Here is a 144,179-nt window from a genome sequence, read left to right on the forward strand (position 1 = left end):
AAACTACATCCACTGCCGACCCTTCAAGGTGAACTTGGAAATGGATCCGCCAGGGCATACGCGAATCCTGCATACGACTACTTAATCGTTGACAAAGAGCAAAGAACCTATCTCTTGCTCAAAAATGAAGATTGGGAAAATTGTAGAACAACGACATCGTTTCATGCATGTCTGAAAGGATCACCCATTTATGACCTTCAGAATAGACCAATCTGTGAGGTATCGCTGATGACCAATCCCACGGACGAAGTACTAAGATCCTGTGATATCAGAATTACCTCAAGTTTGGTATCTTTTTGGAAACCTTTGCGGACCTTAGCAGCCTGGCTTTATTCCTTGGCCAAGTCGGAAGTATTACTAATAATCTGCCACTCCGCTTATCCGATTAAGATAAATATCTCTGGTACTGGGATAATAAGGTTGGCCCCAGGATGTTCAGCAAAAACAAAAGATATAACTATCCCAGCAACAGCAACTCAGGTAGGCCAAACGGAAATCTTATACGAACCCGAGTTACACCTGGATTTAAAACGGATTTCAAGTGTATTTTCTACCTATTCCCATTTAACGACTACGATGGAAGTTGAAGAGAGCAGCCGAACAAAATCAAGGATTCACAGTTTCGAGACCAACTCCAAAACTCTAGAAGAATTGGAACAAAAATTAGAGGATTTTGCAATGCAACGTAAATGGAAGTGCCATCAGTCCATACTTGTATATGGATCATACGTCAGTGAATTTGGAACAAGGAGCAGAATTCCTGGAGATGACCTCAACAGCCAACGAACCTGTGACACGCCGGCAAACATCAACTCCAGAGACACCTGAGAATCCTATATCAACAACCCGATCCTGACAATTAAATTTCGAAGACTTCAGGATCCAAAAAAAAACATCATCAACATCGGCCAACAGCGTCAATTTATCAGCAAAGAACTACTTGAAAAGGGTAATTGTATTGCCCATACAAAAACTTCAACCAGTCTAGTTGACAAACAAAAGAGCGCGCTATGTACGCATTATACCCATATATATATAACTAAAGTTTTTTTTTTGCTCTTTAATTTTTTTTTATTTGTTTAGTATTGCCTTCTTTTTATTATTATTTTTGCATGAAAACCTACGATCGATTTCTCCAGTCAATTTCAGCACCGTCGGGACAGGTCCTAGCACATTCTCATGTAAAAGAACAGAGAACTCTTGTAGAGGGAGGCTTACGTGGTCTGACCGCCGAACTGCCACTTGGGCCGCCCTCAATAATTTGCCAGACATCCTTTCCTACCACGTTGTCAAAGGACTGGGTGCAGATGTGCTCTAATGAGACATCATCACCTGTCCAATGAGTTATGGGAGTTTTGGGTCAGTGCCTGGTTGACGGAGAGGCCGATCGTGGAAAGCTTTGTAAAGGTAAATAATAGTGTTGGCGGGTGAACTCCACCCGATATTATTATAATTATTGTCGCCATTAATTTTAAAGGAATAGAGAGAATAGAATAATTTTACCTACCTCGTATCGAAGCTTCAAAACGTTGAAAGTTCCCTCCCCTCTAAGTTCCTAACAAAAACTATGCTTCAAAAAAGAAGAAATTTAAAGTTATAGCATGAACAGTTAAAATTGATTTTAATCAATCCTAAACTAAATTGTTTTTATTATACAGAAGGGAACCAGTGTCGCTGGTGGCTCTGAAATTGATATAAAAAAAGAAAAAAAGAGAAAAGGGAGATAAAATCAAAAGGGTAAGCATTTATAATTAATTTTATTTTATTTAAAAAAAACAAAAGGGGAACATATATGATTACAAGAAATAAGATTAAAAGGGGTAGTTATTTAATTAATTTAAAAAAAAATGAGAGAAAATATATATATATAAAAAAAGGGGGGGAGTAGTAACACGCGCGAACGGGGAGAAAGGGACGTGTTTCCTGGCCTAGGGGAGACAGCCTATGTGACCAGCCCCAATAAGTGACCCTCCGGGCCAATCGCCTGCCACACGCCGTCCATCGGGACTCGGATTTTCTAAAAAAAAAAAAAAAAAAAAAGAAGAGAATGAAATTTCTTCTGCGTCGCCCCCCCTCTAAATTCATACATCTATTCTTATACCTACCAATTGCCATCCGGAACCAACCCTTTCTTGGCCCTCTCTGGTCCAGTAAAAACGCTGGACAAAAGAGAGGACAAACGTGCGGTTGATTGGCTGGAACCCGACCTTCGGTGGCACCAGCGGCAAAGAACGGAATCCCCTTAAAAAAAAAACCAAAACAAACAAACTCACCACATAATGTGACTCCTGTCAGCAACCCACCAGCCCTGAAGAACGGGGAAATCCCCCGCAGCCTCTTTTACCACTGATGGATCAGCAAATTTAGGCTAAAAAAAAATATATATATATATAAATAAATAAGATTCAAATAAATAAAAAGGGAAAAGAAGTGAAAATCTACTCACAGTCGACCAGAAACCACGACAGACGTATCCCCGGGTACTCTCGCACCAACGGTACTCCTGGTGCCATTGGCTGCGAGAGTATTGCTTTCTGGGGCCACTGCTCCGCATGGCCGGGTCCAGTCGCCATAGCGTCTGGTCATCATGACGAATAGGCGCCCGCCCCCAGTCGCTAAACTCCACCAGAAACCTTTTATTAAAGAATGTACATTTTGGGAGATAATTTTTACATCCATTAGAAGATAATTTTTGAGATCTATTGTAAAATTATTATTTTCAAAGTACTATTGCGAAAATTTAATTTTGACAGATTTTATTGCAAAATTATAATTATTCAAAATTCCATTATAAAATGTAATTTCTTTTAAAATTGTATTATAAATTTATAATTTCTCTAAAATTATAAATTTGAAATCTATTATAAAATTATTATTTTCAAGGTACTATTGTGAAAATTTACTTTTGACAGATTTTATTGCAAAATTATAATAATTCAAAATTCCATTATAAAATGTAATTTCTTTTAAAATTCTATTATAAATTTATAATTTCTCTAAATTATAATTTTGAAATCTATTGTAAAATTATTATTTTCAAGGTACTATTGTGAAAATTTAATTTTGACAGATTTTATTGCAAAATTATAATAATTCAAAATTCCATTATAAAATGTAATTTCTGTTAAAATTCTATTATAAATTTATAATTTCTCTAAATTATAATTTTGAAATCTATTGTAAAATTATTATTTTCAAAGTACTATTGTGAAAGTTTAATTTTGACAGATTTTATTGCAAAATTATAATAATTCAAAATTCCATTATAAAATGTAATTTCTTTTAAAATTGTATTATAAATTTATAATTTCTCTAAAATTATAAATTTGAAATCTATTATAAAATTATTATTTTCAAGGTACTATTGTGAAAATTTACTTTTGACAGATTTTATTGCAAAATTATAATAATTCAAAATTCCATTATAAAATGTAATTTCTTTTAAAATTCTATTATAAATTTATAATTTCTCTAAATTATAATTTTGAAATCTATTGTAAAATTATTATTTTCAAGGTACTATTGTGAAAATTTAATTTTGACAGATTTTATTGCAAAATTATAATAATTCAAAATTCCATTATAAAATGTAATTTCTGTTAAAATTCTATTATAAATTTATAATTTCTCTAAATTATAATTTTGAAATCTATTGTAAAATTATTATTTTCAAAGTACTATTGTGAAAGTTTAATTTTGACAGATTTTATTGCAAAATTATAATAATTCAAAATTCCATTATAAAATGTAATTTCTTTTAAAATTGTATTATAAATTTATAATTTCTCTAAAATTATAAATTTGAAATCTATTATAAAATTATTATTTTCAAGGTACTATTGTGAAAATTTACTTTTGACAGATTTTATTGCAAAATTATAATAATTCAAAATTCCATTATAAAATGTAATTTCTTTTAAAATTCTATTATAAATTTATAATTTCTCTAAATTATAATTTTGAAATCTATTGTAAAATTATTATTTTCAAGGTACTATTGTGAAAATTTAATTTTGACAGATTTTATTGCAAAATTATAATAATTCAAAATTCCATTATAAAATGTAATTTCTGTTAAAATTCTATTATAAATTTATAATTTCTCTAAATTATAATTTTGAAATCTATTGTAAAATTATTATTTTCAAAGTACTATTGTGAAAGTTTAATTTTGACAGATTTTATTGCAAAATTATAATAATTCAAAATTCCATTATAAAATGTAATTTCTTTTAAAATTGTATTATAAATTTATAATTTCTCTAAAATTATAAATTTGAAATCTATTATAAAATTATTATTTTCAAGGTACTATTGTGAAAATTTACTTTTGACAGATTTTATTGCAAAATTATAATAATTCAAAATTCCATTATAAAATATAATTTCTTTTAAAATTCTATTATAAATTTATAATTTCTCTAAATTATAATTTTGAAATCTATTGTAAAATTATTATTTTCAAGGTACTATTGTGAAAATTTAATTTTGACAGATTTTATTGCAAAATTATAATAATTCAAAATTCCATTATAAAATGTAATTTCTGTTAAAATTCTATTATAAATTTATAATTTCTCTAAATTATAATTTTAAAATCTATTGTAAAATTATTATTTTCAAAATACTATTGTGAAAGTTTAATTTTGACAGATTTTATTGCAAAATTATAATAATTCAAAATTCCATTATAAAATGTAATTTCTTTTAAAATTGTATTATAAATTTATAATTTCTCTAAAATTATAAATTTGAAATCTATTATAAAATTATTATTTTCAAGGTACTATTGTGAAAATTTACTTTTGACAGATTTTATTGCAAAATTATAATAATTCAAAATTCCATTATAAAATGTAATTTCTTTTAAAATTCTATTATAAATTTATAATTTCTCTAAATTATAATTTTGAAATCTATTGTAAAATTATTATTTTCAAGGTACTATTGTGAAAATTTAATTTTGACAGATTTTATTGCAAAATTATAATAATTCAAAATTCCATTATAAAATGTAATTTCTGTTAAAATTCTATTATAAATTTATAATTTCTCTAAATTATAATTTTGAAATCTATTGTAAAATTATTATTTTCAAAGTACTATTGTGAAAGTTTAATTTTGACAGATTTTATTGCAAAATTATAATAATTCAAAATTCCATTATAAAATGTAATTTCTTTTAAAATTGTATTATAAATTTATAATTTCTCTAAAATTATAAATTTGAAATCTATTATAAAATTATTATTTTCAAGGTACTATTGTGAAAATTTACTTTTGACAGATTTTATTGCAAAATTATAATAATTCAAAATTCCATTATAAAATGTAATTTCTTTTAAAATTCTATTATAAATTTATAATTTCTCTAAATTATAATTTTGAAATCTATTGTAAAATTATTATTTTCAAGGTACTATTGTGAAAATTTAATTTTGACAGATTTTATTGCAAAATTATAATAATTCAAAATTCCATTATAAAATGTAATTTCTGTTAAAATTCTATTATAAATTTATAATTTCTCTAAATTATAATTTTGAAATCTATTGTAAAATTATTATTTTCAAAGTACTATTGTGAAAGTTTAATTTTGACAGATTTTATTGCAAAATTATAATAATTCAAAATTCCATTATAAAATGTAATTTCTTTTAAAATTGTATTATAAATTTATAATTTCTCTAAAATTATAAATTTGAAATCTATTATAAAATTATTATTTTCAAGGTACTATTGTGAAAATTTACTTTTGACAGATTTTATTGCAAAATTATAATAATTCAAAATTCCATTATAAAATGTAATTTCTTTTAAAATTCTATTATAAATTTATAATTTCTCTAAATTATAATTTTGAAATCTATTGTAAAATTATTATTTTCAAGGTACTATTGTGAAAATTTAATTTTGACAGATTTTATTGCAAAATTATAATAATTCAAAATTCCATTATAAAATGTAATTTCTGTTAAAATTCTATTATAAATTTATAATTTCTCTAAATTATAATTTTGAAATCTATTGTAAAATTATTATTTTCAAAGTACTATTGTGAAAGTTTAATTTTGACAGATTTTATTGCAAAATTATAATAATTCAAAATTCCATTATAAAATGTAATTTCTTTTAAAATTGTATTATAAATTTATAATTTCTCTAAATTATAATTTTGAAATCTATTGTAAAAAAATTATTATTTTCAAAGTACTATTGTGAAGATTTAATTTTGACTGATTTTATTGCAAAATTATAATTATTCAAAATTCCATTATAAAATGTAATTTCTTTTAAAATTGTATTATAAATTTATAATTTCCCTAAATTATAATTTTGAAATCTATTGTAAAAAAAAATTATTATTTTCAAAGTACTATTGTGAAGATTTAATTTTGACTGATTTTATTGCAAAATTATAATTATTCAAAATTCCATTATAAAATGTAATTTCTTTTAAAATTGTATTATAAATTTATAATTTCTCTAAATTATAATTTTGAAATCTTTTGTAAAATTATTATTTTCAAAGTACTACTGTGAAAATTTAATTTCTAGACAGATTTTATTGCAAAATTGTAATTATTCAAAATTCCATTATAAAATATAATTGTTTTTAAAATTCTATTATAAATTTATAATTTTTCTAAATTATAATTTTCGAATTTTATTATAACATATAGTTTCTTTTAAAATTCTATAATTTTTCTAATGTCATTAAGATTATAATTTTCAAATTTTGATATGGAATTATTATACTTTATTATTTAATGTATATATGTAATCGACTTACCCCCTTTTTCCTCCAATTTTCCCTAAAAAGTTGTAAAGCTTGATACACGCCGCAATTTTTTTATGTGTCCCTCTTCTTCCTCATCCGGAGCACGTTCCTCTTCCTCTGGGTCAGTTGCCGGTTTCATATTTTTCATCCTTTCAAGTTGGTTCTACAATGGATTTGTTCGCACGTAGACGTTTGACGCGACGTGTCGTGCCGCGCTTGTGCTGCCATCCGAAACTTGCTTGCAAGTAATTGTTGCCAACTGCTTCACCTTTCAGCAGAATTTATGTCAGTGAAAGAAGAATGTTAAAATCAATTAATTGTAAATAAAAACGTTAAGTGACAATTGCAATATAATTTATTTTTAATTTTACTATTGACAGTGTAATTTAATTTATTGGCAGCGAAATGTGTTTTGAATTTTGATTGGAGAAATGTAAGATCTTATATTGTATGTGTTAATATTATTATGTATTTTTTAATATAAATAAATAAATAAATTCAATTCTTAAAGCATTGATAATGAATTTTATTAGTAAATAATTTATTCATTAAAATTGTTTATTTGTTTTCTTATTGCCACTTTCATTATCAGTAATATGTTTTCAAAGAGCATAACATTTCATAATATTTGTGTCATATTACATAATAACAGCATAATTAGCTAAAAAATTCTAAAATATTTTTTTCAACCAAATCATGATAATGCATAATCTATCTATCCATATTTATGCACTATTATGCCCAAGTATTTTCGATTAAAATAAATAAATTTTTTTTGTTGCTTTGTAAGACTTCGATTAATTGTAACTCTAAAGTAAGTAAAATATAAAATAAAATTTGTGTCCTTTTTATAATGTATACTGTGTAGGCTTTAATATGTATTATGTTATTTTATTGCTTTTGTATTATGTTTCAGTTTTAACGTTTGAATATATCAGAGCGAACATTAAATCATAGTAAAACTAATTGGAGACAATGACTGAATATTTAAACTCAATGAAAAATTAGTTTTTTAACGCAATTATGAAGCACTTAATTTGTTAATGATTTTATATAGTTTATTTAGCCAATTTTTCTTTAATTCAATTTTTTAAAGTTTCATTGTCTTGAATTTTCATTGACATTTAAATTTTTGAAAACTTTCATGAAATGTATCATTTGTAAGAAAGTTATGAAAAATTTTCAAAATTTATTCCTTACTTTATTACATTTTATATATTCTAGGTAAAATTTTCATTAATTTTGTTAGAGTAGACCATTTTTTTTCAAATTGTACAAATAAATAATAATATGTATTCTTTTATTCACTTTCAGAATCACAATTATAAAAAAATTGAAGTCAAAATTTAAATTTTTTAAATTTAACGTTTATAGACAAGAATTTTTAAAACTGGTTTTTCTCTATTATATAAAAAAATAATATACTATATAAAAATTCTTCATTTTTTTCTTAAATATTAAGTAGTATAATTGTAGAAAAGTTTCTTATTTATTAGTAACTACAATAGAAGAGTCAAATTGATTACATACTTGAGAAAAGCAACTGATTAGACTTAATTTTTTACTAAAATATTTGTAAGTTTTATATTGATATTATCAACTGTAAAATTATCCATATATGGAATATAATTTTATGTGAAAAGAAAATTCTTAGAAGCCTGCTATTGAAAGTTTCACATCTAATTCAAGTCAAAGGTGCTGGCACCTAGAAATTTCGTATTTTACAGTAAAAACCATTGATTTTACAACAAAAATTAAAACTAGTGCCGCATAATTTAAAAAGAATTATCATTTTAATATTGTATTTTAATAAAAACTAAATTTTTCGTAAACTAAAAAACCACCTCACTCCGGTTCTATGTTTTTTAATTATAAAAAATTTTTTAGTTTTAAACTTTTGGCCGCTTGCGATGCACACTATCGATTCACGTGGATTGACATTGGTGATTACGGTAATATAATTTTCTTAATCAATGTTTTTACTTAATTAGTTTTTGTTGTTAATTTTTAAATTACTGAAATGAAATTTTAGGATCCGTAAGCGATGTGCCAGCATTCAATCATACCGATTTTTTCGTCGCCCTCGAAAATAATGAATTGGATTTGCCACCTGCTGACCCAATACCAGGAACAAATATTGCAGTTCCATATGCCTTTATTGGTGATGCAATATTTCCCTTCAAAAGGTACCTAATGAAACCTTTTGATAGAAACCGCAGATTGACTCAGAGGTAAAGAAACTTTAATTACAGGTAAACGAGAAAAAAAATATTATTTTTATAATTCTATTGCATATAAAGTAGCAGAGAGCATTTCTCGTTTTGTCAATTACTTAAAAAAGCGAGGAAAATAGCTGAGCATTTAGTTTTACCATAATAAATTAAGAATTAATTAAAAAATAGTGATGAAATCGTGAATTCAATTGAAAAAATTGCCTTACTACAATTGATGTTATTAATAATTATGCAGAATAGCAAATTGACTCATTAAATTTAAATTACTCAAAATTTGTCCCCTAATTCAAATGAGATTATACTTATATTATATTTAATGTACAATGCTTTTGTAAATTTTTTCTAAATTTTTATTTATTTACCTTTGAAATTGAAAGTTTTAGGTGAGATACACTGAATATTAAAATGTCCAAATTTTAAGAATTTTTTATTTTTATCAAGAGGAAGATAATATGTAAAATCTGATTTCTTAATATATCTGTTAAAACTTATTTTTTAAATTGAATATTATTTAATATAAAGTACTGTTCGATGTACTTTTATATGATATATAATGACTATTTTATCATATACTGAAGAAATATGAAATATTTTTCCTTCTATGAAGAAATCGGAAAATGACCAGTATTTTTAAAAATAACAAAATAAAACAGGAAAATCACAAAACTTTTTTATCTGTTTTAAAAAATAAATTTCTAACAATTTTTTCAATATTTAAAATATTCTTTTTGATATTAACGAGCTTTAGTATTGGAAATTAGCAATTTTTATTATTGCTCAACTTGAAAAGCTCTGTTTTAAAGATAAATTTAAATTGTATTTCATAAATATATATTCACTAAAATATGTTTTTACTGTCTAATGAAGTGCAAGGATTTTTTTAAAATAGTAGTACTTAATGACTAAATAAACTAAATATTGAAGGACCTACTAGAATAATATGTAATGCTTATTTCCATTTGATTTAGAATAGCCAGGGCAAGGAACACAATTGAGGATTCATTCGGTTTACTCACTAATAAGTGGGCTATTTTACAAACCAGAATGGATTTTAAATTGGAACATTCGGTCACAATTGTTCAGGCTTTGGTGTGCTTGCATAATTTTCTATTAACAAATGAACTATTGTTAAATGAAGCAGATTGAAGATATGCGGTATTTCAAGGTCCACAAAATGAACAATTGGAGAACAATTGGAACGAGGAAAATAATGTTGATTTTCATGGTGATGCTTTTCAACAAAGGGACATTCTAGCAGATTATTTTAATTCAGAGGAAGGTGCTATAAGATAAAAACAGGAGAAACACTCACTGTTTTTGATATTTTTTTTATTTTTCAGTATTTTTATTATAAATATTTTATTCTAATTTTCTACTTTTTAAATTCGTAATTTTACTATCAAGATGCTCCAAGTTTGAGTGCAGTTGACACATATACATTTATTTAAAAATTTTAATCTTCTATATAAAATTTTTATTCTTAATTTTATCATTTTAAAATCTTATTCAGACACTTACAAAAATCCGCTATAACAAGTTAAAGTCCAATTCATTACAATTATCTCAATATTTTGACACTTACTTATTTCAATCATTCAGTCTTTTTCAATTTCTAATTTTATTATTATTATTATATAAATATCTTAAACATATGTGTTAAAATATTTTTAAATTATTTATTTTTAATTTTTTGACTGAGATTTTTTAATTCCAGTCAATTCATTCTTTGAACAAAAAATGTAAAGTATTAATAAATTTGGATAAAATGAAATACTACGACAATGAAAAATAGCTTAAAGTTGTAAAAAGTCACACTATTAAAATCGTCGACTGTCCATTCTTTAAAAATTATTAACTGACGAGAAAACAATTACTTCTTTTTATCTAAAAATGAATTGAGAATTTATTATTTACGTTTTTCTTCTTCAAATGATTCCATTACATCAAGAATTTCAGGAAGTATTTCCCTTTGACCTGCCAGGGGAAGGAGTATAAATTCTCTTTTTATTAAACTGAAAAATCCATCAGTTTCTTTAATATTCAAGTCGTTTCTTTTCTTGCCAGTATTATTTTTATCATCATTTTTACTTAAAGATCTTTTCCAATCTATGTAGTTCGATACTTTATTTGTTTCTTGATTCAGATTTGAATTTATAGTTTTCATTGAATCTGAAATTTCTTCATATAATAAATCGTCCTTTTTCTTTTTTCGTAAAGCAAAACCGTCCCAAGGTGGGACAGTTTTCGTTGTTTCTTTCCTTGGAGTAACTGACGGAGAAGGTAATTGTTTTTTACCCAGTATTTTTCTTTTTGTTCTCTCATTGGTATTAGAAAGCATTGATGTTGAAAATTGTGGAGATGTTATACGTTCCTTAATAGATGCAGATGATGCCGAATTACATTTGGTCATGGAAAGCAAAGATGATGGTATTTGTATAGAATCAAATTGAAAATTAGGAACCAAAGGTGAACACGAAGACAATGGTTCTAAAATCGGAGAAGTTGGTGAAGAAATATTCACAAAAGTTTTTGATGAAGGTGATACGGTTGAGAGAATTGAATCTTTAGTAGCGAATGTTGATGAATGTGTTGATGGTATATTTAAATTGTCAGCGAATAAAGTGGAATCAGAAGCAGCAGATGTAGTAGTAACCTTTTGTGAAAAGCAGGACTGTTGTAGTAATGTATTTAATGTTGAAGGCATTATCAAAGCAGTTTTTTCTAAAACACTAGTGCCAGATGTGTTAAAAACCCTTGGTGAAAAACTGGACTCGGGATTTGATGAAAGTGCTTGAAACTCATCACCTTGAACAAGAATTTCTGTTCCGCTTATACTGTCCTCCATGCCAAATAATTCAATTGAATTCTGATCTGTAATCGCTGATGTAGACGGAATAATTTCTATTAGTGAGGAATGAACCACCGATTTAAAGTTCTTACCACTCGTTGTTCTGAAATAAGAAAATTTATATGAATATACTTATTTATTTTACAAAATTTGTATAAAATTGAGAAATATAAATATTTTATGTAAATTACTGTTTGTCATGAACATATGGATTTAGAAAATCCATATGGTTATAGTACGACCATTTTCGACATTTCTTCTTATGTAATCTAACATACTTCTCCCGCAGTTGAGACCATTTCTCTTTAGGGCCTATTGAGAAAAATGCATTATTTAAACAAAAAATCAATATAACATTCTTGTATTCATGAAATGAAACATAAAATTTACTTTAATTTCCAATTGTGTACAAAATTAATATTAAAAATGACAAATAAAAGCAACATTGCATACCTATGCCTAAGTGAATTCCTTTTTCTAATAAAAACGTGTGTAATTTATCCCACTTTTCTTCCCTCTTCTTCGGATTAGTCAACTTTTTTTCTGGAATATATACCCATTCTAATTGTTTTATAATACTGATAAGTTTACAATTACTTTATCTTCTAGTTCATCTTCCTCAAAATTCATTTTCACATTTAGTTAGTCCACATAAAAAACTGAAATTTCTTTTCAACGGTTGGATGGTTTTCGCTTCACTCATCCTTTTAACAAACACGCTGAATTTGAAAATTTAATAAAGGCGCAAAGATGTATACACATAACCTAAAAATTTCAAAGCAACAAAATCATAAAGGTCCATTCATAATTCTGATATTCTGACAAAGTTAAGTGTGAAATCTTATGTGTCCAAAAAGCAGAAAACAAAGTGAGTAAAAGAAACATAGATACAACCTACTCGACTGTCTCTCTCTCTCTCTCTCTCTGCTTTCAAGTAATGCATATCAACTGGCCATAATGAATATTGGGATCTCTTGTGGGGCGTGGCTTAATCATTTAACCTCCACTCAGTGGTACCATTTTTCGACACCACGTTAAAAACCTACGCTGATTGGTGGAAGTTGGACAAAATTAGACAAAACGACCTACTCTCGAGGGTTACAAAAATTTTCACCAGAGAGCGTCTTACAGTACAAGAGATCCCAATACAATATATTCTCTTCCTTTCTGCAGTGATCAAGTATTTTATGCTTATTGTGAGTTCTCGAAAAGTTTGTTATTAAATCTTTCTTTTGTTTAAAACTTTGGTTAATATCATTAAAAAAACAATGGATGCAGTTGACGAAAATGAAATACTGATTCACATAGTATCAGACTATAAATGCATTTATGACAAATCGTCAGAAACTTATAAAGATAATGTTCTAAAGAAAAATGCTTGGATGGCAATCGCAGACAGAGTAAGCGCAATAACGGAAATTGAAATGGATGGTATGTTTGTTAACTAAGAAGACATATTTAAATATTAAAAAACATTTATCATGTACAAGTTATATGTATATGCTTATACAGATAACTTATAAAATACGAAGGAAACAAGTTATTGTAACAAAAATTCATGAATTACGCATAAACGAATAGTTCTTCATAAGAATATTTCTTCTTCAAGTGATAATTTCTTGTTTTTAAATAAGATAGGAACATTTTTTTCTTCAATTCTGCTGGTCATTAAAAATGAAAATGAAATTATTACAAAGAAAATTTAATAAATTAATTAATTAATTTTACTGTTGAATTAATGAATTGAATGATAACAATTTGAATTTTAAAAAGTTGTTTTAAAAAAATGACAAATTAAGTGTTTTAAATGAGTTTACTTGATTTTTTTTAAAAAAAAATTTCAATTTCTGTAAATTAGACCTTGACCCGTTATTTTATGATATCCTTCAAATAAAGTATAACAAAAATAATAACTGTATTTTCTACACATTTCTTTAATTACAACTGGTTTTGAAATACAATTTTTTAATAATATAATGTATTTATATTTACACAGATACTAAAGCGAAAAATTTATGGAAACGTTTAAAAGAAAAATATACAGATGAACGAAGAAAGATTGTGACATATGTTCCGTCAGGCTCAGGTGCTACTGAAAAAACAAGTGACTGGACTTATTACAATTCCATGCATTTCATTAAAATTTACGTGGATCACATCAAGTAAATGTTGAATTGTTTTATGTCAAAAATATTTTATCAATACGTTATTCCTCTTTTTCAACTGTTAAAAATTTATATATTTTTTAAATCAGAAAAATATTGTAAATTACTTTACTGCAAAACTTGTTTTCCTATTTCGTTTAAACCTAAATACAAAAACTGTGTTTTTAATAATTGATTTAATAATAACGACATGTAACATTTCATTTACAACAGAACAAGGAGTAATATTAAGCGATCATCAAACGTTCAAACTGAAAATACATATGAATTATGGGATAAGGATGAAAACTTTCACCAATCCAGTCAAGAAATTAATTCTGATGAGGAATCAGAACATGAAAATGATAACAATAATTCAATGCAAAGTATTTAAATTTTTTATTCTCAAAAACGCTGATTACGAATCCGGTGTTAGTTTTACAAAATTCAAAATGGCGGATCCAATATGGCGGATTTTTTAAAAAAATTCATCGGATTCGCTTGAAAATCGGTACTCGGGGGTTTTCAGGGTCGCTGATCACGAATTTAAAAAGTTTTTAAAAAGTTAAAATGGTGGATACAGTATGATGATCATAAAATTTTTTTTTATTGAGTTTCTAAAAACTGACTGCAGATTTCAAATCAGCGACACCAAAAACCCTTAAGTAACGATTTTCAAGCCAACCCAATAATTTTTTTTTTAAAAACCGCCATATTTAATCAGCCATTTTAAATTCTTAAAAACTAATTTCAGATTCGTAATCAGCGACCCCTAAAACCCCCGAATAAAAATTTTCAAGCCAATCCGATAATTTTTTAATTTTGATATCCGACATATTGGATCCGCCATTTTGAATTTTGTAAAACTAACACCGGATTCGTAATCAGCGACCCCGAAAACATAAGGTAGCATACTTGATAGTAGTAAATATCTTCTAGTTTGAAAATTATGATTTTTGGCCAGAAATCGGCGATCCGGGCCCACTGTGATATTGTAGATTTCTTACGATTAGATCATTTAAAAGAAAAAGAGAAGCAACATGTTTTTAAATTAATCGAGAATTATAAAGACAGTTTCTATTTACCAGGAGATGATCTACCTGGTACTGATGCTATTATGCATCGGATCCCCACTATAGATGATATTCCACTTAATACTAAACAATATAAATTTCCTCACGCGCTAAAAGAAGAAATTATTAAACAAATGAAAGAACTATTGAAACTTAAAATTATTAAACCTTCGAATTCTTCGTACAACATCCCTTTGTGGATAGTGCCTAAGAAACCTGATTCCCAAGGTAAAATTAAGTGGAGAGTAGTATTAGATTTCAGATGGCTTAATGAAAAAACTATTAGTGATAGCTATCCCCTTCCTAATATTACGGAAATTTTTGATCAGGTAGGAGGAGCTAAATACTATACAGTAATCGATTTAGCGAAAGGTTTTCTGCAAATAAAATTAGATCCCAAAGATGCACATAAAACAGCATTTAGTACCCCTTTTGGACATTATGAGTTCATTAGAATGCCCTTTGGACTAAAAACTGCCCCAGCCACATTTCAGAGACTTATGGATACTATCCTTCAAGGTCTCCAAGGCGAAATATTGTTTGTATATTTAGATGATATTGTAATATATGCAAATGATATTGAAGAACATGACCGTAAATTTCATTTATTAATAGAAAGACTTGTTAATGCGGGATTAAAAATCCAAACCGACAAATGTGAATTTTTAAGAAGAGAAGTAAGTTATTTAGGACACAAATTGAGTAGAGAAGGTCTTTCACCAGATCCTAAAAAAATCGAAGCCGTAAAAAATTTTCCAATCCCTAAAAATATCAAAAAAGTTCATGAATTTTTGGGATTAGCCGGATATTATAGGCGTTTTATAAAAAATTTTGCACAAATTGATAAACCACTCACTAAACTATTACAAAAAGAAACAGAATTTCAATGGAATGAAAAAACTGACATTTCATTTGAAACATTAAAAGATCTTTTATGTAATGCCCCTTTGTTGCAATTTCCCGAATTAGATAAACCCTATAACATAACTACAGATGCATCCGGTTATGCAATAGGAGGAGTTTTATCTCAAGCTGAAATAGGTAAAGACAGACCCATTGCCTATTTTTCTCGTGTTTTGCGCGGACCTGAATTAAATTATGAAGTATATGAAAAAGAAGCATTAGCTGTAGTAGATTCTACTACAAATTTTCGTTCTTACGTATACGGTCGAAAAATTAACATTTACACTGATCATCAACCTTTAATATGGTTTAAATCAGCTGACTTAAATACTCGGGTTCAAAAATGGTGTTTTAAATTATCAGAGTATGATTATACAATTTTCCATAAGCCAGGTAAAATGAACAGTAATGCAGATGCTTTATCAAGAAATCCCTTAGAACCTACAAATATAAATATTGTAACTAGAGCACAACAAAAGCTCTTGGAAAATTCTACCCCAAAAAACGATAATGACATTTCAACCCAAAAAATGTACCTCAAAAACAAATACCTAATAATAAAAAGATTAAACCAAAAACACCATGTCAAGAAAAAGAAAAAGCGCAAGAAATAAATGAATCATTAATAAATAATCCTTCGGCAAAACGTTATCCTAAGCGAAATTTAAATAAAGAAAAACCTGCTTATGAAAAAAGCGAATCCGAATCGGAAAAAGAAGAAGTAGCTAGAACAAACCCTTTAAGACCTCTCCCAATCAAAGATAGAAAAAGAAGATGGTTAAGGCATGAGAGTGATAGTGAATCTACAGATTCATCAAGTAATGAGGAGTTGTTAACAAATGGAAAATTCCCAAATCGTTTAATAACTAATATTACAGAAATTCACAAAACTATTCAACATCGATCAGGTAATATTATGTATTCTGTAAATAATGAGGGTACACCATGTGATGAAGGTGCCTTAAAATTAAGTAAAAACAATAAAATTTCTGCACGTCAAACATTAGTTGTATGTTGTGTAAACGAGATTAAAAGAAAAAATAATCGATTTCTATTTTCCTTATGTTTAAAAGAAAAAGACCCCATTTCAATTAGCGAAACTCAGAAAAGAATTCATGAATTATTTAAAAATGTGAAAAATCGACTTATTGAATTAAACCAATCGGAAATTTCTATTGCTAAAAGTAGAAATGTTGAAAATTTAGAATGGAGAGAAATTTTAAAATTAATAAATTTAGTATTTAAAAATTCTAAAATATCAGTTTTAATCTGTACGGGAAAATTAAAATACGCACCTATTCCAAAAAGAGACGAAATTTTCTATGAAAACCATAATTGTCCTATCGGAGGACATAAAGGAGTATCGAAAACTTATAATCGTATTAAACAAAACTATTATTGGGAAAAATTAAAAGATGATGTTACTAGAAGAATCCAACAATGTTTAGGTTGCCAATTAAAAAAATTGATCCGATTAAAAACTAAGCAACCTATGGTGATAACGGACACACCAGGCATCACTTTGGATAAAATCGCTATGGATATTGTGGGTCCTCTTAAAATTACTTCTAAAGGTAACGAATACATCCTTACAATTCAAGATTTGATTTCCAAATTTTGTTTAGCTGTACCACTCTCTAATACATTATCCAGCACTATTGCTGATGCTTTCATTAAGAAATTTATCTGTGTCTTTGGTGCACCAAAAACTGTTTTAACAGACCAAGGCAGAAACTTCTTAAGTGAATAAATGACTAGAGTAGCAAAAAGATTTAGAATAAAAAAATTAAGAACAACAGCATTTCATCTTCAATCTAACGGTTCTTTAGAACGATCCCATCATTCCCTTGCTGAATTCTTAAAACAATATACAGACATTGATAATGAGTGGGACGACTGGTTAGATATAGCCATGTTGAGTTACAATACTAGTACACATGAAAGTACTAAACATACTCCCTATGAGGTAATTTTCGGTCGTTTAGCACGAGTCCCTTCAAGTGAACCTCTTCATGATGGTGATGTAAACCCAACCTTTAAAGGTTATATCACAGAGTTGGTTTCAAGGTTAAATGGAATTCAAAAATTAGTTTATAATAATCAATTAGACTCTAAAGAAAAATCGAAAACATATTACGATAAATCAATCATACCAGTGAATTTTAAATTAGGTGATAATGTATTTCTACAATCGGGATCCACACCAGGCAAATTCGGAAACCATTACTCAGGCCCATATAAAATACTAAAAATTTTAAATAATATTAATATAAAAATTCAAATGGGTAAAGAAAATAAAATTGTGCACGCCAGTAGGCTTAAAATTTCTCACATAAATCCAAAAAACTAAAATAAAATATATTAGAAAAATAATATAGGAACGAAGTTATGTTTCAGATGACAAAACTTAATTTTTTCTTTCTTATATTGATCAACTTCCAAGTTTCAATAACTTTCGCATTAATTGGGTACGATTGTGGAGCCAGGACTTTAAATATCACAACTCTGTCGCTGCTGGAAGTAGGAGATTGTGAGTTACCCGATGTTAACATAAATACCACGCAAAAATATATCCAATTATTGCAAATCAGTGATTATTCAGAATTAATGGTAAGACAATGTAGGGTAGAAATAAGAAGAACTATTTTTCATTGTGGTATGTCATCCCACATTTCAATAGTTCACAACGGTATTAATGAATATATATTAGAAACAAATAGAGAAGCATGTATTTTAGCACATGAAAACGGAATATTAAAAGTGACAGAAAAACATTCAATATATGGATTGAAAGTAAATAATACAGTAACACATCCAGTAACTTTAGCTGGTGTAGTAGAAACAGATGGAAGTTGCGACGGTGCAGGCTATTCAGATCCGTTCGGATCATGGAAAAATGTAGTAGTTGTAGCAACAGTTAAAATTACTTTGTATGAACATTTAGCGAACGTAAAATTAAGAAGCAATGTTATCGTTTTAAGATCAGGCACTGTATGTGCTCTCGCAAATGGTTACTGTATAGATAGGGAAGGAGGTTATACCTATTGGAATAGAGTTCCGCGAGATAATTGTAATTTCGATAAATTTAGCATTTTGTACGAAGCTATGGCTGACAAAATTGTAGACGACTTATTAGATAATGATAATATTTTTACGGTTTCAACAGAAGATATAACTTTTGCATTAACTTCAAAAGGTAGAGATTATGTATGTGGATATGAAGTAATTCGAACGGAACATCCGAAATGAGTCATTTTTGAAACAACTCCGGGAGTAGCTTTTACTAAAAACACAATTTCTGTAAGCAATTTAGATATTTTTACATATGTAAATTCAAAATTAGTATACATTGAGAAATTTATCAGAAAACAAATTAAATCATTATATGCCAATGTAATTACTCAAAAATGTAGGTTAGAACAACAAACTATTAAAAACGCCCTATAAATAGCTATGCAAGCACCAGACCAATTCGCTTATGATGTGATGAAAGGTCCAGGGTATATGGCCGTACTTGCGGGTGAAGTGGTTCACATAGTTAAATGCATACCAGTTGAAGTCAAGATTCAACACGGAGAAAATTGTTTTGTAGAACTACAAGTAACTAGAAACAATGAAACATTTTATCTAACACCCAGAACACATTTATTAAAAGGAAAAGGAACACAAATTACATGTAACCGTGTGTTACCATCTCTCTATCAAGTAAACGACAAATGGTATAAAATTTTACCTTTACCAACGGAGGCAATAGCACCCACAATCCTGTATCCAGCCAAAGCTAATACTTGGGAATACATTAATCCTAATAACTTAGCTACAAGTGGAATCTACTCTAAAAGGATATTGAACAACTTAAGGAACGAATCATGTTTCCTGTAGAAAGATCATCAGAACTCAATGATTTGGCAAGAGGTATGATGAAACAACCAATTTTAACATCAGCAAATGGAGTAGTCAACTTATTCAATGAAGATGTAGAAAAATTTGTAAATAACTCTTGGGATAAAATCTGGAACAGATTTCTAAAATTTGGAACCGTCAGTGCAGGAATAATCGCTGTCCTCACAATACTTCAAATTATTAAATTAATTGTGGATACAGTAATTCACGGTTATTCCCTTCACGCAGTATATGGATGGTCTATTCACATGTTTGGAACAATATGCCGATCAATCGCACATTTGTTAATAAATTTAGGACAAAAAGTAGAAAATAAAGAAGAAACAAAATTAGAAAAAGTAACAGTACCATCCGAAAATACAAAACCACAAGCCCCTCCAGAAGAAGAAAAACAAGAACAATCAACACCAGAATCTCAAAATCTTTATCCAATTGGGACACTTCAACAACAAAATAAAGGTTTTTTCAACTTGGCTTAACTTAGTATCATTTAACATTGTGTTTCAACTTTTCAAGCAAGGAAATCCAAAACCAGGGACTAATCAAAGAAATGATTATATATTGTAAATCTGTGCATGCAAAGTATGGTTATTTTCGTCTTGCATCCACTACTAACCATTTTACGATGGGGGTGTTATATCCTACAATATTTTAATTTTTTTAATTTTTTTTTATTTCTTTTACTTATTTACTTTTTTATGTGAAATATGAGAAAGGCATTTTATTTTTCTTCTTGTATCTAGTCTTTATCATTTTCTCGATGAAGACTTGTAATCCATAGTCATGAGAAAATTAAATAAAGTTAATAAGATGTTTTTCTCAAATTTTACATATGTATACATATCTTAAGCCTAAAAATCAACAGTAGTTGCCTACTTTTGATTAGTCATATTCTCAAAAGTTTCAAACTCCCGACCCTTGTACTATTAGATAAAATATCTAAGAGGGTCCGTAGCGTGTGCAAGAGGGTAATGTACGAATGTTGAATGATACCTTTGTATTTTTTTTAATTATTTTTCTTTATTATATGTAAAATTAGTTAATTGTTAATTGATAAATATTAATTTATTAGTTATCAATTAATAAATAGGTATTCAATAATATTAAATTGGAAATGCGAAATATAAAATTTTATTTTTACCTTTATTTATAATAATTAGTTTTATTAAATAAAAAAATTGTTTTGAATAAATTATAATTAAAATATTGTTATAAAAATTGTTAAAATTAAAATCTTCTCCTTTTCTAGAATATATTCTTTCTATAAATTCAAGTCCCCAAAAATGGGTCTGATAACATTATCTTTATCTAAAAAGTGGAGTGGGAATCATTCCCTTTAAAAACCAAGGGAAGTCCCATTAGCAGTCAGTAAAAAAATTTCTTCAATTCAGTTCAAACCTTTTTAGTTCAAGTACATAAAATTCAAGTGTAAAAAAAATATTCTTCAAGTATCCAATATTAGCATTGCTACAAACCCTTAATTTTAAGGAATTTCATTAATAAAAATTATTATTAATATAAAAAAAGGAATATATTCAAGGAAAGGAAAAACTAATATTCAACATCACACTATAAAAAAAACAACAACCATCAATAAAAAGTAAGTGAAATAATAATAAAATTTAATTCTTTTCTATTTCTATATTCTTTTTCCCTGATAGTATTGGTACAATTTAAGTTGAACCCATACTATCAACATCACATTTTTGATAGGAACTTTTCCAAATTTTGCCGATTCAATTTTAGTTGTATCGACAAAATTTAATCCATATGTGTCCTGACGCGGTGAAAGGGACCTTACGGTTCCAAAACAAATTTAACAGGAGAGGCGTTCGAAGTATAGCACAAAAGTAGGCATTTGAGTAGTGGGGACGCAGCACTGTAAACCTGCCCCACCACTCACCACTACTTCGCTACACTCTTATATCGATGAGCTTGCTTGATTCGTGTCAAGCTCACCGATAGACTAGTGTAGCATTGTAGTGGTAAGTAGTGGAGCTGGTCTTCGTAGTAGCCACTGGCGGCCGGTGATACGAGAAAAAGTGCTAATGATTGAAGCTTTATAGCACAAAAAGTATTTGAAGGAGACAATTTAAAACTTTTGGAAATGAAAGAGCAACTCAAAATCTATGGATTGGCATAAAAAAACGAAAATTATTTTTTTGGACCGTAAGGTCCCTTTCACCGCGTCAGGACACATATAATTCCAATTTCCCTTATTTTTCCAAAAGAAAATTCAAATTCAAAACTATTCCCAAGTTAGAGGACAATGCGTTCCTGACTTAAAAACAATTAATTTAATTTCTTTGCTTTGTGCATCTTAGGATGTAACAATGTCTATCCTTCTCTTACTCATTCTTCCGGTTACGATTACGATTCCAGTTACGTTTTTATTTTTCTCAGGCGTTTAATGTAGCGGTCTCAGCTCGATTGCATGCCTGCGTTCAGAACGGGCAAGGGGCGACATGAGTGTAAGCAAGAAGAAAAACTTGCTCTTTCGCGCTTACACTCATGTCGCCCCCTCGCTCCGTCTGTCCGCAGGCAGACCCCTGTTGAAAATTCCGACCACGTTTACGACGTCGTATTCTAAGTAGTTTGCGACGTAGTAAACGACATAGTAAACGACGTCGTAAATGAAAGCGGAATTTGGGATAGCAAATGACTTCGTTTTCTACGTCGTTTACGATGTTGCAAAAATTATTTTAATATTATTTATTTAGTAATTTAGTAAGTACCCAATGGGAAAAATGACATAGGCGTATTAATGGCCCAATAATAAGAGCCAGGGATGCCAATATAATTTCAATAATGGCACCCAATAATGGACCATCATTGGTAAAGTCATGGGCTGTCCACGCCGATGCCAATGTTTGGCAACCACCCTCACAACACAAGGATATTCAGGATATCCCTGGGACGTCCTGGGGATATCCATTTGCTTTTGGCGATTCGGATATCCCTAAGATATCCTCTGGATATCCATGGACATCTCTAAGATATCCCAGGGATATCCAAACCGCCGAAAACAAATCGATATCCCCAGGACGTCCCAAGGATATCCTGAATATCCTTTTGTTGTGAGGGCATCATTGGCAAATTATTGGCAACCAATAATTATCCAATATTAAAAATTTTAATAATAATTTAAAAACTCAATAATTAAAAAAAAATTTTATTATTTTTTAATATTTATTATTATTATTATTTTATTTTTAATAATTAAATTAAAATAAAAAAATGGTCATCAAAGTATTAGTGAATCCATTTCTTCCAAAAAAGAATTTGTCTCAAATCCAATAAATAGGAGAGACATCGGGCAGAAAAAAATTTCGACAAGAAAAAAATTTTCGATCACTGCTTATATACCAATCTAATGGCACCTCAACTGCGAGAAACAGTTATGATGTTCACCCTCCCTGTGGCGTTGAGCGAACTAAAGTCCAGAGCTGAGCCATCAGCGCAGCGCGGGAACATTTGAAATATTTGATTTTATTAGATATTTTATTTTAATTTAAATATGACAAATAATTAACTTAATAAATAATTAATGTCATAAATAATTATTAATAACATAATGTAATACTTAATAATTCGTTAATTACTTATTTTTATGGAAAATTTGACCAAAAATAAGTTTGTGCCGAAAAAAATATTACAATAAAGAAGATAATTTTTTTGTTAAATTTTTGTAGTAAAAAAATTTTTTCAAGACAATTATTTGTGACCTAAAAAAATATCACGATGAGAATATAATTAAAAAAAATTACTCTTAGCACAAAAAAAATTTCACCATGAGAAAATAATTTTTTTTAAATTTTCTTTGTAAAAAAATATTGGTAGCTCAAAAAAAATATCACGATGAGAAAATAATTTTTTGTCAAATTTTCTCTGTAAATAAATTCATTAACTAAATAACGTAATTATTAGTTACTTAATTTTTTACTACGAAAATGTAACAAAATAATATTTGTAGCACAAAAATAATATCAAGATGAGAAATTTACTTATTTTTAAATTTTCTCAGTAAAAAAATTATTTGTGGCCCAAATAAAATATCACGATTAGAAAATCATTTTTTTTGTCAAAATTTCTCTGTAAAAAAATATAATTAAATAATTGGGGCGGTTCAAGTTCTACACATTTAGATTCTACAGCGTATAAATTCTACACGTTAAATTGTACAATGTTGTATTCTACACAAGTTCAATTTTGCACAATTTATTTGTTTAATTCTACACAGTTAAATTGCACACCGACAAACTCTACACACATTCATATTTAAAAATAAAAATTAATTCGTTAAATTCCACACAGTAAAATTGTACACCGTTAAAGTCGACACACGTTTATATTTAAAAATAAAAATAATTTTGTTAAATTCTACACAGTTAAATTGAACACCGTTAAACTCTGCACAAATTTGTTTAAAAAAATGATAATTATTACTATAAAATTCTACACAGTTAAATTCTATAAAATAAATTTCTTCGCAGTTTATTAGTTGTGTTAAATTCTGCACTGTTAAATTCTACACACGTTTATATAATAAAAAATATTAATTTTGTTAAATTCTACACAGTTAAATTGAACACCGTTAAATTCTGCACAAATTTATTTAAAAAAATGAATGTTAGTACTGTAAAATTCCACAAAATAAATTTATAAATTTTGTTAAATTCTGCACTATTAAACTCTACACACGTTTATATAATAAAAAAATTAATTTTGTTAAATTCTACACTAATTAGTTGTTGGATAATTAAAACTTTTTTTTTAAATTCTACACAATTAAATTGCACACCGTTAGACTCTACACACGTTTATTATTTAAATATAAAAATAATTTTAATAAATTCCACAGAATTAAATTGCACACTGTTAACTTCTACGCAAATTTATTTAAAAAAATGGGAATTATTATTGTAAAATTCTACACATTCAAATTTAAACCGCTAACCTCTAGACATTTTTTTATTAGAAAAATTTGATTATTTTCAAGTCTATACAGTTAAATTATTGATAAAATTATTTTTTAATTAAGCTAACTAAGTTAAGTTTAATATAACATTACCCGAATATTATTTTTTGATATATATTTGTGTTTATTTATTAACGTAAAGCTAACTTTTTTACCAAATTTATAGAACTATTTTTTAATTTCTTTCAAATTTTTTTGCTAAATGTTGAGACAAACAATTTTCTTGTTAATTAATTTTTACAGGAAAACTGTGTTCACCTGACGCGGTCGGGTTCATGTACCGTCAGGGGTCCAAATAATCTAATTTATTAACAAAACCGCGGGCGCCAGTTGACTGAAGGTCGACAGTAAAATCCCGTTAATTTAAAATAATGATTAATTATAACGAGACTCTATATTTAATAAAAATTTCAGGGGGGGTGATGTTGGGCGAACCCAATTAAAATACAATAAAATTATATATATATTTGTGGCGGCTATTTATTGTAATCTACTTACAGATTTTCCATTGAGATTAAAATATCTTTCAGTCGCCAAACACTCTTCCTGTACAGGACGCACACAATAAGATCCAATAATTATAATACTATTATATTTGTCGACACACGACTTTACACTTGAGAGCACGGAACGTGATTGACCATGCCGGATTCCACCGGCGTCTCGTAAACATTGTCACGTGACGTCGTACTACGTCATTTCAACCCAGGGCCGTGCACCCAAATCAATCAACTAGAGATGACAAAAATTTAAAATAAGATATGAAAAATACTTCCTGTCACAATGTAACGCATTGCCGTTACTTTCCCACACAATAAAATTCGTTACTGTCAACGTCATTTTTTAAGTAAATTTGTGTAGAATTTAACAGTGTGCAATTTAATTCTGTGGAATTTATTAAAATTATTTTTATATTTAAATAATAAATGGGTGTAGAGTTTAACGGTGTGCAATTTACTTGTGTAGAATTTAACAAATAAATTGTGCAAAATTGAACTTGTGTGGATTACAACATTGTAGAGTTTAAGGTGTAGAATTTATACGGTGTAGAATCTAAATGTGTAGAACTTGAACCGACTCAAATAATTAGCTTAATAATTAGTTAATTAATTTTTTTATTACGAAAATGTAACAAAAAAATTATTTTTTAATGGTAATGTTTTTTTGTCCAACAAATTTTTTTTTGTCAAATTTTCGTTAAAAATAATTAATTAACGAATTATTAAGTATGACATTATGTTATTAATAATTATTTATGACATTAATTATTTATTAAGTTAATTATTTGTCATATTTAAAAATAAAATATCTAATAAAAACAAATTTTTCAAATGTTCCCGCGCTGAGCTGATGCCTCAGCTCTGGACTTTAGTTCGATCAACGCCACAAGGATGGCGAACATCATAACTGTTTCTCGCAGTTGAAGTGCTATTAGATCGGTATATAAGCAGTGATCGAAATTTTTTTCTTGTCGAAATTTTTTTCTGCCCGATGTCTCTCCTATTTATTGGATTTGAGACAAATTCTTTTTTGGAAGAAACGGTTTCACTAATACTTTGATGACCATTTTTTTATTTTAATTTAATTATTAAAAATAAAATAATAATAATAATAAATATTAAAAAATAATAAAATTTTTTTTTAATTATTGATTTTTTAAATTATTATTAAAATTTTTAATATTGGCTATTTATTGGTTGCCAATGATAGTTGCCAATTATTGGCATCGGCGTGGACAGCCCATAACTACCAATAATGGTCCAATATTGGGTGCCATTATTGAAATTATATTGGCATCCCTGGCTCCCATTATTGGGCCATTAATACGCCTATGGTATTTTTCCCATTGGGTACTTACTTAATTACTAAATAAATAATATTAAAATAATTTTTGCAACATCGTAAACAACGTAGTAAACGACGTAATAAACAATGTGTAAGAGAAGGATAGTAAGCATTGTATTCTTCTCTCACCCATTCTTACGTTTCCGTTCAAGGTCTAAGCAGAATAGATTCTTGAACGGGAACTCTATTACATTCTTACGTTTCCATTCACGATTGCGTTCCCGTTCAAGAATCTATTCTGCTTTGGTCTTCACGATTGCGTTTCCATTCAAGAATCTATTCTGCTCAGGTCTTATGGAACGGTCACACTATTTCATGCATGCACAGTGCATGCATGCAGACTCATTTGTCCGGTCAGCGTGGAGTTACATGTTGATGTAAATGCAGAATGCAAAACCGAAAATAATGAGAATAAGAAGAATAGTGATATGTCCCTGTCCTTTTCACTCTCAATATTTTCGGTTTTGCATTCTGCATTTACATCAACATGTAACTGCACCTTTACACTTCAATGAAATCTAGTGAATGTTTAGTAACTTTCTAGTAATTAGTTAGATTGTTTGTCCTTCTTTAACTTATTCTTCTGGTTGCGTTTACGATTACGATTTCGGTTATGTTTCTATTCTGCTCAGTCCTTTAGGGTAGGGGCGCACCATGTACAGTACATGCATGCAGAAACATTTGTCCGGTCACACTTCAATGAAATCTAGTGAATGTTTGGTAACTTTCTAGTAATTTTCCAAAAATTTCGGTTGTAACTACCCTGTGAGAAAAAAACCATGTTCGTTCTAGAAACGTTTTAAGGACGTTCTTAGAACGTTTCATGTCCGCCAAATAATGTTCTAGAACATTTTAAGAACATGGATGTTCAAATAATGTTCCAGAACATTATTTGGTAGACATGAAACGTTATAAAAAACGTTTTTAGAACGAACATGGTTTTTTGCCAACAGGGTAGAAAGTTACTAAAAATTTACTAGATTTCGTTGAAGTGTAACCGGCCAAATGTTTCTGCATGCATGTAGAGTGCATGCTAAAGAGAATACTCAAATTATAATTTTTTTATTTATAGATTAATATTGTAACGCGCCAAGCGCCGTAAACTGAGATCTGACACAACGCCCAATTGGGGTAATTAAGTTTAAATAGTCTGTGCAATATTGTGTTAGATATTTATTTTTATACTCAATTTTAAACGAATGTACAGCGGCTGGTGAATATTGAGAAATCACCGTGTCTTTGGTTTTGTCGCCAAGCACGCTACGTGCGAACAGTATCTGTGGCTCACCAATTTTCTATACACACAATTCTTTCTTTTGGGATATATATGGGTGATTCCACGTCAGATTTTAGTTCAAATTTTAAATTCGTCCAAAACTATTTTTTTTCATTCTTCATAGTAAAAAAACGTATACGTATTTTTTTTTTGTTGCCCAAATTTTTGAGTTATGAATTTTCAAAATTTTGGTTTTTGAAAAGTAGACCTATTTTCAACGACCTACAACTTGAAAACTATTGAATTTAGAAAAATTTCATTAAGAGAAAAAAGTTTCGATTTTTTGTCGACTTTTTAATAATGTCAAAAAAAAAATTATTTTTGAATTTTTATTAAAAAAATAATAATTTTTTATAAACAAATTCATTTTTTTTCAATTTGGACATTTTTTTTTTAATTTTTTTTTCATTAGATACCTGAAAATAATAAAAAACGTTTGCACAAAGTTTTGGAGTGGGCCTGATGAGTTTAATGGGTGAAAATGAATTTTTAAACTCTGCGTGCAAGTTGAGCGCGCGACGTACAATCCGACTTTTGCTAGTTTAAGTAGGAGTGTTTTTTTAAAGTTAGTTTTTAATTTGTTTTTTTTATTTTATAACATATCTATTACAATTAATACTTTAAAATAATAATACTGATAATATAATTATTATTTTCTTATATATATTCAGTTTATGTTTTTCGTTGAGATTTAGTTGTTTACTTATTTTTTGTTATTCGTCCAGATTTTGTCGTTCGCGGAGATTTTCTTTTTCGTTGTAGGTCGTTGAAAATAGGTCTACTTTTCAAAAAACAAAATTTTGAAAATTCATAACTCAAAAATTTGGGCACCAAAAAAAAAAAAATACGTATACGTTTTTTTACTATGAAGAATGAAAAAAAAATAGTTTTGGACGAATTTAAAATTTGAACTAAAATCTGACGTGGAATCATCCATATATTACTTCGGTACCAAAGGTGGATTATCGTCGACATTTTTTCATTGATCATAGATTCTCGATCATTGGAGTAAAAGGAGATTTCTACGGCCGACAAATCTTCCTAGTTTCTAGCGTCGAGATACACGTGGACCGGAAGTCTGCCCGCAACTTCTGACTCTTACTTTGCGTAGGTTAAAATTGTAAAAAATTATCGACTAATTGGTGAGTTCTGCTTACTTTTAATTTGTATCGACTTTTCAACCATCCTTGACAAAAAGTTTCTTTGTTTTTGTCTTTATATAATTTTTAAACGCAAATCTCAAATTGAATCCATTTCATATTAAGGGGAGGCACCAGCTTTATTTTGACCCCCTTAAATTTACATTATCCAAAAAGTTTATATTCTTCATTTTGCATCATTTTTCACCTAAAAACATATAGGGTGGTCAAAAAAAAAATTTTCTTATTTTTGAGCAGTTTGGAATTTTTATTTTTTCGAAATTTCAATATTTTTTCAAATCCATACGAGAAGTTGTTTGAAATTCGAAAATAAGCATAGAAAAAAATTGGCGTTAAAAAAAATTGAAATTTGTAAAACTAGATCCATTTTTTCGACTAAAATTTTTGAATTTTTACATTAAAAAGTCTCTAAATTGGTCAAAAAAATTTTATTATCAACCATAGTGCGAAAAGTTGTTTGAAATTGTAAATTGAGCATAGAAAAAAATTGGTATTAAAAAAGATTGAAATTTGTACAACTAGATACATTTCTTCGGCTAAATTTTTAAAATTTGTACATTAAAAAATCTCTAAATTGGTCAGAAATTTTTTTTCATTTACCAAAATACGAGAAATAGACGAAAATAGATTTGTACATTCATACATCCATACTTATAAACTTACATAATTACACGTATACAGGTACACACAATTACTTACAATAAAAAAAGTGAATTTTTTAGAACATACCTGCTCCATACATTGTGCCCTCGTTTTCAATGTAATTTTCTTCCCTTCTACTACTTGCGAGGGCAATAATCCGCCGAGCGTTTTTAAATTTTTCGGTGGACTTCTCAATGCCTCTGGCTAATCTTCGAGAGTCAGATTTATTTGCCAATCTGAGAGTTTCGCTGCCGGCAGATAACCCTAACTTTTGCATAAGATCAAAAATGGTCCTTGTGGTTCCAAGATTGTATTCACAAACAGCCAACGATGCTGCGATTTTTACTCTGGAATTGCCAACAAACACTTCCTTTGGACATCTACTCCAAATTACATTATGTAAGCTTTCATTGGCGTTTTGAGTCAAACATCTTGAGCAGCGCAACAACAGGGAATCTTCCGTCAACCTCTGATATAACGGTAAAATTTTTTTAAAGCATAATTGGTTGATTTGTGTGTGGATGTTCACATTGTGGGGTCCTGGTTTCTTGTTTTTCGCCTTTGCTGCTTGAAAAAAACATCAAGATTTTGGGCCTTCAGGACACAAATCAACCAATTATGCTTTAAAAAATTTTTACCGTTATATCAGAGGTTGACGGAAGATTCTCTGTTGTTGCGCTGCTCAAGATGTTTGACTCAAAACGCCAATGAAAGCTTACATAATGTAATTTGGAGTAGATGTCCAAAGGAAGTGTTTGTTGGCAATTCCAGAGTAAAAATCGCAGCATCGTTGGCTGTTTGTGAATACAATCTTGGATTCCATTTTTGATCTTATGCAAAAGTAAGGGTTATCTGCCGGCAGCGAAACTCTCAGATTGGCAAATAAATCTGACTCTCGAAGATTAGCCAGAGGCATTGAGAAGTCCACCGAAAAATTTAAAAACGCTCGGCGGATTATTGCTCTCGCAAGTAGTAGAAGGGAAGAAAATTACATTGAAAACGAGGGCACAATGTATGGAGCAGGTATGTTCTAAAAAATTCACTTTTTTTATTGTAAGTAATTGTGTGTACCTGTATACGTGTAATTATGTAAGTTTATAAGTATGGATGTATGAATGTACAAATCTATTTATGTTTGTTGTGAATAATGTTTGTTGTAAAATTGAATTTTAGCTAATCAATAAATTTTTCTGACCATTCAAAGACTTTTTAATATAAAAATTCAAAAATTTTAGTCGAAAAAATGGATCTAGTTTTTCAAATTTCAATTTTTTTTAACGCCAATTTTTTTCTATGATTATTTTACAATTTCAAACAACTTCTCGTATGGATTTGAAAAAATATTGAAATTTTGAAAAAATAAAAATTCCAAACTGCTCAAAAATAAGAAAATTTTTTTTTTGACCACCCTATATGTTTTTAGGTGAAAAATGATGCAAAATGAAGAATATAAACTTTTTGGATAATGTAAATTTAAGGGGGTCAAAATAAAGCTGGTGCCTCCCCTTAATATAATCGACAAAATTTGGAGATACGATTATTTTATATTTTGTATGAGTTGAGAATGAATATGTGGAGTGACCAGTAGCGTTGATTTTTTTTGTTAAATTTTGTGCCTGTCGAATTTATAAAGAAATATATTATAAAGGGAAATAAAATTGGAATTCTCAACTATTAGACTTAATAATTTGATCGATCTAAATTTGTTCCAAGACCTTTTTCTATAATATGTTCACAGAATTGTTATGAAACTCTTACATGCATGTCATTCGTGCAGACTGGGAGGTTACTGACTTATTTGTATGTTTCTATGACCGGCTGTCACATTTACATATATTGGTTTGCTTTTGAGGTTGTGTTGCAATGTTCGACAAATACCACGTGACGATTTATAAGATGTAAATTACGTAGAAAACTGTAAACATAAATTACTAGGTAAGCTACGTGTAAGGAACTACGTAGATTACCTTAGGTAGTTTACGTACCAACACTGCCCTACGGTTCACAAGCGTCTCAGACGCAAGTGTCAGGATTTCGTACCACTAATGGTGCGTCTCCAATAGGAACTTTAAAGCATTTGTAAACGTAGACGTATGACGTCACCAATGCTAAAGTTAATGGGAATCAACCCGACGTATAAAAAATGCTTGTTCTTAGTGTCCCACTGGAGACGCACCATAATGGGACGAAGTTCGTCCAACTAGTGGAAAGTTGTTCCCTTTATGCCTTAAAAGATTACTAATAAAATTAGTAAACCTGGTTGAATTCAAACATAACGGTTTGGCAAATCCCCGTCTACAATATATACAGATGTGATAGAAAAAATGTCCGCCATGGGGGAGGAGTACTTATATTGGTTAAATCATCTTACACAATAACACCATTTAATATACCTGACAATATCACGATAGACCTCGACGGGGTAGGTGTGATAATCGTAACGGGCATTGGTAAGCTTCAATTTTTATCCGTTATTCTCCCCCTGGAGTAACAATTCCTTCTCATGTTTGGAAAGATTTATTGGGTACATGCGACTCGTCCGAACCTGTGATTTTTAGCGGGGATTTTAATGCATATTCTTGGTCATGGGAACAAATAAAAATAATTTGAGGGGGGAAGATCTAAATGAAGCGGTCAAGGACGCAGAGCTGATACCTCTTAATGACAGTATTCCAACATTTGTTGGGAGAGACGAACGAGAGACTAATAATCTCCACCAGATCTTTATTTCCACTACCCTTAGTCAAATTTCAACTGTTGATGTCACTCCTGACACATTTACATCAAATCATTTTTTGGTGATTGCAACAACAGATGCTACACCAAAACTTCAGAAATCCTCCATAAAAAGATACAACTTGAAAAAGGTTGATTGGGTGAGATTTGCTAATAGTATCGAAGAGGGAAGTTTGCCTGTCTCAGAGGAGATGATGAGTGATGGGGACTTGATACACATCTATAGTGGGGTTTTGAACAAAATTGAGGAAGTTCTCTTGGGAAATGGCGCGTTTCTTCCGATAAGTCTTAAGGGAAATAGGAAATCCCAGCCACTACGGTGGGATCAGGAATGCGAGGAAGCAATCAATCGGAGAAGAGAGGCGCGAAAGGAGCTTCTCTCCTGTCAAAATGAAGTTAAAAGGGACGAATTTCCATCTATGGGAGCTTCTATGATTTTGTCCAAAGTGAAAGCCTTCTCATCATCAACCCAACCTATGCGTACAGGAATCTGTAACGACTCAACTTCGAGTGTATTCGTTGCCCTACAACGAGACCTGGTACAGGAAAACGTTCTTCCTACCCCATTACCAATAATCACCGACGGTGTTAATACTGAAAAAATGAATCAACCCTTTACTATTGGCGAGTTTAATGCTGCTCTTCTTTCGTGCAAAAAAAACACCACTCCAGGCCTTGATTCTATATCAATCCCTATTATCAAAAAGTTACCACTAAAAGCACGTAAATTTTTGTTAGACTTATATAATCAATTTTATCTCACATTAACATTTCCAACGGAATGGAGAAATACAAGAGTTGTATTTATTCCGAAACAAATGGAAAGTGTTATCGCCCAATCTCTCTTCCCTCAATGATTTGTAAACTATTTGAAAGAATGGTCTATAAAAGACTACAACTATTTGTTGAAAATGTTAAAGCAATACCTGATCTGCAGTACGGATTCCTAAGGGGACGCTCAACTATTGATTGCGTTTCTATGTTGGTGTCGGATATAGATCATGGATTTACAGTTGGCAGGCATACGATAGTTCTGGTAGTTGACCTCAAGGGAGTATTCAGTAATATTACTCCTGCTTCAATCCACGAAAGATTGATCGAGATAGGGACTCCTAACAGGATAATAAATTTTGTCTTATTTCTCATTTATTCAAAGGATTTGTATTTTTCTTCCGAATCTTACGAATATAAGACTTCTTATATCGGAGTACCTGAAGGGAGTATTGAGTAATATTACTCCTGCTTCAATCCACGAAAGATTGATCGAGATAGTGGCTCCTAACAGGATAATAAATTTTGTCTTATTTCTCACTTATTCAAAGGATTTGTATTTTTCTTCCGAATCTTACGAATATAAGACTTCTTATATCGAAGTACCTCAGGGAGGAGTTTTGTCGTCTCTTCTGTTCAATTTGGCCATCAGCAAAATTGCAGAGGCCATTTTACCAAATGTAAAGTGGCTCCTGTCTTCTTATGACCTACTACTCTATATTCGAATCAGGGATGCAACAATAGGCCTTACGGCATTGAATAATGCGGTACAAGCGTTGATTCCATGGCTTAACAGGGTAGGCTTATCGATTACCCCACCAAAATCACAGCTGACGGTATTTTCGAGATCCAGACAGGATTTCTCACACCTGACAATAGATATCCGCGGGGTTCAAATCTCAGTCCAGAATAGCTTGGAATACCTGGGAATTATGTTAGATAGGAAACTGTTATGGAAATTGCACATTGAAGAAATAGCCAGAAAAGCTACCAAAGCAATAAATATTTTAAAAGCAATGTGCAAGATCTCTAGTGAGGCAAATCCTCTGGCACACGGCATGGTCTTTAGGGGCCTGGTGAGGGCACACCTCGAATAAAGAGGTCAGCTCATCTCGTCGGCCAGTGCGACTAACCTGGACATCCTTGACCGAGTTCAGTCTGCGGCAATAAGGGTTGTGTTGGGCTGCATGCGATCAACACCAATTAGCATACTGTTGTCCGAGATGAATTCTTAGGCTCAGAAGAGCAATGCTGAACAGAAAACATATACTCAAAAACCTTGCTTGGTCAACAAATCCGCTTACCTACCAACTTCATACCCTCCGAGAAACGGCAATTCATGGCCGTAAAAAGAAAGGAGTTTCATATTTTAAGTTTTCTGTCTTAGAAACATTCATTGATATGAATTGTATGACAAGTAAATGCGCGAGAACTAAAAAACCATTCTATTTTGATTATAACTGGAGCGAAATAAGTGAGAAAGTGGAGGTTGACATAACATCTGGCCTTGAAATACAGGTAGATCGTGACCCTAACGTAGCATTTAGAAATCTAATAGAGGAGAAGTACCGAGACTTTGTATGCGTTTTTACTGACGTTTCACATGACCCAAATAGATTGCGTACGAGTTCTAGTTACGTTATTCCCATGCTGAATATAAATTTTGGTGTCAGATTGAGTGGAAATTTTTCGAGAACACCGGTTAGGGACTATTTACCAATCATCAAAAAAGATTTTGATGATTGGAAATTATTATTATGGCCATATGCGGAGGGAAGATATACTGAAAACGAGTACTTTATTAAAATTAACGTTAAAACTAAATTACCATGGTTCTAGGGCGTCGACACATCAAGACGATACATTAACGCGGTGACAAGATTGAGAAATACCCATGTCTGCACTGGAGAATATTTTTAAAGAATGGGCTGGACCCTCCCGGTTGACTGCAAGTGTGGGGCGGAATATCAGGATTTAAATCATTTATTAAAATATAGCCCTTTATTATCTCCTGGAAGACCAGCATTTTATTCCTATATGGCGACGAGGTTTCCAAATTTCGACTCAGAGAATTATAGCATTGATAACTTAATCTATAATCCAAACACTGAATCAACTGTCGAGATTGGAAGGTTCTTCGCCAGTGGCAATGTCATTATTTAAATTTTCTGTTTAAATTGAGCGAAAAAAAAATAATAATAACAAATAAAATAATTCACAATCAAATATAAGTGCTCTTCCAATAGATAAAGTTAAAATAATAAGTAGATTGGGGCACTGGTTTCGATTTCATGTGGGAATTGTGCAGACAGAGACATTAATGTAGTAAATAAAATTGATCTGACTGAACTGAACAACCTTAAACATTCGAATCTCCCGCACTATCCCGCCTTAAAGAAGCAGAACATAAAAACAGCCATGAGTCTATAAAGCGACACGAATATCAAACCTAACTAGTAACCAAGGATTACATAATCTCTTGGATCAACTCAACATTATAGAACACTCACACTGATATTATATACTACGAATAGTGAACATATACTCACTAAACGGAACATACACTAAACAAATTTTAATTATTTTGTACTGGCTATTTGTTATTACAAGAGGCCATTAAAACAGAAGAAGAAGAAGAAGAAGAAGAAGAAGTTCACTTTATGCCACTCGCTTCTCGCTGCTCTGTCCAACTAGTCCAACTAGTGGTTTTTTTGAAGGGTTATTCACAACAACTTTTGCACGAAGAATATTTATATAAATGACAGTTTAAATACGTATTACATATATTATATATGTATATATATAATATGGATTCAAACTGTCATTTACATTTCTTCATGCAATAGTTGTGAATAACGCTTCAAAAAACCACTTTCCACTAGTGGACGGAGCAGCGAGCAACAAGTGGCACAAAGTGAACAAAAGTTGTGCAAAATCCGCCCCACTAGTGGTACTTGCGTCTGATTGGATTGGAGCGTCTCCAATAGGAACCTAAGAGCATTCGTAATGGAGCGGTCACACCTCGGCTGCAGGAGCAGTTGCCCATGGCAACCGTGTAAGAGTAAGAGAGATAGAAGATTTACCATCTCTCTTACTCTTACATGGTTGCCATTAGCAACTGCTCCAGCAGGCGATGTGTGACCGCTCCATAAACGTATACGTAAAACGTCACCAATGCTAAACTACATGGGAACCAACGCGACGTGTACGCAACGCTTGTTCCCAGGGTCCCTTTGGAGACGCACCATGAGGCGTTGGTGAGCCGTAGGGGCTTCCGCATAAATGTTACCATAACGATTTCTGCATAGTGTTTTAAAATTCTCGGTAAAATTGAAACTGGAGAAGGTAAGAAAGAAAATTGCGGTAAATTACCGAAAAAAGAGAATTTAGGAGAATATTCATTTAAGTGATTTTTAATTGACTTTTTTTAATTTAAATATGTATTTTTATAGTATGTAGGTTAATGATAATTGACAGAAGTGTTATTTACATGAAATTATATAATTTATTAATCATTATATAATATAATTTATAATTTCGAAGCACTTCGACTTTAAACACAGTAATTCCGTAATTCGTGAATGATTAATATGGCGTCATATAATATCGATTGAACTTCACTTAAGGTAAGTTCGTTTAATCGATCTCTTATAATTCGTCGTCTCGTTCTTCTAGATCAGTATGTAGATGTTTAAAGTTAGAAAATATGCAATTTTTAGAAAAAAGAAACTTTTATTAATTCATAGTAAGATTTTTTTTTTTAAATAAATTTTTAAACAAGGAAATTTTTAATGTTGCTCTTTGCAATAAGGCCCGTGCAAACGTGGATTCCTCAACAAGAGGTTTTTTGTAAAATTTTGCGAATGTGTTCGATTTTTCGGACCAGCCTGCAGCCTTCCGGATAACCTCTACATTAATTCCGCTTCTTTTAACTGCTGAGGTTGACGCAGCTCTTGTGCTGTGGGCCTTAACCACTGACACGTCGATTCCGCTCTCTTCTAAAGTGCTTTTTATCCAACGGGCTATGGATTATTTTGTTGCAACCTTGTATGGTTTTTCATAAGTTATGAACAGTTCCTCCGTAGATTTTCTTAGGTTTTCAGTTTTGCTTAAATAAGCTCGCAAAGTAGACGCTGCCCAGATTTCCTTTTGCTCTCGAAAAACAGGGATTTTTAAACATGGTTGCAATCTGTTCAATTTTGTCGTCTTTATTCGGTCTGGAATTTTTATCTAGATTAAGTCCTCGGAAATAAAAATATTTTGAGTTTTGATCTTCTAAATCGTTCGTATTCGTTGGGATGTCACTAATGTAGTGAATAAAGTGACTGCTTTTAGCGTTAAGCGCTTCAAAATTAAATTTTCGTTTGGGTACCAAGACTTCAAAAAATTAAGTACCACTTGCGGGTCCCAAATATATTCATACCGCGGTGTCTGAGGTTTTACTGTAGAGACGACCTTTAGAAGTCTTTTTATTAGGGGATCGCACGTAATCTCCAATGACGGAATAAGAGTTATTGCGGATCTGTATGAGTTGAGGGTGCCCACACATCCTTTTTGTGGAATATCTCCGTTAGAAATTTTAGGACCTCTGCTGTGTTTACGTCAAAAGGTGATGCATTATTTCTGGCGCAATGATCTTACCACATCCTCAGAGGTTTCTCATACTGGTTGATCGTTGGGGCAGTCAGGGAGTTGATCATAAGTGGAATAGCTGCTTCTGGAGTTCCTTTTTTGCGAAATGCTTCGCTGATAACCTCCCTGCAACCAGGATAAGCCTGTTTGACAATGGGTGTACATTCCTAGAAGGAGAACAAAGTAAATTAGCGTGTGGACCTAATGAGAGAGGGCGTCTTATGAGAAGGTCCAAAAACAGAGGGTACCATGGCTGAGTTGGCCAAAAAGGAACTACAACTACACCCTCTGCTTGGTCTTCAATAATTTTTCTTAATACCCGTAGTATTAAGGAAAACGGAGGAAAAGCGTACAAATAAGAATGTGACCACGTTACCGTAAACGCGTCTGTATTGCATGCTTCTGGGTCTTTATACCAGGAAATAAATTTTTCGCATTTTTTGTTTATGCTACTTGCGAACAAATCGATATCGAATTTTCCGAACTCATTTTCAATTAGCCGATAAAAGAAATTAGTTATTTCCCACTCAGTCTGTGGGGGTAGAATACGCGATTCTCTAACTGCTACAATATTTTCTTTTGAGCTAATGTAGGACCCGAAAATCCACAAATTTCTCTTTTCACACCATTGCCAAATCTTTCTTGCTATGTTGTTCAATCTTGGGAACTGAATTCCATCCATTCTGTTTACGTACGAAATTGCGGTAGTATTATCTATGCGAAGCAAGATTTGACATGATTGGAGTTCTGATGCGAAACATCTTAAGGCGTTAAAGACTGCCTTTAGCTCTAGAAAATTTATCGATTGAGTTTTATCGTTATCATCCCACCAACCGTGAGTTATTTGGTTTCCACAGCTTGCTCCCCAGCCCGTTAGAGAAGCATCAGAAAATATTTCGATCGCGAATTTTGAATTTCGAATTGGATTTTTAATAGTGAGGATATTATTTATCCACTAGCCTAACTCACTTTTAACCTCCCGGGAAATTTGCATGCTTTTTTCAAAATTATTATTTGCTTTTTTAAGAGATAAAAATTTTTCTCGTTCCATTGTCTTGGTATATAACCAGCCGTATTTCACCGCTGGGCAAGCTGAAACCAAAACCCCAACGCAATGAGCAAAATCTCTTATTTTGCATTTTGATTTATTTTGATAAGACTTGCTTAATTGTAAAATGTTCTCTCTTTTTGTACCGGTAATTCTACTCTAAAATTTCTGCTATTGTAAATAAAGCCCAGAAACTTGCACTGTTGAGAGGGAATCAGGGAGGATTTTTTGAAATTTAGAATAAAGCCAAGCGATTCTAGCTTTTCTTTCGTTTCTGAAACATTGATCGAACATGATTTTTTAGTTTGTCCTAATAGCAGAATGTCATCTAGGTAGATGACAGATAAGAAGCCTTGACTTCTTAGAACTTGAGCAACTGGTTTTAAAAGTTTTGTAAATACAAAAGGCGCGGTGCAATGTCCAAAGGGTAAGCAGTTAAATTCGTAAATTGTGTTATTGAATTCGAACCGTAAAAATTTTTTGAATTCGTCATTGATGGGTACTAAAAAATACGCGTCCTTTAAATCTATGGATGCCATGTAACAATCCGGTGTAATTAACTTTATTATTGTTTTATGGTCTTCTATTTTCAAATGTAACTCTTTTATAAACTTATTTAATCCTTTCAAATTTAAGATAAATCTTTTTTCCCCGTTTTGTTTATCTCTCAAAAAATATGGCGATAAGAATTCGCCATCGCAATGTTGAACCTTACTGATACTACCCTTATGAAGAAGATCCTCAATTGCTAAAACATGATCGTGAAACTCGGAAGTTGTAAGATTGGGTACAATAGGTTTACATCTTTGGTAAACCTTTTTTATGAAAGGAATTTTGTATCCTGTTATGTATTCCAGAATTTTCTTATCAGTTGTTAACAATTTCCACGAGTTTTCGAAAAATTTTAAACGACCAGAAGGTTTGTCACTTACCTGATTTATTGACGACGGCGATATTGATGGGTTCCTGTTTTCTTCGACTCGTCCCGGTGAACCCTGCTGTGAAATCTGTTCTGAAAGTTCTGATTCCTGTAGTATCCTCGGTTCGGGCCTTTGTAGTTTAACTGCTTGTACGATGATTTTCTGGTGGCACTCCTATAGGCTGGTTTCCCAGATTTGCTTGCTCCTGTTATTTTATTTTCTTTCGAGTCCGAATGTCGCGAATGATGTCCGTATCTTTGTTTGTGGTGATCTTTTCGTCTGTCAACAAAACTCGAGTGGTGAGAACGATCTTTGCGTTCATCATGGCGTCGATTCTTTCTGGCGTCATGATTTACACGACTTTCCAGGTATCTTTGCCCTCTATTTGTCTTATCTTTGAAGTCTTGACGATATGAGTCACTTTCGCTTAGTGCACTATTCGATCTTTCCTCGTATGAGCTTGCCAGCGAGAAATACGATGCACTTCTGGAACTCTAAAGCCTTGGATGACGCTCTTTGTTAACCTCTCCGACATCGCGAGATTTTTTCGTGTGGTTGCTTCCATCTTGTTGAGAGTTTTCTCTCTTTCTTTTCTTGGAGCCCTGTCATCCGGTTCCTTATTATCTTGACTTTCCATCTTGAGAAAACCCCTTTTTTTCTTGAATTAATTATAACGCACTAATAGACACTGTTGTTCAGATCGCACAGAAAAATACAATGAGGTTCGGCGGATATGCGACACTAGCGCCAAAGGAAGCTATGCGGAGGAAGTTAGGAATTTAAATTTAAATTCCTATTAAGTAGCTTTAAAAACTGTGTCCAGATCAAGCAGACTGAATATGACTACATACTGATCTAGAAGAACGAGACGACGAATTATAATTGATGATTTTCAAAAATCAGCAAAAATGTAGTTACACTTATGAATAGCTCATTATCTCGCATATCACAAGTGGCACACTTGTCTAATATACATTTTTTAATCCTTCAGAATCCATAAATGAATGTCAAAAAACCCCAAGCATTAAAAACGATTGCTTACAAAGTTATCGTTAAATGAAAATTAGATTTAATGCGAGTTACATCATAATTTTCTCTATTTCTTCGATTTCAGTGAAGAAATATGTTATTTAAATATCTAATTTTGCCTAATAAGACCATTTTTTATTTTTCACACTCGTGAGTAGTATTAATAAATGTAAATTAAATGTGAATTGACAATTTGGAGGTTTTTTGCGGCACCGATATCGCAGTACGCAATTCGTAACCAGCTCGTGAGATTTCCCCTTATATATTATGCTGAGTTTTTTATTAATAAAAAACACAGCATAATATATAAAAATAAATAAAATAATAAAATCAGGAATTGAAAAGAAACAAAAAATAGTTATTTATGATACAAGTGCGTAAAGTGAGTGATTATACGAGTGATGCAAATCACACGAGTATAATCAGATTTACGCACGTGTATCATACAACATTTTTTGCAACACCCACCTCTAAAGTTAAGTACCTATTATGAAGAATTCCAACTCTCTATTAGAATAATTTCGATTGTATAAAATTAAAAAAATCAATCGAAGATCAGGAAAAATATCATTAAGCAGGAGTGTATAAATTTAAAAGTAATGTTCGTTTTTTAATTTTGTGGTTTTGTATGGTCTAAAACAATGCTTATATTATGTGAGAGAAATTTCGGTGCGTAAACTAAATTTTAGTGTGTAAAGTAATATTTCAGTGCGTAAAGTAAATTTCAGTGCGTAAAGTGAATCACTTTACACACCGTTTGAAAAAGAGCTTCGTTACACACACTTTACGGTGTGTAAAATTTAACTTTAGAGGTTAGTGTTGCATAAAATATATTTCAAAAAAACCAAAAAAATTTTCTAAAATATTTCAAAAAACAAAAAAAATGATTCTCAAAGACTATCTACCTCCCCGTGGTGAGAATCAAGCAACACAAATTAGGACTAGGTGGCTAAACATTGTATTGTGAATGCATTTGGCGAAATTTATCGATTTTGAAACATTTTGGTTAATTTGGAAATAAACATTAATAAACATTATTTTAAATTTTTTTAACCTTTGTTTGATATCATTTTTGGAAAGAGCACACTCAAATACGTTGCGTTGGATGTGTGTTTCCCGAAAAATTGGGATTTTTTTTCTGATAAATATTATTCCATGAAGTTACACTAAAATTTCAGTGCATTTGGGGCTTAATGGGTTCAGGAGCTTGATGATGAAAACAAATCTTTTTTTATATCTTTTATCTGGCTTTCAACAGGCGCAGAAGAACCAGGAATCTTGATAAAGCTGAATTTATCCCTGACAATGCCGGACCAAAGAGGAAACCACGCAAAATCTTTTTGAAGTTTTTCAATAAATGTAGGTAGGAAGTACGCATTATCATGGTCACTAATCTCTTTTTTAATCACCACAACAGCTTCTCGATTAACAGAGTCAAACCAATTCAAACAACAATTACGATTATCTTTTGTACCCTCAAAAATTGAATTATCTTGTGGACGGTCAAGATAATCATCCACAAAGATTTCATCAGAATCATCTTCAAATTCTTTTGGATCTATGGCTTTTTTTAAAAATCCTTTACAATTTCACACTGCGTTTTGTTTTTTCTCTGTAATAAATAACAGTCCGTTTCGGCATGTGATATAATTAAAATAGCCTTTAAAATCTTATTTGCTACTTTCAAATTTCGTACCAATATCAGTTGACCAATCGCAGCTTTGTAAAATATTCGCACCTTTCTGAGATTAATTAGTTTTTTTTAATAAATCGGCGTACAATTTTATAAAGTGTGCGACATCAATCCGTATGTAACAATTAGGAAGGACTTCTTCATAACAGGCTTGGACATAATCTTTTATTGTTTGATATTGAGTGAATGTTCTCACTATTGATTGTACTAGAGCTTTCGATCCATCAGAATTGACAACTTTAGGGCTGGAAGCACCTGCTGAACTCCATTCTCTTAAAAAATGTGAAACTGTCACGGTTGAATGGGATGAACTCAGCATTTGTCCGACAGAATATTATCCAGTTTCTTCATTGACAACAATGAGGTATAAAAATATGTGCCCTGTTGTAAAGTTTTCAAAAATTGAAAATGGTTTAACCAATTTTCCAGTAACATCAATAGAAATTTCAGGTACCTCTTTTTCAGCATATCTTTAATAACACTGGATTTGATGCGTGTTCCAAAAACTAACCCGAAATCGATTTTGGACAATTGTGTGGATGGAACTACTCCAACACGTATATTTTAATATTTCTATTGATTTTCTAGGATCTTTATCTAGGTATGTCGAATTTTGATACTCAGTTTTTGCAACCCTTAAGAGTTGATGCCATTGGCAAAAATCCTGGCTTGCAATCAACATTTTTTTAATTTTTTTAGAGACTTGCTCCCCTATTGAAAATCCCCACATGGGATCCTATGTCAAAAACTATGTAAAATCCCCCTCCTATATAGGAAACCATATCCCTAGCGGATTGTGAAGAATGAAAGGGGTACGAATTCGTACCTCCTTCGTAACCCCTTCAGATTATTGCTAAATAAGCAGTGGAAAATGATAATTATTGCATAGGTAACAATTGGGAACAGTAAAAGAACATTCAGGAAATAGATTATCACAATAATTATGATAAATTAAGTTGTTATTAATTAATAGCTGTTGTATAACTGTTTATGACGCTTTATATAGTGATGTTGACAAATATGATGCGACTTTACCGACCAAAATTGGTTTGTGCTTTAATCACTAGATGTCAAGTGGGGCGACATTTTTTTAAGCATTTACAGAATCTGTGAGTTCTCGAAAAAAAAATTTTAAGGAAAACGGAACATAAAAATTTTGTAAAATATCTGACATATTGAAATAAAACTTAAAAATTCCCAGAATTCTGATTTCATGGAAAATCTTAAAATGTTATATTTTGTTATCTTGAGTTTTTTCCACGAAATTAAAAATAATTATTTCATGTTTAAAAATATAAAGGGTCAGATTTAAAAAAAACCGTATATATTTCATTTTTTATAGAATGAAGTAAAACATTTTAAACGTACTTATCGTAGACATGTAGATGGTCTGCGAAAAACTAAATTTAAGAAATCTATATTTTTAAATTTTAATAATGTTAAAATGTTTATTTCGTTTATTTGAGTAATCATATCTACAGATATTATTATTTTTGTTGTTTTTATAGTATTTTAAATAATTTGTATATATCATAAAAATATGCTTTTCGCTTATAATAATATACGATCTTATCCAGTTCTCGCAGGGTGTTTACAACACCTGCTCTCTAAATTTGAATTAGCGACTATTCGCTTATTCGTAGCTGCATACTTTGGGCTGATTGAAACAGCGACTATTCGCTATCAATCAGCGACTATTCGCTAGTAATAAGCGAATTTTCAATGAGTGATTATTCACTTATTCTCAGCTGCATACTCTGCGCTAGGAAAAAGCGTGTAGTAACTAATTCAAAGCGAATAGTCGCTGATTCGGATTTAGGGTGTGAAAACCCAAAATTATCAGGAAAGTTAACCCTTCGTGGTCACATCTTTTTTAACGCTGAGGTCACACTGGGTGGATACCACCCAGTCATTTTTAAGTGACTGTAATTTGGTAATGGTTAATTTACAAGAACAACAAAATTTATAGATACATTTCAATGTTTTAAAAATGTGTTTCCGTAAGTTTTGAGGAAAAATATAAAATCCGTGTATTTAGAAAAATATTAAAAGTTAAAAATATATATTGATGGGTGGCAACCACCCATCATGTAAAAAAATCTTCTGATGGGCATGGCCTCATTTTAGCCAGACCACCCACTTTACAGTCTAGTAGTTGCCGAGAACTCTGGATTGCAACTGGCCAAAAGTGTAATGCTTGAAACGGTTAGATGCTTGCTAGAAGGGCTAGTTAAGGGGGGAACACCAGTTGTAACTTTCGAAAAATCGATTTTTTTTCGTACATTTTCTTAAAGTATACATATTTAGAAATTATTATTATATTGTCCAGGAATCGATGACACTTTGTAATTTGGGAAAAAAAATTCTTCTGAACAAAAAAAAGTAAGTTGAAACTTTGAATGCGTTTTTCTTAAAATAACATTTTTCAAGTCGGTGACCACGATTACTCGAAAACCATTAAACCGATTTATTTGAAATTAATTGTGCTTCATTTACACATATAAGTCTAGTTCGTGATCGAAGGATTTTTTTATGCAAAACTTTTTTTTATATCTGAAAATCGACCGTATTTTTTTTAACGAAAATCATACTTTTGACTTTGATAGGTCGCCATTTTGTCAAATTTTTTTTTTAAATCCTTCGATCGCGAAGCAGATAATCATATAATTAATGTAAATCAATTTCATTTTTGTATTTAAGATAAAGTATACTTGCAGAATGCTGGTCACCGCTCTCTTAATTTGAATCAGTGAAATTTCACTGGTGAAATAGCTAGAAGTCGGTTACTGAATCATTTAGTGAAATTTTCACTGAAAATCAGTCATATATCACTGATTTCCAGTGAAAATTTCACTAAATGAATCAGTCAATCTGTATTATCGGTAATGGGTAAAACAGATTGACTGATTTTCAGTGAAAATTTCACTAAATGATTCAGTAACCGACTTCTAGCTATTTCACCAGTGAAATTTCACTGATTCAAATTAAGAGAGCGCAATTCGCCTTTTTTCTTAAGGCGCCACTTCAATAGCTCATATCTCCAAAAGATTTTGTTAAAGAACATTTTTTTCTTTTAAATTACAGCTTTTTACATACTAATAAATAGTATTCTTTAAAAAGTTTCATTGTTTTTTTGGAAAATATTCTTGTAAAAAGCATTATTTTTTGAGTTACAACTGGTGTTCCCCCCTTAAACGATCTGACCTAATGCTGAACAGTTGACAATTATTTTGTATTAAATTTAATAATTTTAAATTATAAAAAACAATCCATTATATTTCGAAACTTGAAAAAAATTGATGGTCCCTATCAAAATAACGAGGGTTCGACCGACGCGACGCTCGGACGAACGCTCTGTTACCGCAGTCAAGTAGAAGTGACAGCCTTTGGGTGTCTCACTGCTAGCCGACTTTCACTTAAAATTGAAATCAGGCGTGTGAGGGTTAATATAAAATTTTCTAAATAAAATATAAGGGTGATTCTCTCAAAAAGAACAAATTATTTGTGCACAATTTTGGACGAGGTTTTTGTTAAAAAATAATAACATTAATTTCAATTAATAAACATTCTCCCAGCCATACGATAAAATTCAACAAATTTTTATGGGATCACTAAAGAAAATTTCAAAAAAATGGCAAACAACTGAATTATTGAATGAAAACTAGTGTTAAAACTCCATTCCGTAACTCCATTCCGTAACATCAATTTTTATTCAATATTTCAGTTATTTTACCTTTTTTTAAAATTTTCTTTAGTGGTCCGATTGAAAATTGTTAAATCCTAACGTATGGCTGACAGAATTTTAAATAATTTCAATTAATTTTCATATTTTTTAACAAAATATCTTAAAAGCGTAATTTGTCCTTTTTGAGAGAATCACCCATAAACTATAGGTGAGGTTCTGAAAGCGTCCCCCCGCCGATTTGAACCAAACTTGGTATACGAACGTATTTTGGTGCGCTAATTACGAAAATGATAGTGAAACCCGTGTAGAAATTTTGCAACGGCTCGGATCGGACGGGAATGCAACGCCAGGCCTGATGTGACCATGATTAGGAAATCCACATTTTCTCGTGGCCCTGATCAGGGCCAGATTATTATTCACCCCTACTGAAAATCCCTGTACAAGATCTTGTACAATTTCCTGTACAGGATCAGCAACTGAACTTGTACAAGTTCTGACCAGTTCCTATACAGGAAAATGCATACGAATTTGGAACAAGTTCATGTGTGAGATCTTGTACAAGATCTCGTGCAAGATCTTGTACAAGAAAGATGCTTGCACAAGAAAATGTTCATGTACAATTTCATGTATAAGTACTTGTACATGAACACGTCCATGTTCTTGCACATGTTAATTCATGTTTTTCTTTACTAAAAATTAAAAACTTCAAAGGCTGCGCAATAGTTTACTTTAACCTTTACAGCTGCGCAATAGTTTTTAGCATGCATGAGTTACGAATCTTAGTGGTTAAAAATTATCAAAATCTCAAATTTTATTAAAAAAAAAAATTTTACAACTATTTCATGTGCAAGAACATGAACGTGTTCATGTACAAGTACTTATACATGAAATTGTACAAGATCATGTACATTTTCTTGTACAAGTATCTTTCTTGTACAAGATCTTGCACCAGATCTTGTACAAGATCTCACACATGAACTTGTTCCAAATTCGTATGCATTTTCCTGTACAGGAACTGGTCAGAACTTGTACAAGTTCAGTTGCTGATCCTGTACAGGAAATTGTACAAGATCTTATACAGGGATTTTCAGTAGGGACTACCAGGGCCCAAGTAGGGAAATTTCTACACGAAAAATTGACACAAATTTAATTAACATGTTGAAAACCAAAAAAGTAGTAGGGCTGTGCCGGTTCTAAAACAGTTTGACCTTGAACCCTTTTTTCAGCCCTCTTGGCCCCCCACCACCCCCTAATTTGCATATTAACCCTTTCATTCACCACCCACCACCCCCTAATTTGCATATTAACCCTTTCATTCACCACCCACCACCCCCTAATTTGCATATTAACCCTTTTATTCACCACCCACCACCCCCTAATTTGCATATTAACCCTTTTGATCACCACCCACTTTCAACCCTTTTGGTCACCCACCTTTTGAATTTTAACCCGTTTGATCACCCCCCACCACCCCTTACCACCCACTTTCAACCCTGTTGGCCACCCACCTTTTGAATTTTAACCCTTTTGATTACCACCCACCACCCCTTACCTCACCTTCTTTCAACCCTCTTGGCCATCTACCCCCCTAATTTTTATATGTATTTTTAAACTTTTACCCTTTTGGTCGCCCATCCACCCTAATTTGCATAACCCTTTTCAGTATAAACATATACGGTTCCAAAAATTTAAAAATCATAATTAGAACCTCGAGGAACAAAGGGTTCGCGAGATACCGCGCGGGACTGTGGGTGGTTGGGAGTGGGTGGCTGTGGGTGGCGCACAGTGCATAGCTCAAAAGTGAAAGGTGCGCGGCAGATGTGCGCGTACGGTCACCGGGGCCCGTTGGTAGTCCATGCGTCAAGTGGGGATGGAGTTCAGTGGTGGGATGTTGTATATGGTGGGGAGTACATGTACCTCAGGCGATTCCCGTGGCAAGGAAAGTCATTCTGTTCTAGCCTCCAGAATCAGCAGCATCAGACCTCTGGCACTAGTCATATACCTACAGCAATCCTCTTCAGAGGTCTCATTCCAGTACAAAACTTTGTTGAAGAAGCATTACCAAGAGCATCAGTGTAAGTTAATCTTATTTATATTTTCTTATGTATAAATTATATCAAATTAATCATAATCCTTTTTTTCTGTTATAGATTCAAAAAATTAGAAAGTTAATCTTCCTACAAGAGACAAACATTCATTTGCATTGCCAAATTGTATAGCAGCATTGTAAGTTTACTCAATTTACATGTCTTTCGCAAAAATTTATCTTAATATGCATCAAATTGATTGTAATTTTATTTCTGTTTCAGTTATACTTAAATGAGCAAAGTGAAGCTTCGAAACATCGTATTCGGTAGACATCTTTAAAAAGCAGTCGTCATCGAGGACTATACCCCACCCCACTCCCTTCACTTCCACTACTTCCTTTCCAACTTATTCCAAATTCTCTTCATAGGTTTTTCAGATTTTTTTTTTAGGTTATTTTCAGCGTTTTTTTCAGATTTTTCAGCTTTTTCCTCATACAATCTTTTTCAGAATTTTAAAATAATGGCTAATCGTAGAAATATCGAAACATCTAAACCATACACCTCTATTGACAGTTTCAATGAGATTTGTGAAGCCTTAGACAATTTCATTGATGCTGCCAATATAGAGTTATGCTCTAGAAAATCCGATGACGATCGACTCATCACGATTCAATGGCATCACAAGTCTATACAAAATTATGCAATTTTAATTAAATTTTTTAGAAAATATAGCTTCTCAGTTCCTCAAAAACATAGGATCTTAACGTTATTACATCATATAAATTACTTGAAATGCCACTTTGATTCGCTGATGAAGCGCGGTGCAGGACTTAATCAATCAAATGAAAAAATTAAATGGGCTCTAACTGATTCGGCTTTTAATAATCGATTACAAACCGGTACAGTCATTAATTTAAGTCACTTAGATGTTAATGAATTTTTAGATGATGCCTTTGTTCCTTTTGAAAATCACATTAAAACTTGCTTAGACACGTTCGGTCCGTTGAAAGTATATACAGTATTCAATGCAAAATATAAAAAGGTTTTACCTGACGGTACTACAGAATTCGATATAAAATATTTCATTAATAAGACAGAGTCAATTTTCCCTTCAACTGAGTTACGCGATTGGTATAATGATTATGTAAAGCAGAAAACACTGAAAGAAATTGAAGATTTTCAAGATAAAGAATCAAATTGGCAACTCTATTCAATCCATAGATTAGATGTCAATATTAACAAATACAATCCTTTGCGTGTTGGTTCTTTCATTGATCTACCGCCATCTATTAAAGCTAAACGTGCCTGTGTCAATGTTAGAAATGAAAAGGATAATGAATGCTTCAAGTGGGCAATATTATCGGCATTGTATGAAGCTTCTTCAAACCCATCTCGTTTGCAAAACTATGCATATATTCAACATCATTTAAATTTCACTAATATTAAATTCCCCGTAGCACTCAATGACGTTGCAAGATTTGAAGTGCTTAACAATATTTCAGTAAACGTTTATTGTCTTGTTAAACGAAAGGGGAAATTCACAGTCTCGCCAATACACCTAACCTCACAGAAACAATCCAAACATGTTAATCTTCTACGCGTTGATGATCACTACATTGATGAGGATGATGATAAAGAAGATTCCGCAATTTCCAACAAATTCCACTATGTTTGGATAAAATCTCTATCACGTCTTATAAATAACCAAGTATCCACAAATGAGCACAAGTTATTTATTTGCGATCGTTGTCTTCACTACTTCAGAAGCAACGATAAACTTACCGAGCACGTTGAGGATTGCCAAAAAATGAATAACACCAAAATCATCTTACCGAAACCAGGATCTAGTAGTATTCAATTCAAGAATTTTAGTAATAAAGAAAAAGTACCATTCATCATTTATGCAGATTGCGAGAGTCTACTAGTTCCAGGGGAGAATTCTTCATCTATGGGATGTCAGACAGAAGTAGTTCAACAGCATCAACTTCTCAGCATCGGATTTTATTTAAAGAGTTATGATGACTCTTTAAATGAATACAGGGCATCACCCAAGAATGAAGAAGATCCGGCAAGATGGTTTGCAAAAGAGTTGAAAAAGTTGGCGGAAGAAATTGAACCTACATTTATGGTAAATATTCCAATGGATACTCTAAATGCAGATCAAAAAGCTGCATTTAAAGTAGCTAATATTTGCCATATTTGTATGAAAACTATCAAGCATGGAGAAGTAAAAGTTAGAGATCATTGCCATCTGACTGGGGTGTATCGAGGTGCAGCCCATCAAGATTGTAATGTCAATTATCAAGATTCTAGAATAGTTCCTGTAGTCTTCCATAATTTAAGTGGTTATGATGCACATTTTATTATTAAAGCAATCGCGAATGAGTTTGAAGGTAAAATTGACGTTCTTCCCATTAACAAGGAAAAATATATTAGTTTTACCAAACATGTTGAAGCAAGTCTCATTAAATTTAGATTCATTGATTCATTTAGATTTATGGCATCATCTTTAGACAAATTAGCATCATATTTAAACGAATACAAAATTGTCAAATCAAACTTTTCAAACTATAGCGATAATAAAGTTAATTTGTTAACCCGAAAAGGAGTTTTTCCTTACGAGTATCTCGACTCTAAGGAAAAACTCGAAGAAACTCAGTTACCCCAAAAGGAATGTTTTTATAGTACATTGAATGATTCAAATATATCAGATCAAGAATATTTACATGCTCAGCAAGTATGGTCAGAATTTAATTGTAAAAATCTTTGTGATTATGTTTATTTATATATGAAAACTGACATCTTGCTGCTTGCTGATGTATTTGAAAATTTCCGTGAACAATGCTTAAAAGCATACGGGTTAGATCCTGCACACTATTACACGACACCGGGTTTTACTTGGGATGCTATGTTAAAATATACAAATGTAAAACTAGAACTGCTCACTGACATTGATATGATAATGTTTATTGAACGTGGTATAAGAGGGGGCATAAGTCAATGTACAAATCGTTATGCCAAAGCAAATAATCAATATATGAAAGAGCACAATGTCAATGAGGAGACTTCTTACATTGTATATTTAGACGCTAATAATCTATATGGTTGGGCCATGGTACAGTCTCTTCCCTATGGTGATTTCAAGTGGGTTTTAGAATTTGACAATAACTTTAATTTTAACGTTGCAGATGATGCAACTATAGGTTATATTTTGGAAGTTGATTTAGATTATCCTACAGAACTACATAATATGCATAATGATTTCCCATTTTGTCCTGAACACTTGAAACCACCAGGGTCAAAGCAAGAAAAGCTTCTAACTACTCTCCAACCGAAACGAAAATACATTCTCCATTATCGTGCACTTAAACAAGCATTAGCCAATGGGCTTAAGTTGGTTCACATCCACCGCATTTTACAATTTAAACAGTCAACTTGGCTTAAAGATTATGTCGATTTCAATACTAGTCAACGAACAAAGGCTAGTAATGAATTCGAGAAAAACTTGTTTAAATTAATGAACAATGCGGTGTATGGTAAGACAATGGAGAATGTACGTAATCACGTAAACGTGAAACTCGTGACAAAGTGGGAGGGTAGGTATGGGGCAGAAGCTTTAATTGCTAAACCTAACTTCCACACGCGAGCTATCTTTAACGAAAATTTGATAGCTGTGGAACTTAGGAAGACTGAGGTGTACATGAATAAGCCGATTTATATAGGTCTTAGCGTGTTAGACATCTCAAAAACTCTGATGTATGATTTTCACTATGATTACATGAGGAAAAAGTATGGAATGAATTGTAAACTGCTTTATACTGACACTGACAGCCTTATTTATAATATCAAATGTGAGGATGTCTATTCTGATATGAGAGCAGACATTTTCAAATTTGATACTTCGGATTATCCCATGAATAATGTATATGGCATTCCGCAAGCCAACAAAAAAGTGTTAGGTCTTATGAAAGACGAATGCAATGGCAGGATTGTCACTGAATTTGTTGGTTTGCGTAGTAAAATGTATAGTTTACGTGTGGATAATCAAGATTTCTTAAAAAAGGCAAAAGGTGTAAAGTCTAATGTAGTTAAGAATCATATAACTTTTAATGATTACATTTATTGTTTAAAAAATATTAAAATCCAATCTCGAACTCAATATTCCATTCGCTCCAAACTCCACAAGGTCCTTACTTTAAAACAGAAAAAAATAGCCCTAAGTCCCTACGATGACAAAAGATTTTTACTGAAACACAACACTGACACTCTTGCATGGAGTCATTATATTATAGAAAGAGATAAAGTCATAGAAAACGATGTAGAAATGATAGAATTATAAAATAGAATTTAAGTATTTATTGTAATAGAATATAAGTATTATATTGTAAATAGAAAAGAGAAATCTAATTTTATGTATATTTATGAATATTTATTGATGTTATTTATTATATTGATAAATATTTTATTGATGTTGTTATACACATTGGTTTTTAAATAAATAAAAATTTTTTCTATATACATTGAAACTTTGTCTACTTTTATTTAATAGAACCTTAATATAGTTTAACAGTTAGGAAATAAAGAAATTCACTAAAATGATTACATTTTTTATACATATTTTATTTAAAAGTAACTTCCATATAAATACAAGACATTATTACATTTTAGTTCAACATTACTTCAAAGTCAGTTTAACTTTTCAAATAGTTAACTTTAACTTTTCAAATAGTTAACGTTAACTTTTCTAAAAGTTAACTTTAACTTTTCAAAAAGTTAACGTTAACTTTTCAAATAGTTAACTTTAACTTTTCAAATATTTACATGCATTTTACATATAACTTTTCCAAAAGTTAACTTTAACTTTTCAAATAGTTAACGTTAACTTTTCTAAAAGTTAACTTTAACTTTTCAAATAGTTAACGTTAACTTTTCTAAAAGTTAACGTTAACTTTTCAAATAGTTAACTTTAACTTTTCAAATATTTACATGCATTTTACATATAACTTTTCCAAAAGTTAACTTTAACTTTTCAAATAGTTAACTTTAACTTTTAGAAACTTTTAAATTTCTGATTTATTTATCCAACTATTGTGAGAATTATCAAATCCAAGCCATTTTACATAGACTTTATTATGACGATTTTTAAGAACTTTCTCGACAAGATAAACATCTGAATATTTGACTTTGGAAATTTCTTCTTCGTAGAAACCGCCTTCGATGGGTTGATCTTGATAATCCTTTAGCTTGTATGTTACCGGCTTTGTTGATTTTACTTGAGTGATGGTGAATATTTCAGTTGTCCAGTTGGGTGTGTATCCTTTTTCAAAAACATTCTTATACTTGCTAACTCGCACTTTATCACCAACTTTGAATTTTGCTTTCTTAGGTAAAATTTTCCTTTGTTTGGATATGCGTTTCAACAGTCTCTTTTCATCTTCTCTGCTGACATCTTTAGGTTTCATTCCAATAGTGCGATGTTTATTATTATTATACTTTTTAACAAGAGATGGTAAAATGTCTTCCCATTTGTAATTTCCTCGTAAGTTGAACTGTGGCCACATCATATTTTTTAATGTGCGGTTAAATCTTTCAATAATTGAAGCTTTTAAATTACTATAAGTTGAATACAGTTTAATTTTATATGATTTCATTAAACTTTCAAATACAGAATTATAAAATTCTTTCCCTTTATCAGTATGCAAGTTTTTAGGAACACGTCCATTCACAAGTATAGATTCCATAGCTTCAGAAACATCTTTTCCACTTTTACTTCTTACAGGAATAGCCCATGCATACTTGGAAAATATATCTATAACTGTAAGCATATATTTAAAACCTTTATTAACTTTTGAATAAGGTATCATTTCAACTAAATCTGCTTGCCAGGTTTCATCAATTCCACGCATTTCTACTTTTCGACGTGGATAATTTCTCCGAGCTTGCCTATGTAACTCTGTCACAACTGTTAACTTTTTATCATCCATATTCAAGGATTTGTAACAAAAAATGATCTTGATAGAACAATATTCAATATAATAATGATCTTAATTTTACAAGTTCACTCTTAATATATAATTTGTGCTTCCCGTAATTCTTCAATTATTGACATAATTTCATTGTTATGACTTGAATTGCCAGCCTGTTGTGATGCGACAAGTAAGCGTAGACGATCAACAATCTCGTTTGGATCATCCCAATAGACATAGTCTGGATATGATTCCTTCTTTACCGTCATAAATTGCGGTAATTGAGTTTTCCTCTTCAAATAAGAATCTCCAGATTTGAGCAAAAGTTTTGCAATAACATTAGTATATTTGAAAGTCTTATTACTACGAATAGGTTTATTTGGACTATAGTTCTTTCTATATGCATTCGTACTACGCAGGATTTCTTTATAGTTTACGAAATCATTAGCATTTGTTAACTTCTGATCAGGTTTTTGACGGAATATGAGTTCTAATAGTCCATCCGTTTTAGAATATTTTTTCTTCCCAACTAGATTAATGTAAGAACCTTCAAAATCAATTTGCGTATTACCAATCATATATGTACCGTCGGTAAGTTTACGTACTCCATAAACTGTATCAATATATTGTTTTCTATTTTTGTCCAACATTTGTAGAAATTTCTTTGTCAATTTATCAGAATCTTCTTCCACAGTATTAACCACATTACTTTCATCTTTAATATCGTACATGCCTTGCTCATGAAAGTCATCATTAAGTATATTATTATTTTGCTCATTAGTATTAACATTATGATTCTCTTGATTTGACAATCTATCAATTATATTTTCTTTTGATAAATTTTGCATGTCTTCTTCTTCATAAATAGGATCATAAAACGTTACATCATCATTATAAATAGATTTGTTGAAAGGTGTATCTTTACTAATGGCAGTCTTAAAAGATGATTCAAAGTCTTCTTCTTCTTCTTCTTCTTTCTTTACATGGTTTTGAAAATTTTCAATCTTTATAGGATTTTTAGTTATATTCACTAATTTTTCCAATGGAGTAACTAATGGTTGAAAGGTTTCTTTCAATATATTTTCAGCTGACTCTCTGCCACTTTTAAGAATACGATGCTTTCGACGTATAGCATCACTTGCTGCAGCTATTTGATGTAGTGTCTCTCGCTCCTTTCGAAACATGTTTATTTATGAAAGTCTCAAACTGAACTAATGCAATTCTCTTGAAATGCTTAATATTTATAACTGGATAAAGCAATCAAATCCCTTCCTATATCTTCCATCATTTATATTTCTATCTTTGTCAATAACTACAAATCCATATCTGTCAGAGTTCCAACATACTGAACATAAATCTCGAAACTGTGTAAACGTCATATCTGTATTAACATGATCATTGTAAACATGCTTGAGATTCCTTTCATCTTGTCTGAATAGCACAAGCAAATTAATATTATCTCTAACAAGATGTTTTGGAATATGAGCATATGTTTGACAAAGATAAAAACTATCGACGTTAACATGTCGCCCCATACAAAAAAACGCTTTAACATTGTCCTGCTTCTCACAAGCGATATCATCAAAAATGAAAATTGAATTAGTTTTTGCATCTTTAGGCGTAACAACTTGTTCATGTTCACTGAATTGGAAGAACTCGATGCCATCTACTTTACTAAGTACTTGTTCCAAAAATTTATATTTCGGCTGCTGTAATGATTTTGAATATAAATATATATTTTCAAATCCTAAACCATTCGGATGTATAATCAGAGAAAGAAGTGCATTCGTTTTTCCACAATTTGAAGGTCCACAAAAAGCTGCTCGAATACTGTTTGAAAATAAACTTCCATGTCGTTTAACCCCATTATCTTTAGTTTCAATGAGGTTATCAACATTTGCAATCGGGAGTTGTACAGCTTGTACCTTGAACTGCATCTTGGAATTGACTAACGAAAAAAACTATAAATACCCCACTTATATAGTCGCCCTCAATCAGTTGGTTATAGACCATTGTCGAGTGAGGAATGATTACTCACGATAAAGTGAAGAAAAATTCTTGCAGTGGTCAAGGATTTCTCAATACTTTAATTAACAAATTACCATTCGAGTGTCACATTCCTGGTTATCAATATTGTGGACCTGGAACAAAGTTGGCAAAACGTCTTGCACGAGGGGATCCTGGTATAAATCCCTTGGATACGGCTTGTAAGGAGCATGATATAGCCTATTCAAAAGATAAAGACGTGGCTGCAAGAAATACTGCAGACAAAATACTAGCTGAAAAGGCGTGGGAACGAGTAATTTCCAAGGACGCTAAAATTAGTGAAAAAGCAGCTGCATTAGCTGTAACTAATATAATGAAAGCTAAATCTAAATTTGGGATGGGTTTAAAAATTAATAATAATAATATTAAGAAAAAGATTGTGAAGAAGAAGAAGAAGAAGTCGAAGAAGAAGAAGAATACAATTTCCAAGAAAAATAAACGCATGACATTAGGGAAAATTATTCATGCTGCTAAAAATAATATGAAAAATAATCATAACGCAACGGACACTATTAAAACAGCAATGATTGGTGCACAAAATGCAGTTAAAAATCTTGGTAATAAATGTAAAATTTCATCACCTCGAATTCTTCCCGTACCTTCAAAAGTTGGCGGTATTTTACCGCTAATACCAATTTTTGCCGGGCTTAGTGCATTAGGAGCACTTAGTGGTGGAGTCAGTGGTATTGTAAAAGCAGTAAATGATGCTAATGCTGCTAAAAAACAACTTTCAGAAGCTCATCGACATAATGAAACAATGGAGGCCATTGCTATAGGAAAGGGTATATATTTGAAACCCTATCGTAAAGGACTTGGTCTTTATATTAAACCACATCAAGGAAAAGGATTGAAATATACAAAGAGTGTTCAAAAAAACTAATATTGAAGCTACCTCACCGCGCACTAACCGACTATGATTTACTTAAATATGCTAAATTTGTGAAAATACCTAAATTTCGTGGAGTTTTTATGAGAAATGAATTACCTATTACAGGACCTTATAAATGTGAATCAGCCATAATTAATCTTGATAATAAAGAAGGTCCTGGAACACATTGGGTAGCATATAAAAAGATAAACAATGAAACTGAATATTTTGATAGTTTTGGAAATCTTTCACCACCATTGGATCTCATTGTTTATCTAGGTGTTGGTAGCTATATCAAATATAATCATGAGAGATATCAAAATTTTGATACATTTATATGTGGTCATTTATGTCTTAAATTCTTATGTAAGCAACTTAACGTTAAGAACAGTTTTAATCTATATAAGAATATGTAAACGATTATAACCTTCAGTATAAAAGTAGATGTCCAACATGAATGACTCTTTTACTTTAACGTTAACGGGAAAGTCTTCAGTTCTGGAGGCTTCATACTTCCCACCTATTGAACTTTCACCTAATAAAAATTATACACTTGGACTTGTTGATTTATTTACATATAACTCAATTCCTAATATTGATGAAAGTTCCAACAAATTTTATATAAATAATAATGAGATTACTATACCTACTGGTAGTTATGAAATTAAAGATATAGAAGCATATTTAAAACGTCAAATAACAGATAAAAATTATTTGTCAATAGAGTGCAACAATAGTACATTACGATGCTATATTAAATCAAATCTTTGGATTGACTTTACTCCTGAAGATTCTATTGCTAGTTTATTGGGATTCACTGCTCGCAAACTACCACCAAATGTAAAACATTCCTCTGATTTACCTGTAAAAATATTGAAAGTGAATGCTCTACGCATTGAATGTAATATTACCACTGGAGCGTATATAAATAATGAAAAAGTCCACACTATACATGAATTTTTCCCCACTGTTCCACCGGGATATAAGATTGTAGAAGTTCCAGCACACATCATTTACCTTCCAGTCGCCGTAAGGACAATACATAACATTCAGCTACGTATAGTAGATCAGAACGGTATTTTAGTTAATTTTAGAGGAGAGACAATAACAATCCGTTTACACATTAAATCAATGTAATGGGTATTGTTTATAATCGAAAAGTCGGAAGTAGTTATAAAACTCAAACACCATGTCCATCGAAGATCAGTTTGAATACAGCTCGCAAGGTGTTAACACCTCAGAGTCGACAATTCCTGAAGCAGCTAGGTCTACGAGTCAGAAATCAAAACTAAGGAAGAGAAAGAAGAGAAAATTTTTTCTTGTTTATTTTGTGTCGCTGTTATAAGAAAAATGGAGGAGATTCTCAGCATTCCAGCATCAGTGAATTTTGATGAATCCATAGCTAATTATGAGATTCACAGTCATCAACCATATGCATCCTCATCGTTTAACAATAGTGATGAAATTCGCATTATTGTACAAAATCAAGATTTATCTATTTTACCAAGCAATAGTGTATTACATATTTTTGGAAGGTTGACTAATGCTGATGGAACTGATGCCACACAAAATATTCATTTCACCAACAATGCGATAGCCTATTTGTTTGATGAAATTCGTTATGAATTGAATGGTATTGAGATTGACCGTTGCAAGTACGTTGGACATACAACTACTATGAAAAGCTTGGTTTCATTAACACCACCTCAACTTAACCGCGCTGAAAATGCAGGAATTTTGAATATGGAATTGAATACAAGAATGTCATTACAAGATGGATATTTTGATGTATCAGTACCACTTGGTATGATTTTTGGTTTTGCTGAAGATTATAAAAAAATTGTTATGAATGCGAAACATGAACTGATTTTAATAAGAGCACGTAGTGATTTAAATTCTATTATTCAAACGGGCGAAGGTGCAGATGAACAGTTCAAAGTACAAATTAATAAAGTGGAATGGTTAGTGCCATATGTTTTACCATCTGATAATAATAAAATCAAATTATTGAAATTTATCGAGAAAGATCCACTAATTTCAATGAGTTTTCGATCATGGGAAATGTTTGAATATCCCTTAATTCCGTCAAGTACAAGAGTCATGTGGCAAATAAAATCGTCAACACAATAAGAGAAGCCTCGATATGTAATTGTTGGATTCCAAACAGGAAGAAAAGATAAACGTAAAAAGTCTGCCAGTTATTTTGATCACTGCGACATTACAAATGTAAAACTCTTTTTGAATTCACAATCATATCCTTATGGAAATTTAAATTTAAATTTTAATCAAAATCAATATTCTATACTTTATGATATGTATGCTAATTTTCAATCTTCCTACTATGGAAGAGATTCTGAACCCATATTAAAACTTGACACTTTTAAATCATTGGCTCCTCTAATTGTTATTGATTGTTCAAAACAAAACGAGTTTCTCAAACAAACGTCAGTTGATGTACGTTTGGAATTTGAAGCTAGAAATAATATACCTGCTGAAACAACTGCTTATTGCCTCATCATACATGATCGCATTGTACAGTATAAACCAATCAGCGGTATAGTTAAGAAGATGTAAAGCAGTGGAGGGGGTAAAATGAAAGTAGTGGGGGTTGAACTGAGTGGTATATAACTCACGTTCCTGGGATAGAAATTTATTTCTATTCCAGGATGGAGTTCATCGTAGACGTTCAAGGCTTCAAGAAACCCTGCAACGATTTCATTTTCAAAGAGTTGGCTATACTTCCTCTTGAAGCTGATGCTCAACCTCGAGTTTACCTCTTTGAACCTCAGTAGATATACAGGGGGAGTTCTGGATACAGGCTTCGAGCTTTTAGCGTATCCAGAACTCCCCCTGTATATCTGTGAATGCGTCATTTATTTTTTCAGTTAGGAATTTTAAATTAGTTTTAAGAAAAATTATTTCATTATAAATTTTTTAAATACCTTTTTAAATATTTCACTTTGCCATAAAAAATGCAAGGAATGGACAAAAAGTTTTTGGTTATTATATTCCATTTAGCGATAAAAAGTATTATAAATGATGCTATGCTGTAGGTCAGTTGTTATATTGACGTTTTGTATTCGGAAATTTAGCTTGCCTTAAGAATGTTAAGAGAAGTCAAAACACGTTTCAAAACTGAAGTGCGTTTATCTACAAGTATTAGATAATAAAAAATATCTTATTGCAGGTCAGTTTTTTATTTTGACATTTACATGAAATTAATCTTTTTAATTGCATTATGTGATGCTTTTTTTGTCTTAATATCCGGTGGTCAAGTCTTCGCAGACGCATTTTTGTTTTGAAATACCTTGCGCCGTAATTCTTTATCGCGCGGCGAGATTTCCGTCAAAGGAATTTTGTTTATAATTCAGCGTTATGTTATCTAGTGATGTTATACAAGAACACGATGGAGGAATTTATTTATGCAAAAAAGAGGTACGTGCAATATTATTTGTTAACATTCCTGTCCTTGACGGACACTATAAAAGCAAGTTAAAATTGTTTATAACAATCATTGCTTACTAAGCTCCGTTCGAGATCGTTTTCATTCTTAAGCTTGTTTCGAGTTAATAAAAAAATCATTTTTTTAAGAAAAATGAACTTTAATTGCAAAAAACTTATAAAAGTTATGGAAAGTGCTTTTGACATAATTAGCGAAATTAAAAATAATAAAAAATTTATATGTGAAACAGAAAAGTGGATAAAATTTGGCATACAAAATATTCGCCTCATAAATAAAGTTTTAAGAGTAAAAAAAGATTTATCAGTGGGTGAAAAAAATAAAATAGTAGCCACTTTAGGAATTTTAAAGGGCATAAACAGAAAATTAAAAGAAAGTCGGAAAAGAGGTCAAGGTGTAGGAATAAATGAAAATAAAAAATCTAATAGAATTAAATGGGAGGACTTAGAATCAGCATTTGAAAATAGAGTGAGAACAGCCGTTATTATTAACTTAAAGCACAAAGATTTATTTGAATTTCTGGTTGATTCAAGATCGTTAATTAAATCTCGATTAAAAAATGCGTTAAAGAAAAACAGCGGCTTAAAAGTAAATTTTATATTTACAGCAATTTTTTCAACCATAGCTGATGGTGAAATGATTGAAGAAAAGAAATTTTTTAATACAAAAAATGAAATTATTGTACCCATTACAGACATTGATATAATTTTTGATAATGTAATTGAACAAATTTCACAAAAAATTGAAGAGTTTAATGGAAAAGAATCTGGCTGGACTTTAAAAGAAATAATAAATTTGATTGTAAATATTAATAGATATGCACCTCTTCAAGGAGGCTGTAGTACATATACTGAATTACCAAAATTTATAAGAGATAAACATGCAGTTTTGAATATTAGAAATAAAGATGAATTTTGCTTTCTTTGGTCTATAATATCAGCCTTACATCCTGTTAAAAATAATCCAAGTGTTACGAGTTCTTATCCTGATTTTCGAAATATATTAAAATTTGAAGGCATCAATTTTCCTATTGCTTTAACAGACGTACCTAAATTTGAAAAAATGAATAATTTGAAAATAAACATTTATGGATTAGATAATGCTGAAGGTAATAAAAAAGAGATTGTTCCATTTTATATAAGTGAACGATTTTCCGAAAAACCCACTATTCACCTTTTGATGATTAAAAATACAATTGGTGATAAAAATGAGACCGAGACCAATTATCACTTTGCATGGATTCGTAACTTATCTCGATTAATTAAATCACAATTGACAAAAAGTAATTGTCGAACTTGGATTTGTGATAGATGCTTGTGTCATTTCAAACATGAATATTCATTAGAAAATCATAAAGCAGATTGCACAAGTTTGAACAAGTCTAGAGTTATTTTACCAAATGAAAATGAAAATATTTTAAAATTTAAAAACTTCAGATTTCAAGAAAAAGTTCCATTTGTTATTTACGCTGACACTGAAAGCATTTTAGAACCTGTTAATAATAATAATAATAATAATATGGTTTCTGGTGCACATCGAAAACATTTTCCACAAAGTGTCGCATTTTATTTACATTGTGAGTTTGATGAAACTATTTCAGTATTTGAAAGTTATAGAGGAAAAAATTGCATTTCATGGTTTATGGAAAAGTTAAACGAAATTGCAAGTCTAGTTGACAGTTATTTAAAAAAGATAGTTCCAATGGAACCTTTAACTTATCAACAAGAATTGCAATTTCAAACTGCTGAAAATTGTTTTATTTGCGAAAAGCCATTTAAAAATAATGACATTAAATGTCGAGATCATAATCATTTTACAGGAAAATATAGGGGTGTTGCTCACCAGGAATGTAATATAAATTACAAAAATTCACATATAATTCCAGTAATTTTTCACAATTTGACAGGTTATGATGCCCATTTTTTTATAAAAGAGTTGTGCACAAGTTTTGAAGGTTCTGTTAAGCTTTTGCCAATAAATAAAGAGAAATATATATCGTTTACTAAATATGTGGAGGGAAAAAGGGTTTGTTTTAGATTTTTAGATTCTTTTAGATTTATGCCCAGTAGTTTGGATAAATTGGCAAATTTCCTTATAAATGATGAAAAGAAAATAACAGCAAAATTTTGTAATAATATCACTGAATTCAATTTATTGACAAGAAAAGGAGTTTTTCCCTACGAATATATTGATAATTGGGAAAAATTACAGGAAAATCAATTGCCGCAAAAGGAAGCATTTTATTCTAAACTAAATGATTCACATATTTCAGAAGATGATTATATACACGCGTGTCAAGTATGGGACCAATTTAATTTAAAAAATTTGGGAGATTATTCAGACTTGTATTTAAAAACAGATGTCTTACTTTTGGCTGATATATTTGAAAATTTTAGAAAAACTTGTGCATCAGCTTATAATTTAGACCCTTTACATTATTATACTGCACCTGGGCTTGCATTTGATGCAATGCTCAAATTGACAAAAGTGGAATTAGAGTTATTAACTGATATAGATATGGTGCTTTTTTTAGAAAAAGGTATTAGAGGTGGAGTTTCTCAATGCTCAAATAGATATGCAAGAGCCAATAATAGATTCATGGGGTCAGAGTTTGACAAAAATATAGAAGAATCATATATTATGTATTTTGACGTAAATAATCTATACGGTGCTGGAATGAGTGAATTTTTACCACTATCAAATTTTCAATGGGAAAAAAATCTAATAAACTTTGATGTTACAAAAATTCCGGATGATTCTCCTTATGGATATATCTTGGAAGTAGATCTAGAATATCCAGAAAAATTACATGATTTGCATAAAGATTTGCCTTTATGCCCGGAACATTTTATACCTCCAAATTCAGAGAGTAAATTACCGAAATTAATAACTAATTTACTTCCAAAAGAAAAATATGTTATTCATTATAAAAATTTGAAATATTATTTACAATTAGGAATGACATTAAAAAAAATCCATCGAATATTAAAATTTAAGCAATCGCAATGGTTAAAAGAATACATTGACTTAAATACAGAATTGAGAAAAAATTCTACCAATACATTTGAAAAAAACTTTTACAAATTAATGAATAATTCAGTTTTCGGAAAAACAATGGAGAACGTGAGAAAACATAAAGATGTTAGAGTAGTTTCAAATTGGGAAGGTAGATATGGAGCCAAAGCTCTGATAGCTAAACCCAATTTCCATAGCTGTAATATATTCGATAATAATTTAGTAATTGTTCAGCTCAAAAAACTACAAGTTAATTTTAATAAACCAATCTATGTTGGTTTTAGTATTTTAGATATATCTAAATTATATTGTTATGATTTTCATTATAATTACATCAAAAAAACATTCGGCGATAAATCCAAATTGCTGTATACAGACACAGACAGCTTAATTTATCATATCAAAGTTCCAAATTTTTATGATTTTATTAAACGAGATTTGCAACTTTTTGACACTTCTGATTATCCAGAAAATAATATTTATGGAATTCCTTTGAGAAATAAAAAAAAATTGGGTCTCATGAAAGACGAATGCAATGGGAAAATTGTAACTGAATTTGTTGGATTACGCTCAAAATTATATACATACAAAGTATTGGGTGAAAAAAATGAAAAGAAAAAAGCTAAAGGGGTTAAGGGTTCAACACTAAAAAAAATTAAATTTCGGGATTATAAAAAAACACTTTTTAAATTTAAAAATTTAATAAAATCGCAATATCTAATAACGAGTAAAAAGCATGATGTATACACTGTAAAGCAAATAAAAAAAGTTCTAAGCTGGCGTGATGATAAAAGAGTGCTTTTGCCAAAAAGTACAGATACTCTACCCTGGGGTTTCAAAAAACACAAATAATTAAAGACAGAGAATTACATCATATTTAACTGTCCTTGTTCATCAATATTAAAATGAAGTATCCATCTCACCCCATATGTGAGCGAGAACCTTATCACCTTCTTCATTCGATTCAAGCCTTTATCTTTGTCGTCTCAAATTTCATAAACTATGGCTTGGGTATAAAAAGGAGCTCGATTCAAGGGAGCTCATTAGACAAGTGACATCTGAAAAAATCAGAACAAGCTCCATATAGTGAATTTTTGTGTGTGCTAATTTTTTTAGTGATTTTGAATTCTGTGAGTAATTTATTAAAATAAATTAAATTAAACGTTTATAAAAAATTTTAAATTTGATTTTAAAATTTCTTTTTAGTATCTTCTAGATTAAAATTTTTTAAAATTTTATTTTAACTTTTTTAAAAAAAGTCAATTATTTTGCATTAAATTTGTACCTAATTTATTTTATTTAAAATAAAACGTTTTGTTCAATTAATTATTAATTTAAATTAAATATTCAATTTTTTATTAAAAATTAAATTGAATTAAGTTTTTATTGAATTTTTAATTTAAAATTTCATTCTTTTTAAATTTTTTAAATTTCACTTTGAAATCATTTATTAATTTTCTTGAATTAGATTAAATTAAAATTTTTCATAAATTTAATGAATTATTTTAGAAAAAATTTCATTACATTTTTTAAAATTTGATTTTAAATTTTTAAAAATAATTGATTTTAATTTATTAAATTTTTAATTTTTAATTAAAAATTTATAATTTTATTTTAATTTAGTTTTGACTTTTAAAAGATAAACTTTTTAAGACTTATAATTTATCAAATTTAAAATAAATTTTTTATTAAATATTCATTTTATTTTTATTTAAACTGTTTATTAAAAATTAAATTTTTAGTTAAATGTTTTACTTTTTATTAACTTTAGTATAAAAGAATTTTTTTATTTATATTTTTACAGAAAATAAAAAATGGCATACACGCGATTTATGATCAAAATTGAGGCACCAGCCGAATGGCTTTTTGCTACGATGGATGATGAGGCTTTCCAAAAAATATGCGTCATCTCTATTGCTACACGAGCAAAAGACTTGATCAGGAAAACCTTAGATCCCCAGGGGAGCACGGTAATTAATTATAAAGGAGTAAAGGCCGAAATTACTGAAACGCCTTCTGGGTATACTTTTCAACGATGTGAACCTTCTGCAACAAATATGTCTGTAAGTAAATTTAATTAAAACATGACATTTTATTTTTTTAACTTTATTAAAAAACAATTGAAAACAATAATTTAAAATTTCAATTTTTTAAAAATAAATAATCTTAGAAATACTTAAATATTTAAAATAAAATAATACTGATTTTTAAAAAGATAATTTAAAAAAACAATTTTTTAAATAAATAATATTTGAAAATACTTAAATATTTAAAATAAAATTAATAATGATTTTTTAAAAAAGTTATAAATATTATTTTTACAATAAAATATTTAAATAAATTAATTATAAGTATTGATTTTTGAAAATTAATTAATATTTTTTTCGCAGCAGCGTGTAACATCAACTGTTTCTTTCGATTTGGCAATTGCAATTCCGTCTGAATGGGTCACACCACAAACTGATTTCGAAATTCTCCGAAGCGTGTTAATGGTAGGAGTCGCTGTTTCAAACTATGATTTTTTTCATAAAATGGAAACGCTAGATAGGGTGTACCTTCGTCATCGGGGGTTGGTCGTTGAAGTTACTAAATTGAGCAATGTGTCGTTTATTCTACAAAGAAGACCTAATTTAAAAGTTCCGGAACACATTCATTATCCGGACGATGTCAGAGATAATATGCAGTTCAAGCAATTGGAGATTGATGTTAAAGAGTGCACAACAAAGGATATTATTCAAGAGGACAAGGAAGTGGAACTTGAAAACCGTTTAATTTTGGCAACCGACGAATTTATGAACCGAAAAAGTACGAGCGAAGAAAGCAGCGATGAGTCAATGGAAGTGGACGAAAATGAGGACGAGGAAGTTGACGAAAATGAGAATGCGGAAGTTGACGAAAATGAGAAGGGGGAAAGCGCTGATCAAATGGAAGTCACTGACGATACAGTGCAGGGCGCAACTCAGAAGGATGCCATTGTGGAAGGCGAGAAAGATGCGGTTGTGGAGGGGGAGAAAGAGAAAGATGTGACTATAGAAGGCGAGACAGAGAAACATGCGACTGTGGAGGCAGAGAAACATGCTGTGGAAGGTGCGACTGTTCAAGGAGAAAGAGATACGTCTGCAGAACGAGAGATAGAAATTGTCGACTTAGAACAAGAGAAGGATATCACTATCACACCTACCGAGGAAGAACTGATCGACATTGCTATTAAAGAACATTTGTCTCATTTCATTTAATTAAATAAAATTTGCAAATACAAAATTTTACGTAGTATCAAAAAAGATATAATCTTTTTGTAGTGTTTTATGTTACAAATGTGTGAAAAAAAATAAAAAATTTCAAGCGAAAAAAGTTTTTTAATAACCTTTTGTTTAAATAATTTGTTTTATTTAAAACGTTTTTATTAAAATTGTTTCTAATTAAAGTTTAAAATCTTTTATTAATTTGATAAAAATTTAAATTCAAGAAAAAATAGAATAATGGTATATATATTTTTAAATTTATCAATAATTATTTTATTTAATTTAAAAAATTTTTCTAATTAATTCATTCTATCAAAAATGCTATTATTAAAATTGTTTTTAATTAAAGTTTTTTTGAAACTTTTAGAATTAACTATATAAATTTTTAAAATTTGATGAAAAATTCAAAAATATTGCGCAGGAAAATTGTGTTTATAAATAAAATTCAAAAATAGGGTTAAAAATTGTTTTTAATTTTTAACTTTGCAATAAAAGTACATCTCAAAACTAAGCCTATGCTTATATATATACTATATACTATTGTCTCGTGACTTATTCGTTCGCTTGTACATTTCGATACTTCATGCGCGGACTACTGCTTTTTTGCGTGTACTATATTATATAAGACCAACTAAGCGACTTCTACAAACTAACCTACCTTAAATTCTTTACAAGGCCGAGTAACACAGAGCTACTGATTAAATTCTTTCTTGCTTATTTCATTCTTTACAAATCACGGACAAGAATAAAATTACAAATAATAATCTATTTTTTTATACTTACAAAAATCATAATTTTTTCTTTGAAAAACTTGTAAATAATAATTAATAAAAAATAGTAATAATAATAATAATTATTATTATCTTCTAACTTATACAATTTTTCTTACAATACCACTTAGTGGTTTATATTCAACGATTCGATCATGCAAAATTAAACAATATGCTGAAGTGTTGGCCTCAAAGTTTTCTCTAGATTCAAATTCTAAACGGATGTCAACTGGTCCACTTTTTAGTGCCTCATTTTGTTTTGAACAATCAATTACAATTAAAGGAGCATATTGCAAAAATTCTTTTTTTGATAAAAGCGGTTGAGACTCTTTACCATAATAAATATGTTGAAAATTAGCATACATTTCATATAAAATAGAATATTGATTTCTAGTAAAATTAAGATTCATATTACCATATGGATAACTTTGCGAATTTAAAAATAACTTTACATCAGATATATTACAATTATCAAAATAGCTTGAATTTCGCATAGTATTATTTTTCCTATCAGTTTGAAACCCTAATATAATAAATCTAGGTTTCTCCAATTGCGTTGAAGTTTTTACATTCCAAATATGTTTTTGAGTTAATGGTAATAAAGGATACTCATATAATTCCCAAGTTCGAAAACTAATTGGAATCGATGGATCCTTTTCTATATACTTTAACAATTTATATTTTCGAGCATCTGATAATTTTATATATGGCAACAGCCATTCGACTTTTTCTATTACAATTCTAAACTGTTCAATAGGGGCAACTTGACGAACGGCATTCAAATCTGTTCTCGATCTTGTAAAAATGAGCTCGTGTTTAGCGTTTACAATTACTTTTTGATAATCTTCGGCAAAGCCAAAAATCATATTTAGCGGAATACAAACGTCAAAATAACCTTCTGCATTCGTTATTGTTGCATCATTAACAAATTCCAACCAACCAAAATTTTCAAGAAATTTACTTTGAGCAACATCAAAAGAAACATAATTTTTCATTAAGCTTGTAAGTGCTACATTTTTATTTTTATCAATTTCTACACCATTAAGCTCATATTTTGCTTCTTCAAATAAATGACAGACGCCATTGGAAACTATAGATGTGTTTACTACAGCTGTACCATCATTTTTCAAGAGTCTTCCGGTGACATGAATTGAACTTTTACTCGGAAGTAGACAGTGGTCTTGATTTTGCACAGTGATTCGAATTTCATCACTGTTATTGTACGTTGATGAAGTGTACGGCTGCTGCGCATGCACTTCATAATGTGCAATAGCCTCATCAAAAACAATTGGTTGTTCAATATTTAATATTTCCTCGTCCATGACAAGAAAAAATTCTGCGAAACACAAATACACAGACACAAGTGCAAAATAATTTAAATCTTTTTAGCCTTTGTTTTTTACAATTTTTAGGCCTAGATTTTTCAGGAGCTGGAGATTTTGAGGTGTTAATCTCTTCACACTTTTTCGTCGACTGAACTGTTTTTGACATGTTGGTTTAGTTTTATAGCCGTAACCAATCTTATTTTTATTATTAAAAACAATACCCATTATCCTTGAGACTTGAGGTGTAATCTTATTGTTATAGTTTCTCCCCGAAAATTGACTATATTTCCATCTTGATCAACAATTCGCACTTGAATGTAATCTATTGTCTTGACGGAGACTGGCAGATAAATGACGTTATTTGGGACTTCCACTATTTTATATCCTGGTGGCACAACAGGAAAAAATTCATGAATTGTATGTACTTTTTCACCATTAATGTATGCCCCTGTAGTTATGTTACACTCTACTCTTAATGCATTTATTCTAGTAATTGACACTGGTTGGTCAGATTCATGGTATTCTCTAGATTTTAATTTCCGTGGAGAAAATCCTAGCAAACTTCCAATAGAGTCTTTGGGTTCAAAATCAATTTCTTGATCGCAATAAATTGTACATTTTAAAGTATTATTATTAGGTTTAATTTTTAAATTGATTCCTTTGTTTTTTAAAATAATATGCAAAACTTGGTCAATATCGTTAATTTCATAACTTCCAGTAGGTATAATAATTTCTTCATTTCCTACGTAAAATTTATTTTTTCCTATATCCACATTTGGAATAGAATGAAACGATAAAAATTCAACAAGACCCAAAGTATAATTTTTAAAAGGAGACAATTCAATTGGTGGAAAGTATTGAGACTCTAAAATGGAAGAATTTCCAGACAGCGTTAAAATAATCGACTCGTTCATGGTGGTTTCAAATAATTAACTGACTCTTAAAATATAAAAATCATTTATTTATATGCACAGAATACATGTCAGAAATATGTAATTGATTACATAAAAATTTAAGACATAAATGTCCACAGACAAAAGTGTCAAAATTTTGATATTTTTTATAATTATACGTAACGTAATCTACATCAAAATAACGAATAAGGTCCAAAGGAGGTCGAAGATTACCAAAACTATCGAAATAAACAATTTTATCTTTATTTATTTTATAAGCACACCAGTGTGTTCCTGGTCCATCTTTGTCATCTAAATTTATTATTCCTGATTCATTTTTTCTAGGACCACTTATTGGCAGTTCATTACGCATAAAGACTCCTCGAAAATGTGGAATCTTTAATTGATTTGAAAATTTAAATAAATCGACATCGGTTAAAGCACGGTGAGGTAACTTTATTTTAAGTTTTTTTTTGATGTTTTTTTTTTTAGTCCCCGTCCTTGCATGTGTGGTTTTAAATGAAGTCCTACTCCTTCCTTGTAAGGTTTTAAATAGAGTCCTTTGCCCAAAGAAATTGCTTCCATTGCCTCATTGTGACGTTTCTTTTCTTCAAGTTGACGTTTCGCCGCGCTTGCGTCATTCACTGCTTTTGCGATACCAGCAGCGCCTCCTGCAAGTGCACCGGTCGCACTTAAACCCGCGAAAAGGGGAATAAGGAAAGGTAAAACTCCCCCCACTTTCGTTGAAACGGGTAAAATGCGCGGTTTTTTTACTTTTCCCTTTCCGCCAGCTTTTTTTACAGCTACTCGTGCGCCAAGCAAAGCAGATTTAATGACAGCATTTACATTACTATCATTTGGATTCATTGTTTTTTTTGCTGCTGATACAATATTTTTTAATGTCGTAGATGGTCGTTTTTTACTTTTATTTAGACCCATACCCAATTTAGATTTTACTTTCATGGTGTTTGTTATTGCGTAAGCGGCAAGTTTTTCACCAGCACCAGCGTCTGGCGCGAGAACACGATTCCAAGCTTTTTCAGCGAGTACTTTATCAGCTTCGTTTCTAGCTTCGATATTTTCTCTATTTTTAGAATAAGCAATATCGTGTTCTTTACACGCAGAGTCTAGAGGATTAATTCCTTTGTCTCCACGGGCAAGTCTTTTAGCTAATTTTGTTCCTGGACCACAATATTGATACCCAGGAATATGTAACTCTACTGGTAAATTATTTATAATTTTGTTAATAAAACCTCTTCCACGTCTTACCCCTTTCACAGTTCGCTTGCAACTGACTTGTTTTTTACCTGAATGCACAATCATATTCTTAGGAGAGTTAAAAGTAGACTAATAAAATTTTCTATATAAGTGACATATTTATAGATTTTTATTTAGTTTGAGGAAAGATGGAGTTTGAAACACAACCAGTAAAATTACCAGTCATTAATTTTGATACAGTTATACAAAAAACCGACAAAAAAAACCGTCATGGTAATTTATTGCCAAGTAGTGTACGAGCTATATTTTGTGGTCCTTCTAACTGTGGAAAAACGAATGCTTTGCTTGCACTTTTAATTCATCCAAATGGACTACGTTTTGAAAATCTTTATGTTTTTTCAAAATCTTTAAATCAACCAAAATATAAATTTTTAGAAAATGTTTTGCAACCCATAGATGGTGTTGAATATTTTCCATTTAATGAGCATGCAGATGTTGTGGCTCCCAGTGAAGCACGACCTAACTCAATATTTATATTCGATGACGTCGCGTGTGAAAAGCAAGATAACATTAAAGCGTACTTTGCTATGGGTCGACACAAGGCGGTTGACTGTTTCTACTTGTGCCAGACGTACGCTCGCATTCCAAAGCATTTGATACGAGATAATGTAAATCTATTAGTCATATTTAGGCAAGATGAAATGAACCTTAAACATATATATGATGATCATGTAAATACAGATATGCCATTTACGAAATTTAAAGAAATTTGTAATTCCTGTTGGAAAAATAATCATGATTTTTTAGTAATTGATAAAGATTGTGAAATTAATCGTGGTCGATATAGAAAGTGTTTTGATTGCTTTATAAAATTGGAGGATTAATCTAATGAAATGACAGTACCTTTTTATACTTTGAATAAGCAGCATGCCTTCTTCACAGTTTAAAAATTTGCAAAAACAAAAAAATATTCTTGGTGAAATTGCTAAAGCAAGTGAAGCGATTCGACGAAAACATCGATTAATAAAGTTGGGCAAAGAAGAAATTGAGCAATCTTTAAATACTACTTTTAAACCAATAGTCACTCCAATTCAAAAATTAGCTGATGAATTTGAAATCATTAAACATATTCGTCCACAAAAAATAGAAGTTAAAAATGAACAAGATTTTAAACAAGAAGATATTATTGATCCTGGTTTTAATAATTTTTATGCAAGTTCAGAAATAAAAAATGAACAAGATGATGAAATGTCATTTAAAACTGCATCTTTAGATGATAGTATTGCACAAGATGATTTAACAACTCTAAATTCATCAACAAATTTAGAGGCAAATTTTATAAATCATTATTTACAATTATTAGATAAAAAGAAAAAGGATATGGACAATACATATGGGGTTCGAAAATTAGCCAAAGGAAGGTTAATGATTGGTGATTCACCAATAAATTTTGAAGAAAATAATATCATTATAAACAATTCAGTTTATCATGCAACAAAGGGTTTACTGGAACTTTTATTTAAAAAAACACCCCAAGAAAATTTTATAAGTTTTGACGATCGTGAAAATTATGCAAATATTGTCATTTCAACTAATGCTCACAAAAAGTATTATAAATCAGATGAAAATATTCGTGAGAATAAAACTTTGAAATTTCAAAATTTTATTGCAAAAAAAATACCATCCCCAAAATCTGAGAAAAAGAGACAAGGAAAAGGCATAGTGCCACAATATATGATTAATCAAGAAAATACAAATATTGATTATATTTATTGGGATGATCCGAATGAATTAGTAGACCGTTTACGATTACTCTTGGCGTCTCAAGCTGCCGGAAACCCCAGTCATAATAATGAAATCATTTCTATAATTGAAGAATTACGTGAAGCAAAAATTATTTATTAACCAAGTTTTATAAATTTTAACTTCATTTCAAACATGAGTATCGACATATTCGGACGTCAGTTAAAGAGCGCAGGGACCCCAAATCGCGGGCCTCCAGGACTCGGTTTTAAATTTACATCTGATGGACACTTTAATATGGAAAATAAAAAATTATGCAACGTTGCCGATGCTCAAAGCGAAGGTGATGCAGTAAATTTAAATCTTGTTAATAAAATTATTGAAGTGACATCAAACACCATCTATAATGTAATAGAAACGTTAAAAGCTGATAATAATGTTAGAATTTCCACGTTGGAAGATACAGCAACAAGATTTTTCGAAAATCTGAAATCACATATTGAAAGAAATATAGAATTGTTGTCTATGAAAGAGACCATTTCTCGCCTGGACATCAGACTGAAAGCACTTGAAGGAAATCAACCTTTGTGAAAATGGAAAATAAAGAAGTACAAGTGGTGAAAGAGTTACACAAACCAGCCAGAAGAAATTATAAACGAAGAAATGTTGATATTCGAGGTATTGACGAGACTTGGCAAGCTGATCTCGTTGAAATGCAACGTTATGCACGAGAAAATAAAGGCTACAGGTACTTGTTAACGGTCATCGATGTATTTTCCAAGTTTGCCTGGGCTGTGCCCGTCAAGTCCAAGAAGGGTGAAGATGTGACTGCAGCAATGAAATCTGTTCTGATAAAAGGACGCGTTCCAAAAAATTTACAAGTGGATAATGGAAAAGAATTTTATAATTCTCATTTTAAAAATCTTATGTTATTTTATAAAATTAATATATATTCTACTTTTAGTGATTTAAAAGCATCAATTTGTGAACGTTTTAATCGTACTTTGAAAAATAAAATGTGGATGAAATTTAGTTTACATGGCAATTTTAAGTGGATTGACATTTTAAGTGACTTAATAAATGTATATAATAATACTAAACATCGAACCATTAAAATGAAACCAAAAGATGTAAATAATCAAAATGCGAGACATTTATTATTAAATGTATTTAAAAAAAACTGCATTGTAAATAGGCAAAAAAGAAATTTTAAAATTGGAGATAAAGTGCGCATAAGTAAATATAAACATATTTTTGAAAAAGGCTATACTCCAAATTGGACTACAGAAATATTTACTGTAAGCTGTGTAAAAAATACAAATCCACCAACTTATCTTTTAAAAGATTATCAGGAAAATTTAATCTCTGGATCCTTTTACGAACAAGAACTTTCTAAAGTTAAATATACTGATGCTTATTTAATTGAAAAAATACTTAAAAAACGAGGATCCAAAGTACTTGTAAAATGGTTAGGTTTTGATAGTACACATAATAGTTGGATAAATAAATCAGAAGTGTAATAATTTTTATTTGTAATAACTTTTATTTGTAATAAAACATATTTATTTGTTTATACAAGTTGTTTACATTAAACACATTCCAATATTACTTATTTTAGGTATTAGTTCAAAAATGTCTTTTGATAAGTGTTTTAAATTAAAAGCCATAATATCAACAAATAATGGCTTAAATTCTAAATTTGATAAAACATCGATTTTTCTTTCAAGCTTTTTAATTAAATTTTTATAATTTTTTTTAATAAAAACTTGAATTTCTTTTTCACTTGACAGATTTTTATACCACAAAATTTCTGCAAGAGATTTCACAATTAAACAGTACATTTTTTTCAAACGGAATGGAGTTAAATATTCGAAACGCTCATCGAAACAAGGAACAAGGTTTTCCAAAATTTTGAAAGATGTTTTCTTCATAATAAACGGATAACACAATTTTTCATTTCTTTTATCTTCCAGTGTCACAGTATTTTCTCCCAGAAAAACTCCAAAACGGATTTGAAAATTTCCAAAAGTAATAGTTTCCATGGGTGTTTCATTTCCATTAAAATAAGATGAAATAGTTTCCATGAGACATGTAAAAGAAATCCAGTTTTCAAAATTGAATGAAATATCGCTTCGAGGATGGCTTGACATAAATTTTAAAACACTGCACAGTTCTCCATTACTTTTAAATTGCACTCCTATTGCAACTTGTTTGGTGAACGAGGAGTTTAAATTAAATGTGCTTGAAAGAAACATTTGATTTCTTGGTATATACGACATGTTGTTTTTTACAATTCAATAAACTCAATATGATTGTAAATTCCTCCAAGATATTTAAGTCCCAATTGACTGTTTGCACTTAACTCTTTCAAATGTGAAAGCAGATGCTCGTCTTCACTAATAACATCGAAAATCCTTTTTGGTAAAAACACCGCAAACTGTTTTCCAATATCAGCCACAATTCGCGAACCAAATCTGGTTTTTACGAGGTGAAGATCAGAAATAAGGTAAATTTCATTCACTGTCAGCTCATTTAATTTTTTCTTTTCCAGGTAATTGTTTCCCTTTCCAGCCAGGTTCAACTTTTGAAAATTCATTTTTTTTTTATTAAAATTTTAGTTTTTCAAATTTTTTTTGGTTAAATCACCGTAATTTTTAGCGTCAGAACGAGATTGTTCGTTCAGACTTAATTTTTCAAAATTTTTTGATAAATCTTGAAAAGTACGAGATTCTTGAATTGATCTATTCAAGCTTCTTTGAAAGCTTTGATTTCGGTCACGACTGCTCATTTAGTATGTATACTCTTGAGGTTTAGAGTAAACTAATGAACAGCACTGAACTTGACATCCCTTTTATACCCCACAATTCGATAATAAAAATTCCTTGTAACAATAATATCCTTTCAACAATAACAAATTTGACATACCACTTGCAATAAACAAAACTATTAACAAGTATCAAATTTCATAACTTATCTAAAGTTTATATCTTATCAATTGAAAATATTCATTTCAGACATATTAAATAACAATTTTTATTATAGAAAGAAATGCACATTGCAAAAAATGTTTTAACTATACACCATTATTTATTTACTGCGCTCTTATGCATCTCTAAATTCCATACATACCAAACTTGTAAAAATAATAGATGTGCAAAATAAATTTTTTAGATAACGCAATCATTTCTTAATAAACAATTAAACATTCCTAACTAAAAAAATATATGACGTAATCTCAGATATATACAGGGGGAGTTCTGGATATGACAAAAACTCGAAGCCTGTATCCAGAACTCCCCCTGTATATCTACTAACCTCCATGTGCTTGGAATTCATTACCTCAACGTTATAAAAGTGAAAATCTCTGGCTAACAAACAATTATCATGGAATCCACTGGATGTCTGGAGATGTATCTTATGATGAACTGCGTACTATTATACAAGAAACATTACGAGGTGCAAAAACTATCTACACGAAAGGTGTTGAAAAAAAGCAGTGGTTAGAAAAATATTTGTTAAATGTGCAAAATTTAGAAGATATAGACTGTCCAGCAATTAAAAATATTAAAACTGAATCATTGTTAACTACATGTACACATCATATTACTCAAACTAATCATTGTGCTGTAAACATTGTTATGATTCTTCGAAATTGGTTTCTGAATGTATCGAATGAATTGAGAAATTTATCAGATGGCGTCGATGAAGTGGATTGTACTTATACTACTTTAAAATCTTTTTATGAAAATTCTGAATCTTATGTATAATAAATTTTAAATACTTTATCTGAATAAATTAATTTATTAGTTTTTGAAAAATAAAAAAAAAACGTCTATTTATTACTTGAACCTATACCCTTAGTATTAAGACTAATAATGAAGGTAAAATAAGAAAAGAAACCATTTTTTATGTAAATTAATACATTTATTTTTCTCACATTATGAATATTTACAATTTTATATTACAATTATTTTTTCTTTTTATATTTTAATAATTTTTTAATATTACTTATATTCAAATTCGATTACATTAAACTTGCCGCCGATATATTTTAATTGTAATTTTTGAGATTGCGCGGCTTCTTCCATCATTGTGAATGATGCAGGTTCAGTTTCGAACAGCTTCGCGAACCTTGCTGGGAGGAAAGTGTTGAATGTAGTATCTAGTTCTGCTACAATCCTACCTCCGAATTTTGTCTGCACCCTCTTTATTTTGGTTACAGTATATAAAGCATTTGGAGTCAACTCAGCAAGCGGTTTTGTTGGCAGGAAGCTTTCCATGTGACCAATAGCGTTGAGTTTTTGTAAATCCATGATTTCTTTTTATATCTGTAAGCAGAAGTAAATGGAAAATTTTAATATAAAAATCAAAATTAAGCTGGGAGGGAAGTGGGTTAAAAAAAGGAGTTAAAGTAGAATATATACCTTATAGAAGATGGAGTAGTGATGCTAATGCTGTGACAGCTGTGGATGTTGTTGCTTCAGTATATCTGTAACAGTTATGCTATCTTTGGGCTTGTGTTCTGCATTATATGCCATCAGCCCCACTCTTCTTTTTTCCCCCACTTCTTTTCACTCCCACTTTAAATAAAAAACTGCGCACGCAACACACCATATACTATGTACCCCCACTCTATTATAATAAGACTTATGCAAAGGGGTTAAAAATTTAAAAATTCCCGCGAGAAACAGCGCCATCTTGCGACAACAGTCGGTAACATCGGTCTATGATAAAGTAGAGTTACCATTGAAAAATAGGGGCTTACCATGGAAAAAAGAAGTTTTAAAAAGTGCCTTTTTCTTCTAAAAAACAACATTAGTATATGGTAAAATAGTTACATACCATGAAAAATATAATCGGCATGCAAATTAGTGGGTGGAAAGTTGGAGGGAAGCTTAAAATGACGTGAGTGGGTGGTAGAGGGTGACCAAGTGGGAGGAATGTGGGTGGGATTCTCTATTTTAATTCTACTGCTGCGAGTGCTGAAGGTCTACTGCTGCTCATACTGGAAGCTGAAACAGAATGACTTTTCTTGCCACAAGAATCGCCTGAGGTACATGTAGTCCCCACCATACACAACATCCCACCACTGAACTCCATCCCCACTTGACGCATGGACTACCAACGGGCCCCGGTGACCGTACGCGCACATCTGCCGCGCACCTTTCACTTTTGAGCCATGCACTGTGCGCCACCCACAGCCACCCACTCCCAACCACCCACAGTCCCGCGCGGTATCTCGCGAACCCTTTGTTCCTCGAGGTTCTAATTATGATTTTTAAATTTTTGGAATCGTATATGTTTATACTGAAAAGGGTTATGCAAATTAGAGTGGATGGGCGATCAAAAAGGGTAAAAGTTTAAACATACATATAAAAATTAGGGGGGTAGATGGCCAAGAGGGTTGAAAGAAGGTGAGGTAAGGGGTGGTGGGTGGTAATCAAAAGGGTTAAAATTCAAAAGGTGGGTGGCCAACAGGGTTGAAAGTGGGTGGTAAGGGGTGGTGGGGGGTGATCAAACGGGTTAAAATTCAAAAGGTGGGTGACCAAAAGGGTTGAAAGTGGGTGGTGATCAAAAGGGTTAATATGCAAATTAGGGGGTGGTGGGTGGTGAATAAAAGGGTTAATATGCAAATTAGGGGGTGGTGGGTGGTGAATGAAAGGGTTAATATGCAAATTAGGGGGTGGTGGGTGGTGAATGAAAGGGTTAATATGCAAATTAGGGGGTGGTGGGGGGCCAAGAGGGCTGAAAAAAGGGTTCAAGGTCAAACTGTTTTAGAACCGGCACAGCCCTACTACTAAAAAAAAATCACCTTAAAATCATAGTTTTTTGCGATTAACTCGTAAACTTTATATTTGTCCATACTCGACCTCTCCCACCAAGGTTTCTTAAAAATGCAAACTCACTGTTAAAAATCGGACTTCAACTTTACACTAGAAAGAATGAATTTATATAGTTTCAATCTCGAAAAGTGCGAATATTTTTATTTATTGACTTGAAGTTATTTGTCGAACCAATAGCATGCAAATATTCACACTTTTCAAGATTGAAAATATTTTATTTCAATCCTTTTAGTGTAAAGTTAGAGTTTGATTTCTAACAGTGCCAGCAGTACCTTACGCGGCCGTAGGCCACATTCCATATCTTGCGTGGAACGCTGCCAGGGTTGACATATTTTTAGCATGGCGAACCGCGGATAGATGGTTCGTAGCCCAAAAACCGCGAAACTTTTCATATACATATGGGCGATTTCACGTGAGGTTTCCATCGACCCTTTAAATTCGGTCAAATATTTTTTTTTCTTGTTCTGTAGTGAAAAAAAGAGATACGTATATTTTTATTTTTTTCTAAAATATTTTCGAGTTATGAATTTTCAAAATTCCAGTTTTTTCAATGTAGACCTATTTTCAATGGCTGATACGTTGAAAAAAATAGATTTTTTCAATTTAAAAACATACCTGGAAATACTAAAAAGATTTCGCAAAAAAATTTAGAGTGGGCCGATAAGTTTTAAAGGTTTAAATTTTTTTTCATTTTTTTGGAACCTGAAATCATATTTCACTATGAAAAATGAAAAAAAAAATATTTTTTAACAATTGTACAATTTTTTTTAATTTTGCACATTTCTGAAAATTAAAAAAAATTGTAAAATTGTTAAAAATTATTTTTTTCCATTTTTCATAGTGAAATATGATTTCAGGTTCCAAAAAAATGAATTTTTAAAATTCATAACTCGAAAATTTTTCAGAAAAAAAAATAAAAAAATACGTATCTCTTTTTACATTCTCATCATAATGAGAAGGTATTACATTTGGGCGATTTTGAGCCTTCTCTAATTCCAGTGAATCTCGACGTTTTGAGACATTCTGATGCCGAAAAAATGGGTCTTAAAAAAATGTTTGTCTGCATGTATGTATGTATGTAGACAAATTTTAATGAATCGACTTCAAATTTGGTATACACTTTAAGTGTACCAAAATCTCGCCTGAGTTCGTTAGCCGGATGATTTCGTCAAAAATCAACAAAATTATTCAAAGGACCCCGCAGGATTTACATTAGTTTTGGCTCTCACAATAAGATTTTTTTTTTAATTAAAGTTGAGAAAGTGTAGATTTATGTCGTTTTTGAAATTCTTTCCTAAACATATGAGAAATAGTTTAAATATTCAATTGTTTATTAATTAAACAATCTAATTTGCATAAACAATAAAGGTTAATTGAAATTTCTATTGCATTTCAAAGAGACGTCATTTTTCTATATACTCACCAAATTTTATTAAATTTTATTAACAAGCAACAGAGTAATTGCAAATTTAGTGGAAAGGTAAGAAAATATTCAATTGTTAATAAATTATTGAAAAATTAATTTTTAAAAAAACGTATTTCAGGAATGTTTTTAATTCGGCTTCCTGCAATAGATTATGAAAAAAATATTTTAAATTTAAAAAGTCAGATTTAGGTGGCCCAGTTGGGAAATTTTCACCCAGGTATTATTCACCTTATGTATGAGTTATAAAAATCAACCAGTTTTATTGGTTCACATTAAAATTATTAAAAAATAGGTTAATTTTTCTGATGTTCCAGTCCAAAATTAACAATTCTGTGATATTTTTACTCATACACATTAGATTTTTTCCTACTTCCCGTCTAGATCTGCAGAAAATTCCTGTACAAGATCTTATACAGAAAAATGTACAAGTTCAGTAGCTGAACTTGTACCAGATCTGATCAAGAAAATGTACTATTTCGGCACAAGAATTTGGTACAAGTGCGAAGTTAGCTATAACTATACACACAAAAAAATTATCAATTTTACCTTAACTTCTATACTAGCGGATCTGAAAATGTTTTTACTTTCATTTTAGAACGAAAAGATCTCTGTTACATCCCGACATAACATTTGAAATTTTTCCTTTATTTAAATTAAAGAATTTAAATATTACTTTTACACTTTATGTGCATTTTTACAAGTTAAAGGCCCCTTAATGCAGATTAACCGTTATGCATATATGATTAACAGAGTGGTCAAGCACAAGTAATGTCATATTATTAATAATGGTACAAAATAGGTTGAATAACATGACTATTATTCATAAAATAATATTATATTGACATTATTTGTGATTGAAAAACATTCTGACAGCAAGAAAATAACATCAATAATATTAATTAAAATAGCCTCAACTTATTATCATAAGGCATGATAATTAATCGACATAAGGTTATAATTGAAATGTCGATATAGTAGAAAGCAATAAGATAAAGAACTCTTCCTTTTTGACATGAATAAAGAATGATTAATGTATAATAAAATATATACGTACGTATGTATATATATATATATGAGGCATTCTTTGTCAACTGAAGCCCCCCTCTGTCCAAAATTGGTTTAAGTATAAAATATCGGGCATAGGCCTATTATTTCAATAAAAATAAGTACTTTTTAATTCCGTGTAGCGTTTTTCAAAATTCAAAATGGCGGATCCAATATGGCGACTAACTTTCACAAAATTGATTGAATTTACTTGGAAATTGTTACTCGGGGGTTTTTGGGGTCGCTGATTACGAATCTGGTGTTAGTTTTTAGAAATTCAAAATGGCGGATCCAATATGGCGGATTAAATATTAAAATTTACTCGGATTCTTCTGAAATTTCTTACCCGGGGGTTTTTGGGGTCGCTGATTACGAATCTGGTGTTAGTTTTTAGAAATTCAAAATGGTGGATCCAATATGGCGGATTAAATTTTAAAATTTACTCGGATTCTTCTGAAATTTCTTACCCGGGGGTTTTTGGGGTCGCTGATTACGAATCTGGTGTTAGTTTTTAGAAATTCAAAATGGCGGATCCAATATGGCGGATTAAATTTTAAAATTTACTCAGATTCTTCCGAAATTTGTTACTCGAGTGTTTTTGGAGTCGCTGTGTACGAATGCGGTGTTAGTTTTCATAAAATCAAAATGGCGGATCCAATATGGCGGATTAAAATTTTAAAATTTACTCAGATTCTTCCGAAATTTGTTACTCGAGTGTTTTTGGAGTCGCTGTGTACGAATGCGGTGTTAGTTTTCATAAAATCAAAATTGCGAATCAAAAGACCAAAGACTAATCAATAGGTGCGCCATACATTTTTTGTTCGAAACTTTTTCCCTTTTTTATTGGCGGTATTCCGGAACGATTATCTCGGAAATTTAATTTTTCTGAATTTTTTCCAAATTTGTTTTCTATTTTAGCTCAGCATCCGCTGGACCAATCAAAAAGTGCGCCATACATTTTTTGTTCGCTACTTTTTGCTAAAGACTTTGGCGGTATTCCCAAACGATTATCTCGAAAATTTAATTTTTCGAAAATTTTTCATAAATTTATTCGAGTGTAGCTCAGCATCCGCTGGACCAATCTAAAAGTGCGCCATACATTTTTTGTTCGAACCTTTTTCCCTATTTTATTGGCGGTATTCCGGAACGATTATCTCGCAAATTTAATTTTTCTAAATTTTTTCCAAATTTTTTTTGCTAGTTTAGCTCAGCATCCGCTGGACCAATCTAAAAGTGCGCCATACATTTTTTGTTTGAAACTTTTTTTTCAGAAAAAATTTAGAAAAATTAAATTTGCGAAATAATCCTTCTGGAATATCACCAAAGTCTAAACCCGGGAGTCTCGAACAAAAAATGTATGGCGCACTTTTTGATTGGTCCAGCGGATGCTGAGCTACACTCAAAAATAACAATAACTTTAAACGTCAAATGACAACTCGATGTGAAAAAATGATTGTATTTTGTTTTCAAAATAAAATACAAGACCAAGAAAAAATATTGTATTCTTTTTTTTAGAATAAAAATCATAAAAACATTAAAGACAATAACTTTAAACGTCAAATTGTCTTTAATGTTTTTATGATTTTTATTCTAAAAAAAGAATACAATATTTTTTCTTGGTCTTGTATTTTATTTTGAAAACAAAATACAATCATTTTTTCACATCGAGTTGTCATTTGACGTTTAAAGATTTTGTCTTTAATGTTCATTTGACTTTTATTCAAGTTATCATTTTTTTTGTATTGAAATATTAAAGAAATGTCGGATGTCAAGGTAAGTGTTCATTTAGATAGATGCTGTAATCCTTACGAAAGAAAAGGGCACAAGGGTAAAGGACTACTCTCTAAATCTGAATAAGTGAAATTTCACTTATAATGTTTCAAAAGTCTTCCACGTAGAAAAATAAGTGTATATGCACTTAAAAATAAGTGAAACTTCACTTATTTTTGAGTGAAAATTACTTATTTTCAAGTGCATATACACTTATTTTTCTACGTGGAAGACTTTTGAAACATTATAAGTGAAATTCCACTTATTCAGATTTAGAGAGTACGAGTTTTGTCCGAAAATCTAAAACGAAAATTCCCAAATATTTTGGAAAATTCGAAAATTTGTCATGACTGCCGTAAGTATAAAATCCCATGTACAGATAATATTAAAATTACGGAGTGTAGTGCAGATGAGGCAGTCGATTCAATGGACACTTCATCACCTGTAAACCATGGCTCTTTAGAAGACAGATCACAACGAGAAATAGAACTCGAAGGTATGCTAGATGAATTAAAAACAAAGTTTGCGAGTTTAAATTTAAATGATCCTCAGAGACTGGTAATTTTAACGATTCTTCCATCATGTTGGAGTATAAAAAAAATTGCAAGAGAATTTTGTTGCTCAGAAAGGTTAGCAAAAAAAGCAAAACATTTAAGAGCTGCGAAGGGTATTTTGGGAGAAACTACGTCAAAAGCTGGCAAACAACTACCAGATTTGACTAAAGAGAAAATAAATGGATTTTATCAGAGTGATTTGGTTAGCCGAATAATGCCTGGCGTAAAAGACGTTAAATCAGTCAAAATTGATGGCAAACGGGTTCTCAAGCAGAAACGTCTGTTGCTTTTTGATTTAAATGGCCTCTACTCGAAATTTAAAGATCTGCATCCAGACTGTCCAGTCAGTTTTAGCAAATTTGCTCAAATGCGTCCTCAGCACTGTATTTTAATGGGAAGTAGTGGAACACATACAGTCTGTGTTTGTACTACCCACCAAAATTGCAAACTGATGTTTGATTCCATTGATTTGGAGAACCTGACAAAGGAATCAGAATATCCAATTATTAATTATAAAGATGCTCTTTCTCAAATAATGTGTAAGAACGTAACTACAGCTTGTAATCTTGATGATTGTAAAGATTGTCCAGGCAGCACAGAATTAAGTAACTATTTAAAAGAGTGTTTGCTACATAATAATATTTTTGAAGTCATTTTTAGTCAGTGGACTGCAACTGACAGATGCACTCTAAATACCCACATAATGTGTTCCGAAGATTTTGTTGATGAATTATGTAGTAAACTCTCAGTTCTAAAATGTCATTCATTTATTGCAAAAAAACAAGCGGATTATTTCGAAAATAAAAAAAATCATCTTATTGAGAAAGAGGTACTAGTAACCTTAGATTTTGCAGAAAATTACAAATATGTTGCTCAAGATGCAGTTCAGGCCTTCCACTTTAACAATGATCAATGTACTGTGTTTACAGTAGTTTGTTATTTTAAAGGGGAATCTAAAATAGAGCATAAGAGTTTTATTTTCTTGTCTGATTGCACTCAACATGACACTTCTGCTGTGTACACCGTGCAGAGTCTTTTAATTCCAGAATTAAAAAAACTATTGAAAGTCGAAAAAATAATTTATTTCAGCGATGGTGCTAAGCAGCATTTTAAAAATAAATATCAAATAAAAAATTTAATGAACCATGAAAAAGATTTTGGTATTAAGGCAGAGTGGCATTACCATGCAACTGCTCATGGTAAATCTTCTTGTGATGGTATTGGCGCTACATTTAAAGGAGAAGCAGCAAGAGCGAGTCTTCTTGCCAAACCTGTCGATGCCATTTTAACGGCCACAAGACTGTATGAGTGGGGAAAGAAATATTTTGATACCATTTCTATTTTATTCTACAATAAATTAGAACATGACAAAGTCAAAAGGTCATTAAAGGCAAGGTTTGATTCAGCTCCTCCAGTTCCACAAATCCAAAAAAACCACTCTTTCACTGTGTTAAATGAAAATAATCTATTAATTAAACGGTTCTCAAGTGCTGCTGATGGAATAACGTTTGCTTCTTAGTTCTCCTCTACAAAAGTTAATTTTAAGAAAATGATTAAAAACCCAAAAAAAAATTTAAAATGTTAAAAAATTGAAAAAAAATAAAAAACTTAAAAAATACTTGTTAAAGTAAAAAAAAAAAAGTAATGTGGGCTTCATATGTTAATTGTGATGACAGTGTCAACCCTGTAAAACACAGAGACCTTTTATTTCAAAATTCAAATAAATCTGATAATTTTTTTTACAAAATCATTCGCAATTTTGATTTTATGAAAACTAACACCGCATTCGTACACAGCGACTCCAAAAACACTCGAGTAACAAATTTCGGAAGAATCTGAGTAAATTTTAAAATTTAATCCGCCATTTTGAATTTCTAAAAACTAACACCAGATTCGTAATCAGCGACCCCAAAAACCCCCGGGTAAGAAATTTCAGAAGAATCCGAGTAAATTTTAAAATTTAATCCGCCATATTGGATCCGCCATTTTGAATTTCTAAAAACTAACACCAGATTCGTAATCAGCGACCCCAAAAACCCCCGAGTAACAATTTCCAAGTAAATTCAATCAATTTTGTGAAAGTTAGTCGCCATATTGGATCCGCCATTTTGAATTTTGAAAAACGCCACACGGAATTAAAAAGTACTTATTTTTATTGAAATAATAGGCCTATGACCGATATTTTATACTTAAACCAATTTTGGACAGAGGGGAGCTTCAGTTGACAAAGAATGCCTCATATATATATATATTTATATATACACCCTTTAACCAGACTTAGTAATAAAATTATTAAATCAAGCAATTAATTGTTTTAGTGTAGTTTTGAACGCTTATTTCTTTAAATTCTTCTGTTTTTATAGTATAAAATTTATATTGTTTGCATACATGCATATACGTTTACACATTTTTGGACATACAATTTTTATGTGTAACAGTAAAATGTAACTGGTGGGCAAAGAAGCATGTCTCCAATGATATGTCAATACCAAGTTTTTTTAAAAATATTTTTAAACTTATGGTGACAATCAAATGGTGAATGTGTAACTATGTTGAAGCTGTGCAGAGTGTCAAAGTGCAATAATATATCCGTAAAGATGGCCACCAGTGTTGAAGAAGTCGCGCGCTTGAAGTAAGTAATATGATAAGCGATTGATTGTGAGTTCTAGAAATCCTGATCGTAGATCCATATGCGATGGTGTTTCATCCTGTGTCCATTGTTGACTTCTCAGTTTGTGCCCGGACACAGAAGATTCACATCATGAATCCCGAAAGTTCAAGTGCTGTCGCCGGTCCATCAAGTGGGTTTTGTTTTTGTGTTTTAAAGTGTTTTATTTATCTATTAGTTCCTTGGTGTGTGATGATTTGTGTTGTTTTTTTTGCAGGTCCCCATAATTTTAATGTGCTTCCCTCACTACACGTACTCCTCAAATTCCAAGAGCTGATATCTTCCTTACATCATTATATGCTATCTGCCACATTGTTGGAAAATGAAAAGGACGATCTACGTCGGCTCTCCTCAGACCGGATACGAGAATCCCGAAAGGATGGAGAACCTCGGCAACCTTACGCACAGCACAAGGAGTGCTACCAATGTCGAACCTTAAGAGAGATCCGGAGGATGTACCTTTATGTCATTGCAAAAAATGACATGGTTGCTAGAGAAAGAGTAAGGCAACGCGAAATTAGAAGGCTACGTTATTGCGCGCAGAAAACACTGAACGAATTAATGGCATTGTCTAGGATGCATTTAGGGTCTCTCACTCAGGAGTCCCAACTTCAAATTATAAGACAGCAGAACACAAGAAGTACAGCCATAAATAGAGTTCTTTCCACTTCGACCAATTTTGTGTAAGTTTTTCTTTTACGTTTTTCTTCTTATTTTATATATGTATATTGCCTTTTTACTTTTCAATTTGTATTCTTTTTTATTTATTTAATTTTGATTTTATTTGTCTTTGTTTTAGTCAATTTTAAATTGCTACTTTGGATCAAGATTATATTGTGAGTAGAATTTATATATATATTTTTATATAGAAAATATTTCATGTCTTTTGTGTCTTATAAATATATACATGTAATGTATACATGTAGTCATTCACGTACACGCACATATTAGTATATAGTTCTTTTCTTTATTTTTATGGTATTTTTTTAGGTCCCTTGCGTCCAAGAATTTCGTCTCCTATCACGTTTCCGAGAATAGTTAACATGTGTGCAAAGTTTTCTGCAGCACCAAGACGGGAGGAATTGTTAATTCCCGAAAATGTGATGGATCCTGGGGCGTCCTGTTCTGGTGTTTTGACGGAATTAGCAAATGCAACAAATGCTCGTCGTGGGCATCCAGTTGCTTTAAGAAATTCACAAGTGCTCCATATACAACTTCCAATGGTAAAGCACGAGGAATTAATAATTCCGGATGAAATTTCTGATCCAGAAGAAGCTGATCCTTTAGCATAGTGGTATTGTTTAATAGTCTTTGTCTTCCTTTATTTTTTACCATATTGTACTATATTTTACTGTTTTTTTAAAAAATGAATTTTATTATATTTTACTTTTATTATATGTTTTGCTATATCTTTATATTTGATAAGAATTTTGTCTCCATTTTTAATTGATTTTAATAGTTTAATGAAAGTGATTAAATTTAATAATAAGTAAACAAAAATAAAAAAAATTATTTATTTATGTATTATTTTTTTTTTGACATTAATTAAGCACGCTCCGAAATGCTCACCAGTAACATTTGAACATTGTGTTTTTTTTAAGTTTCATTGCTGTAATTTTTGTATGCACGTATGTATTATTATATTTATAGTTATTAATTGCATACACTCATATACATAATTATTTAAAATTTTTGAATTTAATAAAATTAAATATTTAATTGTAATATTATGTTTTATGATTATGTAAAATTTAATGATATATTTATATGTAACGTCTATTTTAATATTGGCATTTAGTAATGTAATATATTATGCTCGAGTGTATACATATCTCGATATCAACAATGCTGCTGAATTCTCGTTTCGCTGCTCCTCTTCGTTCCTTCGATGAGTTTGTTGTGATGGTGACGGTTGTATTTGATGTGTCCATAAGGAAGTAGGTGTGTGAGAAGCGTGTCATACACTTATCAACATGTGGTTCGCAGTAAATGATGTTGGATTAGAAGTTGTTTTTAAATTTGAGAATTTTTTTTATATACATAGGGTGTCCCAGTCATGGATGTACATATTAAAGGTACAAATTCTTCGGAAAAAAATAAGACAAAAAGTCTTCTACAGTTTTTCAAAAAAATCTTATAGTTTTTGCGTAAATTGCAATTGAAAATTTAAAAATTACGCGTGGTGATTGGCCGCGCGATCTCAATGGGCCGGTGGGCGGGGTATAGCGCGCCGGAACTTTCTTGATTTACCAAGCGTGGGCATGTAGAGTTTACCCGATTACTTGAAATAATCCTTTGAAAAATACATACGTTATGTATTTTTCAAAAGAATATTTTAACTACTCTTTTTTTTACTTTGAAAAATACATAATGTATGAATTTTCCAAAGGATTTTTTTAACTAATCGCGTAAACTCTACATGCCCACGCCTGGAAAATCAGAATGGTTCCGGCACGCTATGCCCCGCCCATCGGCCCACTGAGATCGCGCGGCCAATCACCACGCGTAATTTTTAAATTTTCAATTGCAATTTACGCAAAAACTATAAAAAATTTTGAAAAACTGTAGAAGACTTTTTGTCTTATTTTTTTCCGAAGAATATGTACCTTTACTATGTACACCCATGACTGGGACATATGTATAAGTTTTTGATAACTATCAGCGTAATAATAAACAGCAGTATTTTAAACACAGTTGAGATATATGATGTGGCATTGTAAGTGAATCCCAAAAATGGAATCTCCATTTTATCTGAAAAATTTTTCTTAATAAGTATTTTTCTTTTTAATTACTGTTTTTATTTCATTATTATTTAAATATGGAGGAAGGAAGAAGGCGACCACCAAATCTCCTTCCTTATCCTTTACTTTCTTTCGTCTTTATTTTGTTTGTGTTAGTATTACATTTCTTGTTTGTCATTAAATTTTATTCTTTTTTTTTATTAATTTGTTGATTAATTTTACTTATTATAATTATTATGCTTTCTCATATATTCTAACAGTTAATTTTAATTACTTTCTAATTAATTTTGTCTGTTATTGCTTCATTATGTCAGATGGTCAGTGGCACAACTTGATAGTCTAAGTGCGTCCTTTATAATACATTCTGGCTGTTTCTTTTAGTGAGATAATGAAACATGTAAATCAAGATGATAATAATTTTAGTATTTCTTTAATTAATTAAATTATTGATTTTATCTTATTTATTGATTTATAACAAAATTAGTAACTTTGTCGTCCGCAAGCGGCCGACTACGTTGCTAGTGTGCATTAACCATATATTTTATTCATTTTTTTTCAAAAAAATTTAATATTAGAAATGTAAAAAAAAATTTCTTTATATTGGATCTACAACCCAAGTAGCAAGGAATATTGCTCAAATGTCAAGCTGATATCAAGCGGAAATATTTTTTCCACGGTGATGTATCTATATGATCTATGTGACGGTCTTTCACACAAAAAATGTAACGCCTTACAAAACTTACATTCTACATTTATTAAACCTAAATAATTCTGTGGAACTTTACTTTCATTGAAACCTTTAAAAGACATTATTGCAACTCCTGCACTTTTTTTATTCCAATTATCGTTTTTACATGCCAAATTCTTTTCTTGACGCACTTTCTTTTCATCTTCCGTTTCCGTTGAAAATTTTTTCTTCTTACATGACAAATTATTTTCTTGACACACTTTCTTTTCATCTTGAGTTTCCATTGATATTTTTCTTTTCCTACATGCCAAATTTTTATTCTTGAGTATTTTCTTTTCATCTTCAGTTTTTATAGATAATTTCTTTTTTTTTGCATGTCAAATTTTTTTTGCGCTCTTTCTTCTTTATTTCTGTTTTATTACGATTACGTTTTCTCAATCTCTTATTCTCCTGTCTTATTATTTTCTGCTCATATGTAACTTCGCGCCTTGCCTTCCTTTTTCTTTCCTTCTCTTTAATTGCTCAATTTATCTTTTTATCATTTTATTTACTCAGAAAATTTTTCATTTTTAAATATTCATGTGGTGAAATTTTGTTCACATTATTCTCAGTTGTACGAATTATTTTCTTTTCACTAGTGTCATTTAGAAAAATTTTTAACTTTAAATCTTGAGTTAACAGAACTCTGTTAATATTATTACTGGGAATATAATTACTAAAAATATAATTTTTATGTTCCTGAGTTCAATTTATGAAAAGACGGTTCTAATCATTCTCTATTATCGAATTCCTATTGTGAGACGTTCTTACTGTCGGAAAATGATTTAAGCGATTATTTTCAAACATTGACTTAAAATGCTTTCTCATTTTGTTATTATCAGTTTCATAATTTACACGGTTTGGCATTGCGTTAAATAATATAGATGTTGCAAATGCTATTGCATATACTCCACACTCAACACTACCAAAAGGTTGTTGATCAACGGCTTCAAAAACTACTGTTGGTTTAAAAGGGAACAATCTAATTAAATATTTTATTTGATGCACATTTAAACACCCCTCATTAAGGCTATCAAAAATATAAAGCCTTACTCTATCGTAATAGACACAAATTCAGTGACCATAATTGTTATTACCGCTAAAAAGTATTTGAATATGTTTATCACCTTCTCTAATTGGGACAATAAAATCAAGCATTTGTACATACAGAGAACTTTGCATATTGAAAAAAGAATTGGAATCTTTTCTTAATAAATCTTCAAATTTGTACATATGCATGTAATTTAACAATTTATTTCTATTTTCAATAATTTTTAAATCTTTATCACTTAAAATAACATACTCTTTTATGTTGGCCATAGTATACTTCATTTAATTTTATTTTTGATTGATGAAAATCTAAATATCTTTAACCCTTTTGCTCACTCTCTCTAATATAACCAATTTTGCCTTTTATTAAATATAACCAATTTTGTCTTTAATTCAATACAACCAATTTTACCTTTTATTAAAAATAACCAATTTTTCCATTAATTCAATACAATTAATTTTACTTTTTAATAAATGTAACCAATTTTTCCTTTAATTCAATATAACCAATTTTTACTTTAATCCAATATAACCAATTTTGCCTTTTATCCAATAAAACTACCAAATATCCAAAAGAATGAGAGAACTAGAAGTAACAATAAATCTGTAACTACTGATCAGCCAATAAGTGCAAAAAGGACACTCTTATATGAGTAATCAGTAGTTCATTACAAATAACATATATACGTATTTAAACCTGTATTAAAACCACGGAACAAATACCACAAAAAAACCAACCACTGGACAATAGAACCTTTGTTAATGGGGATTAACTCAGAGGGCCCAGGTAGTAATTTCTTTTTTCACATTCATTATATAGAAAAATAAAGATGTACCAATCCTTGGCCAGTAGAACCTTTGTTAATGAAGATTAACTCTGAGTACATAATGAAATATACTGTAGGTTTACATTGACATCGGCACGTCTGACGTCTCGAAATTTTTTCCGTGTATTATCACATGGAAATATAAAGATAAAAGTCAAAAACTGAAGAGGTAATGTATATCTTTCTTTCTCACATCAAGGAATATAACATATAATTTTCGTTTAATATTGCATTTCTCTATCTAGAGGATTCAAAATAACATAAGAATATCTTCGCCTAAAAATCTTACTCTTCTTTCTTTCTGTTTTCAAAATAAAAAAAATATGTATATACCAGTATATGACTCTCAGAACAATTACCATAAGCAATACCAATCCTTGGACAATAGAGCCTTTGTTAATGAAGATTAATTCTGAGGGGCAAGGTAATAATTTTTAAATTTTTTTATTAAAATTTTTTGGGGCTCTAATACAGGTAGAGGAGAGTGATAAACAGTGGGACAGTTTAAACAGTAGGACACTTTAATTTTCTCAAAAACTACTTAAAGAAACTCGACCAAAATTTAAATGTAAACCATGTTTATGACAACACACTATCTCCAAAAATTTTAGCCACATTGATTCATTATTTACAAAGAAAATTGATAAAAAAACTGTTTTTGACGTTACGGAGTAAATTTTTTCTTGAAATCGAGTTGAAATACAATGCTGATTTTTTATAGTGTTACGGACGGATTTCCGTAATTTTTAATTTTTTTTTAGGCGATAAATATTATTTATTCAAAATAATATTTATATTATCAGCGTTACAACTATTTGTCAATTAAATACCTACGTCTATACAACACACAACACACACACATACTAAGTTTTAGACACTAGAATAGTTAAATAATATTTCTAATTATTCAATAAATATTTATAAATTCATTTTTTTGTTATTTAAATTTCTAAATCAAAGTTTATTTCGCAAATGAGTTCAGTTTATTGAACTTCATATTGCGAAATAATTCAAACTAAATTCACAGTCGATTTCGCAAGTTGTGGGACTTACACTCTAAGAGTTGCCACATTATTTTAGGAAAATGAGGAAACACATAAAGTATACCGTTAATAAAGGTGGTTGAACCGATCACGCCACGATTAAAATGCAAGTTTTGCTAAAACTTGCATGGAAACAACGAGGTGTTGATTGCAAAATCAACCCTCCCACCACCTAAAATTATATACCAAATGGGTGTGATCGTGGCCACAAAATTATTATTCGAGGAGTCTTAATTTGTTTTTCCCGCAGAGCGGATGTATTTCCCGCCAAGGAGCGGATGAGTATTAAAGTTTAACTCCCACTAAGAGTGGTAGAGAGGATCATTTATTCCCCATAGTAAGGGTTGAAGTTCATCGAGTTTTATTTATTAAAAATATAAGTGTTTATTCCACAATCTGTGAAGTCGACGAGTACATAAAAGTTCATTAAAATCAAGAAGATTATCTGAAAAGTATAAAGTGTTCTAATTGTTAAAGTGAAGAATCCATTTCTTGTCTAAAAGTATTTATTATATATTCGCAATTGTTTATATTTCAAGTTTACTGTTCAGAAAATTCAGATTTTGTGACCCAATATTCTGAATTTTTAATAAACAGAAATTGAAATATTGAAATAATTGTCCGAAGACAATTAACAAAAACAAGTTTGATAAAAGAAAATATATAAAATAAACGAAGGTAGAAAGATAGCTTCCGCATACTGCAGAATCATATGACAGATAACAATTTAACTTCTGAGAGTGAGAAAGTAATTTGATACTTTTCGGTATCATTTTAGTTATTATTATTTGGGTGAGTTGTCTTGAATTTATATTCATAATTTGGAAATTACAGAATCTCATAAAACCAACACTATTACACTTGTTTCATTTACACGAATTAATTTTTTTGCTGTTGTTATTAAAATCCTACACGCATTATTGATCTCTTGTTTGTGTTCATAATATATGATTTTTGTGAGACTTGAATTATCAATTCAAGTAGCTTAACGTAGCAGTATTTTCCATTGTAATCATTTTTTATTTAAAGATCAATTGGGGTTTTGAATGTATTTTCTATTGGGGGTTGTATGAATAAATGTTACCTTATTTTATGTCAATTCAATTCTCAATTTATTTAATCACCTTTATTTGTGTTATCTCATTTCTTTCTTTGTGAATATTTTCAACGAAATACCGTCTACCCGGGGGTGTTGAATAGATAACACTCTAAGCAACAGTCCACTACCTTTTTCTATCTTGTGTAGCGAAGAGCAATTACGCTTACCGAATAAGCGGGTTGTTAATAATAAAGATTAGTGTAGTTTCTAACTTATTATTTTTCTTCAAAATTTATTTTACTTTATTTATTTTTTTGTTAATCAACATCCGTCTTTAACAAAATGGTGGCAGCGGTGGGATTTGTCGCTCATATTTTTGAGAAAATAATTTAAAAGAGAGAAAAATGAGAGATCAGTAAAGAGTGAAAAAAATAAATTTTCTTTCTAAAAATGTACATGTTTTAAAAACACAATTACAAACACACATTAAACACTGAGGATTTAAATGATGAAAAAATGATGCAATTGAATTTATACACCATGAACAATTATTGAATTGAAAAATTTATTTATTGTGTCGATGTTATGATGTTTTAATTTTCAGACAAAATTTTTTTTTGGGATTTTTGTCAAGTGCGCGAGTAGAATTTTTGTTTATTTTTGTTTGGTTCGCTAACGTCGAACCGAGACACAGTAGCTACCCTTGCATTCGGCAAGCTCTGGTTTCTCTAAAAATTCGGGAAAAATTCCTCGACTTAACCTTGCCGGAAGTGTGTAGCCACTTGGGCAAGTGAGAGGATTAAAGTACGAAAAAGTACAAAACGCGAATTTAAATTTTTGTTGTTGAATTAAAAATTCTAAATGTTTAATTTTTCGAAATACGAGCACGAGAGTAAATCCGAAAAACAGAGTAAAATTCGAGAACAAATCTTATCGAGAAGAAATATTAGTCCGGAAAAATTCGATGCGGTAAAAAGACAATTATTCGTGGAAAAAGAAAAAATCAAAGATACGCGTTCAGAAAATAGTTATAGTACATTAGCGCAATCGTTGCGAAAGTTGAACATGTCGGATTAATTAAATCGAGTTATTTATTTGTTGCGAATTCAATGACCTACAGTAGCTAGGTAGTTTACGGGGTTAGTGTGTTCGTCATATTACGAAACACTAAGAGAACCGAGTCGCGGCCAGAGTGCTGAATCGGCGGAATATATATAGGTGAAAGAATTAAAATAATAATAAAGGAAAAAGATACAAGTTACAATGAGTCTATAAAAGAATTTTATTTGCGTTAATAGAAGCGAATTATTAAACTTTATTGAGCGATTAGATTTGAGAATTAGAAGAGATGACATATAATTGCTGTATTAATCGAACAGCAGTAGATGTGTGAAGGCGTTTTTTCTTAATTGCGGTAAAGAGTATAAAGAATACGAAATACGAAACCGTGTCGTGTTACATAGTCATATGAGTATTTAGAGAAAAAAAATATATATTACATTTTTTTTTGATGTAACTATGAGGAGTTTTTTTTTGTTGTTTTTTGTTTATAAATTCAACTAGTAAAGTTTTTTTTAATGGCGTTCTTATTGTTCAATGAATTGGTACCGTCTTACGTGCATGAATCGCATAGCAGAGTATTACACAGCGAAGACATAGTTAGTGGATCAGCAGAATTCATTATTACTTCAGAGACAAAAGAAAATTTTATTTCCGCGGAACTTTTATCCACTGAATATTGGCCGGCGGACGTCACTGTTGTAAATTTATTTGGGGAACAATTTAGAGTGTTAGGTGGAATTATCGTAGAGGTAGAAGGTTACGAAACATACTTCGAGGTCATTGAGCCAATCTACCCTACTACAGAAAACATTGAAGTAGCAGTGATAGGTTGGAAACAAGCGGGCAGTGTAGGTTGGTTGTCTCACCCGTTAATTAGGGCCTATTACGAAAGCTTCGGAATATCGTCTGAATAATTTTTTAAAAAAAAAAAAAAATAACGAATTTATTTTATTTGTTTTTGATCCCTGCGTCCTAACAAAAAAAAAAACCATGACGGACCAGGAACGAAACGGGGAACGCCGTCAATCCGGTAATGGTGGCAACAACCATGGACACGCTGACAACCCTTTCGCGGACAATAGACGCGAAAATTTAAATGCATCAAGTGTAGCAGAACTGTATAGAGATAGGACAGATTTAGGTTTCCATTCCGGGTTACCTCTTCAGCGACCATTTATCGCAAACGGCGAAGAAGATGCTGGCTTTGCCGCTGCCCGATCTATTGCGGATACTTTAAATATACAAACCGCCCTACAACAGATAAGGGTTTTCGATGGAAGGAACATGTCGGTTAAAGATTTTATACAGGATATAGTAATGGCAGCTTTAACTTTCCCTCCTGAATATGAAGGAACTTTAATCGCCTCGGTGCTAGGAAAATTGTCAGGAGCAGCAAGGGACTGCACCGACAATAAACAATTTGCAAGACTCACAGATATAATAGATTTATTGAAAGAAAGATTCGCGCCCGGGCAACCATTTGAAGTATATTATGGGGAAATCATGAATTTAAAAATGTATAGGAACGAGAACCTAGCCGACCTATATGACAGGTTGTTAAGACTGCTTAGCGGGGCAAGTGCAGCCCTACGCGCTACGTTCGACGCTAATACAGAGACAGTAACCATGAATGTAGTAAAGCAAACAGCGTTAAAAACATTTGTGGGGGCCTTGCCTGATGAAATCATCAATGCGGTTGACGCACGCGCCCCTAGGAATTTAGAAGAAGCTTATAGATGTGCGAAGTCTGCGCAGGATAGAAAAATGAAACCTATTAACGGGGGTTATGCGTCATATATCACTAATTATAACAACGAAAATCAGGGGGGAGGGCCCCAGCCTAGGGGAATGCAAAATGGTGCGAGAGATAATCGAGATTACGAAGATAGGAGGGATAGAAATAGATATCAGGTTACAAATCGGTCTAGAAGAGGGAGGTATCAAGATCTAGCTAACTACCAGCCCAGTTACGAGGCAAGAAACGATAGAAGTTACGATAGGAACTATGGGAAAAATATTTATGGAGAATCCCATGTAGACAATACGGGGCGCAGCAATGACTATGACGACCCTAGACTTTATAACCCTAACGCGAATAGCAATAATTGGGGAAATAGGCAACCAAGTCCTAGCAGGTATTCGCAAGACCACCGTTATAGCAACATCAGAAATAGGGAAAGCTGGGAAAATAGATACCTAACCGATTATAGAAAGGGAGAGAGAAACATGTATCAAAATAGTAGAGCAAATTCAGTAGAAAGGGATAACACTAACCGTCCTTTAAACTGGGAGCTAGCTCGTCGGGAAGACGCAACGACGAGCTCGAACAACGCAATGCGTCCAATAGCGGTACGTTTCCAGGAAAACCCGTCATTTTCAAAATAAGCGAAACGGTAACAGAATCGCCCGCAGTAAAATTACCGGGAAATTATTTGGTAGGAAGAAAAGCTAGTTTCTTTGTAGATTCGGGGGCGGACATAAATATTATAAAATCAGATGCTTTAAGCCCGGATGCACCGGTCAAAACCTCCGAAGCGTCATACATGACAGGAGTGTCAAAAACAAGGGTTTATACGTTAGGTACGGTTGATATTACCATATTTGACAAACAATACACTTTTCATGTAGTAAAACCAAATTTTGGGGTCAGAACAGACGGCATTATAGGAAGGCCATATTTAAGAGAAGAAAGGGCCAACATTAATTTTTTTTATAATTCACTAATAACTGCATCGAGACCGGTACAACCCATTCCATTCATAGATCAGGAATCACATGAAGCTAGACATAGTTTGAGGAAAGAGGTCAAACCAGTACCGCGTCTGTTTAGAATCAAGGCAAGAACTAGGCAAATAATAGACATCCCAGTAACCAACCAAGATCTTAAAGAGGGATATTTACCGAGAATAGAAGCCCCAGCCGGGTTAATGTTAGGCGAAGCTTTGGTAAAACAAAAAAAAGGAAAATGCAAAATTATGGCAATTAATACTACGGAAAAAGAAATTGAAGTAGCTATCCTCCCTCAACAGCTTTATCCGTTTGATTATGTAGATGAAAAAGAAATTTTTAGCAATCAACAAGAGGACCAACAAGAAGTTAAGGAACAAAGGGTTAAGGCAATTCTTGACAAAATGAATTTGGAGGGTTTGAATGAAGAAGAATTGAGTTACGTAAAAAAATGGATAGATTTAGGACAAGATAGGTTTCTAGTACCTGGCGACAAATTGCCAGTCACGCCTTTAGTGAAACATTACATTCCACTGTCAGACGATAAACCAATAAAATGTAGGCAGTATAGACAACCCCCCGAATATGAGGAGGCCGGAGCCAAACTTCTAGCAAAAATGTACGGGGATGATTTGATCGTAAACTCAAATTCAAGTTACAATTCACCTGTCTTAATAGTACCAAAAAGGCAGACAAAGAGGGAAATAAAAAATATCGATTAGTTATCGATTTTCGCGCGCTAAACGATAAAATGGAGGGAGACAGCTATCCAATGCCCCTGATTAGTACAATCTTGGAGAGGCTAGGGGGCGCTAAATACTTCTCCGTTTTCGACTTAGCGATGGGGTATCATCAAATAGGTACGGCAGAAGAAGATCAACACAAGACAGCGTTTTCATCGGGCAGGGGACACTACCAATATAAAAGAATGCCCATGGGTATCAAAAATGCGGCTCCCACTTTTCAAAGACTAATGGATAACGTCTTGACGGGTTTACAAGGACCTGAATTGTTTGTTTACTTAGATGACATTATAGTATTCTCGGCCACGTTAGAGGAGCATGATAAAACCATTATACGTTTATTAGAGAGATTAAGAAATGCTAAATTAGCCCTACAACCAGAGAAATGTGAGTTTCTGCGCAAAGAAGTAGCTTACTTAGGGCATTTAGTAGGGGAGGACGGGATAAAAGCTGACCCAAAGAAAATAGAAGCCATAAAGGATTTTCCAGCACCAAAAACTCAAAAAATGATACGTGAGTTTTTAGGTATCACCGGTTACTATCGGAAATTTATAGCTAACTACGCTAAAATCGCGAAACCTCTGTATGAATTATTAAAAAAGGACAAAATTTTTAAATGGGACTCAGAAGAAAGGAAAAGTCTACGTGCGTTAAAAAAGGAGTTATGTAGAAATCCAATTTTGCAACACCCGGACTTCTCAAAAATTTTTAAAGTTACCACGGACGCATGTGAACATGCTATTAGTGCAGTAATCACACAGGAAAAGGATGGCATGGATTTGCCAATTGCATTTTTTTCTAGGACTTTAGTGGGGGCGGAAAAAAATTACGATCCAACGGAAAAAGAATGTTTAGCTGTAATTTACGCGTTGGAAAATTTTAGGCCCTATTTATATGGAAGGAAATTCATACTAGCGTGTGATCACGAGCCGTTAAAAATCATAAACGAGGCTAGGAAACCGACATCGCGCATGTCAAAATGGTTATTGCGATTGCAGGATTACCATTATGATTTCGAATGTAAACCGGGAAAAATAAACCGCTGGTTAAGAGGATTATCGGAAAATCCAAAAGAAGAAAAGTCCGATTCACAAGAAGAAGAATCTACGACTAGTGTTCAGGAAATTAGCGATAGCGTGGTGTCTAGCGATAATTCAAGTGACGAAATAGAAGAAAATTCGGAAACTATTCATGTGTTACCAATTAGTAGTGCAGCTAATTGTAATAAAAAGCGAGCTAGTGAAGTTTTAAACAATTTGCTAGAGAAAAATAAAGCGGGTCCTTCGACGGGAAAAACGAGTAAGGGACAGACAAAAACAGGAGCGCCTAATTATTTTAGAAATAGGGCTAAATCTGACACAAATGTAGATATTGAGCAAGGCACGGTAATAGAGAATAAACCTAAAAGGGGTAGACCACCGGGGAAAACCAAAACTAAAGAAGCAATACAGCCTGTGAATTTTACACCCATCGCGTCAAGGTTAAGGCCGAGAACTAAAACCGAGCCGGTAGTCGTTACGGAAAAAAACTCAAAAACTATTTATGACACACTCGTCTCAGAATGTAATGAGTCAGATACGGAGTCAGAAACTAGAGTAGAGGCAGAAGATGTACCGATTTTGCGAAAAAGCCATAGTATGTTACCGTCTTTAAATGACACGAATGCAGAGGATACTGATGACGAATCAAGCGAAAGCGATAGCACTAATAGAGTTATACAACCTATCAGGAGCGACGAAATCGAGGTGTATTTAAGTCCACCCGTAGATACATCAGAAGAAGAAAATGAGGAGGATGTAACGATGTGCGAAACCGTGGATAATACGCAAAGGCCCAACCAAGAAATGGCAGATAGTATTAGAGAATCAATCAAGCGCTTCGATTTAACAATGGCCGGTCATCAATCATATTTTTGGGATGATGAATTCGTTGAGGAACAGGCGAATGAAATAGAAAATGAAGAAGAAATAGATCAGGACGAAGTTAGATCAATAGATGAGATTATAGCGGACTTACAGGAAATCTCAGAACAAATAAATCAACCGGACAAAAGCACTTCGGAGAATAGCAATTTAGAAAAAGAAACTAGAGATTCGGTAAAAGACGCTATAAGTAGTAAGAAAACAGTCACTTTCGACACCCCCATCTCAAGGGCGAGACCTAATGCTCAATCAACCCCCTATGTACCTAACCCGATTCAGGAAGAATCAGAGTTAGACGAGTTAGAAATAGAGCCTAGGCAAAAGGGAGTGGTTCCACGTAAAATAATAACGAACGAAGTGAAAAGGGTGCCTGATAAAAATAAGATAAGGTTCAAACCTGGGATAAACATAGCGATGCCCCACATTGACGTTCGAGAACCTCCTTTTCAAAATACGAAACAAGATGAAAAGGAAATTAAACTAGATAGGCTGAATGTTCTAACCTATGATAGAGGACCATTAACGAATAATAGGGACAATTATGTTCATTTTATGTCAGCAGATGCAGAGCCATCTACACCAACGATTAAGTTGTTGATAGCGACAGGAAGAATAGATTTGCAGGAAATAAAAGTAGCAAACCGAGGGTAGGGCAGGTTCTAATTACGCCAAAAGGGAAATATAGGACATTCTCCGTAATTATAACAGAAAAATGCGATCAAAAAATAAACGAAGAGGATTTAGATTTCGCTTTGCACAATCTTAAAGGTGTTTTAATCAAAGAGGGAATAAAACGATTCAGGGTGTCGCGCTATGGTGACTTATTGGATGAATGGGGTGAAAAAGGTATAGAAAAGTTAGTAACAACATTTCTCAGCAGTGGAATCGAAATTAAGTTATGCTACGGGAAAATAAACATTCCCACAAAGGAATATCGCGAGAAAATAATATCAGAATACCATGACAGTTTAATAGCAGGTCATAAAGGGGTAAACAAAACGTACCAGCGAATCAGGGAAAAATTTACATGGCCAGGATTAAAACAAGATATTACTGAATATATCCGAAAATGTAGAAGTTGCGCGCAAAGAAAGATAGTACGAACAAAAAATAGAGAACCAATGCTCATAACCGATACACCCCTAGAAGCGTTCGACAAAGTGTGCCTAGATACGGTAGGAAAATTACCCACTACGGCGGATGGAAATTGTCACGTATTGACTATGCAAGACCAGTTAAGCAAATATTGCATATTTATACCCGTCCCAGACATAAGTGCGACGACAATAGCTCACGCTCTAGCAACGCACTTATTTTCAATTTATGGAGCACCTAAAACCATCCTAACAGCTAGGGGTAGAATGTTCACTAGCAATTTAATGAGAAGATTAGCCAAACTTTTTAAAGTGTCACAAATAACCACTACTGCTTATCCTCCACAAACGAATGGTGCCCTAGAGAGAAGCCATGCCGTATTGGCAGAATACATTAGACATTACGCAAATTCAAACGACGATTGGGATCGCTTATTACCCTTTGCGATGTTAGCATACAATACCTCAGTACATAATGCGACTAAATTCACACCTTATGAGGTAGTATTTGGGAAGAAGGCAAGGATTCCCACATCTTTTCCCACAGAAGAGAAGTTAGCAACGTACGAATCCTATTTGCAAGAATTGGTTACGCGGCTTATCGAAATCAGGAGGCTAGCGGCAAAAAATATAATAGACGCTAAAATTAAATCAAAAGAGGTTTATGACCAACAAGCTAGACCGTTGGATATAAAAGTAGGTGATGTAGTAGATGTAAAAGAAGAGGTCAGAGCAGGAAAGTTTGAACCTTATTATCATGGACCCTACGAAGTTATTTCCATCACTGAGAATAGCAACTTAATTCTATGCGACGCTGAAGGAAAAAGGTTTAGGAAACACAAGGACCAAGTCAAAAAGGCGTACTTATGACTAGAAAACGAAGCAGGATTTCTAGAAGATAGGGACGGCTTCATACATGTTTTTACCGACGGGGCTTGTAAAGCTAACGGCAAAGAATCAGCGAGAGCAGGTATAGGAATATGGTTCAATAAACAACATCCTCTCAATGTCAGTGAAAAAGCGAAGATAAAACAAACCAATAATGGAGCAGAAATAGAAGCTATCGTGAAAACAATTAGCATATTAAAGAAAAAAGGGGTACGCAAAGTCAGGATACACACCGACTCCAAGTTTGCGATAGATGGTTACCTGAGCTGGTTACCAAAATGGCAGAAAAATGGGTGGAAAACTAATAGAAGGAAAACTGTAGTTAGTAAAGAAATATTTAGCAAACTAAACGACAATATAACAGGGATTAAAGTAGAACTAATTTATGAACCAGGGCATAGTGGAATTAAAGGCAACGAAGAAGCCGATAGTTTAGCTAAACTAGCTATAGAATAGAAAGACGGTTGCTGCCCAAACCCAATAGATTAGCAAATTTAACTAAACGTTAGTTTAAAATTTTGGTTGCAGAATCACAGCCGAAAATGAAGGGGATAGCGCTATTTCTAACCGGGCTCTTATTAGCAGTCAGAGGACAAAATTCAGGCATCACTATAATATCGATGAACAAAATTTCAGGCATTTATTATGAAAGAATATCCACAGTACTAAGAACCACCGGGTTTTGGAGAACAGCCATTGTTTTAGACATGGAAGATTTTTTAAACCAACTACCAGTTTTCGAAAAACACGTAATAGGATCTAACGAGCCATGTAGGAAAATATTGGGCAGTAATTGTCATCACTTCGCGGACACGGAAGGCTTGAAAAATAGGTTGGAGATAGCTAGATTGCACTGGAAAGAAGTACAAAGGGTTATCAAAGCCCTAAAACATTCGGAGTCAACAAAACGAGAATTCCTAAATAACAGAATTAACAAAAGAAGTGCACCATTAATCGGGATACTAGGAAAACTGATAGGCCCCACGATCGGAGTTTTAACCTACGAAGAAGGAGAAAACTATAAGGCGGTCATGTTAGAACTCAATGAAGCTCAAAGGAATATTTCTCATCTAATGGGCGAACAAACACATGTAGTCCGAGCGGAATTACACAAAATGTATGACATAGCCGAAAAACAACACAATCAATCGCAAGAGTTCAGGGAAAATTTAAGAGCGTTTGAGGATGAAATTTTACGTTTTCGAAAGGAATTGGATCACGAAGCTTATTTGAACAATATTAGGAATACCATTGAAAATTGGAACCGCGAAATAGGGATTTACGAACACAGTCTAAGTGAAACACTTGATATAATGTATAAGGCGAAAGAAGGAAAATTGTCACCTAAATTGTTAACAGACGAACAACTAGTAAACATAGCAACAGAGGCGAAGAAGTATTTGAAGGGCGTGGACTTTCCGGTACCTATAGACGATATAACACTTTCAGACGTGGATAGAATCTCACAAACAGACATACACACTAGCGAGAATAATTTGATTATAACCTTAGATATTCCTCTGGTGGAAGAGAGAATTTACACATTATATAAGATGCATGAAGTGCCGGTTTTACAAGAGTCAGGAGAGAACGGAACTAGAGCTTATATATCAGCATATGCAAAATATCTAGCAATTACAAGCGATGAAAGGTATTATTTTTATCTAAATGAGGAACAACTTAAAAGCTGCAAGCAGATAGAAGATAAATACATATGTAATCACATGCACGGAGTTTACGATATTCTGTCAGTACCGGGTTGTGAGGCCGAGCTTCGAAGAAATCCAAACAACGAAACCCTAAAAATTTGTGACATCAGGTTCACTAAAAATCAACAACCACTTTGGGAACCACTGATCACAACAGGTAGTTGGTTATACTCTCTTATCCATTCGGAAATAGTGTATTTGAATTGCCCACAGAGAGAAGCCGAAGCTTATACTTTGGCAGGTATAGGAATTGTACATGTGGCGAGAGAATGTGTTCTTAAGTTAGATACTATAGAATTGCCGAGTCTTCAAATTAAAGAGAATCCGTATAGATATCTTTATAAACCCAAACTCGAATTAAAGTTAGAAAATGTATCATTGATACTGAAAGATGTAGGTCGGAAGGTTGTAGTAGTAGAAAACGACAACAAATTCTTTTCATGGAAAAAGTCGGATTCAGACGAAAAACTGAAATTATTAGAGAAAGAATTCGAAGAACAAAGCCAACGTGTGTTGAACCAAAAACTCAATGAGACGTATTCCCCAATAATGATAGGAATTTGGGGCACGGTCACTACAATAGCAATTTTAGCAACAGTGATAATTATTATGATTACTTGTAAGAAAAGATCCACAACCATAAACAATATCCTGAATGGAAAGGACAAAACAAATGAAGTACCACTAAGAGATTTATCCCAAGACATTCCAACCGAAATAAATCAAACAAAGGTTACGACATCCACAAAAGAAGAAGCTACAGCCAGCTTCTCAGAATCTATTCAAGTATTAACTTCAGGGACACCTACACCAAAACCAAAAAGAAGAACCGTAATGTGTCCAGTTGTAAAAGTCCATTAAAAAAGAAGAAAAAAAGATAAAATGATCATTTTTTTTTAAACCAATAATAACATAGATCGGGTTGATCCAATATATATATTTTTTTTTAGGTATATAGTTGTATATAGTAGCATTTTTTTTAAAAAAAAAAAAAAAAAGGGGGAAAGAACTAACAATATAGATTTAAGGTATAAAAAAAAGGGGGGGGGAAATATATATTTTTTTTATATATATAGGATTTTTGTTTTTTTTTACAAATATTAGCTGCCACTAATGCATATTTATGCACGCGCAACTATGTATAAACAACCACAATTAAGAGGTTTGTCGCTGAGTAGTGAAAAGCATCTTATTAGCCCAGTTGCAGGTCAACAAGTAATGTAAAAATGGGTTCTAAAAGAAAAAGGGGTATTCAAAAAAAAAAAACATACAGATATACATATATATACAATAATAAAATCAGCACATTATTAGAATTACATTCATAAAAAAAATTACGGTTGTAATATATACTTACTTTAAAGCTGACACCACAAAAAAAAAAAAAAAAAAAGAACAGGGAGAATTAGAAATAGACAAGGGTAAACTTACTTAATAAAAATTAGGACCAGCCCACCGATATTCCATTCGGATGGAACCGTCAGCTAAAACTCTACGCCGAGCTATCAGCTGCAGGACCACTCGTTCGTCAGCCGCCGGAGGTACTAATAAAAAAAAAAAAAAAAAAATTAAAAAAAAAAAAAACTTTAGTATAAATATACTTTAATTATATACTGACCATAGGGACGAAGGGGGAGATCGCCGTTCAGCAAATGAGTGGCAGAACTATGGGCTGGTATGTTATAAAAGTTGCCTAAAAAAAAAGAGAAGGGAAAATAAAGAAATTACAGCTTGTACATACTTACACTAATAAAGGATTGATTTATATGGGGTAAAATCAATAGGAATAATAAAAAAAAAAATAATAACCTAATACCTTCTAAAGGAAAACCCTCCGGAAAATAAGAATTAGTCTGAGCGGAACTGTCCCGTTTCGGGCAAGATTCAACGGACCCAACAACTGTAGAGGGGGGTGCTAGAAAAATAAAAGAAAATTTTTTTGTGACAATGGAAATTAAGGACGGGGTAAAATATAAGTTCATCAAAATGTATTTTTTTGGAGGCTACTAACCTGGGCTATAAGGTCTAGCATGGGCGTCAAAATACGCCTCAAAAACGGGATCAGGGGAAGCAGGAGTGTCCGGTATGTCACTTTGGGCGGCTAGAAAAGAAAATTTTTTTTTTGGTATATAGTTATAAAAAAAAAGAAAAAGAATAAAACAAAATAAATAAAATATAAAAAAAAGGGGTATGCAAAACATTTTTTTTAAATTGAGTATTAAGGGTGGTTTAAGGCACTTACGGGTGATATCGGCTAGTGGCAAGGTTGAGGCATCACTGATTTCGCTGTCGGAAGAATTAAGGGCCACTTCGGGCCAAACAATGTCCTCACGACGGGTGAGGGAAACAAACTCTAAATCGCTAGAGCACGTAGAAGGGGAACTCATCATACTAAAAATAAAAGAAAATTTTTTTTTGGAAAATAAGAATTTATAAGTTTAACATAAAATGGGTATTCCTTTAATTAACTATAATAATTATGAGCGGGTTTTAACTAAAAATTATTATTAAAAGAAAAAAAAGGAAAAAAAAGGTCATTATCTATACAACATCAAACTCATTTCTTTTGTGCATATAAACAAATGATAACGTGAAAATTAGAAATATACCTATTATTAATTTATTTCTCCACTAATAATATTGATTATTGTTACAGGCCTCGGATTATACGACTTTTTCGACTATTTCCGATTTTTTTTTCTTGTTTATATTACGTTTTATTAATTGTTAAGGCTGCAGTCCCATGGCAGCGTTTTGCGTTGCGTTTTGTCACTAGACCCTGAGTGTAAACATAGCAAACATATATCTGCATCTCTTTTACACTCATGGTCTAGTGACAAAACGAAACGCAAAACGCTGCCATGGGACTGCAGCCTAAGTATACTGCTAGTATCAGATTTCAAAATGTAGTACCCTTGTTTTTTTTAAGCCTAAGCAATTATGGTAAAAAAAAAAAAAAAAAAAAAAATCTTGATTTCTAAAATGCGAATATTTAAAAAAATGTGTTAACCCTTCATCATTGTAGTTAAAAGTAATTCTACAATTACATATAACATTTTCTTGCATATATTCTGTTTTACTCTTTGCGGTTTAAAACTTGGATATATTTAATCCTTTATGCGCAGATTCTGACTAGTCACTTTTGTTTAGTCCTATTCGCCGTAGATCTTCTATTAATTTTGTTTACTTTTTTCTGCGTTTTACCCCATGGTACCTCACTAAATAAAATTTTCATCCATTTAGAGTTATTTTTTTGTCTTCTCAGTATCTTTTAATTTTTTCTTTGCATTTCCCTTTGTTTTCTTCTTGATTACTTTCAATTTGTTTCCTGTTGTATATAAATCCTTCCAACAAACTCCTTTAATACACGTTACATCTTTTGGATTTACTGGCGCCTCAGGTCGCAATACAGCAGCTTTTATGATATTTATTTTAGCCTCATTATCTTCAAAAAATATAGTTTTATCACCTACAAGATAATTTACTTCTAACTTTACCGTGGGTTGCCCTCTTCCAATTTCATTAAGTTCAATGGTATTACATGCTGGAAAATGACTTCTATTGTCATCTACATTTCTAGGTTCATAAGATGTTTTATTATCCGCCATTGATATGTTATTTGAAAATTCTTGATCATCGTAATTTTCTTTATTTTCCCATCTAATAAAATCTGCATTAACAAAAATTATTAGAAATTTCTTTTATTTATAATAATCATTGTCTGAAAGTTAACACAATCTTTTGAAACTAAATTATTTTCCAAAATTTCAATTGAAATTCAATTATTTGCAAAAATTTCAATTATAAATCGTTGAAAATTCAGTTATTAAAAAAAAAAAAAAAAAAAAAATGTTATCTGAAATTATTTAATAAATAATTTCTAATTCTGTAAAATTTAATTATTGTCTGAAAATTGACAAAATCTTTTGAAATTCAATTATTTCTAAAAATTTCAACTTTATAACTCTTCTAAAACTATTATTAAAAAAAAAATAAATAAAAAAAAAAAAAAGAGAAAACATTTTTATTAGAAAATCTGTAATTTTTTTTCTCTCTGGAATAAAAAAATTTTTTTTTTACACATAATTCGACTAAAACGATTTTTTTTTGGGGTGCCTTTAAGTCGTTCCAAGGCCTGTTATTGTTATTAATATTATTATTATTTTAAAACAACCACTACATTCAAAGTTAAACGAGCGCTCGCGCGCGTGTAATTTTGCTAGTTATTAAATAATTTTCTAAAGGGGTAATTCATTTTTTTATATATAGAGGGATCAATTAATTATTTAGTTGTATTAATTAATAAATGACGTTCAAAACTCTATTAAAGTTAATAAAAAGGAAATGTACTATAATTGCTTTTAAACGACGTCGAGAAATGCAAAAGGAAATAACATAAAGTCATACATACAACAGGCATAAGAGTAACTGAGAAAGTCAGATGAGAAAACAGAGAACATACAAGGTCGCGAGTAAGGTGTATCAGAGAGAGAGAGAGAACGGGGAACTGCAGTGCGTAGTTCTTTCTCTCTCGCACAATGTCAAGGGACGCGAGGGGAGCCTACACTCAACGCGTTAAGCGAGGACCCTTTCCAGCAGTATCGAAACAGTGCCTTATATGAAATATCATTATTAATTTTTCTTTATTGTAGGGGATATATGTTTGATTTTTTTTTGGGGAACCCAATTCATAAAATATTTAAAAAAAAAAAGGGATATGAATGTTATCAAGTTTATTATCAACATTAATAATAAAAATTTTTTTTTACGGTTATAAAATAGAAAAAAAAAATTAGCAAGATAATTTAGAATAAAAGAAATTTAGAAAAGTAGAACGTAGTTATATATTTAGAATATTACAATATTATATAAATAATTAATTTCAAAGGATAAACACATTTTTAAGTATTTAAAATTTCTTTTTTAGAATATAGCTTAAAATATTTTTGACTAAAAACTGCGTGACAAGGATAATAAATTACATTATTTTCAATGGGATAATCATTGTAATTTAAAAAAAAAAAAAAAAAAAAAAAAAAAAAAAAAAAAACAAAAACAACAAAAAGAAAGAGATATATTAATTCAATAATAATATATTAACATAGTTAACATCGATGCCATTTTATCAAATTCTAAGTAACAATTATATCAATATTTTATTAAATATACCAAAACAAAAGATTTTTTTTTATGAGGTAAGACTAAATTTAAATTACAAAAAGGTTGAACACGGCAACCTCGCAAATACCGCGGGAAATTTGACACGCGAGAGACGACTTATCAAAAAGAACGATACTCAGCAGTAAGCTACAAGAACAAACTATAAAAAAATTAAAATAAAAGAAAAAGGGGATATATATATTTAGAAACAAACAAGAAAGACAAAGAAGAAATACCGTATACTTGAAATATAAAATTAAAATCAATGAATGATAAGAGTTACTCAATAAAACTTACCGTTGATGGAAAAACTGGAACTAATTCAAGGAAAGACACCACAAACAATTATTCACAACAAAACACTCTGAAAACTGCACTTACACAATAAACAAGTTAAAAACAAAAAAAAAACAAAGGGCGGAGTAAAATACACGCGATACGTGCCACTATAACCGCGCGAAAGCGAAACAATGGGATAAAGAAATGGGGATCAAGAGGAAGGAGAGACGAAGGGGGAAGGAAATCGCGACGGGCCGTAAGATGCTGCCATCGCGAGAATTAATTATCAAACGAAATGAAGCCCAGTGGCTTACCATGAGCACGCAGGCACTACAGGTAGCACGGGAAATAAAAGAGGGCAATAAGGACACCACAATCATTAAATGAAGAGTTTATTATTTTTTTTGGTTGCATTTTTTTTTATGAAATATAAAAAAAAAACTATTTTTGTTTTAATTTTTTTTTGGAACTAATATTGAAGGACATTTTTTCTTGGAAAGAGGTTTAAGGCATAGAAAAAAAAAATAAAAGAGATCAACATTTTTACTATCTTATTATTTTATTTTTTTTTTATTTTATTATTCATTATTTTCCTCTTTATTTATTTTTTTTTTTACATATATAAACACTAATCAGCAAATCTCATTTTTTTATATAAATACATTCTGTATCTAATCCCAAAAATGTGGAAGAATATTTGGGTTACAAACAATTTTTCTTAGAAAATATAAATAACACAATAACAATAGAATATAAATAACAACAACTAGCACTCATGCCAAATAACCGGCATGCGTAAAGCCCATCTCTGAAAAAAAAAAAAAAAAAAAATGAGAAAAACATTTTTTTTTATTTTAACAAAATTTTATAAAACAAAAAAAAAAGGGAACTTACCGTCTCCCACATACTGCCCACTAAAACAAGGTCTTCCCACTCTTCTTTATATCTCTGAAAAAAGATTAATTCCAAGGCCAGATTAGTATGACGAGGCCCATAAGTCCTCGGAAAAGCGGGTAAATGGGAAAGGGGACTGTAAAAACAAAAGGGAAAAATATTTAAGTTGAGAATCAAATTTTATTTTTTTTTTAGGTATATTAACTCACGCAAAATTTCAAATGCATAAATTTAGAATACTCACTAATTGGAGATATTAACACCCAAACAGCCCTGAATCTCCTCAATTTCCAAGGTATCAGGAACTGTACACAAGGTGGGGTGTCGAAAGGATGCTGGCGCCCAGTAACCACGGTATTGATATTTTTTTGCATCCCAACTCCAACGGTACTCCTGGTGCCAAATAACCTCCCCCACATCGCTTTTAACTGCTTTCCGCATACCCACCAAATCCAAAGGCCATTTAGAGAAAGAAGGGTTTCTAACTGGAGCATCTACCCACTCAGGTATAAAAATTTGAACCCTAAAACAAATTTTTCTTGTTTTAAGTAAAAGCACAATTAAATAAACGTAAAACATTTTATAAAAAAAAAAGGAAAGGAAGTAATTAAACAAAATACATACCCACGACAGCCACTCAACACTTTATCTGACTGCAATTTCTCCAGCTCGAACCTCTTCCAAACTAAAAAACCCGCCGCATCCACCACGCCACTCCTAGCCAATTCAAGGGCCATCATATAAGAGTCGAAAGAAAGACATTGGGAAGACAGAAGTTGTTAAATAATTGCACAAAGAAACTTCGAACAAATAACAAATGAAACAAAATTTTGTAATATAGCTTAGAACTCGAGAAAGACTATAGAAAGACTGATCACGTAATATAAACGAACACTTAAAGGAAACACTTTCTGCAAACTAACAAAAATAAAAGAGGTTCAGCAAATTTTTACATAAAATATAATACAAAAATGCGACACATTTTTTTAGTATGAATAATATATAACGTGAATCAAATTCATTTCTACTAACCTTTTTCTCACCTTCATTAAAAAAAAAAGAGAGAGCTGTCAAGGGACGACAGCAAGAAAAGAGAGAGGGTTAGGGGTTGGAGAACAATTTTTTTTTTAATACTTTACCTCCAACATTTTTTTTGTGTTATTTTTTTTTATATACACAGGTATTGGTCATTAAGAAGATTTTCTTTATTTTAGTTTTTTTTATTTCGAAGCAGGACAACTATCAATTGTTTTCATTTTTTTTTTGGGGTATTCAACATCAAAATATATAAATGTATGGATACGTATTGAAATATATGACACATTTTTTTTCAAAAGAAAACAAGAGTCAATATTTCATTTTTCCTTTTAATTATTTTAAAATACATTCCATACACTCGAATTTATGTGTTATTTATTTTTTTTTTTTTCTCCAACTTGAGCAAAATTAGGAAGCTATTAAAATTGATAATTATATAATAATTTTAAATTAACCAAACTTAATAATTAAATTTCTAATATTTGTTTTTATATATAAATACCAACTTATAACGTAATAAAAATAACGAAATTTAGTAATTTGCTGGTTCTGATTTTATTCTCCATTTTTTTTTTTTTTTAATTTTTTTTTATAAAAAAAAAAAATAATAAATAACATCAGTTTTTTTTTTATTTTTTTTTATCATTTCTTTTGGTACAAACAACATTTTTTTTAGGACGAGAACTTATTTGACTTTTCCCTAAAAATCTTCCTAAAACAAAAAAAAAGAGGAAACGACTATTTATCATTGTAAAAGGAAAATCAGTTCTCGTTAGATTTTTTTTCAGCTATTCTACAACATACAACATTTTGCGTTCTTGGACAATTTGTAAACATTTTAAAAAAAAAAAAATGTAAAACCACTAAAGGACTCTTTGTAAAAAAAAAAAAAAAAAAATTTTAAAAATAGATGACATCACACCTACACAGGCTGCCAAGGGACGTCAGCCAGAATAAAGGGGGGTATTTGTTACGGACGGATTTCCGTAATTTTTAATTTTTTTTTAGGCGATAAATATTATTTATTCAAAATAATATTTATATTATCAGCGTTACAACTATTTGTCAATTAAATACCTACGTCTATACAACACACAACACACACACATACTAAGTTTTAGACACTAGAATAGTTAAATAATATTTCTAATTATTCAATAAATATTTATAAATTCATTTTTTTGTTATTTAAATTTCTAAATCAAAGTTTATTTCGCAAATGAGTTCAGTTTATTGAACTTCATATTGCGAAATAATTCAAACTAAATTCACAGTCGATTTCGCAAGTTGTGGGACTTACACTCTAAGAGTTGCCACATTATTTTAGGAAAATGAGGAAACACATAAAGTATACCGTTAATAAAGGTGGTTGAACCGATCACGCCACGATTAAAATGCAAGTTTTGCTAAAACTTGCATGGAAACAACGAGGTGTTGATTGCAAAATCAACCCTCCCACCACCTAAAATTATATACCAAATGGGTGTGATCGTGCCCACAAAATTATTATTCAGGGAGTCTTAATTTGTTTTTCCCGCAGAGCGGATGTATTTCCCGCCAAGGAGCGGATGAGTATTAAAGTTTAACTCCCACTAAGAGTGGTAGAGAGGATCATTTATTCCCCATAGTAAGGGTTGAAGTTCATCGAGTTTTATTTATTAAAAATATAAGTGTTTATTCCACAATCTGTGAAGTCGACGAGTACATAAAAGTTCATTAAAATCAAGAAGATTATCTGAAAAGTATAAAGTGTTCTAATTGTTAAAGTGAAGAATCCATTTCTCGTCTAAAAGTATTTATTATATATTCGCAATTGTTTATATTTCAAGTTTACTGTTCAGAAAATTCAGATTTTGTGACCCAATATTCTGAATTTTTAATAAACAGAAATTGAAATATTGAAATAATTGTCCGAAGACAATTAACAAAAACAAGTTTGATAAAAGAAAATATATAAAAATAAACGAAGGTGGAAAGATAGCTTCCGCATACTGCAGATTCATATGACAGATAACAATTTAACTTCTGAGAGTGAGAAAGTAATTTGATACTTTTCGGTATCATTTTAGTTATTATTATTTGGGTGAGTTGTCTTGAATTTATATTCATAATTTGGAAATTACAGAATCTCATAAAACCAACACTATTACACTTGTTTCATTTACACGAATTAATTTTTTTGCTGTTGTTATTAAAATCCTACACGCATTATTGATCTCTTGTTTGTGTTCATAATATATGATTTTTGTGAGACTTGAATTATCAATTCAAGTAGCTTAACGTAGCAGTATTTTCCATTGTAATCATTTTTTATTTAAAGATCAATTGGGGTTTTGAATGTATTTTCTATTGGGGGTTGTATGAATAAATGTTACCTTATTTTATGTCAATTCAATTCTCAATTTATTTAATCACCTTTATTTGTGTTATCTCATTTCTTTCTTTGTGAATATTTTCAACGAAATACCGTCTACCCGGGGGTGTTGAATAGATAACACTCTAAGCAACAGTCCACTACCTTTTTCTATCTTGTGTAGCGAAGAGCAATTACGCTTACCGAATAAGCGGGTTGTTAATAATAAAGATTAGTGTAGTTTCTAACTTATTATTTTTCTTCAAAATTTATTTTACTTTATTTATTTTTTTGTTAATCAACATCCGTCTTTAACATATAGATAGGACAGTTTTAAAAAAAAAGTGTAATTGTTACTTTGTTTACACATGTTTTTAAGCATAATATCCAATAATTTAAAATATTTTAAAATTTTACAAACAATTTTTACTTAAATAATTTCTTGCGATTGCTTAATTTAAACAGTGGGACATTAAACACTGGGACAGGCAAAAATTTAAGTTTATGAAACGTGGATTTTGGCAACACTAATTATAAGTTGTGTCAGCTATACGCATGGGCATTTATACTTACACAACGACTAAAAATGTGATTTTTTTATGCTAAAAAACATTAAAAAATTCAAAATTTATAATTATTACAATTATTGTTCGGCAACATTTGAAAAATAACACTTGATAAGAGAACGACTATTCAAATTTTCCTCCAAATTGTTTTTAGGTTATGACCAAATTATGAGATATGATCAGCAGTATTGTAAACGTAAAAAAATAATAGCAATTTTTCATTTGAAACTCGACATCATTATAAAAATGTAAAATATTATTATATTATGAGTGTTTTGCAACATTTGTTAACGTTATTTAATACAAAACATATATATTTATAAAGTATGAAGCAGAATATTATTATTGAAACAAATATTCATTATTTAATAATAGGTGTCCCACTGTTTAAGACAAACCTTGAAAACAAGAAAAATATATCAAGTTCCAAAAACTTGAAATTTTTCTATTTAATCACAATATAATTTAAATAGAATATATGCATTATTATGTAGAAAAGAGTTCAAACTTTATGGTAATACCAAAAAGTGTCCAAAAATATATAAAATTGAAAAAAAGTGTTCTTATGCCATTTTGAATTGTCTAGATAGAGAAACGCAATGTTAAACACAGAAGTACTTATGTTATATTCTTTGGTGTAAGAAAGAAAGTTATGCGTTACCTATTCAGTTTTAGACTTACTTTATAGCTTTTTCACGTGATAAAGGGAGAAAGAACTAATTACCTGGGTCCTCAGAGTTATTAATTAATCCTCTGTAACAGATTGCAGGTCAAGCAAACCCTCATTTGCAAAATAAAGATATATATTTCTCTTTGCATAACTTGTTCTTTTCTCTGTCACCGAAAACCCAGCAGAGGTCCGGACGGAATGAATGAATGAATATTAAGATTATTATAGTTAATGTAACAGATTGCAGGACAAGCGAGCCCTCATTTGTTCTGGTTCGTTTTGATGCATTAATCTTCTGTTTCTTAATTGAGGAGCCGGATCGTAGAACCGATTCTTCGCTCGAACTCACGCAGAAGTATTGTCCGCCCCTCCACTATACCATCAAATTTTAAAACTCATAAATAAAATATTTAAAAAATATTAGGTTATGCAGAAGAAAAAAATACATATTTTATCTATTTGAAACTTTTTTCTAAAATGTAATTTATTAGTACTAAAAAATGAAAACTGAAAAATTTTTTGTTCGAAAATAAATTACTTTTTAATAAATATATCGTTCTTTTTCGGTCAAATATTGACGAAATTTTGTGAAATTTTGTAAGCATACACAATATACACAACAGAAGCTTACAAGCTATAAAAAATAAGAAAAATCACATTATTTATTTATTAAAAAATTTTAAAAGACGTCATTTACAAATAGAGGAATTTCACTTTTCTACACAAAAAAGTATGCGATGAATTTTCAAATTATGAAAACTTCTCGCGAGAAAGTTTTTCCTTTACTAATCAGGAAGTTTTTCCCACAATTTCAAACTGATTCGAATATAAATAAAGAAAATACGAGGAAAATAGCGAAACCGTACTTTCGTTCGCAACGAGAATGTAAAAAGGCAGCCATGTTTGTCGTCGCAACGTCACGCGCGCGCGCACACACACACACACACATATATGTAAACAACTTGAGGGAGCCTTAGTTGCTGCTGTGTGTGTGTATGCGCGCGTGTCATTGCGACGACAAACATGGCTGCCTTTTTACATTCGCGTTGCGAACGAAAGTACCGTTTCGCTATTTTCCTCGTATTTTCTTTATTTATATTCGAATCAGTTTGAAATTGTGGGAAAAAATATCCTGATTAGTAAAGGAAAAACTTTCTCGCGAGAAGTTTTCATAATTTGAAAATTCATCGCATACTTTTTTGTGTAGAAAAGTGAAATATTCCTCTATTTGTAAATGACGTCTTTTAAAATTTTTTAATAAATAAATAATGTGATTTTTCTTATTTTTTATAGCTTGTAGGCTTCTGTTGTGTATATTGTGTATGCTTACAAAATTTCACAAAATTTCGTCAATATTTGACCGAAAAAGAACGATATATTTATTAAAAAGTAATTTATTTTGGAAAAAAAAATTTTTCAGTTTTCATTTTTTAGTACTAATAAATTACATTGTAGAAAAAAGTTTCAAATAGATAAAATATGTATTTTTTTCTTCTGCATAACCTAATATTTTTTAAATATTTTATTTATGAGTTTTAAAATTTGATGGTATAGTGGAGGGGCGGACAATACTTCTGCGTGAGTTCGAGCGAAGAATCGGTTCTACGATCCGGCTCCTCAATTGGCCATAGCAATTGTTTTTAATATGTCCCCTCAAATAGCAGAATTCACAACTATTTCCCCATTTAAAAAGTTTTATTTTTAAAATAGTTGGATCTTCTTGAGACATAACGTATATTCAATATTTGATTCACTTTCTTGTTCGATAAAGTAGTACGTTTTGTCTAACATTTTTAATATTTTTCGCGCTGCATTGTGTTCTGCGTCTTTAATTTTTCTTTCACCCTTCCCTATGGCTGCAAAAATATTGCCATTTGCTGTATCTTTTACAGTGCATTTAACGTCGTAACGTCTGCTATGTGGTGGGCCTTCTACTTTTTCTGTAAAATATATTGGTTTATCTAAATTGTACTCTATTGCTAATTCTTCTAAGGCACTTTTAGGATAATGAATTTCATTTATGTTTCCTTTCGGAAAGATATTTATGTTGATCAATTCTCCTTGGAGGGGAGGAGTACGGAGCACTAATTCAGTCATCTGTAAAGTTACAATTGTGTTAATTTTTTATTCATGTGCAAACTTCAATTTATCTATGTGTTTTTGAAATCTGCGACCATCTTTTGTTATTAATATGGCAGTGTGTTTTTCTAATATATCCACAATTTCATATGGACCGTGATAATAGGGCTCGAATTTATTTCTTTTAACTTCTCTTAGTACGTAGGCCTTATCACCTATTTTTCCTAAAAATGGCTTTATTTTTCTATCATATGGTACTTTAGATTTTAATTTGGAATTTAATAGTTTTCTGGCTGCCATAATTTTAATTTCATTTAATCTCGTAATTAATTCGGTTAAGTAAGATCCATAAGTTTCTAGTTTTTCTATTGGTGGAAAGGAACTAGGGGTACGTGCTATGTTTCCAAAAATTTATTCGAAAGGGGTAAAATTTGTGGCTTCATGTACGGAAGTGTTATACGCAAACATAGCAAAGGGTAATAATTTATCCCAATCATCGTACTGTTCGGAATATTGTTTTATATATTCTACTAATACTGCATGACTTCGCTCTAAAGCTTCATTAGTTTGTGGTCTTTATTCTGATGTCATTACTTGTTGAATTCCGAAGATTTTTTATAATTTTCTCATTAGTTTACTTATGAAAGCTGTTCCTCTATCTGTTAAAATAGCTTTTGGTGCTTTAAATTTTAAGTATAATTCGGTTGCTACTACATGAGCTATTGTTGTTGATGAAATGTCTGGTATTGCTATTGCTATACAATATTTAGACAGATGGTCTTGCATGGTTAAAATGTGACAATTCCCATCAGGTGTAGTCGGTAATTTTCCAACAGTGTCCAAGGAAATTTTGTCAAAGGCATCTGTATCTGTATCTGTTATTAACATTGGTTCTCGTGTTTTTACTCTTACTAATTTTTATTCTTGGCATGTAGGACATTTTCTATTAAATTCATTGACTTGAGAATTTAATCCTGGCCAAGTGAATTTTTCTCTTATTCTCCTATATGTTTTTGTTACTCCTTTATGTCCTCCAAATTTACTATTATGAAATTCTCTTATTATCTCTTCTCGCTTTTCTTCTGAGGGTACTGATAATTGTCCATAACATAGGGTAACCTTAATTTTGCTATTTTCAAAATTATAATTTAAAATTTGTAAAAGCTCTCCATTTACTAATTCGTCGGTGATGTCACCCCAACGAGATATTCTTATTTCATTTATTCCTTCTTTCAGAAGTAAAATTTTTAAGTTTTGAATGCCAATTCTAGTGTCTTCTTTTAATAATTGATCGAAATGACTATGTTTTACTATTATAGTGTAAATATTATATTTTCCTCTTTGTGTTATTAATATTTGCCTTTTACTTGGCTTTTTGTATTTTATTTCTTGAGGATCAATGGCTCCTATATCACATGTACATATATGAGAGATTCTTTTTTAATTACCCCAGCACAAAAAGTCAATGTTCTGGGATTGGTTTCATACTTTGGTAAATTGTTGTGCTATATGATAGTGTAATGGTGCTATATGAGGAAATAGAAAGAGTCCCGATGAGTCATGAGAAAAGATGGGAAAATAAGTCAAGCGAGGATTAGTCGCTTTTGGTCGCTCGGACCGACAAGAGGTTGCGCGACAACCGGACTTTATTTTATTGTATTGATAGTCTCAGTGTTTTGTCTTGTAACACTTATTGAGTGTGGGGACGCCAACACTCAACACCAATATTATCAATTTGGGAATCGACCTTTGGATTATCTTCAACAACATTCATAAGGAAAGGACGAATGCAGGCTGCGGTTCCTACGTATGAATGAGATGAGTACAAATCTTAATTGTATAGCGATATTTAAGTGCCAGTTTGTGTGAACGTGGAATTAATGTACCAATGGTATAATCCCTTCCATTGTTGAATGCTGTATGTTAGCTTTAATTAATAACTATCTTAAGTTGAGTAAATAAAGTAACATAGTTATTTAAATAAATACATTATTCGAGTTCGACACATCATTGCAAATCAATTCGCGGTCAATTGATAATTATAAATATTGAGTTGATCTATTAATAAATTGATTATAATTTCCCATAATATTGAAGAACATTATTTATTTATTGACCTTAGCAAAAAGGACAATGTCCGTTATCCATACCCCAACTAAGGGAGGGGAAGATTCATTTCAATAGTAATAAATCCCTAAAATATAAACTCATTAAATAAATATTTGTAGAAAGTATAGGGGGTTGAAGTTTTGACGTTCAGGGTAACATTGTCAATTTCAAATCCGTTAACTATGACAAAAGTTAATGAATTTTAATTTATCTATAATGAATTTTAAAGCATTTTTCACGTACTTTTCAAAAATGTATACGAAATTAAAAAAATCCGACAAGTGCGAGTTACACTCGCACTGAAATCGAGGGTTCCGTACTCGAAGCGAACTTATTTGGTATAAAAACAAATGTTTAAAAAATATGTGTTGTGTATTAAATAATATATGTGATACAAAAATGAAAAATTTTTAAAAAAAAATTTAAGAAAATTGTTTCTCCTTTGGTATAAAAACAAAAAAAAATTTTTAATTTGTTTTGTATTTCAAATAATATAAGTGATACAAAAAGGAACAATTTTGTAAAATTTAAGAAAATTGTTCCTCTTCGTATCACTTATATTATTTGAAATACAAAACAAATTTAAAAGTTTTTTTTTGTTTTTATACCAAAGAAGGAACAATTTTCTTAAATTTTTTTTTAAAAATTTTTCATTTTTGTATCACATATATTATTTAATACACAACACATATTTTTTAAACATTTGTTTTTATACCAAATAAGTTCGCTTCGAGTACGGAACCCTCGATTTCAGTGCGAGTGTAACTCGCACTTGTCCGATTTTTTTCGTTTTTTGCGGAAAAATACATTTTTTTATTAAATTTATCATTTTTCTTCAAAAATTTGATAAAAATTGATCATCAACTCCAATCGCGCTTACATTTTTTCCCTGTATTTTTCACGCAAAAATTGAGTTTTACAGCAAGTATGAACAGTCTGGATTGAATATTGTGTGCGCTAGGGAGAATAAATCATTTTTTTCGAAATTTTTGATTTTTCCTTGACAACGCTATGTAAATTAATCCGAATCAAGTTCGCTATAATTTTCCTGTAATTTTCACGTAAAAATACGTAAGTGTGTCAAATTTGAGCTCTTTATGTCAAAAGATGTGGCCGCTAGGGGGGGTGTACATAGTCATTTTTAGGTATTTTTCGTAAAAATTCATGGTTTTTCCTTGACAACGCTATGATAATCAACTCCAATCATGCTCGCTATATTTTTTTTGTAATCTACACAAAAAAATACGTTAAAATATATAAATTTAATTTCCTTTAAATAAAATTTTGTTCGTTTTTGGTGGAAAAATACATTTTTTTCCTAAAATTGTCATTTTTTCTTGAAAAACTTGATAAAAAGTTAATCATCAACTCTAATCGTGACCGCTTTTTTTTCCCTGTATTTTTCCCGTAAAAATACATTTGTATACTAAATATGAACTGTCTGGGTTGAATATTGTGTGCGCTAGGGAGAATAAATCATTTTTTTCGAAATATTTGATTTTTCCTTGACAACGCTATGTAAATTGATCCGAATCAAGTTCCCTATAATTTTCCTGTAATTTTCACGTAAAAATACGTAAGTGTGTCAAATTTGAGCTCTTTATGTCAAAAGATGTGGCAGCTAGGGGGGGGGTACATAGTCATTTTTAGGCATTTTTCGTAAAAATTCATGGTTTTTCCTTGACAACGCTATGTTAATCAATTCCAATCAAGTTCGCTATAATTTTCCTGTAATCTACACGCGAAAATACATATGTGTACTAATTGTCAGCCCTCCAGATAAATTTGTGTGGCCGCTAGGGGGGGGGTACACGATTTCAAAAAAACCGATATTAATAGGGTTCCGAACCGAGTACGGAACCCTAAAAAAAAAATTTGACCCCTTTTTTTCAAAATCAACCCTTATTTTTCGATTTTCACCCCTTCAGGTATTTTTTTTTATTTTCATTGGAAAGTTGAGGTTTTTTCCCATGAGCTATGTAAATATGAAAGTGGGACAACAATAATTTTGTGAGAAACAGAATATTAAAATAGGCGGTGCCGATAAGGGGTATACCTGGAGATCATCTTTGAGGATTTAGGTAGGCACCGCCTAATTCAATATTATGTTTCTCACAAAATTATTGTTGTTCCACTTTCATATTTACATAGCTCATGGGAAAAACCTCAGCTTTCCAATGAAAATAAAAAAAAATACCCGAAGGTTTGAAAATCGAAAAATAAGGGTTGATTTTGAAAAAAGGGATCAAAATTTTTTTTTTTAAATTTCGTATACATTTTTGAAAAGTACGTGAAAAATGCATTAAAATTCATTATAGATAAATTAAAATCCATGAACTTTTGTCATAGTTATACGTATTTGAAAATGACAATGTTACCCTTAACGTTAAAACTTCAACCCCCTCTACTTTCTACAAATATTTAGTTAATGAGTTTATATTTTAGGGATTTATTACTATCATATAGGACAACAATTTACCAAAGTATGAAGCCAATCCCAGAACATTGACTTTTTGGGCTGGGGCGATTGAAAAAGAATCTCTCATATATAAAAGCAATAAATTTTCCATTTTTTTTTATATTTTAGGGCAATTTTACTTATCTCTTTCATTTTCGAAAATTTACAATACTTTACAACCCTTTAAAAAACAACCCCTTACATTTGCCTAAACCTACATTCATTAAAATTCCACCCGGGATCGTTCAAATATATTTTTTTCTTCAAGGGCACTTTAAACAGACTAATGAACCAATTTTCTCGTGAAAAATTGTTCAATATCAACCCTTAATGTTAATTTCAGGAGTGAGCATTTTTCACATATATTTATTTATACTAAAACAACAAATTACAAAAGGATATGTACATTTTTCTACGTATAATTTGTTGTGCTCGTCGAAAAAACATTTTTTGGGAACGAGTTACGCACTCGTTGCCCATATTCCCAGAACGATTACATAGAAATGTTAAGTGGCACAATGTTCTACCAGCCAGATTTCTTTTCTTGGATAGCTGAAAATGTAAATTTTATATGGGCGAATGTTAAAAAAAATCAGCAAAAATGTAGTTATACTTATGAATAGCTCATTATCTCGCACATCACAAGTGGCACACTTGTCTAATACACATTTTTTAGTCCTTCAGAACCCATAAATGAATGTCAAAAAACTCCAAGCATTAAAAACGATTGCTCAAATAGTTATCGTTAAATGAAAATTAGATTTAATGCGAGTTACATCAGAATTTTCCCTATTTCTTCGATTTTAGTGAAGAAATATGTTGTTTAAATATCTAATTTTGACTAATAAGACCATTTTTTATTTTTCACACTCGTGAGTAGTATTAACAAATGTAAATTAAATGTGAATTGACAATTTGGAGGTTTTTTGCGGCACCAATATCGCAGTACGTAATTCGTAACCAGCTCGTGAGATTTCCCCATATACTCGTAATGTCCATGTACTGTAGAAAAAGCGGTTTTCTGTCTATCTATTGGGTCTAACTCTATTTAATGAAACCCGCTTGCTAAATCAAAAACTAAGAAGTTCTGTGCTTTGCCCAAACAATCGATGATACTAGTTATATGGGGTAATGGATAAAAGTCACCAACTGTCTTATCATTAAGGGCTCAAAAGTCAATGACAATTCTCCATTTTTTCTTTCCACTACCGTCAATCTTTTTAGGGATTATAAGTAATGGTGAGTTATATGGTGATGACGATAGAATTTTGGCTCCTTCAGATATCATTCTTTCTATTACTTTATCAATTTCTTCTTTTTGAGAAGGAGAAAATCGAGTCGGAATCAAAACTACACAAGAATTTTTATAAAAAAGTTATATTGTACAAAACATAAAAATTGTTATTTTTTTAATGTTGTTTTTAATTTTTGTAAATTTTAACTTTTTTGTAAATGAATTTTTTTTTTTAATTGTTATTTTGTACATTGAATTTTTTTTTGTTTTTTCTTAACATTATTTTTTACATAATTTTTTTAGTTATTTTTTACATAATTTTTTTTGTTATTTTTTACATATAGAAAAAAATTTTCGTTATTTTTTTGGGGCGGTTTGAGGTGCACACAAACTAAATGCATACATTAAAACTGTATATAAAATCCATTTACAAGTATCACGGAGAGAAATAGATGGTACGGTATAGTATCTAGATAGTACCAGGTACCATATTTGATCTTACAACGAACAGCTATCTAGATTCTATCAGTTACTATCCAGATTGTACGGAGTAACATCTTGATAGTAGTGGGTAATATAACCACACTTTTTGTAACATCTTTGATAGAACCGAGTAACATAATGATGGTACCGGATAACATCTTCTTTTTACCACCTTAAGATCATAAATTCTTACCATCTATTTCTCTCCGTGTATACAAATGAATTTTATCATTAATCGTATGCAGTTTAAAGTTAGGGACAGTTGGGGTAAATGGGGACAAAATTCCTATTTTTCACAAACTAATTAATTTTATGCAGCAGAAATAAATTTAGATAAGCTTTAAACGCATGAAACTGACTGTCCTTATTTACAGTAAGATTTAAAAAAAAAATTTAATTTGGGGTAAATGGGGACAGCATAGTTTCTAAGAAGGGTTTAAGAAAAACGTTTCCTTAAGTATATTACTGTATTAAGGGATAAAAATACTTAAAAGAAATTTTTAATAGGGCGGACGAACTTAAATTTTTTTTATAAATTGATTAAATTTGCTTAATTGATATCTTTTATTATTTTTTTTATTTAAGTATTTTGTCTCGCATTTCAAAGAAAACAGACTTAAAAATCATACAAAATTTTTTTCTTATTCCTTATGATTTCCTTAACAAAAATCCACTTGAATTTTTGATTTTTGTCGATTTGGTTAATAATAACAAGTTGTCCCCATTTACTCCAAGTTTTCAAATTTTTAGGGTTATTATTAACCAAATTGACAAAAATCAAAAATTCAAGTGAATTTCTGTTATGGGAGTCATAAGGAATAAGAAACATATTTTGTATGATTTTTAAGTCTGTTTTTTTTCAAATGCGAGACAAAATACTGAAATAAAAAAAAATTTAATTGGTTTAACTATTATATATCTACTACAAATTTTATTCAAGTTTTTCCACCCCTTAATACAGTAATATACTTAAGGAAACTTTTTTCTAAAACCTTTCTTAGAAACTATGCTGTCCCCATTTACCCCAAATTAAAAATTTTTTTTAAATCCTACGGTAAATAGGGACAGTCAGTTTTATGCGTTTAAAGCTTAACTAAATTTTTTCTGCTGCATAAAATTAATCCTGGGAATGTAAATAATAACTTAAAAAATAAATCCGCAAATATTACCTTTTAAAGAAAGAAACTTACGTAATTTGTGAAAAATAGGGATTTTGTCCCCATTTACCCCAACTGACCCAAACTGTAAACTGCATACGAATTAATGTTAAAATTCATTTGTACTTGTAAATGCAGCTGATATACAGTTTCAATGTATGCATTTAATTTCTAGGCACCTCAAACCGCCCCAAAAAAATAACGAAAATTTTTTTTTCTATATGTAAAAAATAACAAAAAAAATTATGAAAAAAATAACAAAAAAAATTATGTAAAAAATAACGTTAAGAAAAAACCAAAAAAAATTCAATGTACAAAATAACAAAGTAAAAAAAAAAATTTCATTTACAAAAAAGTTAAAATTTACAAAAAATAAAAACAACATTAAAAAAATATAATGTAAAAAATAACAATTTTTATGTTTTGTACAATATAACTTTTTTATGAAAATTCTTGTGTAGTTTTGATATCGACTCAGAAAATCTATATTGTCTAGTGTGGATAGGAATTTCATCAATTGTTGTAATCTTGTGTTTTACTAGATGCGTAGAAGTAAGAGATTCTCCTGGGAGGTGAAAATTTTCAGGAAATTCTCGTATGATTTCCTTTACATGTTCCTTTTCTTCTTTGTTAAGATGTTCTAATCTTAAACTTTCAATAATAGCTTTTATTCTGTCTGTAGGTGGTTGATAATCTTCATCTGTTGAATCATCGTCAGAATTTCCACCAGGTATTTTGTAGTATTCGAAAGGTATTAATTCTTGTGATGGTATTTCTACTTCTAAATCCTCAACAGTAGTATTTATTGCAAGGACATGACAAATTCCATATGTATTTGTAACGACTCCTTCTCGTATTAATAATCCTTCCACTGTTTTTATTAATGGTAAATATCCTTCTTTTATTTTTTCATTCTTTACCTTTACTGGTATTACTTGTCTAGTTCTAGCCTAGTTCTAGCCTAATTCTGGCTTGCAAGACAGTTCCTGTTGTCTTAAAATCATGACATTTTCTTAACGCTCTTGAATCTCTGTACCCGTCGTCGCGTCTGTCCGTCGAGCTTGGTTGGAGTTTAAATTTTTGTTATTTGTTGGAATGGGTGATTGAGAACGTGGAGATGTTCTTAATCCGCCAAATTGTCTGTTATTATCAGAATTTGAGGGTGGTGGATAATATGGATAAGGATGGAAAGGCATATAGGAGTTTTGATTATAAGGGTTTGCATAGTAAGGGTATGATAGATAGTAAGAAGTAGTTGGTTGCTATGTAGGGTATGGTTGTTTTAATATTCCGGCTGGACTAGGACCCTATTGACGCAATTTATTTAATTTTTCTGGGGGTGAGAAACGTACTCTCGGACTGGGGCTATATGTATGAGATTTGTGTTGATGTCTTGCTTCATATTCAAGTGCAATTTTACGGGCTTCTTCAATAGATTGAGAGTTACTTGCTTCAATCATGCTTCAAATTCCATCTGGTACACCTTTTATAAAAGCTTCTAGAGCGCAATCAGTTAAAGGTTCTAACATTATTTTAAGTTTGTTTGCTTCATATTTATCTTCTAGGGCGGCCCTAGCTCCGGTCTCTAATAAAGTCAATTTATCATAAAACTCACTGACACTATCACCACGAGTCATACGAATTGTGGATATTTGATGCAAATACCACGAATACGATTTGCGAGGAGCACATCTTTGTTTTAGATGTTGTGTCAGATCATTAAGAGAATTAAAATTTTTACCATGGATACTGTCTCTAGCAGCACCTTTTAATTTAGATAAAACAACTTTTATAAACTGATCTTTGCAAGAGACAGGGATACTAGATAAACCATTCATTATATCTTGGATAAAATCTCTTACGGGAATATTTTTTCCATCGTAAAAAGGAATATGCATTTGGGGAGGATGCGGCAAGGATAGTTAAGGGGCAAGGATAGTTAGTGGCTCTATTGCCTATACGGCTTCTTCAAAAAGGGCACTATTTTTCATATATACTTGTTTTAACACCAAAAGACGTCAAGAAAAATTTGATCTTGATGCGATATCATTTGTGGTAGCTACGTGTTTATTTGTGAAAATCCTGTTTTTTCTAAAATGTCTCAGTTCTGTTTAAAACACTGTTTCAGATATTAACTGTTTTAAATATTTATTTATGTCCAAAAAATTTTTTTGGTAGTGCTTTGAAGTGTTTTGAGGTGCTTTTATCTAATGAAATTAAAAAAACCCCAAATTTAATGTCTTTTTTTGATTATTTTTCATAAAAACAATTTTGGTAACTATCCTTGCCCCAATAGTGGGGCAAGGATAGTAAATTTTTTTTTTAAATTTGCCGCTAATATCTCGAAGGCATTGCAAACCACAGCAAAATAATATATTACAGAATTGTAGCTAAATAAACAGGCTTTCGAACGATACTATTCTTTTTCCGATGCCTGTTGAATTTTAGCTACTAGATCCAAAAATGTCTTACCTAACTATCCTTACCCCATCATCCCCTACTCCTTGCTGTAAAGCAAAGCATTCTGCCATTGACATCATCATTGTGTCATTAGCACTTAAATTTTCGTCAGTCATTTTGCTTAAATTAGAACCAATTTTCATTTAATTAGTAAATATATTTTTAAATGAATTTATGTATGCTTGACAAAATTGCTTGGAAATAATTTATTGTATCTTTCTATAAGTTAAAATATTTACTCAAGAAATTAATAAATTTAATTTTTCAAATAAAATTTCTTTGAAATTCAAGAGTTTTAAATTTTGAATAATTACTACACTTTTTACACACTAAATGTGAACATAATGTAACAACAAGTAAAGTTTACCCAATATAATACATCAGGCAGTATTGACATTAAAGATGAAATTCATTAGGGTTTGTATTAAGAAATGATAACCCTAAGATTCTTGTTTTTTTGTGGCTGGATATTGCCCTTGAATGTATGAAATTTAATTGGTTTTTTATCAATTGTAATATATACTGTTCCCGTTGTATTAATTGAACCTGGAGTTTGTATAAATCTTTGTGTTCTATCGATTATTATATTGTTGGCTAAATTACTTTCTTTAATTTAATTAATTTTTGTAGTTAGATTTATTAAGAAGAGTTCTCTTGAGTTTTTTAAATTTTTAGAAGATATGTAAAGGTTAGGATAAATTTCTGTGTTAAAAGTTATATTATCAACTTGATTAGTCATGTGTATTACTAAAAGAATTTTCGAAAACAAGAGTTTTACAAAACTTGAAAAATACGGCGTCTCAATTGCTCTCCAATTGAATATCCGAATTCTGAATTTGATTTTCCGTATTCTAATGCTACTTTATGAAAATAGTTAGTTTCAAAAACCTTGTCTAAGAATTGTGCTCCCAAAACTCCAATAATTCCTGAATCGCTCTGATAATTAATAACATCAAATTTTAATGAAAAATCAACAAATTCTATTGTCGTACTTCCGCTTGTGTTAATTGTACCTTGTCGAGAAATGGTTAAACTATTTCTATCAATGTTTACGAATGATGAAAATTCTGATTCTTTTATTATATTTATTGATAATGTATGATCTAAAAGAAAATTTCCTTTGTGTGACTTGAAATAACCAGAAATTAAACCAACGTATGGATAACTATGTTGATTCTTTTCTAATAAAATGAAATTATTATTATTATTCATTGAATATGATAAAATTTATTTCTTTATAAAAGAACTTATCAAAATTTTGAATATGTGTAATATGTTGAATTTTTTATTGTATTTTACAAGAATTTTATAACGAGAATTCTAATTAATATTTTTATTTATTAATTGTTCTGTTGTTCTACCTGACAATACGATAAGGTTTTTCACTTTATTGAATTTGTAATGTTTCAAAATGTATTGAATATAGGTCGAGATTGCATCATTTGATATTGTATCAGGTGTCGGATGGCATAGGTCAAGACGGAAGCTACTTCCGAGTAGGTAGTGCAACGCTGCGTACTTGCACGACTTACAGAGAAATGCATTTTTTATTTTAATTTATAAGAAAACATATCCATCCTTGGTCTCAATTAGGAAGTCACACAATGCAATATCTTCTTCTATTATATCTATTTTTTATGCAATTCTATAACCTACATAGTTCTAAAAATCAAATAAAAATCGACAATTGAGATAGATCACTCATGTAAATATCACTATTCAGAATTATTGGACAATAAAAATTTTTAAATTCAGTCGGGATGTAACAATTTTCCCTGTAATTTACACGTGAAAATACGTATGTGTACTTAATTGCAGTTTTTTATATACTAAAATGTAGAAGTTAAAAAGGGGGAGAGAGGGTCATTTTTTGCAATTTTTTCGGAAACAAACTGATTTTTTCCCTTTCTAGCTCGTGTCCTTCCAATCCAATCGGTCTAGCTATAAGTTTTCTGTAATCTTTATGTAAGAATACGTATGTGTACTAATTTGCAGTTCTTCATATACAAAAATGTAGAATTTAAAAAGGGGGAGAAAGGGTCATTTATTGCAATTTTTTTGAAAAAATGGATTTCTTTCTTTCCTAGCTCGTGATCATCCAATCCAATCGGTCTCGCTATAATTTTTTTGTAATTTACATGTAAAAATACGTATGTGTACTAAATTGCAGTTCTTCATATACATAAATGTAAAAGTTAAGGGGGGAAACCGGGTCATTTTTTGCCATTTTTTCGAAAAAAACCGATTTCATTCTTTTCTAGCTCGTAGCCATCAAATGAAATAGGTGTCGCTATATTTTGCTTGTAATTTACACTTGAATATACGTATGTGTACTAAATTTCAGTTTTTTAGGGTTTCGTGGCCCATGGCCTTTCGGCCATGGGCCACGAAACCTTATAGTTAATTAACCTTATATTAACCTTATAGTTTCACTTTGGCGTCCGTCTGTCCGTAGTATATTTTGGGGCACCACAGCTCCCAAATTCAAATTTTGGGGCCCCACAGATCCCAAATTAAACTTTTGGGGCACCACAGATCCCAAATTCAAATTTTGGGGCCCCACAGATCCCAAATTCGAATTTTGGGGCACCACAGATCCCAAATTCAAATTTTGGGGCACCATAGCTCCCAAATTCAAATTTTGGGGCCCCACAGATCCCAAATCTCCATTTACTGAATGGACATTTTCCCGAATGGACATTACATGTCCCATTAGTTAACATGCCCCTGTAATTGACAGGTCCCAGTAGTTGACCTGTCTCAGTAATTGACATGTCCCAATAGTTGACATGTCCATATAGTTGACATGTCCCTATAGTTGACATGTCCCAGTAGTTGACATGTCCTTATAGTTGACATGTCTCTATAGTTGACATGTCCAAGAGTTGACATGTCTTAATAGTGGACATTATCGAATGGACATTTTACCTAATGTTTTTGTTTGTGAATCAAAAAAGATAAATGATAGAAGAAAGACCTCCACTCCACAGCCACTCTTTCTTTTTTCTTTCATTTACCTTTTTTTTCAATTTTGATTTTTGACAATTTTTGATTTTCTTTGATTTCCATTTTTTAAAAATTTTGCCATAAATTTTTTTTTTATAATAAAAATTTTGCTAAATAAATAAAATTTAATAGTACATAAAATTTATAAAATAAATTTTATTATTTATTTTCAAATTATTTATTTTTGATTTATTTTTTTTAATTAAAATTTAAAGTGCCACGAAACCCTAGATGTAGGCGCAATTGCGCCTAGTTCTTTTCCTATTTTTATTATTTAATCCGTGTTTTGTCTACTTATCTTAATCTCTTTTACCACTACCCTCGCATCGATGGGTGTCAACTCTAAATTACGGTACTTCTTCGAATGGCCTTATCTATTGTAATGTGTTCTTAACCATCTTGCACTTAATGATATTTCTCCTTTTTCACCTTCATCCCTTCCACTGTTACATTCCCCTTCCACATTTTACAAATCGTTATTCGCACCTCTGTCGATGTAAAACACAAAATCTTGACCAGATTAAAACTTTAACCGTATGCTAGAGCACACAATCCTAATTTAAGCTCTCAATCTATGTATTAGGACCTTCCAGTTTTTGATTGTATATTAAAGTTACATTTTGTTGTTTAAACATAAAGTTATTATTTGATGAACCTATAACAAACCTCATCACGGAATTCCAATTAGCAATTTTATTTAAACGAAAATTAATAAATTGCAAGAAGATTGGTAACGTCAACATTTTTTGGTCCTTCCAGCCGGTTACAGCTTCCTGTGATCAAAGGTATCTTATCATCTTATCAATGAACTATAACAACATTATTTAATTAAAAGTGAAACCAAGATTTAACGAAAAAAAATCTTCTAAATGAATAAAACTGGAAGTGCACATCTAACAAACTTTCGCAATAAGTAACATCGAACATTTTAAATCTTCATATTTATGAAATTGTTACTTAAATTAATTGTGAATGAATCAATCAACTACTATTCTCGGAGGTCCAAACTGTCAAAGCCTGAAGGGCCTTGTTTTTATTTGTGGGTTCGCTTCGTTCTAATTGCTGATATTTTCTAAGATAAGATAGGAAAATATACCACGACTTCCTTTTTATAACTTGTTACTATTAGAATAGAGGGAACAGAAAATATAGAGAAGAAAGAATTAAAAGAATTATTAATTTTATTTTATCATTTAAAAATACTGCTGACAAATATATTCCAGTCTCTCTTACAAGAAGGAGGGAGGGAAGAAGGATGTAGTTACAAAAATTACAAAATTACTCCGGAACGATACTGAGTACTTACCGTTCCGCTTCCTTATTCTACCGTCGGCAATTTCTTTTCGACGGGCAAAAACATGAATTTTGAAAAATCGTCCTCACACAATCACTCGAGTGGCGCATTCGCGGTTTGCCGTATGTTCTCTTATTGCGTGAACAATTTTTTTAAACAATGACAGACAAATCCACTCTCTCTTACTCTAATTCGTTAAGCCGTCAATTGCAAGGGCAGACGCGGGCACTCCGCACCCGGCTGGTCTTTCAACAAAAATTTAGAAAACGAAAATTAATTAGATTTAAAAATTCTTCACTTGAATTGATTCTTAACCGGCCGCCGTGAACTTCGGAGTAAGTTAGCGTTTTAGTTTACGTCCGACCAAAATTATTCGTGTAAGCACACAAATTATTTCGGGTCCTTGGTACCGGACGGGAGCGCATAGGCTTTTTAATCCGGGCGGTTCCAAACAGAGTTGGAACTTCGATGCTCGAGGAAACCGCACTGAACATGGAGAAATGGGCCAGAGATGCCTTCGTAGGTACGCTTAGGGATGTAAAGTGGAAATTAATGCTGAATCGTAATTTTTGGAAAACAGGTGGAAATGGTAAAAAGGGTATTGGACTTTGTTACTAAGCCAGTTTTTGCTAATTAAGGGAAATTGGTAAAGATAGAGGTGGAACACAGGGGACTGTTGCCATGCGATTTTTAGCTGACTTCACATTTGACGGAAGTTACTAAATAATTTCGAGAATTGGAATTAAAATTATTTCCAATAAAAATAATTAATAAAATTGATATATTATCCTTAAAGGATTATTAATTGGAAAATAGGAATTTTCCTTATAGGAAAATCCTTGGTACATTCACTGTACATGTATCTTTAAAAATGTTTAATTTTTAAAATACATCTTTTTAATTTGGTTTGAATTCCAGTATTGGGTGAAATATTTTAATTTCATACCCAATTTTGATCTGGAATTGAGCAGTAGCATAATTCAAAATAAATACACGTGCTTTTAATCTGACAGCACTGTATGGCATAGCTTGTAGGCTTGGACAAAAGAAGAGAGGTAAGGAGAAGGAATAGGTGAGGAGAATAAGAGTGTAATGGTACCGTGGAATATAGCGTACCATGTAAGCGCCTATAACCCGAGCTCATATGTATAGGTGCCTCACGGTGTGTTATTTTTGCAATTTCATGTTCAAAACCTAATGTCTCTTGAACACATTGACAAAATTGAATGAACCTTGGACCAAAATAAAGCTAAATAAATGTAGAATAGAGGAAAATTAAAGGGAACCCTTGATTTATTTTTTTGAGCTCCTGGGTGTCGAGTGAAGTTAGCATTTTTTAGGAAAAAATGGTAAATTGAAGTATACAAACCGGTATATCATGGTAAAACTTAATAAAACAACTTTTTTGTAAGCATTTAGGATCACTGAATACAAAACTAAAGTTCATTTTTCAAAATTCAAAATGGAGAATTCAAAATGGCGGACTAAAACAATGCAATTTTGAAACAAAAATTTTTTTGTTCAAACTGTGGTACTTTAACGTTTTTGAGGTCGCTGAATTTAAATATGATGGTAAAATTTGAAAATTCAAAATGGCGAATCCAATATGGCGAACAGAAAATTTAAAAAGTGCTTAGATTTCAATGAGACTTGGTACTTTAACGTTTTCGAGGTCGCTGAATTCAAATATGATGACAAAATTTAAAAATGCAAAATGGCGGATCTACTCTCTAAATCTGAATCAGTGAAAATTTCGCTGATTTTCTCAGTGACAAAGATTTTCACTGAGAATCAGCGACTATCACTGACGAAACAGTGACTTTACTGAAGTTGCTTCTGCGCCGACGCAGTAAATTTCAGAGCGTCATTTGGTGCAAGAGAAATCTGGGCAAGTTAGGTTAAAAGTTATATCAACATTTGCGTTTTTTAAGTGAAAAAATTGTTTAAATACTTAGTAAGTACATATTATACACTATTATTTACCTTTTGGATCATAAGTTCATATACAGTAGTTGAATTTATATCAAAATTTGATCAAAGATTACTTTGGTTTATACAGTGTTATTTTTAACTATTTTATAATAAATTTAACAAAATACGTAATGATTATAATTAATTAATTAAATTTTCTTTGTTTTATAGATGGTTTCGATTATATAAAATTCATAAATTGTTCAAATTATCATTTGAAAACTAATTCGTTTTCGTTTGACACGAAACATAACCTCACTTATATTTTTCATGCGATATTAATATTTATCACTATTTTTGCGCATAATTTTAACTATACCGACAATTGATTTTCCCTTTAATTACTTCTGCTTTGTATTTTGTAGATTACACTTTTACTCGGAATCAGCAATAATTTCAATAAGATGGATTTATCGAATATATCTACATTGCCCTTAGAATTGTACACCAAGTTAAGGGACAATAATATTCCAGAGGAAATATTTCAAATTTTAGAAGGTTTGTGTAAAAAGATTTTAGTTAAATCTTTTTACACAAACCTTCTAAAATTTGAAATTTTCTATAATTTCATTGAAAATTATGTTTATGATCTTCACACGGGAACTCGCAGTGTAGTTACATCGATGCACATCAATGTGTGCAACGTTATCAACGAAGAATCGTCAAATTAGTTTTATAGTTTATCAAACAAGTCATTGAAACTTCGATTAATGTGTTTTCTATTTATTTTCAATGGATGTTTCATTTTTTATATTTTTGTGTTTTTATTCTACGTTTTAAACTTACGTTTTCCTAATATTAATTTACGAATAATTACTAAATAATGTTCAGTTTTCCTAATTGATGTACGTGTTTCAATAAATATAATATTTTTCATTAAACTAATATTTTATCTTTTGACACAGAAAAAACTAAGAAATATTTAATTCACTGAAAAATCAGTGAAAAACTACTAATTAGATCAGCGAACTTTCACTGTTTAAATCAGTGAAATAATTCCTCGCTGATTGAAACAGTGAAATTCCACTGATTCCCAGTGGTATACTTATAGCTATTTCAATCAGTGACTATTCACTGAGAATAAGTGGGATTTCGCTGATTCAGATTTAGAGAGTAATATGTCGGACAAAATATTTATAAAATTTTTAGATTTCAACGAAGCGTAGTGATTATAAATTTTTTTTTATATGAGTCGCCGGAAAGTAAAACCACACATAAAATTCTGACGGACATGTTAATTCAATGGGAGTCAGAATTTTATGTGAGGTTTTACTTTCCGGCGACTTATATATTCATATTGAGCATTATATTTGAAGTCTGTGACTAGAAAAATAATAAAACACTACGCTTCGTTGAAATCTAAGAATTTTATAAATATTTTGTCCGCCATATTGGATCCGCCATTTTGCATTTTTAAATTTTTTCATCATATATGAATTTAGCGACCTCGAAAACGTTAAAGTACCAAGTCTCCTTGAAATCTAAGCACATTGAAAAATTTTTCGTCCGCCATTTTGGGTCCGTCATTTTGAATTTTTAAATTTTAACATCATACTTGGCTTCAGCGACCTCAAAAACATTAAAATACCACAGTTTGAACAAAAAAATTTTTGTTTCAAAATTGCATTGTTTTAGTCCGCCATTTTGAATTCTCCATTTTGAATTTTGAAAAATGAACTTTAGTTTTGTATTCAGTGATCCTAAATGCTTACAAAAAAGTTGTTTTATTAAGTTTTACCATGATATACCGGTTTGTATACTTCAATTTACCATTTTTTCCTAAAAAATGCTAACTTCACTCGACTCCCAGGAGTTCAAAAAAAATAAATCAAGGGTTCCCTATAATTTTCCTCTATTCTACATTTATTTAGCTTTATTTTGGTTCAAGGTTCATTCAATTTGGTCAATGTGTTCAAGAGACATTAGGTTTTGAACATGAAATTGCAAAAATAACACACTGTGTGCCTGTAGCGTATAGTCCAAACGAGTATGCGAGAACCAACGACTGCCATGCATTCAACGGTTTGTAGAGCAAGAGAGAAGCAATACATCTAAAAGGAACGTTAGTCTAAGAGAGAAGGTTCGTTTGTACAATGTATCTCCTTTTTCTCTTAGGACGGCTGCTAGGTGAAAAGAGACCCACGCTTTATAGTGAATTTAAGCGACAACACACAGTGGGCGGAAATCGCAAAAAAGTGGCCAAAAATCGAAATCAAGAGGAATTCTTATAAAACCTTGTATTCAAGGGATGTCATTTTTGGATGTCTAGAATCCTGAAAAATTGAATCTTTCAAATATCTCATTTTCTTATCAATAATACCAAAAATATAGAAAATTTTTTTTTACAAATTTAATGGCTTTCTTAACATAATAGAGTTATATGGTAAGTCTGAGTGGCCTTCGTACCTCTCTTAGAACCCTTTTTACAAAAAAATAAAACGTAGCGAGAAATAGTCACTTTTCAGAAAACGTCATGCCCAAAAAAACCATTTAAGTCAGAATTAGTCAGCAGCATCACAAAACATCTAAATAGTCTCAAAAGGTCAGGATTTCTGACGCTTTGAGACTGATTTCTGATTTTATTATTAGCAGGGTCATTCCTTACGCTATCTACAAATTGTAGGTATTCGCGTGAAGCTTCACTTTCCAAATTATGAGGAAATTCTTCCTCAATTTACAACTTGTTTCTATCTCTTTCTATATCTCTTTTTATATTCAGTTTTCTTTCTCTTTATATATCCTATTTTCTTTATTTTTCTATCTCTAATCTTATCTCTTTAAATGAATATCTAGCAATAGAAAGATACAGAAAAAGGTGATATCAAGAGATAAAAAGATATTTTGTTTTGGAGATACAGAATGGATACTTAAAAGCGATAGAAGATTTCAATATCTTTTCATCTCCTTTTTTATGTCTTCACTTATCTTTTAAATTTAAATTTATTAAATAATAATTTATTAAAAATATTTAAAAATCTGTTGTATGGCAGGTTGTAGAAAAACATAATTGATTTACTTATTGCACTTATTTATTATCTCCTTTTTTATGTCTTCACTTATCGGGATATTCAATGTACAGCATTAAAAGAATTACTAATTTAAATATGTTAAAATATTATTTTAACTATAAATTTTTGCAACCCTGTTAATTAAAAAATTATTAAGATTTTTATTTGCTTCAATTACTACGAGAAACGTGACGATTATATACACGTTATTTAAGACGCCGTAATTAGTGCGCAAAAACTAAATAAAGCGTACAGTGATAGGCGATCTGAATAACATTTTCAATCGCTTACATTTATTTAAATAATCTATTTTTTGGTAGTTTTAATTTTTGAATCAGCAGCTTAATCAAAAAGTTATCAATCTAATAATCTACATGTTCACTACATGTTAACTTATTTCTAAAGAAAATGGCAAATTTTATATTCAAATGAATACAAGATTGAAGCCACGCAGTAATTAGTATCACCTTAAAAAAATTTTAATTTGAAAAGTATTAAAAGATAAGTATAGTCACAATTAATCAATAATAAAATAAATTTTAAATAAAGTAAAATGAAAGTAAGTATAGTCACAATAAATCAAGAATAAGGTAAATTTTAAATGAAGTGAAAGGAAAGTAAAGTGAGAGCAAAGTGAAAATCGAGTGAAAGTGGATTAAAAGTGAAGTAAAAATCGAGTGAAAGTGAAGTGAAAGTGAAGTTAACATCGAGTGAAAGTGGAGTGAATGTGAAGTGAAAGTGATATGAACGTCAAGTGAAAGTGAACTTTGATTGAAAATGAAGTGAAAGTTAAGTGAACTTTAAGTGAACTTTGAGTGAAAGTGAAGTGAACTTCGAGTGAAAGTGAAGTGAAAATGAAATGAACATCAAGTGAAAGTGAAGTGAAAGTGAACTTCGAGTGAACTTTGAGTGAAAGTGAAGTGAACTTCGTGTGAAAGTGAAGTGAAAGTGAACTTCAAGTGAACTTCGAGTGAAAGTGAAGTGAACTTCGAGTGAAAGTGAAGTGGAAGTGAAGTGAACTTCGAGTGAAAGTGAAGTGAAAGTGAAGTGAACTTCGAGTGAAAGTGAAGTCAAGTTACAGAATCGCATCCCTGATAACGAGCCGTCGGCAGCTCGCGAATACTCTTGGCTCGGCACCCTTTTTTCAAATATAAAATGTTATAAATTAAATTTCTAAAGTTTGTTTCCAGAGGGTAACCTTGTAACAGTGTTACGAAGCTGGATAGCGAAAAGTATCACTGTTGCAAGGTTGCGTATATTTTGTATCATTGGAAATATTGTAGCAATGTTGTGAAGCAGCATAGCGAAAATCAACAATGCTGCAATTGTTCACTTCGTTCAAGAACCATGCAAATATGTTGCAGCAATGTTACGAAGGAAATGGCGAAACGTAACATTGCGCAACATTGCACGTATAAAATTACATCTACGAGGGAATTACATGACATGAATGGTATATATTAATATTAAACACCATATCAATATAACTATAAAAAAATAACCATTGAAAATAAAAGAGAGTATGTGAAGCATATGCATCACACTGTATTGTGGTGCATACGTATGCGTGAGCGGCCAATGCAACACACACAAGCACGAAACCGCTGTGCATAAACTACAGTGCGCTCACGAGTTTCTCGTTTACAAGACTCACACCACCATGGGACTCGCCGTGCTACGGGCATTAACACACACGCACCACGCTTGCCTCTACTCGCTGCCTTATCTGTGCGTAAAACCTTTCCTTCACCCCTCTTGGCCACCAAGTTGTAAACACAGCACCAAAACAAAAGCACGTGCGTTCTAACAGCTGACTCGGTATTATATGCGAACGAATATTGCCTTCAAACATTGATATGCCCAATTGCAGAAGACTCTCTCTTTATTACGAAATAATTGTTGCAACTTTTTCCAACAAAATAACGAAAACCCATGGATCACAGAGATGGGTTTAGCCGCAATTAGATACGCAATTTACTTGTCATCCACTATGTGGGTTGTAAAAGTTTCAATAAATTATTGCACCATTTATAGCGAAATTAAATTATAATTTTGTTAAATAATATTATAATTTAATTTAGTTATTTTAAAATACTTTTCAGAAATGTCTCATATTAACAGACTATTTCCGTTCTCACGGAGCCTGCATGGGAATCAAAAAGATCAGCAAAAATGCAACTCCCACCGGGCCCAGCAATTTTCCCCTACTTCCATCTAAATTTTCGTTTCTCCCCACCTTGACACTGAAGGCAAGGACTAGAGGCTAGTCGCAAAATCTAATTAATAATTAATTAGATTTTGATTGCAGTACAACTTCTTGACTCTTCCGAGCAACACCTCTCCTAGCTCTAGCCTGGCAAAGTGTTGCGAAACCTCAAGAACGCCGCGACTTAGCCCGTCTGCGCGTCGGACCCCCGTGTAAAACTTAAAAGAAAAGTATAACACGAAAGGCGGACGAAAAACCAAATTGAACTCTTCTAACCGACGAAGTCCATGTGAGAGCTGTAGCGGAAAAGAATTCAGTTTAATAAGAAATATTTAACTAAATGGAATTTTGTTTATTAACCGGCCAGTCCGGGTGTGTAGCGCCTGCGCCGTTTCGCTACAGTGGCCCCACATTACAGTGTTGATTTTCTTTTTTTTGTTGTTCGAAATTAAATTAAATTAAATTCAAAATTAACCTGTATGAAAATTGAACAATCGGTTGTAAAGATAACCCAGTTGTGAGTGTCAGCGAAAATAATTCCGCTAGACGGCAACGAAGACTACATTGTAGCTGTCGGTAGTTGTAAGTATATCTGTATCGTTCATAAATTAACACTATTGTTTTATTTTCACATATCACTTGTTAAATTCACAACATTCTCTTGAATAAACGACTTAAAATTACTTTAATACTTTCTACTTACCTTTTCCAAATTATACTCTTCCCTGTCTTAACACATCAAATTCAACAGTTTTCAACCAACAACAATAACAAGCAGAGCGTAACTTTTAAAAGTAGTATCACGATCCCGCAAAATTCAAACAAGGTCCTTCAGACCTTGGCAGCTTGGTGCCTCCCCCAAACTAAATTTAGGGCCATCTCGAAAGCTCAATTTAAATATTAAATTTAAATAAATAAATATTGGTTTGTAACACACATACGTATTTTTACGTGTAGATTACAGGAAAAATATAAAGAGATTGATTAAATTTGATGGATACGAACTAGAAAGGAAAGAAATCGTTTTTTTTCGAAAAAATTGCAAAAAATGACGCTGTCCCTCCCCCTTAACTTCTACATTTTTGTATATAAAGAACTGCAATTTAGAACACGTACGTAATTTCACGTGTAGATTACAGAAAGAATATAGCGAGACCTATTGGAATTGATGGCTAGGATCTAGAAAGGAAAAAAATTGGTATTTTTCGAAAAAATTGCAAAAAATGACTGCAATTTAGTACAAAGATTTATTTTCACGTGTAGTTTACAGGAAAAATATAGCCAGACCGATTGGATTTGATGGCTACGAGCTAGAAAGGAAAGAAATCGGTTTATTTCGAAAATATGACCCTTTCCCTCCCATTTAACTTCTACATTTTTCACCCAAAAAAAATTAATCTTAAATTTAGAGGAAAATTCCTTTTCTAAAATCCTCTTAAAATACGAATATTCCATTTCACTGGAGAATATTTTTATTTTTTGTTGTAATGGAACAATGACAAAAAGAGTACTTTTGCATTTTCCTCTTCAATTACGATTTTCCTGTTTAAATTTAGTATATTTGAAAAAAGGAAAAGTAAATACATGATATCGATTACATTTTTTTCCTGTTTGTCATTCGCGCTTTTGTTTTTTGAAACTGTCAATTTTCGTATTTTGTGATAATAGTGTTGTGTTATAAATCGAAAGACCAAAATGGAAAAGAGACTCGAAGATTTACTAAATGATTTAAATCTGGGTCTAAAATGGTCTACCAGAAGTCCTTCTGTCACGTCCCGAGCTAAGGTAGAGTTTATTTATTATTTATAATAATAAAAGGGAGATAAGTTGCTGATTAATCAGGTTGGTAAAGCCTGATATTTATTTTTAATGTAGGATCGTGTCACTTTGTCAAAACTAAGGGTTTTGTGTCAAGCGATTAAAGAAAAATATTCCTTTTTATGATTTGCAATTTATTAATAACAATATATAATTACAATAGTACTTACAATTGATTCGTTGAAACTTAGTAATGTAACAAGCGGCAATCAGGATTACAAATATGTGTTTCTGGATGCGTTGTTATAGAAATCATAAATTGTTACACTTACACAATTTAGATTTTATACGACAATTAAGAATTATTTAACTCGAACAAAAGATTTATATTGTATAAAATAAAGAGAAACTTGTTTCTCTTGTACAAAACTTTTGTAAAACTCACTAAACTCGCGGGTTTAAATAACGAAGTTTAAACAATTACAAAACTGAAGGGCCGATTCTCAGACACTGTTCGGGCAGAAGCTCGTCCGATTAACTGACATTTTGCAATAGAAAAACTGGGGTTTATATACTACATGATCTTTGTTCATTGGAGTAGAATTGTCACGTATAATTTGCAGACAGCGCAATTATCACGTACAATTTTCATTTAGCGCAAAAGTCACGTACATTATTTATTAATAGAATTATAATAATATCTTAATTAATTTATTAAAATTTTAGTTTATTGATTATTAATTAGTTGATTGCAGTCATTTAGGATGTATAGTGATCGACAATTGGTATTATGAAAAATAATATTAATATCGAGTAATGATCAATAATCTTATTGAATTCTTTAATTTACTATATATATATATATATATATATATATATATATATATATATATATATATATATATATATATATAACACATCTGCTTTATGCGAGTCTTCCGCATTCAGAGGTGTTATATTACATCTATCTTTCACTATTAACATCGTGAATGACTCATATGTATGTAATGACCTTTATTTAAAAGAGATAATTTAATTTGTTCATGATCCATCTTTTAAGAATTTTTTGGTACCGGGATGTAACACCTTCTGCTGAAATAGGAAATGTGGAATCTACTACTTGGAAGAGAGATTTGATTCCAAGAATTTCTAATTCTACTGTCCCTATTGTATATAAATTCTCCCAACAAACTCCTTTAATATACGTTACATCTTTTGTATTTACTGGCGCATTCAGTTCGCAATACTGTAGCTTTTATAATATTTATTTTAGCCTCACAAATGTCCTAAACGCCATATCCCGTACAGGCAATATGGTTAATCTTGCTGTTTCATCATCACATTCATATTGTAAGGCTGATCGCGCTTCACTAATATAAAATAGCATCCTGTCATAAAATTCATCCAACGTTTCGTTTCTGTGAATTTCTAAATAGTAAATTTTTTTCAAAATAATCATTAAATGAATATCTTGGAATAAATCTATCCTTCAAAAGATCGATCAAATCATCAAAATTTCTATTCTGCTAATTTATAGTGCATTCTCGCGCATAACCTCTCAACCTACTCAAGATAAAATTTATAAACATTGTCCTACACTCACTCAGAGGCGGGACTAAACACTGAGCATTAAGAATCTTATGAATAAAATCCCGTGCTGGCTTTTTTTCCGTCAAAAATGGGTAACTCCTTTTGTAATTTCTCCATAGCTAACAAATTTGTTATTCTTTGTAACACAGAAATTATATCATTTTTAGAATTTTCATTAGGGCCATACTCCGCCGCTTATACTCTTAGTTGGAAACCAAGAACGGTCCTTTGGCTATAGAGGTCTGCTACACAAGTTGCCTTTCGGTTTACAGTTTCGTTATACATGTTGTTAAAAAAAATACGTCTGTTATAAAAAAATGTGTCTTACACCTGTCGACAATGAAATTGATGGCTCTTCCGATTTTGACATTATCTTCTAAAAAAATTTTTTTATGACTTTCTATATATTATACTTCTGGCCTCTTGTAAAATAAAATATATGAATTGATCGCTCAATCAATCTCTGAGCGAATTTGATCAAGTTTTCATTGAATATAAGTTTGATTTGAACCAAATATTGGATCTAATTATAGTCCAGTATACTAAAAAGAGAAATTAAAATTAGTAATTATTTAGTTGATTTGTGGAAGAATTATGTTAAATTGAATTTTAATAATATAGTAATTAATATATGCATATTAATTAATTCTCATCATTATAAATAATTATAATAGTAATGAATGTGCTCAAACTTGAGCGAATAACCTGATAAAATTCGTTCAGAGTTTACTTAAGACAATCAGACAGTATCTTATTAATCTAGACTATTTTATTTCTATTACACATATTCTTTTAAATTCGAATTCAAATTTTGATCAATATAACAATATACCTATTATAACTTTACTTGTTAATTTTTAAAAATTATAAAATTTTTTAAAATAATCACAATAATCATTAACAAAATATGTTGATAAAATTGAAAAAAAGTAATAAGATCTTTTATTTTCAGAAAACCGAATTCTGCTTTTACGATCTCAGTTAGGTTAGTTAGCTCACGGGTTAGGTATTCGGTTTGCGTTCGTTAGGTTGTGAGTTCGATTCCCTGCGTTTGCGAGATTTTCTTCGATAGGGGTAAATAAATATAATAAATTGTAAAAATAATAATGGAGTATGTGTAACGTAAAGATAAGAAAATGTTGTACGATAAATGATTTTTATTTATTTTTTTAATTAAAAAATATTGATTTTTTAAAAATTTTTAAATATTTGTAGTCAGAATTCATGAGAAGTAAGTCAGGGATTTTTAAAACTATTTTATAGAAAGAAATGTCATTTAACATCACAAATAGTCACAGGGTTTAATGATTTATGGTACGGCCAAAAAAAGGGTCAGCTCCGACCCTCATAAAAAATCTGACTACTATTGACGATTCTCTGTCTAAACCTCACTTATTGTGGTGTTTTGTGACTGCAATCGTAACAAAAACAGTCTCAAAACGTCAGAGATCCTGTTTAATATTTTGATGTTCTGTGATTTTATTTTTAGCAGGGAAAGCTTGTGAATAATTTGTTTTTAGTAATAGTTGTAAAATTCAAACTCGACTATTTTATTCAGCTGCAATTTATTACCTTCTTTTAAAAGTTAACCACAAAACAACAACAAAATTTTTCTGATTTAGCATTACTATTAAAAAAAATTAAACTAATTTTTTATATAACATTACCTGAAATATAATGTATTACAGTTTCGATTTTTTTTAAATATAGTTATTTATATATTCAAATTTCAGGATTAAATAATTACGATTTATTTTCAGAATTTTTTTCTTTTTACTGATGGTGCATATTTCTTTATGTTTACTTCCTACTGACCTCGTCACCTAAGTTGAAATTTGATCCACTGTCGCGTAACATAAATTTAGTCTTCTTTTCTTTTTCCAGATTTATTATTTGTCACATTATGAAATAATGCCATCATTCATTTATTTGTTGTGTATAAAATCATGACTCATGAGAAAAAAATTCGCTATAGTAATAAACTATTCTCAACGTTACTAATAATGGAATAAATAACTTCTCATTCGACCCTTCATATCATAATAAAAATAAAAAGAAACTTTAAAAAATACTTTAAATCCCTTAATTTTATATAGTTTGCATTGATATATAGAAATTTAAAAATTCTCAAAAATACTACTACTTCATATTAACTCTTTTATTCCAAAGTTATTTCACCTAAGTCGTAATTCGACCTCATATTATGTTGCAACTATGACTCTTCTTTTCTCGCACTTGAAACTGCTAATGACCTTTTATATTGTTTTTTTATTTATACCTTTATTCAGGCCTTACATTATCAAAAAATAGATTTTTTAACTAACAATTGTTAAATAAAAAAAATACGAAATTTGATAATTATGTAAATTTTAATTCTTTGTTCGTTATTTTTCTTCGATATCTCAGTAAATTCATATTTTTTTTACAATTATTTTATGTAAAAATCTCGACGAATTTGAACCATTCGTACTGCTTCACTACTTTTAAGTATTCTTTCCATAATTTTCCATAAACAAAATTCAAGTTTTAATGAGATAATTCTATTCTGACATATTTTCTTTTCTTAATACACGTTTTATCGTCTGTAAAATGGTCACTACTCGCGTATCATTTTCACTTTTGTTTTTAAACAACTGATTGACTTTTTGCTGAATC

At 31.0% G+C, this 144,179-nt stretch overlaps 6 protein-coding genes across 8 annotated transcripts; 4 read left to right on the forward strand and 2 right to left on the reverse strand.

Annotated features, from left to right (window-relative positions):
• Positions 1–1,790: 1,790 nt before the first annotated feature.
• Positions 1,791–109,349, reverse strand: LOC127286269 (uncharacterized). 3 transcript variants are annotated; one of them, XM_051312649.1, is made up of 10 exons: positions 109,209–109,349; positions 105,994–106,142; positions 105,763–105,852; positions 105,568–105,666; positions 105,370–105,444; positions 105,183–105,295; positions 6,794–7,049; positions 2,447–2,615; positions 2,106–2,368; positions 1,791–2,017 (listed from the first exon to the last, which is right to left on the reverse strand). In XM_051312649.1, exons 2-6 carry the CDS (start codon positions 106,139–106,141, stop codon positions 105,183–105,185), a joined length of 525 nt encoding a protein of 174 aa, XP_051168606.1. In that variant the 5' UTR covers position 106,142; positions 109,209–109,349; the 3' UTR covers positions 1,791–2,017; positions 2,106–2,368; positions 2,447–2,615; positions 6,794–7,049. The 3 variants fall into 3 exon arrangements, with proteins under 3 accessions (XP_051168606.1, XP_051168607.1, XP_051168605.1); XM_051312650.1 differs by having other exon boundaries at positions 2,274–2,368; positions 2,447–2,633; XM_051312648.1 differs by having other exon boundaries at positions 2,447–2,633.
• On the forward strand, positions 6,950–10,161 carry LOC127286201 (uncharacterized). The gene is made up of 4 exons (XM_051312558.1): positions 6,950–7,026; positions 8,669–8,733; positions 8,814–9,012; positions 9,984–10,161. The coding sequence occupies exons 1-4, from the start codon at positions 6,950–6,952 to the stop codon at positions 10,159–10,161; spliced, it is 519 nt and encodes a 172-aa protein (XP_051168515.1).
• Positions 48,849–52,667, forward strand: LOC127286202 (uncharacterized). The gene is made up of 3 exons (XM_051312559.1): positions 48,849–51,084; positions 51,193–51,462; positions 51,517–52,667. The coding sequence occupies exons 1-3, from the start codon at positions 48,849–48,851 to the stop codon at positions 52,665–52,667; spliced, it is 3,657 nt and encodes a 1,218-aa protein (XP_051168516.1).
• LOC127286204 (uncharacterized) lies at positions 58,559–59,338 on the forward strand. The gene has a single exon (XM_051312560.1). The coding sequence runs from the start codon at positions 58,559–58,561 to the stop codon at positions 59,336–59,338; it is 780 nt and encodes a 259-aa protein (XP_051168517.1).
• LOC127286205 (uncharacterized) lies at positions 67,797–69,245 on the reverse strand. Its single transcript, XM_051312561.1, has 3 exons — positions 69,242–69,245; positions 68,111–69,031; positions 67,797–68,023 (listed from the first exon to the last, which is right to left on the reverse strand). The coding sequence occupies exons 1-3, from the start codon at positions 69,243–69,245 to the stop codon at positions 67,797–67,799; spliced, it is 1,152 nt and encodes a 383-aa protein (XP_051168518.1).
• Positions 72,059–73,036, forward strand: LOC127286206 (uncharacterized). The gene is made up of 2 exons (XM_051312562.1): positions 72,059–72,410; positions 72,495–73,036. Exons 1-2 carry the CDS (start codon positions 72,059–72,061, stop codon positions 73,034–73,036), a joined length of 894 nt encoding a protein of 297 aa, XP_051168519.1.
• Positions 109,350–144,179: the final 34,830 nt, after the last annotated feature.

Source organism: Leptopilina boulardi, unplaced genomic scaffold (assembly GCF_019393585.1).
Source record: "Leptopilina boulardi isolate dan_hultmark-lab unplaced genomic scaffold, ZJU_Lbou_2.1 LbouV2_351, whole genome shotgun sequence".
NCBI classification, from domain to species: Eukaryota; Metazoa; Arthropoda; class Insecta; order Hymenoptera; family Figitidae; genus Leptopilina; species Leptopilina boulardi.

Excerpts from the sequence above, each read along its gene's own strand:
- LOC127286201 (XM_051312558.1), top strand. The coding sequence starts at position 6,950 with ATGGATTTGTTCGCACGTAGACGTTTGACGCGACGTGTCGTGCCGCGC. Across the intron at positions 8,734-8,813 it reads GATTGACATTGGTGATTACG|GATCCGTAAGCGATGTGCCA; the intron begins GTAATATAATTT and ends ATGAAATTTTAG. Across the intron at positions 9,013-9,983 it reads AACCGCAGATTGACTCAGAG|AATAGCCAGGGCAAGGAACA; the intron begins GTAAAGAAACTT and ends CATTTGATTTAG.
- LOC127286202 (XM_051312559.1), top strand. The coding sequence starts at position 48,849 with ATGGCTAATCGTAGAAATATCGAAACATCTAAACCATACACCTCTATT. Across the intron at positions 51,085-51,192 it reads AGTATGGTCAGAATTTAATT|ATCCTGCACACTATTACACG; the intron begins GTAAAAATCTTT and ends CATACGGGTTAG. Across the intron at positions 51,463-51,516 it reads GGTACAGTCTCTTCCCTATG|ATGATGCAACTATAGGTTAT; the intron begins GTGATTTCAAGT and ends TTAACGTTGCAG.
- LOC127286204 (XM_051312560.1), top strand. The coding sequence starts at position 58,559 with ATGGAGGAGATTCTCAGCATTCCAGCATCAGTGAATTTTGATGAATCC.
- LOC127286205 (XM_051312561.1), bottom strand. Across the intron at positions 68,024-68,110 it reads TTCGCAAAGTTATCCATATG|AGTCTCAACCGCTTTTATCA; the intron begins GTAATATGAATC and ends ATTATGGTAAAG.
- LOC127286206 (XM_051312562.1), top strand. The coding sequence starts at position 72,059 with ATGCCTTCTTCACAGTTTAAAAATTTGCAAAAACAAAAAAATATTCTT. Across the intron at positions 72,411-72,494 it reads AACTGCATCTTTAGATGATA|ATAAAAAGAAAAAGGATATG; the intron begins GTATTGCACAAG and ends TACAATTATTAG.
- LOC127286269 (XM_051312649.1), bottom strand. The coding sequence starts at position 106,141 with ATGATGAGTTCCCCTTCTACGTGCTCTAGCGATTTAGAGTTTGTTTCC. Across the intron at positions 105,667-105,762 it reads TGCTAGACCTTATAGCCCAG|CACCCCCCTCTACAGTTGTT; the intron begins GTTAGTAGCCTC and ends TTATTTTTCTAG. Across the intron at positions 105,296-105,369 it reads TCTCCCCCTTCGTCCCTATG|TACCTCCGGCGGCTGACGAA; the intron begins GTCAGTATATAA and ends TTTTTTTATTAG.